General features: G+C 41.3%; 10 protein-coding genes and 1 pseudogene across 15 annotated transcripts; 7 read left to right on the forward strand and 4 right to left on the reverse strand.

Annotated features, from left to right (window-relative positions):
* Nucleotides 1–11,014: 11,014 nt before the first annotated feature.
* Nucleotides 11,015–21,074, forward strand: LOC311052583 (N-acetyllactosaminide beta-1,3-N-acetylglucosaminyltransferase 3-like). 2 transcript variants are annotated; one of them, XM_084067593.1, is made up of 4 exons: nt 11,015–11,105; nt 11,607–11,651; nt 14,978–15,036; nt 18,842–21,074. In XM_084067593.1, exon 4 carries the CDS (start codon nt 18,852–18,854, stop codon nt 20,040–20,042), a length of 1,191 nt encoding a protein of 396 aa, XP_083923719.1. In that variant the 5' UTR covers nt 11,015–11,105; nt 11,607–11,651; nt 14,978–15,036; nt 18,842–18,851; the 3' UTR covers nt 20,043–21,074. The 2 variants fall into 2 exon arrangements, with proteins under 2 accessions (XP_083923719.1, XP_083923718.1); XM_084067592.1 differs by lacking the exon at nt 11,015–11,105 and having other exon boundaries at nt 11,528–11,651.
* Nucleotides 21,075–24,842: 3,768 nt separating this feature from the next.
* Nucleotides 24,843–26,063, forward strand: LOC311051427 (N-acetyllactosaminide beta-1,3-N-acetylglucosaminyltransferase 3-like; the record flags this gene model as incomplete). Its single annotated transcript, XM_084065993.1, has 1 exon — nt 24,843–26,063. The coding sequence occupies one exon, from the start codon at nt 24,843–24,845 to the stop codon at nt 26,061–26,063; it is 1,221 nt and encodes a 406-aa protein (XP_083922119.1).
* Nucleotides 26,064–35,505: 9,442 nt separating this feature from the next.
* LOC311051428 (N-acetyllactosaminide beta-1,3-N-acetylglucosaminyltransferase 3-like) lies at nt 35,506–36,669 on the forward strand (the record flags this gene model as incomplete). Its single annotated transcript, XM_084065994.1, has 1 exon — nt 35,506–36,669. The coding sequence occupies one exon, from the start codon at nt 35,506–35,508 to the stop codon at nt 36,667–36,669; it is 1,164 nt and encodes a 387-aa protein (XP_083922120.1).
* Nucleotides 36,670–43,686: 7,017 nt separating this feature from the next.
* Nucleotides 43,687–48,542, forward strand: LOC311051429 (N-acetyllactosaminide beta-1,3-N-acetylglucosaminyltransferase 3-like; annotated as a pseudogene). Its single transcript has 2 exons — nt 43,687–44,801; nt 48,450–48,542. The product of its transcript is annotated as an N-acetyllactosaminide beta-1,3-N-acetylglucosaminyltransferase 3-like (transcript).
* A 3,011-nt stretch (nt 48,543–51,553) lies between these two features.
* Nucleotides 51,554–52,785, forward strand: LOC311051430 (N-acetyllactosaminide beta-1,3-N-acetylglucosaminyltransferase 3-like; the record flags this gene model as incomplete). Its single annotated transcript, XM_084065995.1, has 1 exon — nt 51,554–52,785. The coding sequence occupies one exon, from the start codon at nt 51,554–51,556 to the stop codon at nt 52,709–52,711; it is 1,158 nt and encodes a 385-aa protein (XP_083922121.1). The 3' UTR covers nt 52,712–52,785.
* A 3,958-nt stretch (nt 52,786–56,743) lies between these two features.
* LOC311051431 (arrestin domain-containing protein 2-like) lies at nt 56,744–60,246 on the forward strand (the record flags this gene model as incomplete). Its single annotated transcript, XM_084065996.1, has 7 exons — nt 56,744–56,981; nt 57,717–57,931; nt 58,636–58,738; nt 58,966–59,222; nt 59,527–59,692; nt 59,846–59,925; nt 60,211–60,246. 7 exons carry the CDS (start codon nt 56,744–56,746, stop codon nt 60,244–60,246), a joined length of 1,095 nt encoding a protein of 364 aa, XP_083922122.1.
* A 637-nt stretch (nt 60,247–60,883) lies between these two features.
* LOC311051214 (amyloid-beta A4 precursor protein-binding family A member 3) lies at nt 60,884–86,387 on the reverse strand. The gene is made up of 15 exons (XM_084065669.1): nt 86,087–86,387; nt 81,506–81,968; nt 80,829–81,006; nt 80,213–80,512; nt 79,904–79,984; nt 78,847–79,067; nt 77,950–77,980; nt 77,685–77,830; nt 76,628–76,714; nt 69,220–69,414; nt 65,701–65,880; nt 64,814–65,026; nt 63,427–63,546; nt 62,906–63,046; nt 60,884–62,475 (listed from the first exon to the last, which is right to left on the reverse strand). Exons 2-15 carry the CDS (start codon nt 81,860–81,862, stop codon nt 62,404–62,406), a joined length of 2,322 nt encoding a protein of 773 aa, XP_083921795.1. The 5' UTR covers nt 81,863–81,968; nt 86,087–86,387; the 3' UTR covers nt 60,884–62,403.
* On the reverse strand, nt 70,513–73,920 carry oard1 (O-acyl-ADP-ribose deacylase 1). The gene is made up of 5 exons (XM_084065672.1): nt 73,701–73,920; nt 72,994–73,159; nt 72,017–72,075; nt 71,417–71,529; nt 70,513–71,272 (listed from the first exon to the last, which is right to left on the reverse strand). The coding sequence occupies exons 1-5, from the start codon at nt 73,704–73,706 to the stop codon at nt 71,134–71,136; spliced, it is 483 nt and encodes a 160-aa protein (XP_083921798.1). The 5' UTR covers nt 73,707–73,920; the 3' UTR covers nt 70,513–71,133.
* An 880-nt stretch (nt 86,388–87,267) lies between the features above and the next one.
* Nucleotides 87,268–90,361, forward strand: rmc1 (regulator of MON1-CCZ1). Its single transcript, XM_084065670.1, has 2 exons — nt 87,268–88,462; nt 88,812–90,361. Exons 1-2 carry the CDS (start codon nt 87,389–87,391, stop codon nt 89,709–89,711), a joined length of 1,974 nt encoding a protein of 657 aa, XP_083921796.1. The 5' UTR covers nt 87,268–87,388; the 3' UTR covers nt 89,712–90,361.
* A 2,166-nt stretch (nt 90,362–92,527) lies between these two features.
* On the reverse strand, nt 92,528–98,563 carry pex11g (peroxisomal biogenesis factor 11 gamma). Its single transcript, XM_084065671.1, has 6 exons — nt 98,368–98,563; nt 97,857–98,147; nt 96,070–96,261; nt 95,431–95,609; nt 94,913–94,981; nt 92,528–93,970 (listed from the first exon to the last, which is right to left on the reverse strand). The coding sequence occupies exons 2-6, from the start codon at nt 97,917–97,919 to the stop codon at nt 93,745–93,747; spliced, it is 729 nt and encodes a 242-aa protein (XP_083921797.1). The 5' UTR covers nt 97,920–98,147; nt 98,368–98,563; the 3' UTR covers nt 92,528–93,744.
* A 1,349-nt stretch (nt 98,564–99,912) lies between these two features.
* On the reverse strand, nt 99,913–119,906 carry LOC311051800 (uncharacterized protein). Of its 4 annotated transcripts, XM_084066450.1 has the most exons (17): nt 119,795–119,906; nt 115,183–115,849; nt 112,097–112,208; nt 111,278–111,333; nt 110,132–110,169; nt 108,791–108,828; nt 108,129–108,183; nt 108,015–108,092; nt 106,073–106,232; nt 104,214–104,541; nt 103,876–103,898; nt 103,722–103,758; nt 103,215–103,257; nt 102,636–102,798; nt 101,385–101,418; nt 101,222–101,262; nt 99,965–100,055 (listed from the first exon to the last, which is right to left on the reverse strand). In XM_084066450.1, exons 1-17 carry the CDS (start codon nt 119,795–119,797, stop codon nt 100,015–100,017), a joined length of 1,917 nt encoding a protein of 638 aa, XP_083922576.1. In that variant the 5' UTR covers nt 119,798–119,906; the 3' UTR covers nt 99,965–100,014. The 4 variants fall into 4 exon arrangements, with proteins under 4 accessions (XP_083922574.1, XP_083922576.1, XP_083922575.1 ...); XM_084066448.1 differs by having other exon boundaries at nt 99,913–100,052; nt 108,015–108,183; XM_084066449.1 differs by having other exon boundaries at nt 103,876–103,895; nt 108,015–108,183.
* Between the last annotated feature and the right edge of the window lie 24,273 nt (nt 119,907–144,179).

Raw genomic sequence — 144,179 nt, forward strand, 5'->3', positions numbered from 1 at the left:
ATGACGAAAAATGCTGGTGACGAAAAATGACGAAAAATGCTGGTGACGAAAACATGCTGGTTACGAAAAATGCTGGTGACGAAAAATGACGAAAAATGCTGGTGACGAAAAAATGCTGGTGACGAAAAATGACAAAAAATGCTGGTGACGAAAAAATGCTGGTTACGAAAAATGCTGGTGACGAAAAATGACGAAAAATGCTGGTGACGAAAAAATGCTGGTGACGAAAAATGACAAAAAATGCTGGTGACGAAAAAATGCTGGTGACAAAAAAATGCTGGTGACGAAAAATGACGAAAAATGCTGGTGACGAAAAAATGCTGGTGACGAAAAATGACGAAAAATGCTGGTGACGAAAAAATGCTGGTGACGAAAAATGACGAAAAATGCTGGTGACGAAAAAATGCTGGTGACGAAAAATGACAAAAAATGCTGATGACGAAAAATGACGAAAAATGCTGGTGACGAAAACATGCTGGTTACGAAAAATGCTGGTGACGAAAAATGACGAAAAATGCTGGTGACGAAAAAATGCTGGTGACGAAAAATGACAAAAAAAGCTGGTGACGAAAAAATGCTGGTGACGAAAAAATGCTGGTGACGAAAAATGACAAAAAATGCTGGTGACGAAAAAATGCTGGTGACGAAAAATGCTGGTGACGAAAAAATGCTGGTGACGAAAAATGACAAAAAATGCTGGTGACGAAAAATGACGAAAAATGCTGGTGACGAAAAAAATGCTGGTGACGAAAAAATGATGGTGACGAAAAATGCTGGTGACGAAAAATGACGAAAAATGCTGGTGACGAAAAAATGCTGGTGACGAAAAATGACGAAAAATGCTGGTGACGAAAAAATGCTGGTGACGAAAAATGACGAAAAATGCTGGTGACGAAAAAATGCTGGTGACGAAAAATGACAAAAAATGCTGGTGACGAAAAAATGCTGGTGACGAAAAATGACGAAAAATGCTGGTGACGAAAAAATGCTGGTGACGAAAAATGACGAAAAATGCTGGTGACGAAAAAATGCTGGTGACGAAAAATGACGAAAAATGCTGGTGACGAAAAAATGCTGGTGACGAAAAATGACAAAAAATGCTGGTGGCTAAAAAATGACGAAAAATGCTGGTGACGAAAAAAATGCTGGTGACGAAAAAATGCTGGTGACGAAAAATGACGAAAAATGCTGGTGACGAAAAAATGCTGGTGACGAAAAATGACGAAAAATGCTGGTGACAAAAAAATGCTGGTGACGAAAAATGACGAAAAATGCTGGTGACAAAAAAATGCTGGTGACGAAAAATGACGAAAAATGCTGGTGACGAAAAAATGCTGGTGACGAAAAATGACAAAAAATGCTGGTGACGAAAAATGACGAAAAATGCTGGTGACAAAAAAATGCTGGTGACGAAAAATGACGAAAAATGCTGGTGACAAAAAAATGCTGGTGACGAAAAATGACGAAAAATGCTGGTGACGAAAAATGACAAAAAATGCTGGTGACGAAAAATGCCGAAAAATGCTGGTGACGAAAAAAATGCTGGTGACGAAAAAATGCTGGTGACGAAAAATGACAAAAAATGCTGGTGACGAAAAAATGCTGGTGACGAAAAATGCTGGTGACGAAAAAATGCTGGTGACGAAAAATGACGAAAAATGCTGGTGACGAAAAATGACGAAAAATGCTGGTGACGAAAAATGACGAAAAATGCTGGTGACAAAAAATGCTGGTGACGAAAAATTACGAAAAATGCTAGTGACGAAAAAATGCTGGTGACGAAAAATGACGAAAAATGCTGGTGACGAAAAATGACGAAAAATGCTGGTGACGAAAACATGCTGGTTACGAAAAATGCTGGTGACGAAAAATGACGAAAAATGCTGGTGACGAAAAAATGCTGGTGACGAAAAATGACAAAAAATGCTGGTGACAAAAAAATGCTGGTGACGAAAAAATGCTGGTGACGAAAAATGACGAAAAATGCTGGTGACGAAAAAATGCTGGTGACGAAAAAATGCTGGTGACGAAAAATGCTGGTGACGAAAAAATGCTGGTGACGAAAAATGACAAAAAATGCTGGTGACGAAAAATGACAAAAAATGCTGGTGACGAAAAATGACAAAAAATGCTGGTGACGAAAAATGACGAAAAATGCTGGTGACGAAAAATGACGAAAAATGCTGGTGACAAAAAATGCTGGTGACGAAAAATTACGAAAAATGCTGGTGACGAAAAAATGCTGGTGACGAAAAATGACGAAAAATGCTGGTGACGAAAAATGACGAAAAATGCTGGTGACGAAAACATGCTGGTTACGAAAAATGCTGGTGACGAAAAATGACGAAAAATGCTGGTGACGAAAAAATGCTGGTGACGAAAAATGACAAAAAATGCTGGTGACGAAAAAATGCTGGTGACGAAAAAATGCTGGTGACGAAAAATGACGAAAAATGCTGGTGACGAAAAAATGCTGGTGACGAAAAATGCTGGTGACGAAAAAATGCTGGTGACGAAAAATGCTGGTGACGAAAAAATGCTGGTGACGAAAAATGACAAAAAATGCTGGTGACGAAAAATGACGAAAAATGCTGGTGACGAAAAAAATGCTTGTGACGAAAAAATGATGGTGACGAAAAATGCTGGTGACGAAAAATGACGAAAAATGCTGGTGACAAAAAAATGCTGGTGACGAAAAATGACGAAAAATGCTGGTGACAAAAAAATGCTGGTGACGAAAAATGACGAAAAATGCTGGTGACGAAAAAATGCTGGTGACAAAAAAATGCTGGTGACGAAAAATGACGAAAAATGCTGGTGACGAAAAAATGCTGGTGACAAAAAAATGCTGGTGACGAAAAATGACGAAAAATGCTGGTGACGAAAAAATGCTGGTGACAAAAAAATGCTGGTGACGAAAAATGACGAAAAATGCTGGTGACGAAAAAATGCTGGTGACAAAAAAATGATGGTGACGAAAAATGCTGGTGACGAAAAATGACGAAAAATGCTGGTGACAAAAAAATGCTGGTGACGAAAAATGACGAAAAATGCTGGTGACGAAAAAATGCTGGTGACAAAAAAATGCTGGTGACGAAAAATGACGAAAAATGCTGGTGACAAAAAAATGCTGGTGACGAAAAATGACGAAAAATGCTGGTGACGAAAAAATGCTGGTGACGAAAAATGACAAAAAATGCTGGTGACGAAAAATGCCGAAAAATGCTGGTGACGAAAAAAATGCTGGTGACGAAAAAATGCTGGTGACGAAAAATGACAAAAAATGCTGGTGACGAAAAAATGCTGGTGACGAAAAATGCTGGTGACGAAAAAATGCTGGTGACGAAAAATGACGAAAAATGCTGGTGACGAAAAATGACGAAAAATGCTGGTGACGAAAAATGACGAAAAATGCTGGTGACAAAAAATGCTGGTGACGAAAAATTACGAAAAATGCTAGTGACGAAAAAATGCTGGTGACGAAAAATGACGAAAAATGCTGGTGACGAAAAATGACGAAAAATGCTGGTGACGAAAACATGCTGGTTACGAAAAATGCTGGTGACGAAAAATGACGAAAAATGCTGGTGACGAAAAAATGCTGGTGACGAAAAATGACAAAAAATGCTGGTGACAAAAAAATGCTGGTGACGAAAAAATGCTGGTGACGAAAAATGACGAAAAATGCTGGTGACGAAAAAATGCTGGTGACGAAAAAATGCTGGTGACGAAAAAATGCTGGTGACGAAAAATGACAAAAAATGCTGGTGACGAAAAAATGCTGGTGACGAAAAATGACGAAAAATGCTGGTGACGAAAAAATGCTGGTGACGAAAAATGCTGGTGACGAAAAAATGCTGGTGACGAAAAATGACAAAAAATGCTGGTGACGAAAAATGACGAAAAATGCTGGTGACGAAAAAAATGCTGGTGACGAAAAAATGATGGTGACGAAAAATGCTGGTGACGAAAAATGACGAAAAATGCTGGTGACGAAAAAATGCTGGTGACGAAAAATGACGAAAAATGCTGGTGACGAAAAAATGCTGGTGACGAAAAATGACGAAAAATGCTGGTGACGAAAAAATGCTGGTGACGAAAAATGACAAAAAATGCTGGTGACGAAAAAATGCTGGTGACGAAAAATGACGAAAAATGCTGGTGACGAAAAAATGCTGGTGACGAAAAATGACGAAAAATGCTGGTGACGAAAAAATGCTGGTGACGAAAAATGACGAAAAATGCTGGTGACGAAAAAATGCTGGTGACGAAAAATGACAAAAAATGCTGGTGGCGAAAAAATGACGAAAAATGCTGGTGACGAAAAAAATGCTGGTGACGAAAAAATGCTGGTGACGAAAAATGACGAAAAATGCTGGTGACGAAAAAATGCTGGTGACGAAAAATGACGAAAAATGCTGGTGACAAAAAAATGCTGGTGACGAAAAATGACGAAAAATGCTGGTGACAAAAAAATGCTGGTGACGAAAAATGACGAAAAATGCTGGTGACGAAAAAATGCTGGTGACGAAAAATGACAAAAAATGCTGGTGACGAAAAATGACGAAAAATGCTGGTGACAAAAAAATGCTGGTGACGAAAAATGACGAAAAATGCTGGTGACAAAAAAATGCTGGTGACGAAAAATGACGAAAAATGCTGGTGACGAAAAATGACAAAAAATGCTGGTGACGAAAAATGCCGAAAAATGCTGGTGACGAAAAAAATGCTGGTGACGAAAAAATGCTGGTGACGAAAAATGACAAAAAATGCTGGTGACGAAAAAATGCTGGTGACGAAAAATGCTGGTGACGAAAAAATGCTGGTGACGAAAAATGACGAAAAATGCTGGTGACGAAAAATGACGAAAAATGCTGGTGACGAAAAATGACGAAAAATGCTGGTGACAAAAAATGCTGGTGACGAAAAATTACGAAAAATGCTAGTGACGAAAAAATGCTGGTGACGAAAAATGACGAAAAATGCTGGTGACGAAAAATGACGAAAAATGCTGGTGACGAAAACATGCTGGTTACGAAAAATGCTGGTGACGAAAAATGACGAAAAATGCTGGTGACGAAAAAATGCTGGTGACGAAAAATGACAAAAAATGCTGGTGACAAAAAAATGCTGGTGACGAAAAAATGCTGGTGACGAAAAATGACGAAAAATGCTGGTGACGAAAAAATGCTGGTGACGAAAAAATGCTGGTGACGAAAAATGCTGGTGACGAAAAAATGCTGGTGACGAAAAATGACAAAAAATGCTGGTGACGAAAAATGACAAAAAATGCTGGTGACGAAAAATGACAAAAAATGCTGGTGACGAAAAATGACGAAAAATGCTGGTGACGAAAAATGACGAAAAATGCTGGTGACAAAAAATGCTGGTGACGAAAAATTACGAAAAATGCTGGTGACGAAAAAATGCTGGTGACGAAAAATGACGAAAAATGCTGGTGACGAAAAATGACGAAAAATGCTGGTGACGAAAACATGCTGGTTACGAAAAATGCTGGTGACGAAAAATGACGAAAAATGCTGGTGACGAAAAAATGCTGGTGACGAAAAATGACAAAAAATGCTGGTGACGAAAAAATGCTGGTGACGAAAAAATGCTGGTGACGAAAAATGACGAAAAATGCTGGTGACGAAAAAATGCTGGTGACGAAAAATGCTGGTGACGAAAAAATGCTGGTGACGAAAAATGCTGGTGACGAAAAAATGCTGGTGACGAAAAATGACAAAAAATGCTGGTGACGAAAAATGACGAAAAATGCTGGTGACGAAAAAAATGCTTGTGACGAAAAAATGATGGTGACGAAAAATGCTGGTGACGAAAAATGACGAAAAATGCTGGTGACAAAAAAATGCTGGTGACGAAAAATGACGAAAAATGCTGGTGACGAAAAAATGCTGGTGACAAAAAAATGCTGGTGACGAAAAATGACGAAAAATGCTGGTGACAAAAAAATGCTGGTGACGAAAAATGACGAAAAATGCTGGTGACGAAAAAATGCTGGTGACGAAAAATGACAAAAAATGCTGGTGACGAAAAATGACGAAAAATGCTGGTGACGAAAAAATGCTGGTGACGAAAAATGACAAAAAATGCTGGTGACGAAAAATGACGAAAAATGCTGGTGACGAAAAAAATGCTGGTGACGAAAAAATGCTGGTGACGAAAAATGCTGGTGACGAAAAATGACGAAAAATGCTGGTGACGAAAAATGACGAAAAAATGCTGGTGACGAAAAATTACGAAAAATGCTGGTGACGAAAAAATGCTGGTGACGAAAAAAATGCTGGTGACGAAAAAATGCTGGTGACGAAAAATGACGAAAAAATGCTGGTGACGAAAAATGACAAAAAATGCTGGTGACGAAAAAATGCTGGTGACGAAAAATGACAAAAAATGCTGGTGACGAAAAATGACGAAAAATGCTGGTGACGAAAAAAATGCTGGTGACGAAAAATGCTGGTGACGAAAAATGACAAAAAATGCTGGTGACGAAAAAATGCTGGTGACGAAAAATGACGAAAAAATGCTGGTGACGAAAAATTACGAAAAATGCTGGTGACGAAAAAATGCTGGTGACGAAAAATGACGAAAAAATGCTGGTGACGAAAAAAATGCTGGTGACGAAAAAATTCTGGTGACGAAAAATGACGAAAAAATGCTGGTGACGAAAAATGACAAAAAAATGCTGGTGACGAAAAAATGCTGGTGACGAAAAAATGCTGGTGACGAAAAATGCTGGTGACGAAAAATGACAAAAAATGCTGGTGACGAAAAAATGCTGGTGACGAAAAATGCTGGTGACGAAAAATGACGAAAAATGCTGGTGACGAAAAAATGCTGGTGACGAAAAAATGCTGGTGACGAAAAATGACGAAAAAATGCTGGTGACGAAAAATGACAAAAAATGCTGGTGACGAAAAAATGCTGGTGACGAAAAAATGCTGGTGACGAAAAATGCTGGTGACGAAAAATGACGAAAAATGCTGGTGACGAAAAAATGCTGGTGACGAAAAATGCTGGTGACGAAAAATGACGAAAAATGCTGGTGACGAAAAAATGCTGGTGACGAAAAATGACGAACAATGCTGGTGACAAAGAAATGCTGGTGACGAAAAATGACGAAAAATGCTGGTGGCGAAAAATGACGAAAGATGCTGGTGACGAAAAAATGCTGGTGACGAAAAATGACGAAAAATGCTGGTGACGAAAAATGACGAAAAATGTCCAGAGCTCGATGAATGTTAGGGACCAAAAAAAAACCCGTTAGGAGTACGTTTCAGGCAATTTAGAGTTGATTGGTAGTACTTTGTAGTGACTTTTTTGGTCCCTAATACCACAAATGGTTTACATACTCTTTACGAATGTCTTACGCATCATTTGCTTAACATGAATGATAATTCTAGTAATTGTTTGGTGTCTGCATTCATGAAAGCCAGGTAGTTTGCAACAGGTAAGGAGAAAGTCCACATTAACAGACAGTCATAAATGATGAACTGTCTTCACTTTACTGTAGGGCACATAATAACATGTACAAAGGATTTATAGATATTTTAGGAATGTTTTACAAAGCATGTTAAACATGAACAAACACATTAACAGACAGTTGTAAATGATGAACTGTCTTCACTTTACTATAGGGCACATAATAACATGTACTAAGGATTTATAGATACTTTAGGAATGTTTAACAAAGCATATGTTAAACATGAACAAGCTACCAATAGCTTGTATATATTATGTAACATCAGTTACAAATGATTTAATAATCATTTACAGATGTATTATACATGGCTTATTCATGAATAGTTACTAATACCTTTATAGATGATTTGTAACCGTAGTTATAAAGGTTTTAGTAATCATTTACGAATGTCAATAAACAGGTTGTTAATGATTTGTTAATAGTCTACAAACTGCTTATAAACGTTTATAAATGCTTTAGAATGGGTCGTTACAAATGATTTAATAATCTTTTACAGATGTATATAAATGGCTTATTCATGAATAGTTCACTACTTACTAATACTTTACAAATGATTTGTAACTGTAGTTATAAAGGTTTTAGTAATCATTTACGAATGTCAACAAACAGGTTGTTAGTGATTTGTTAATAGTTTACAAACTACTTATAAACGTTTATAAATGCTTTATAACGGGTCATTATTGTAAAGTGCTACCCCATTATCTCCTCCAGGTGTCTGTCTGTCTGTCTGTCTGTCTGTCTGTCTGTCTGTCTGTCTGTCTGTCTGCATCTATTAGCTAATCTCTCAAGACAGATCTTGCACACTACTAGACAGATCAGTGTTATATTTCTTGTGCACGCAACCAAGGAACTCAATTCCCGAATATTTAGCAAATCAGTCAACGACAACCTTGTTATTTTTGTGGGGGTAATATCTACAGTATGTTCCCTCAGTTTAGGGTTAGGCTGGGACTAGGGGTCAGGGTTAAGGTGGCTCCCCATCAAACAGACAATTACTATACAGATACAAAATACTACTACAGACTGGCAGTCGAATGAAGTCGGGAGATCAGTTGGTTGGAAGGTGTAAAAAGAAGTTGCCGAATGCACCTGAGAGCCGACACCAGACACACGGAACAATGGTGCTAAAAATTGTCTATGGCTTGATGTCGTTTTTCAACAACAAACACATGACATATGTGCATGCTTAAATCATTTGAGAAATTATAAAGATAACTACTGCACTGCATGGTGCTTAGGGCATTGGTACGAGGTTATATGTATTTATATATTTTTTTGTATTTAATGTTAATTAAAACAATAAACAAAAAACAAAAACAAAACAATTTTTTTTTATTATACCATGGGTATGCATTGTATTCTGACAAAATAAATTACCGCGAGCACTACCTCTGTATTACATCTACATTTTAGAATTTGTCCCCGCTACCCCTCCTAGCAGCCAACCAGAGAGCTCTACCTCCTCTCCGCCAGCCTGCAACTATCCGACGGTCGAAAGCGGCTTCCTACAACTTTAAACGCCTCTCTACAACTTTCGACCCAATGCGACAGTGTATTCAACAGCAGATTTTCTGCAACAGGCGCTTTCCAACGCCGACATCGGTTTGGTGGGGAGACACCTTTAGGGTTAGTTTCGAGGGAACATGTAGGCCTTAGGGCCTAATTCAAAATCTCAAACCCACCGTCCCTCAAGCTATTATGTGTCTGCTGGGCTATTGAGGGGAATTACCCATTCGGATGCTTTCTACCCGGTGTATGGGATCTGCACTACAAGCCAAGACTCCACAATGAACTGCTGCAACCATGCCAAACTTGCTCCAAGTTGATAATCTGTGCATGTCAAAACAAATTGGGAAGTAGGCTACTGTTGTTCATACAGAGAGAGATTACAAGCAAAACTCAAGAAACAAGAACTAAACTTAAAGTAGACTTTACTCAGGAAACATACCAGAAGGGGGAGCAATTGAGAGGAACAGGAACAGAAGGACAGAGAGAGAGATAGCAGAGAGAGGGAGAGAGGGAGAGAGGTAGAGAGAGAAAGAGAGAGAGACCAGTTTGACATTACTGCATGAGACAGTGTAACTAATATTGGGGCATGAGATTAGATTGTAGGCTACTTTATTTAGATGCATAGACAAAATCTAAATCGCTATACCCATTTTTATGATGGTCACATGGTCACACATAACTTCACTACAAGACTGCATTTGAGATACCGAAAGATTGTTTATCTCTAATCGTTTATCTATTTGCAAAAAAAGTTACACAGTAACGGACAGTAATGGCTAAAATAAATGAATAAAAGTGTCTGTTCTGTTCTGAAACTTATTCATCCTGATGGTTCACATTAATTGTCCAACCTCACAACCAAAACAAGTGGAGCTTTAAATTAGTCTCATGATCTCATGCTCTACTGATTGAAACTGGTGCATGGCCTCTCTTGTGGCACTATGTTGAGGAGTGGAAAATGCAATGTCATGCCGCAATACATAAATAAACAGTGGTGTAAATTAAAGGACGACTTCACCGATTTTCAACCTATCTTCATATAATTGGTCCTCACTAATACTCCTGATAAAATGGTACCATTTTTTCCTACTTGGTCTGTGTCTCATAGGAGGGCTGTGGACAGTCCAGGAACCCGTCTACCAGTGACATCATCGTTAGGGATGATTTTCTTTTCCAACAAGATTTCACTTTTTTTATTTAGATTTCTATTAACACGAGAACAATGGCTTCTTTTATTGCATTGCAACTTTCCAGGAACAGAAAGCCTGCAGTTTCTATTAGCTTGGATTCCCCATTGATGATGTCACTGGTAGACGGGACTCTGAACTGTCCACAGCCCTCCTCTGAGACACAGACCGAGTAGAAAAAAATTGTACCATTTTATCATGAGTATTAGGACCAATTATATGAAGAATAGGTTGAAAATCGGTGAAGTCGTCCTTTAACTATAGTTAAGTACATTTACTCAAGTACTGTACTTAAGTACAATTTTGAGGTATTTTTTACTTTATAATAATAATTTGAAAACTTTAGTTACAAGTTACTTTGTATATTTAGATTATTATTACAAAACATACATTAACCACTTCAGCCCTATATGCATTTCGATCATTTGAAAATAGCAGATCTACAAACTCACAATGCGTTGCATTTGAAAACTTGTGAAATGGGACCTTCTGCATAATGAGTACTTTCTACTTTTGGTACTTTAATTACATTTTTTATTTCAATACTTTTGTACTCATACTGAAGTAAATTTAGAATTCTGGACTTTTACTTGTAACAGAGTACTTCTACATTGCAGTATTGATACTTTTACTTAAGTAAAAAATGTGAATACTTTTTCCACCACTGTAAATAAACAGTGACCTCTGTAGTCCCCGACTTCTGTAGGCATTAGGTAACCAATTCCAGTGTAACAGGCTCTCTTGGGCGTGAGACGCTACTAAGCAACGCCCTGAGAGAGAGCACCTGCACTCAGGCAGAGGGACCAGTTCATCAGTAGCAGCTTACATCATACATATAAAAAAATAAAATAAACAGCAGAATACCAGTGGAAAAGGCTATAGGAAGGAGACAATATATTTTAATGGTAAGTACAGGCTATTCATTATGGGCTATTTAGCCTTTTACCTGTATTTCAGAAACCAATGGCATCTTATGTTCCACGGAATTGTGATCTTTCTAATTGCTTTATTGTCTCCGCCAGGCCGATATATACATATATATATATACATATACATATATATATATACATATATATATATATATATACATATATATATATATATATATATATATATATATATATATATATATATATATATATATATATATATATATATATAAACAGTGCTGTATAGGGACAACGTGTGAAATGTCCAGAATAATCCTTTAACAATGCTGATTTAGTTCCTGCTACAGAAACTACAGTACCAAGCTCTGTAATAGTCCGGCAAACAGGTTATCAAAACCTGTTTAAACAGACAGGTTTTAAGCCTCCTGTAAACAACAGTAGGGGGCATTTCCAACAAGAGTTGAGAGGAGCACAACTGTGGTCAATACTAATTCTAGCATTATTCTGACATTTTAGACATTCAACAGCAATACCAAGAGTTTGACTGCATCATCAAATAAGGTACAGTACATCCATTTATTTAATCTTTGTCAGTCCTAAAGGTAATCTTTTTTTCATCATTTGTGATTATTTTATGAAATTAGGTTTTAAATGTAACTTATATTAGTCAGGTATCAGTGGTGTTTAGTCATACATTTTATAGAAAATACATTTTTTGAAAATAACATTTAAATGTCTGTTCATCTTGCTGTTCAGCTACTCATTCTTTATTTGGCTTACACTGTATACATTAGCTGTGTGTGCATTTTCATTTTGTTTTGGTTTTCATATAGCAATAATGAATTAATGTCCATACAGTTACAGTGTATAAATGAGAAAACATCAACATAATAATAATAATAATAATAATGGTAGTAGTCAGTAGTTCAGTCAGGCTGACAGCTGATTCCTCATAAGATAAGTTTTGTAGTTAGAGTACATACACACGCAGGTACATACTGTACACAGGACGGGAACATTTTCATGGATGTTAAGTCTACTACAATGGGCCAAAACCTTTCCTCTTTTATACAAAGCTGTATGAAAGTGGAAGGTTGTAAAAAAGGGAAGCCAGACTATGCCCAGCAATTAGCACATCATGCTCCGATAATCTATATTCATTTAAAAATGGATCACCCATTTGTTTCGTTTTTTACATGTGCTCCATATTTTTATTCAGACTACATAGACATTTCTTATTGTAATAACATAGTACACAGGCAGGATGCGAGTTCAGGCAAACAATTGTGTTTATTTTAAATCCAGGCAGATACAATGTCTTCAAGCTAAAGAACGCAAACCCTCAAAACCCAGAATTTGGCAAGGAAATAACCACAGACAGAGCTGCGAGGGGAGACGTGATACTTATTACTCATCTCAAGGAAGAGAAGATAATGCTGGGTAATGTGATACAAAGGGAAATAGTGAAGACAGAATGTGATTGTATGATTACATTGAGAGTCTGATAAAATGTGATAATCTCCCATTCAATGCATTGATAGCATTCGAAGCCGGTCGAGAGGTAATGACGGACAGTTATGCCTAAATTATGTTCCATCACTCACAATGCTGTCATGCAGCGAAAATAGCAGATCTACAAGCTCACAACACGTCACAGACGTTGAATATTGATAGTTAGGCTTCATGAACACTCTTAGTTTACAACGGAAGTATGGGAGTGTGGTAACTCTCTCAATAGCTCTGGGCTGAGGGGCGAAGGAATATAGGACTGATTAACAAAATATGAGGATGTGTGAGTATATAAGTGGACAGGATGTGGAATGAGGATCTTATTGTATTTCTCCTTTATCTATAAGGTGGGTCCCATTGAGATGGTTATCTCTTTTACAAGGGCCAGTGATGCATGAAGCAGCGATTAGTCAATTGCGAGTTGCGACATAGGTTGAATCATCATACAGAATTTTAGTAACAGCAGTATTGCAGTATTGATACTTTTACCTAAGTAAAACATTTGAGTACTTTTTCCACCACTGCCCAAATTGGACTTTGTAAAAAGTCGCAGGTACTGGGAACCTGCCACCTGAATTTGACTTGGCAATTTAAATAGCGAGGGAGTTTTGCAAAGATGACTGTACAATATACACATTTTTAAAAATACCAATGAAGCATCTACAATGGAATAATGAAGTCAGCCGTGCCCTGTCATACTGATGCAGACACAGTGATGTGCAACATCACATCAACCTACGTTTTTACACAGATTAACAATGTTTATTTTAAAAGTAAGCTTGTCATCCAACCAGATTCTTTCTTTTTCCTTTATCTATTCAGGGAAGCCCATTGAGAGCAAGCTCTCTTTTCAAGGACGCCCTGTTCAATAGCACTGATTTATGAAAAAGAGTTAGCTGTTCCATTTGTGTGGTATTTAGAGGTATTTAGGTATTTAAAGGACGCCTGTTCAGTACACTCAGAGGCGTATACATAGCAGCCGCATGGTGACAGTGAGCCTGTCTTACAAAAATGCATGGCTTTTGTTTTGTCTGAGTTTAGATCATGAAAAGCAGCTCACAGAGAGTGAAAGAGAGATGTTGTGCCAGGGACCCACTTGTCCAACGTGTTTTCTTCTTTTTTAAATAGCTACTAAAGTTTTTCAAATGTATACAATTTTTTTTAAATAGCAGATCTACAAGCTTGTAGATAATAATAATTAAATTAAATAGTTAAAATATTTAAAGTGTAGCTATTTTAGCTGAGGACCCCCTGGAAACCCCTCAAAGACCCCTTCGTCGCCGGAAGACAATGTTATGGAGCCTGTTGAGTACAATGGTGTGGTTGACAGTGTCAATCAATAAACAATGCTGCACAGTGAGCTTGTACAATGTCGTTTAACATCTGTGGGGCAGCAGTTATAGTGTTAGGGCCCAATCTGGACAGAGCTCACATAACCATTATTCTGCAAGAAATCCTTAAAAGAGTAATTCACCCACAAAATGACTTATTTTCTATCAATTACACACCCCATGAAGCCTTGAATTCATGGATTATATTATTTTTTTGGTCGCATCTCTGAGCCAATAACTTGATGACTGGGTGTCTGCTGGAGACTCTGCAAATCACTGGCTTAGGAATGAGACAAAAACAAAAGATATCTCCCTGAATTCAAGGCTTCATGGGGTGTGTAATTGAGTCATTTTGGGGGTGAACTACTCTTTTAAGCTGGACATAAACCAGAGATTCCATATCGTGACTACTAATTGAAGCCGAGGCCGAATTGGGCCAAATCGCATGGATGAGCCCTGACAGCACATGGTTGGTGCTACAGACTCCAAATTTCGCACACAGATAGCTCAGACCTTTGCCTACGATCTTAGCTAGGCCTCGACCCGACCCGATATGCGGTTTTCCGGAACCAACGCGAAAGGTTCGGAATCTCCATATGCGGAGTCCTGACTACTAATTGAAGCCAATGGACGCCGAATCCAAATTGGCCCGAATCGCATGGATGAGCCCTGAAAGCACATGGTTGGTGCTACAGACTCCAAATTTCGCACACAGATAGCTCAGACCTTTGCCTACGATCTTAGCTAGGCCTCGACCCGACCCGATACACAGTTTTTCGGATCCGGCACGAAAGGTTTGGAATCTCCGTATGCGGAGATGACTGACATCGGGCTGTTCCGGAGCAAGCGCTGACTCATTGTGACATCACTTCATAAAAGGCATCACATACACATCATTTCATATGAAATTGAGGTCATAGTATATTGATGTAGGTCTATATTACCTTATTATGGTGATGTCAATTCTTGACAACAACATATTGTTCTATAATGATAGTCATGCTGGACGGATCTGAATTAACACAAATGTCTCTTGTCCTTATTCAGTGAAACAGTCCATGACAAGTAGATGACGGCCAGGAAACTGTCCCTGTTAATGTCCCAAGGTAATTATAATGCTGTTTTAATGAAACTGCTACATTGTGTGTGTGTGTGTGTGTGTGTGTGTGTGTGTGTGTGTGTGTGTGTGTGTGTGTGTGTGTGTGTGTGTGTGTGTGTGTGTGTGTGTGTGTGTGTGTGTGTGTGTGTGTGTGTGTGTGTGTTTTCTCATGTTAATTTTGTACTAAAACTATGATGAAAAATGTTTGTCGACAACCTTTTTTCACTGACAAAAACTAAACAAAAACTAAGCTACGACCATTTCATCAACAAATAGAAACTAGACTAAAATGTGGAGAAGATATCCAGTAGAACTAAGAAAAGTCATTTTATGCTCAGTCCAAAAATAGCCAATCTACAAGCTCCACAAGACGCCTGTGACGCCTTGTGAGCTTGTAGATCGGCTATTTTCGGCAGGCAGCTAACTAAGTGTTTAAATACGATATTATGACGCCATTGCGGCCCACCAAAATACATTTTAGTCGACTAAATCAACTGTAGATTTAGTTGACTAAAATCTTATATTTAGTGAACTAAAACTAGACTAAAACCAAAACATTTCAGATGACTAAAATTAAAAAAGGCTAAAAACTAAATAGACTTGGACTATGACTAAAACCTAATAAAAAATTGCTGTCAAAATTAACACTGGTGCACACACTTTTGGGAGGGAAGATGCTAGTCTAAGCACACCCTAGCAACTAAGCACACACACACAAAAAATAAATAAACCTAAATTAGGAAATGATTTAAATCTCGGAATTCGCATACAAATGTCATGGCTAAAATGTGATGATAGAATGTGATTACAGGTTTAGCTCTAAATGCTTTTTACAGGGTTACTGTTGATCTAGAAGACTGGCCCCAAAAAAATCCTTTAGCTGCCACTGTAAGTATCCACAGAGGGAGCAGACAGAACCTACCACCTAATCAGTCACCTTTTGTGTTACACAACATTACTACAATAGACAATGACATCTGGCATCCGGTAAAATATCAGAGTTCAATCCCCTTGGATCATGGTCATCATCATGGCTTAAATTGAAACTCAGGAGTTTGCAGTTTTGGCTCCTACTGTATGTGGATCTTGTACTCAGCGTTCACAGTCCCATTGACTTCCATTATAAAATTGAAGTTAAATATGTAAACATTTATAAAAGTGACAGAAATTTAGTGGAGGTACTTCTGTGGCCTTCTGGCAGTGTGCATATTATAGAGTTTTGCAAGATTAGACAGACAGACAGACAAAAAAAGAAACAGCAACATTACAGATTGAATAAGAGCAGAATTTAGATGAAGAAAACAGGAATATTACAGGATAGTTTCGCATTTAGAAACCAGAGAAACTGAACAAACCAGTTAACAAGCTGTTAACTGTAAACAGGAACTTGGCCCCATTAACCTACCCATTAACCCAAAACAGCCAGTGGAAGCTCAGAAAGGTGTGAGCGTCACATAACAGGCCCATGTTGTGGCCTTAGTATTCAGAAGGAGATATCTGATGGTTAAACCAAGGAAGAGGACCCGCACACTGTCAGAAACTTGCAAAAACAAATGTAGCTCTTAATGTAGCTCTTTACGTTTCGGTCGTTAGACCTTCATCAGGACGGACAATCTTAGCCGTATTGAAAGCAGTGGTGAAGTCTAATGCTGTTGTTCTCAAACTTTTTTGTCCAGGACCCCCAAATTGAAAATGATTTGGCCGTGGTCCCCCATTTGAAAAAGATTTTGTGCCAAGAACCTCTATAACAGACTTAAAAAAAAAAAATGTAATAGCAGATCTATAAGCTCACTTAAGATCTATGAGCTTGTAGATATGTTTTGATAGCCAAAATATAAATTAGAGATTCAAATGTTTAAACTGTTCCTCGTTTTGCTGGGGAAACCCTGGAGCCCCCTCAAGGACTCCAGGGGGTCGCATGACCCCATTTTGAGCACCAGTGTACTAGAGTTAAGTAGTGGACATACTGGCAATCTACCATGCCCCCCCACCCACCTCACCCCCTCAAATGCATGCAGTGGTGGAAGAAGTACTCACATTTCTTTCTTAAGTTAAAGTATCAATGCTGCAATATAGAAATACTCTGTTACAAGTAAAAGTCCGGAATCCAAAATGTACTTGAGTAAAAGTACAAAAGTATTAGCATCATAATGTACTTAAAGTACCAAAAGTAAAAGTACTCATTTAGCAGAATGTCCCATCTCAAGTTGAAATGATAATCAAAATCTACATAGTAACTAAAGTTTTCAAATAATTTTAGTGGAGTAAAAGTATAATATTTGCCTCTGAGATGTACAGTAGTGGAGTAGAAGTAGTATAATATTTGCCTCTGAGATGTAGTGGCGTAAAAGTAAAATTGTTGGAAATTGGAAATGCTCAAGTAAAGTACAAATACATCAGAATTGTACTTAAGTAAAGTAAAGTGTAAAGTAGATGTACTCAAGTACATGTACTTTACACCACTGCGTGTATGTCCCTACGGGGGTGCACGACATGTGCACCCATGACTCATTGCTGCTGGTACAGTATACTGCTACGACACCTGCATTTCCCCACAACGTTCAATAAAGGTCTATCTGTGTTCAAACATTGCCAACTTTTATAACATACCGGTCATAAAAGTGGTGTGTACACCAGTAGCTGCCCTGTATTGTAGTTGCTTCTGACAGGTTAGGCTAGCTGTTTAGATAAGAATAAGTTACAGTCACTTCGTGCCGCGCTATGAGCTTGTAGATCTGCTATTTAAAAAAAAATCATGAAAATGTGTGCACATCTTTGAATATATATATATTTTTAAAGCGAACATTTTTAAACCAAATCTTTGCTTCTGGGGGTCCCTGGAACAAATTATTTTGAGATGGGGGTATGTGGCCAAATACATATCATTTTGGAAGTCCTTGACATTAAAAAGTTTGAGAACCACACAGACATTCGTAGAATCGTGTCCTCAGGTCTTAATGGCCTATGGCCAGTGCATGGTTACCAACCTTTTTTCCTTGGAGCCCCCTTTCTTACATGGGACAAAAGCTGAGAAGAAGTAATTTTTTGGGTGAAGTACTTCTTTAAGCTCTATACTTCTCGTACGAACACGTCGTGAGCTTGAAGATTGAATATACTTTTTGTAGATTAAAAAAAAATTGTGTGCAACATGTTTAAAAAGTTAGACTACCTCCAAACCAATCTGGGAACCCATCGGCCAAAAAACAAAGAAGCTCTGAATCTGTCTTGAGAGATTACCTCCAAACAGACACGCCCCTCCTGTGATCTTTGGTGCACCGCCAAGGGGGGCCCAGACCCCAGGTTGGGAAACACTGGCCTATAGGCCAGTATCCAGATCTGAAGTGCAGACAGTGGAGAGTGCTGCATGTGGCCTTGCTGGCTTTCATGTCACTGTTCGACTGATAAGACATAAATAGAGCACCGAGGAAGTGGGTCAGGTGTTGAGGCGATGGCAAAGGCAGCTCCTACATTTTGTCAATGATGACATTGACTTGGCCTGTTAACATTAACCCATTAAGACCTGAGGCCCATTCTACAAATGTCTTCTAAATCCAGTTAACCTCCTCTTTCTGTTTTTTTTGCTATATCAGTGGTTCTCAAACTTGTCATGACAAGGACCCCCGGAATTATATGTATTTGGCCGCGGACCCGCATCTCAAAATGTTTTGTGCCAGGGACCCCACAGAAGCAAAGATTTTTGTTAAAATATTTGCTTTGAAAAAAAGTAATCTGTGAAACACTGCATCATTGAAAAATGTCTGTGGTCAATATTTGTCAATATTGAGAAGAGTGTTTTATCTGTCCCTTTGCAGAGTGTCAAGGATGAGAAGAATGCTGGGTTGCAGGGTGGGGTGGATAGCCTTGGTGCTGGTTGGGGCGTTATGCTTTGTCGCCCTTCTCTGGAACGTGGACTCCATCCACTTTCCTCCTGACGATATGGAAACAGAAGAACAGGAGACTGTCAGTCTTCCTCAGACAGTCGAGATAACAGTCGAGAACATAACGGCAGCTGACAACACAACGTCCTCTCAACCTTCCTGGTCACCCTGCCAAAGGAACACAACCATTGCCGACAGCATGATGGGCTTCTCCTCTCTTCTCCCTCACATCCAAGACTTCCTGTACTACCGACACTGCCGTCACTTCCCACTGCTGCTGGATGTCCCTGAAAAATGCGGGGGGGCGAAACGATCCAAAGACGTCTTCCTCCTGCTTGTCATTAAGAGCTCTCCGGGGAACTACGTGCGACGAGAGGTCCTGCGTAAGACCTGGGGAGAGGAGAGGTTAGAGAGGGGCAAGCAGATCCGTAGGGTGTTCCTCGTGGGAACAACAGGCAGTGGGTACGAGCAGCAGAGGCTGAATCAGATGCTAGAACTGGAACAACACGAGCACGGAGACATCGTGCAGTGGGACTTCAACGACTCCTTCTTCAACCTCACTCTGAAGCAGCTCCTCTTCATGGAGTGGATGGACAGGAACTGTCCACATGTCCAATTCCTCTTCAACGGGGACGATGACGTCTTCTCCAACACAGACAACATGGTGGAGTACCTCCAGGGCGTTGGCGAGGGCAACAGCAAGCACCTCTTCATTGGATACCTGATGGATGCCGTGGGTGTCATCCGGACGCCAGCGAGTAAATACTTTGTCCCTGTTCAGATACAGGAGTCAGACACGTACGTTAATTACTGTGGTGGTGGGGGGTTCCTCCTGTCAGGATACACGGCCTCTGTCATATACAACATGTCCAAGAGCATTACCGTTCACCCCATCGATGATGTGTATTTTGGAATGTGTTTGGCCAAAGCAGGTCTCAAGCCTGCTCACCATATGGGTGTTATGACTTTTGGGCTGAAGGTCCCATCAAAAAATATAGATCCATATCACCCCTGCTTTTACAGGGAGATTCTGCTGGTACACAGGTTCATGCCGCCTGATATATATGTCATGTGGCACCGAATTCGTGACCCTAACCTGAAATGTGGGTTGCTCTTTGCTTTCCAGAAAAAGTAGAACATTGTGACAGGTACAATTAATAACTGGCTGAGGCTCACTTACAAACATCTGCAGTTCATCCAACGCCCCCCCCCCCCCCCGTACCATTCCTCTATAATTTATGTTACATGTATTAACATAAATACACGTGCGCACACGCACTTACACGCGCACACACACAAGAGATATACTGTAGCACACACACCTAGCTCTGTGCACATCCAACACACACACATGTGAAGTCTAGATATAAATACTGTGAAGACAAAGAAACCTCGCCTCTGTTGCGCGGCCCCTTCCACCGGCCACATCATGTACTGTAGCAGCAAGGCTGACTCCTGTACTCTGTGCTCTGTTTTTATCCAATAAACCAACTTAAGGAACTTGTTCTTGTCTGGACCTTCCAACTATGTTTCACACTTGTACAATACACTCTAATGAATGGTACTGCTTGGTGGAACTTATTTTTAGCCTTGGACCATGAGAGAATACATTGATTCCTGTCGGCTTGAAGCATCTGAACATTTCTACTCACGTGGGCCTACATTTTGGGGAAAGTTGCAAAGTGATACTGCTTTGCTATGAATGTAAAATGTAAAAAAAAAGTTGTAAAATGCAGACACTTGCTGTAGCGCCACCATCAGGATCATTAGCCCACAATGCCAGTTCAGGAAGTTTGGCATTGGACTGGACCTCTGTCCGTCTATCTATCTAAGTGTTGTATTTATTTTTGATCTACCTTTTCCTGACGTATGGACCTGAACTGTTAGAGTATCAAGAATTATGGTTTTATATTCAATAGGTCGCTTCAAGTTTCGCATATGGGAGACCGCCCTCTGGTGTGAACAAGCATTACTTGATACACTCTGGGCAATACTCTGATTGACTGGACTTAGATGTCTAGATGACGGTATTTATACCGTGGTCCGTGGAGGCCCTATGCAGTAATGGGCGCCGGGGTACGCACCCTGAATTCCTCGCTCATGATGAGCGGGTCCATGACCTACGTCTTCAAACAGGCGAAGAACGCCAACAAGACTCTCCAACGAGTGCCTACACCGGACGCCGATCGCCCAAAGCCAGAGGCGCGCCTTAGGAGAGGAGAGCAAGCAGGGAAGGCGGAAGCCGACATAGCTGGCACAAAGCGGGGGGCGACCGTGCCCTTTCCCCGGACGGGGCTGCCGGGTCGAGCGGAATGAGCACGGTGCATGCGCTCCATCTTCAGGCAAAAAAGATTTTCCCCAGTTAGTCCAGGGGCCAACACTGATATTTTCACAAATTGGTACCACCTAAGGTGACCGTAAAGTTTTTGTATTTTTGTCTTCCTAGTCTCTAGTTTATATTTTGGTATGATAACCCTTCCAATCTTGTAGCTTAATGGCAGTTATCACTACCTACCGGCTAATGTATCCGGTAGGAGACACAAAGTAGAATCTTTGTGTCTCCTACCCCGGGCATCAAATTATTGCGACAAAAAACAAAATATATCCATGTATTCAAGGCTTCATGGGGTGTGCAATTGATAGAAAATAAATATTTTTTTGGGTGAACTCCTCCTTTAAGTTTTTCAGGGGGACTCTCTACCCATTCAGCTATGACCACCCTAGACCGAAGGAGGGTCAACTTTTACAAGCTTATGGAAAGCAGTCTTTTTTAAGCAAACACCAAAAATCTGAGAAGTTATCAATTGCACACCCCATGAAGCCTTGAATACATGGATATATTTTGTTTTTTGTCGCAATAATTTGATGCCCGGGGTAGGAGACACAAAGATTCTACTTTGTGTCTCCTACCGGATACATTAGCCGGTAGGTAGTGATAACTGCCATTAAGCTACAAGATTGGAAGGGTTATCATACCAAAATATAAACTAGAGACATGTAGGAAGACAAAAATACAAAAACTTTACGGTCACCTTAGGTGGTACCAAAATATGGCCTGGCCCCTGGACTAAGTTTGGAGTACCGGGTTTAGCGGGAGGGTACACGGTAAAGCTCACTCACCGGACCCACAGGCACAGACATTTGCACATTTATGTGCATTTATATACAAAATGTAAATTCTCTCTGACAGAGTGTTCTAATAAAAAAAATCATGTTCAGTATCAAAACCGCCTGATTCTTTCAGGGAAACTAATACTAGCGACAGATTTAAAACACTCCCACAACATAAGGGACATGAGTTCGCTGCCTGGGGGGTCCATAAGACACCCCGGGACAGCGGGACATTTTCTCCCCGTATACAAGAAAAGCAGATTTTCTTCAAGGGAGATTAGATCAAAGTCTTTTCACTGTTCGTCCACCAGAGGGCAACCTCGCACCTAGGGTGGCCAGGCAGGCATGAGACATAGGCACATCTCTGACCTCTCGAGAATCCCAGAATGGATTCAGTGCGGAGCCTCTCCATGGGTCATCCACACTATTTCGAGGGGGTACAGGCTCCAGTTCGCGTCGAGACCCGCCTGGCCCCTCGCTTCTGAGAAAATGATTTTCACAAAAGCGGGGGGCCAGGCGGGCGACATTCTACAGGCAGATCATGTACGTGTACCACATACAATACCACAAATCTCCTGCAACATATTAATGAGCATGCAGTCATCCCGACACTTTATGAGTCACCAAAAGTATTCAAACACATTCAATTGTGAATATTTAGATGTTTAAATCACAATGAAAAAGTATAGGCGATAATTTTCAGGGGGAAAAAAGAGAGGAAAAAAATAAAAATACATAGAAAAGTCTTGCCACGGACATGTTTGTCCATTGGACAGACATGTTGATAACCCCCGAACCTGACCTCTGCCAACACAATTTGAGTTAATAAAGTTAATAAGTTACATTATTTCACTTTATCTTTTAGTTGAACAAATATCCTTCAAGGTCCCTGATTCTCTCTGCCTCCCCATCTTCAGTGCAGCACTGGCACACAGGGAGTAAGTGCACTAGTGTTTCCCAAAACGAACACGGACACATTTTATGGAGCAATTTGTTATTTCAAAAGTTTTTCTAAAATCTTCAAAACCATTTCAAAAGAATTTCATAAAAAAATTAATAAAAACAATTCCATAAAAAAAACTCACAATGCATAGCATCACAGCGTGTCGTGAGACACCAAATGTAACTTTTGGGTCTTGAGCTAAAAGGGTTGGGAACCACCGCACTAGACTGAGAAAACGTTTACGGCCATATTCTATACATACAGCACACCTTCCATTACTGATAACAGATTGTTGTAACGTGTGTCATGCTAAACAGATAACCGTCTGTTGAAAATTAACACATTTGACTCTTGCTTCAAAGTGGACAAGTGACTTCATACATTGTTTCTGGCACTTGGCAACACTGTGGGTGGTGGAACCAAACAGTTTCTGTACAGAAGTCAGCCTTGGTAATGTATTTTTAATTTCATATATACATACTTATATCAATGAGTTAAATAACACTATTGTCCTTTAAATATGAGTTTGTGTTGTCAGTATCTAATTTCGTAGAAGTTAGTAGTCAACTTTATTTTTTGGCAGGCATGGACATAAATGAGCAGTCAATAATATTACCAGATACATATAGCCCTACTTGTATAAAACTAGTGGACTAGTGGAATGTGCCATAGAGTCTATGCCAATATACTACACATTTCTTTATTATATTATTTCTGTATTCATTCAATCAGTGTCCTACCTATTATGAAGAAAATATGGAGACTGGCAAGTCAGCCACTGTGTAATGGCTGTACTGTACATAGGCATCAATGCAGCATGGTCTATTCCGTGTTTGGGATTTCAATAATTGGGTCTTATCAGTACAATCAGTACTTTGATCACACAATACATGAACAAAATAAGAATATCAAAATAATAATAATGATAGTAATAATATGTATCATTATTATTATTTTGATCAAAGATTTGCCATGGACACATTGATGACCCCTGGTAATTATACTGTGTAAACAGTAAATACAATTGTTGGAACTTGACTAATAATAATAATAATAAGGGTAATAATAATAAGTGTAATAATGGTGGTAATAATAATAATAATAATAATAATAATAATTGTAATTGTAATAATAATAATAATAATAATGATAAATTGCAAATAGATTCTACTAAAATAGATTTAGTACATTCACTTTTTCGCTGTTAGACATGGGTTGGGTAGTGCCTGCATGCTGAGATGTGTGACGTAGACTGATGTGCGTAATGTGTATGAAAGCTCATCCAAACATCATCTGACGTCTGACAGTTTGGCATACATACACACACAGTCTACATAGTGTACGCAGTGTACAAGTTACCCATGTGTACAGTACACGAGAATAACGTCCCAGATAGGACTGCATTTGATTGGTTGCCACCCTCTAATTGGCTCTGAGTTTCCATTTCAGCAGCCACTAAAACGTCTTGACACAACATGTGATCTTTGCTCGTACATGATAACAGAATGATAGCCAGTGAAAGCCATGCTGTTGAACATGTAGCCCTGTGTACAGGTGAGGTATTATGCAACACTGCTTTATGGGGTAAAAGAGAATGCACACAAAGGTTTATGAATGTTTGGTTAAATACCAGTTTCCCTATGGCTATCTGCCACATGCCATATGCTAAGTTAGTCAAATGTTGTATAGAGTGAACAGCTCGTATTAACATTGCCGATGTCAATGCCTTCATGTGTGATCATTCTTTGTCAATTGAGACAACTGCATGTGGAAACGCGTCAGCAATCTCCAATCATAGATGTATCTATTTTCTGTGGTCTGCGTGGTGTTTGCCAATAGAACATTGTTTTGTCTGTCCCATCCCATTGTAGAGTGTCAAGGATGAGATGGAAGCTGTGTTGCAGGGTGGAGCGCATGGCCTTGGTGCTGCTTGGGGCGTTGTGCTTGGTCCTCGTTTTCAAGAAAGAGGACGGCATCCACCATCCTCCTAACGATGTGGAAACTGGAGAAATGACAGCCGGTCCGAGGAAGGCGGCATCAGAGAACATATCTGCAGGCGAGAACAAAGCGGCAGGCGAGAACACAACGGCAGCCAACAACAGAACGTCCTCTCAACTTTCCTGGCCAACCTGCCAGAGGAACACGTCCATGGCCAGTGACCTATCGGGCTTCTCCTCTCTTCCCGCTCACATCCAAGACTTCCTAAACTACCGTCACTGCCGTCATTTCCCACTGCTGCTGGATGTCCCTGACAAATGTGGGGGGCCGGAACGATCCAGGGACGTCTTCCTCCTGCTTGTCATTAAGAGCTCTCCAGAGAACTACGAGCGACGAGACGTTCTGCGTAAGACCTGGGGACAGGAGAGGTCAGAGAGGGGCAAGCAGATCCGTAGGGTGTTCCTTGTGGGAACAACGGGCAGTGGGTTTGATCGTCAGAGACTGAATCGGATGCTAGAACTGGAACAACACGAGCACGGAGACATCGTGCAATGGGACTTCAAAGACTCCCTCTTCAACCTCACTCTGAAGCAGGTCCTCTTCCTGGAGTGGATGGACAGAAACTGTCCACATGTCCAATTCCTCCTCAACGGGGATGACGACATCTTCGCCAACACAGACAACATGGTGGAGTACCTCCTGGGCACCATGGATGACAAGGAGTGCAACAGCAGACACCTTTTGGTTGGATACCTGATCAGGGGTTCAGTCCCTTTCCGGACGCCATCGAGCAAATACTTTGTGCCTGTTCAGGTGCAGGAGTCAAACTTGTACCCTCCGTACTGTGGTGGTGGGGGGTTCCTCCTATCAGGATACACGGCCTCGGTCATATACAACATGTCCAAGAGCATTACTCTTCATCCCATCGATGATGTGTACATGGGGATGTGTTTGGCCAAAGCAGGGCTCAAACCTGCTAACCATATGGGAATTAACACTTACGGGTTGCACTTTCCCTCGAAACGTGTCGATCCATATCACCCCTGCTTTTACAGGGACATCCTGCTGGCACACAGGTTCATGCCGCCTCAGATATATGTCATGTGGCACCAAGTACGTGACCCTCACCTAAAATGTGGTGGGTCCTCCGATTTCACAGTTTAGGTGTTCTTGAAATGTAAATGATGCTGTAGTGAATGGTACTGCATGTGTGTGTGTGTGTGTGTGTGTGTGTGTGTGTGTGTGTGTGTGTGTGTGTGTGTGTGTGTGTGTGTGTGTGTGTGTGTGTGTGTGTGTGTGTGTGTGTGTGGGTGGGTGGGTGGGTGCATTCTTTGAATTAAATTAAAGGACGACTTCACCCATTTTCAACCTATCTTCATATAATTCGTCCTCAAAAGAGGGCTGTGGACAGTTCAGAAACTGATGATGTCACTGGTAAGCACCAGTGACATCATCGTTGGACAGGGTTTCCTGCCGTGCTAGTAACAAAAAGGAATTTCACACTGTTTTTATGGCATTAAGATTTGAAGATGGAAAAACTACAGCAAAATAAAACACAACTCACGGTAACTAAAGCTCCACTGGCTAAGAGAAACGATCCGCAGATATAAGTATAAAACAACAAAAAGAACGCTTTTTGAAACGACTTACCAAGTACGGCTTTAACAGCTAAATTAGCTGTATCAAACAGTGCTGCCAGCTCTGTACCAATAAGAGACACAAGCTAAAGTGGCACAAAGCCTCAAACAAGTGCATGTCATTAATCACATTAACCCTAGCCAAATGTAAAAGTTACAGGAGTTCTTATTCCATGGTGTTTGTGATATGAAATCTTACCAGTATCACAGTAAACATTATCATGTCTTCAGTCATATTCAAGGGCTTTAGGGGGAAAATGAAACTGACTCCAATCACTTTCAGTTCAGCACAACTGAGGTGTGTGTGTGTGTGTGTGTGTGTGTGTGTGTGTGTGTGTGTGTGTGTGTGTGTGTGTGTGTGTGTGTGTGTGTGTGTCACTGTCCAGCTGATGCTTGACACTCGTTAATGTTACTTGCATCAAGGCAATTTTGTTGTGTTGCTGCATTAAATAGAACTACATCTAATCTAAGATTCCATCAAAGTCAATCATTTTTACAAGCGAACCTCTCTGGTACAATATATTTTTTTGTTTGAGCTGTAATAACTAGGCTACACTTGTTAAAGTCCAGATGAAAACAAGATGACTGTTGTGAATTTTGGTATTCAACTGATAAAACTGATTGGGAATCATTTTTAAATGAGGATCGATTTTTTGATCGAATCATGACCCAATGAATCGAATCGTGCATGAGATAGCAGAGGATTCACAGCCCTAAGGTTTGAGCCATAAGGTTTGATCACAAACATGGAAATGTAATGTTTATGGAGAAGAGAAAGATCTGTTGGTACTGTACAAATATCATTGACATCCCTAATAATGTGTGTCATAGTGTTTAGGCAAATGATATTCTAACTGCCACTGTTCACTGTCTTGTTAATGGATGGATATGTTTGATGCCGGCTAACAGCCTAATGTACAGTATATGTGTGACCTGTTGAAAGTATCCTTTTTTATCATTCAAGTTTTTTATAGATGTCTCACATATACCTGTACATACAGGCCCTTCAGCAGTGTACAAAACAGCATTGATTAACATTCGCAGCAGCCACAAAACAAATGCCCTGACAAAAACAACAAAAAATTGTTGAAAGTATACTTGAGCAAAGCACTTCTAACTAACTCATCCCCCCAGAGGCCTGAGTTTTCTTTCATGAGTGCATGACTGGCAAGTGGATCCATATAAAACGCAGTGGATTGTGCTCTTTGCCGCTGCACTAACACCCCCTACTGGTATGTTGTGGTTATTCAGCAGGGATAGGAACTGAGGAGATACAGCAACAGTAGCATGAATCACAGTTGCATTATGCTCTCCCATTGAAACTCCTCATAGTCAAGGTGAAAAGACGAGTCTGACATCTAGTGTATTGGAGGGGGAGGGTGTCTACACAAAAAAATAAGAGAGAGAGAGAGAGAGAGAGAGAGAGAGAGAGAGAGAGAGAGAGAGAGAGAAGGAGCGAGAGAGAGAGGGGGGGAGAGAGGGAGAGAGAGAGCTTTGACATGAACAACTCACAATCCAAATTTGAACCTCTGACATTGAGGTCAAAGGTCGTTGCCTGTGGGGTTGAACCACTAAGTGTCTAAATATTACATGCAGAACTGAATCTGTGAAAGCCTTGTGTGGCAAAACATTTTTCTTCTTTATATTTTATAAAATATTTAGGCAATATTTATTAAGTGGGCGGTTTAACTTGAATATTATCTACGCTTGTTAATAGCATATTTACTTCAGATTGTTAAAGGGATATTTCATTTTCAAACATAATTGTAAGGTTGCTTGATACAGTAATTAGATATTTGATTCGTTTTTTGTCTACTGTTTTTGTTTATTTACCTGAAATTAAAAAAAAATTGTTGAATTGAAATTTTCAGCTCAAAATACATATTTGGAAAAATAATATTCTTGATTCGATATTTTTAGTTCATACTTTACTAACAAAACGTATACATTAGCAGCTGTGTTCGCTATTGTGTTAGAAGAAAAAGAGTCATAAAACCGTTTCCATAGGTAATTATTAGACTACCTCACTAACTACTGCTAAACTTTCACACATCCCAGAATGAATTGCCTGTGAATGTTTGGGAGAATGGTATGGGGTAGGCACTATTCATTTTAGTCATTATAGGACCACAATGGAAACAAGTCCCGAGGACTTTTTTGTGTTGTATTTTTAGCTCAAATGTCTGACTGTACCTTGTGCTGTTTACATTTCTGTCTAATAAAGTATTCAATCAATCAATCAATCAATCCCCCACACCACTTACTTCTTGAGTGGCCTAATACCAAACATCATATCCTCATACGTGTATGTGCATTAAATGTTTCATGTTTTACTAAAATAGTGTCCAACAAATAATGTAGAACATCAGAGCATAGCTACACAAAGATAAGAGGGAACCTTTGTCATAGAGCCAAGATGTAATCAAAACTCAAGTCCAGTGTAATCTGGAGATAAGGATGCTTAACCACCAATTCCATACTGTACGTTGTTGAGCGGAGTCCCTCAGGGCTCTATACTAGTGACTTTTTCGTATTCGCTCTATATTAAATACCTTTGCTGAAAATAGCCGATCTATAGCTACTTCTTGGCCTCAAACTCAAAACCCATCTAACCCCGGCTCACTTTGCTAGTGTTGGATGGCTCAGGGTTGAGGACAGAGTACAGCAACTTGCAATGGGCCTAGTCTACAAGATACGACACAACATTGGGATCCCCCTGTACCTGTCAAAATACTTCAAAAACGTAAATGAAGTCCACAATCACAATACCAGAGGCAGCTCCACGGATCATGTTCAACCCAGATTTGGCACAACAAAGGGAATGAACTCTTTCTCATGCTATGCAACAAAAATGTGGAATGCCCTACCAAAAGGAGTAAAGGAGTGTAAAACCCTACTCACTTTCAAAACTGCCCTAAAGAAACACCTTCAGGAGGCTGCAATTCCAAACTGGCCCCTTGTCAAGGTCTTAACCTAACGCCCCCCACCCCCGAACTCTTCTCTTTTTCCTTTGTACATATTTCTTATGTCTACATAAGATATATGTATATATACCAGTAACCTGTAAACTGATTGTATGAAGTTCTGTATAGTAGTGTATATCTGTCTATCTCTTATATGTCATCGTGATTTCTGTGCGTGGGAACTCATTTTAAACAAGCTTTAGTGCTTTACGAGTTATCCACTTTAGGAGATATTGTATTGTGAATTGCACTTCCATGTACTGTTTCTCATGTCTTACTAAGTACATCAATCAATCAATCAATCAATCAATCAATCTAAAAGCTTACAAAAATATGTGTTGTAGCGCAATGTGTTGTAAGCTTGTAGATTGGCAATTTTTTGCGAAGGTTTTCCCCAGAATACGGATGCTGGGGTTTAAGTGCCGTGGTTAATAATATAAATGTACACATAGCTAATAATTAAGCGATATGACAAAGATGCATACAGATTTGCACAGGGTCCACTTCAAAGGCCCAATTCGCCAGTGCCTACTTCATAAAAATGGCCAGGTTGGCGTTATAGGTGTTCTATGACGTTATGTATTATACTGTGTACACCTGCCTTGTCAAATTGTAACAAATGAACCCTGAAACCCTGAATGTTCATGCTGAACAGATAACTGCCAGTTGAAAATTAACACACATGTACAGTATGTTGCTCCAAAGTAGACAAATGACGCATTCTATTTATGACACTTGAAAATGGCACATGCATCGGTCACTGCTGCCCTTGTTCAGTGAAAGTGCTTGGCATGGACTTCATGGGTTAAAGCAAACCATCTCTGCACAAAGGTCAGCCTTGGTAATGTATGTTTAATTATTCTGCCGTTTTAAAGATTTTAAACTATATAAACTACTGCAATTTCTAAAACGCAGATACTGTAATTAATAATTGCATAGAAGAGAGGATTCAAAAAGGGACTTCTAGTTTTAGATCGTATTTGTTACATGAATGAATTGAAGTACAATATTCATTTCACCCTTAAAAGTATACTAAAACACACATTTTTGCATTTTTATGTTATATTATGCATGTTGTAATGTGTGTGTGTGTGTGTGTGTGTGTGTGTGTGTGTGTGTGTGTGTGTGTGTGTGTGTGTGTGTGTGTGTGTGTGTGTGTGTGTGTGTGTATGTGTGTGTGTGTGTGTGTGTGCGTGTGCGTGTGTGTGTGTTCAATTGAACATAATGTGTGTTACCCGAAAAAAACAACAACAATCAATTAAATAGATACATTCGATTAACTGTTGCACTCATTCTAGTGTATGGTACACTCAAGCATCGTTTCTCAACTAGTGGTTAAACAGTGCTGAAGAAGTAAAAGTAAAAAAAAAAGTAGAAGTAGCAATACCACAATGTAGAAATGCTCTGTTACAAGTAGAAGTCCTCTAAAATTTCACTTGAGTAAATATACAAAAGTATTGACATCAAATGTAACGCTCCTGTTGCCAGATTTGAACCCGGGTCTCCTGCGTGCCCACGGGCTGACATTTTTACCACTGAGCTATAGAGCAGGTCTGCTTGCTCTGGGGAGAAATAGAATTTTGACCTTCAGGTCAATATTCGTGTCAAACTAGAAACAGGATTGTGTCCAACCTGTACACGGGATCTAAATGTCTCAAAAGAAAAGCAGGGAGACCAAATACAACCACCCTAATTGTATAAGTTACCCACGCACGCTGCATGCACTTTTTGCTATAAAGAAGCCTCATATGGATGTTTGGTTAATATGCCAGTTTTCCCATGGCTGTCTGCTAAATGTCATGTCATGTATTAGTACATGGTAACAGGTTTCTTTTACAGTATCCATTTTTCTATATCATTTGTATATATTGCTGATTATACCCCCCCCCCCCCAGCACATGGTACTCAGTTTACACACATTTGCACTCAAAGGACAACAATGAAAATACGCCTTTTCGTGTTTTATCCTTTTGACAGATATGTACTGTATATAGTTACATATTTTTGTCAATAAAGACATCAGTCAATTCATCCATTCAACCTTTATTGATACATTATTGATGATGACCCTCATTTACAAGGATGCTGAGATTACAATGTAGAAAATACAGACAACATCAACAAATAAAATCAGTTCAAAGGTTATAAAATACCCTTTGAACAGAATCATAAAAACAGAATCATAAAACAGCTGCAGACCGTTAATAAATGAATTATTAAATACATTCATAAATTGGCCAAGATCTATAATTAAGGACATTCAATTTTAGGCCATGTTACAGGGGACTCCATGAGTCTGTCTGATGCCCAACGACTAAAAGCAGTCGTACGAAGACCAGACCTGGCACGAGGTACCTGAAGAACCAGACAGCCACTGGAGTGAGTTAAAAATTGATGCAACATAGACGTGTTTTTTCATGGTAATATTATGACCTGGGTTTAAAGGATATAGAGACACCAATGATCATGATTCTAAGAGACGCACAACTGACCTGTTTGTGTACATTGTACTGTATAGTTATCACCAGTAATAAAACTTAGAGCTGAGTGGTAAACGGAATCCAAGTGCATAGGGTGCAGCAGCGTGTCTGTAAAGTATTGTAGGAGCAAGTTTAGTGTTAACAGCGCAGACGCCTCTCCCCGTCGCAATCGGTTGAAGGAGAAGTAAGCGACATGAAACGACAGTAGATACAGAGAACATCAAGTATTGCAGAGATGACCCAGGGGAGCTGAGAGAGAAGTAGAGAAGAGTAGTGACACAGCAGAAACATCTGGAAGCCAGTAACGAAGCAGGGTGTGAGATGAGCATTCCACAAGATAGCGTAAGGTATCGGTTAGCGGTTACTCTAGCAGTCCCCAGGGATAGGAAGGGGGGACTGCTAGAGTAACCGCTAACCGATACCTTACGCATATCACCCATGGTGATATGAATGGTGATATGAATGCAATAGAGAAGAGGAGGGTGACAAACTAGGCTAAGAGTAAAGCTGATGTCAGGTTTAATTGTTATTGTAAGCGCCAAAACTGACCTAAACCCATTTTGAGTGTTTTATACTGTTATTGTTATTTGTGTCTATTATTATTGTGTTATAACCAAAAGGGACACAGTATTATTGTTAGGATTTGCATATTGTGATATTATTAGTTTACTAATATCAGGTATTGTTTGTTTGAATATATTGACATATTTCTGAAACTTCTGTATTGTTCTGAGCTACTGCGCATGTGAAAGTTGACCAGTGACTTCAGGATTACAGGGAAGCGAAAGTGAGAGTTAGTCGTAACCATAACCGTAACCGTAACATAACTTAACCGTAGGGAGAGTGAGGTAATGTGAGACACAGGGTAAAGTGAGACACCCCCCTTATCACCTGACCACAACACCTGTGTGGTCATATGACCATTATATTTTGAAGCCCCTCCCATTTCCCACTTACCATGGAGGAGAGGACCTCATTGTGCTGTAGTAAGCATGTTTTTTTCACTAAAATATGTTTTTTGCATGTAAAAGTAATTTTTTGGGCTGTCAACATAATCAGCTGTTGTGTCAAAGAAAATTGATTCAGGTAGAAAAACTTATGTCATGTATGTTGATGAACTACAAACCTATACATCCATGTGATTAATACTAATTGAAGATTAGCCAGAATTGCTAAAAGTGCTCCTTTTCACCAAAATGTGGCTGTGGGGTAAAGTGAGACAAATGGCTTGGGGTACAGTGGGAAACTGTCTCAAAGTTAAGTTCAGTACTTAAACATAGTTTAATCTAATATTGGTTTGATAATCCAATTCGTTTGATAATCTAATATTGGTTTGATTGGTTAAAACTGGTTTGTCTCGGTTGGGGTAAAGTGAGACACCTTCCAATTGTGTAGAGCAAAATGTGCTTAATGACCAATTGCCATGATTCTTTTACTAGTCTGACATTAGTTCTGGAATGTGTGGTTGTCAAGCTAGCTGTCGGTATTCTAACTGTTAGAACATGTGTTTTTATGGTAGTTTTAAACTGAAAAAAGTAAGTGGATCAGTTTAACCCATTGATTTTTCTGGTTTGTCTCGGTTTACCCCAGACCTGGGGTAAAGTGAGACACCAAAAAACTTTTTTAAAAACAATCATATTTTCACTGCCTTTTGTCTTGAATACATTCTGATAATTTCCATTGTTAGGAAACATCCCAAATGTATGGGAAATGTGTACATTTTACTGATATATCATTTTAGCTCACCTAGAGGGGAGAAAATGTAAAAAGTGTCTCACATTACCTCACTCTCCCCAGCTAAAACGTAACCGAATGTAAACCAGTGGAATCGTGTTTTATTATTTTTTGTTGCTGTTGGAAAGCCATTTACTATTTTCAAGAGGATCCTTTTTGAGAGAAGCTCAGGAGGAATATTCTGTTTGGATGGAAATAAAGATTGGACTTTTCAATAAACCCCCTAAAATACACGACGATCTCCGCCATTCCTTGGATGTTGTAAGTTGTCAATATAACGAATAAGTGGAGAATTCTTTAATGATATGAGTACGAGTCAATACTACAGTTCTGCATCAAGATCCTAAATTTGGCTATAACATTGGATAAGTGAAGTCGCCATTATAGTTATGAAAACATGTTTATGCCTTTCTGTGGTGAGAACAGTATTGAGAAAGAGGGTGACGCATGACCCCTCAGAGGTTTGGGAGACAGGGAGATGGCCCGAGTCAGGAGGGAGGGGGATATAGATTCTGGGAGCCCCTGAAACGATATAAATAGTCATGTAAAGGAGAACTTAGAGGGATTCGGATCATTATGCTGCTCACCACGCTGCTTGCTGTATCTTCGTTGCTGTGAACTCTTCTATAATAAACCTTTGTATGATGTATCTTTCACGACTGGACATGCGTTCTTATACCACCTCACCTGAAGATGATGGCGATTACTAGGACCTCGTAAACAAACATCTACAGTATGTTCCCATAATCCATAATTTATAAGAAATTTGCTTCAACAATCCTCTGCCTACAAATAGGGGTAAACATAACTTGCCGAGTAGAGAGGCTGAAAACACAATTCGTGAAGCTGAAAACACAATTTCCTGAGAAGGATTAATAAGGTAATCTTTAAAAATCAAAGAAAAGCTGTTTTATTCCTGTATGAAAAGCCAATCTTTTGTCGTAATTTCCCCAAAAAATGTCTTGATGTGTTCTTTAAATTAAGCTAAACTAAGACACTTAAGACTGGCCCATAGACTGTAAAAAAAGAATGGATAAAGCAACGCCATTGGTTTCTACAGACCGTAAATGAAGCCGATTGTTCAGGAATTTCAAATCCGGCATCTTTCTACATCGCGTCATATCGCATCATATCCTGCGCAATGCAACCAGACCAGTATTGGTTGGGTAGCTTGTCAATCAAGAGCGGGGGCGGGGAATGAATGCTAATTGTTGTGTAGCTTGTCAATCAAATCATCCCGCCCCTCCTAGAGCATATACCCGACTTTATCGTCAATTCTAAAATAAATGTGACCATAATTTACCAAAACGCATATCATGGTGATTGAAAGAAGACTTTAAACTAGCGACTAGAAGCATATAGTATTTATGACAATGTTTATTAAGGTAAGAAAATCAAGTCTAAAGTTTGTCAAAACCCCACCCACTTGCATTGAAAGAAATTCTTTCTGACACCAGCAGGGGTAAAACAGCGAAACTACAGGCCATTCATATGAACTGTCACTTGATCTCACTTCCTATATAGATTCAATTTCAGACCAGGACACTAAACCCTTGGACTGGCCCCAGACACTTAAGATACCCAGACACTCTATAACCAACTGTAAGAATCCACATCAAAGCCAGAGATTAACAATCTTTCTGTAAGTAGAGAATGGTCATGAATATAGTGGCGTCACGCTTCTTACTGTCTAAACCAGAAATCTAATTGTTTTGAACCCAGAGTGAGCAACAGCCTTTTCTGTGTTGTATTTTTTTCATCGTTTTTTCTGTCTCATTGTAGAGTGTCAAGGATGAGAAGGAAACTGTCTCGCACGGTGGAGCGGATGGGCTTCATGCTGGTTGGAGCCGCTGGGGCGTTGTGCTTGGTCGTCCTTCTTAAGCAATGCCATCCTACCAATGATGTGGTAATGGGAGAAGTGACAGCAGGTCTGAGGATTAAGGCAGCCAACCAAAGGACCTCCTCTCAACCTTCATGGCCAACCTGCCAGAGGAACACGTCCATGGCCGACAATGTGGCAAACTTCTCCTCTCTTCCCGCTCACATCCAAGACCACCTGTACTACCGACACTGCCGTCACTTCCCACTGCTGCTGGATGTCCCTGACAAATGTGGGGGGCCGGAACGATCCAATGACGTCTTCCTCCTGCTTGTCATTAAGAGCTCTCCGGGGAACTACGAGCGACGAGAGGTCCTGCGTAAGACCTGGGGAGAGGAGAGGTTGGAGAGGGGCAAGCAGATCCGTACTGTGTTCCTCGTGGGAACAACGGGCAGTGGGTACGAGCATAAGAGGCTGAATCAGATGTTAGAACTGGAACAACACGAGCACAGAGACATCGTGCAGTGGGACTTCAACGACTCCTTCTTCAACCTCACTCTGAAGCAGGTCCTCTTCCTGGAGTGGATGAGCAGGAACTGTCCACATGTCCAATTCCTCCTCAACGGGGATGATGACATCTTCGCCAACACAGACAACATGGTGGAGTACCTCCTGGGCACCATGGATGGCAAGGAAGACAACAGCAAGCACCTCTTCGTAGGAAACCTGAATAGGGGCATGATCCCCATCCGTAATCCGCCATCGAGTAAATACTTTGTTCCTGTTCAGGTACAGGAGTCAAACTCGTACCCTCCATACTGTGGTGGTGGGGGGTTCCTCCTGTCAGGATACACGGCCTCTGTCATATATAACTTTTCCAAAAACATGACTCTTCACCCCATCGATGATGTGTACATGGGAATGTGTTTGGCCAAAGCAGGTCTCAAGCCTGCTCACCATATGGGTGTTATGACTTTAGGGCTGAAGGTCCCATCAAAAAATATAGATCCATATCACCCCTGCTTTTACAGGGAGATTCTGGTGGTACACAGGTTCATGCCGCTTCAGATATACGTCATGTGGCACAAGGTACGAGACCCCAACATAAAATGTGGGTCCTCTGATTTCACAGTTTAGGTCAGGGGTCCGCAAGTACATTTTGTATCGCGCCAACTTTGTGTGTGGCTTTTATGAAATTAATTTAACATAAAAGCATGTCTATATTCAATTAAATCCTTTATTTTAGACCCAGGGGAGACCCATATCACAATAAACTAACAAGAAATTATTTTATACTTTGACTTCTCAAAAATAGCAGATCTACAAGCACAACATGTCATATTGTGATTTTCTATGCTTTGTGAGCTTGTAGGTCTGCTATTTTAACATTTGACACATTTTGAAACATGAGTAATTTTACTTTTGTATTGTAAGTATATTTTGATGCCAATACCAATGTACTTTCACTCAAGCATTTTTTTTTTAAATGCAGGCCTTTAACGTGTAACAGAGTATTTCCACTCTGTGGTATTGATTTTACTGAAGTAAAAAAAAGAAAGAAAGAAAAGAAATATGAGTATTTCTTCCATCTCTGGACCTCAAGAAACAACCTCCTGTGTCTTGACTTCAGATTGTTAAAAACTGTAGATATACAAAAAGCAAAGGGCACAGAGGGGGAACAGACATAACACTTTTGGAACTTTGTTGCACTCTGGTGGCCATCTCTGGTCATTATTGAGGGGCCAAGGCCAAATAAGGGCCGTGGACCCTCTTTGCATCTCTGCACTTTCACTATTATTATTCTTCCAACGTTTTGTCTGTCACGGCCTAACCGTGCGGTAACTTTTTACAAAAAAAACGGCAATATGGTAGAGGGCTATGCCAAACGGCCAAGGCACGAAACTCACAACCATTGGCCAAAGGGTGGCGCTATAGCGATCAATTGAAAAATGCCAACTTTGAACAGGTACAATTCATGCCCTGTTTGACCTACAGCCATGAAACTTCGATACGCACATGAGTCTCCTCATGCCTAACAACTTCCGTGGTCTGACTTTTGACCTCTGACCTTTAGATCTCCCACGATTTTGAATTATATGAAAAGCAGTTAAAATCAAATTCCTCCTGGGACTTTTGTGCAATCTGCCCAAAACCTTTTACACTATGTTTGGACACAATTTGTAGGAGTAATATAAAGATTCATTGTTTTGCAAAAATCGGCCTACTGGTGGCGCTATAATAGGGCAATGTTAAAAGTGTGGCATTTGTTCCTCAACTGCGAGTGTGTGTGCAAAGTTTCACCGCAATCGGACGCTGCGTTCATGATTTGCCAAATCATGACAGGCCATGATTTGGCCTGTCATGGTGCCACCATGAGGCTGATTTAAAAAAAATTAAGTGGCATTTCTTCCTCGGCCTAGTGGGAATGTGCATGCAAAATGTCACGGAAATTGCACGCAGTGTTCATGATTTGAGGCATTTTGTTCAAAACGGAGTACTCCTGCGAATTTTGGAAGACAATCTTGGCCAACCAGGATGGATCTGAAAGACCGGTTTCGTTTAATGACTATAGGGATACTGTGTGATGTTTGGACAAAATCTGTAGGAGTACTGTCAAAAAATGTGTTTTGCAAAAATCTGCCTCCTGGTGGCGCTATAACAGGCACATGTGAAACATTTGGGCCAGAAGTTCTGCTCTGGCAGCCTTTCGGCCTAGCGGAGAAAATGAACAATAAAAGAAGCCTCTGCACACTCAAAGCTGTTCAAATATCAGATTTTATCCACCTGCGCTCTGGACCTACAGTATATGATGCCAGTTGATTTTATAGGATTTTATGATGTTATGATGCATGTTTTATGTTGGTCCAAAGTAGACAAATTACACATCCTGTTTATGACACGTGTATTGTGAAATTTCACTGAAACAGTCCATGCCAAGCAGGAAATACTGTGGTGGGTGAAACCAAACCGTCTCTGCACATAGGTCAGCCTTGGTAATGTATGTTTAATTATTTTGCTGTCTTAAAGATATAGATTATATAAACTTCTACAATTTCAAAAATGCAGGTGCTTTTAAACTTCTAAACAAGTTATTCTAGTATTTTTGGATGATATTTGTTCCATGAATCAAGTACAATATTCATTTCAGCCTTAAAAGTATACTAAAAGGATCTTACATTTTGGCATGTTTAGCTCACTGAAGTCATACTGTATTCTTTACATTACTGCTGACTTCATTCATTTCAGTATGTTATGCACGTGCAAATCAACGTGCATTTTGAAACTTGCTTGATATAGGTAGCCTACATGTCATGTCATGTATTAGTACATTGTAACAGGTTTCTTTTACAGTATCCATTTTTCTATATCATTTGTATATATTGCTGATTATACCCCCCCCCCAGCACATGGTACTCAGTTTACACACATTTGCACTCAAAGGACAACAATGAAAGTACCCCTTTTCGTGTTTTATCCTTTTGACAGATATGTACTGTATATAGTTACATATTTTTGTCAATAAAGACATCAGTCAATTCATCCATTCAACCTTTATTTAAGATCCTCAGATACAGTAATGATGATGACCCTCATTTACAAGGATGCTGAGATTACATTGTAGAAAATACAGACAACATCAACAAATAAAATCAGTTCAAAGGTTATAAAATACAAACAAAACATCAACAGATAAAATAAGTTAAAATCAGATCAACATAAGATTAACAAATTAAATCGGTTGTCACATAACCATACAAATCGAAAAACAGAATCATAAAACAGCTGCAGACCGTTAATGAATGAATTATTAAATACATTCATAAATTGGCCAAGATCTATAATTAAGGACATTCAATTTTAGGCCATGTTACAGGGGATTACATGAGTCTGTCTGATGCCCAAATACTAAAAGCAGTCGTACAAAGACCAGACCTGGCACGAGGTACCTGAAGAACCAGCCAGCCACTGGAGTGAGCTAAAGATTGATGCAACATAGACGTGTTTTTTCATGGTAATATTATGACCTGGGTTTTAAAGATATAGAGACACCAATGATCATGTTTCTAAGAGATGCACAACTGACCTGTTTGTGTACATTGTACTGTATAGTTATCACCAGTAACTAGACGCGTCGCAATTCCGGGGAAATTGCAGAGTGTGGTTGCGCCGACGCGGTCGGGACTCCAGTAATACGCCGGGAGGAATACCGTCGGAGACTGCGCCAATTACATCGTCACGTCACTCCTGAGATCGCCTGCGTTTCATTTTTAGAGGATTGATCCCCCAAAAATCATGTTTTTGCATCAAACGGTTACGTTTCGAGCATTCGTGGCGCCCCCTATGGATCAAAGTAGAAATGCTTTTGGGGATTGGTTTAGTATACCACCCTCGACATGTGATTCAAATTTGGGATTGACCGGACGTTTTGTTCGTGATTTATGGCATTTTTGGTCAAACGGGCCCCTCCCGCTAACTTTGGAAGCCATTTACGGACGGACGGTACGGACTATCAAAATTCCGCTTGGATAGGTTTATCGCATGGGTCCATGGATCACGTGTACCGATTTGTGTGAGATTTGGAAAAAAATTTAAGGAAAAGGAGCAAAAAGTGTGTTTTGAAGAAAATTCAAAATGGCGGAAAATCTATCCTGACGCAAATGGGCGTGGCCTATATGGGAAGATGCGTCGTGACCCAAGGAATCCAGGGAAAAAGAAATTTTGATTTTACGACCTACGGTTCAAGAGTTATAGGCCAAAAGGTAAAGGGGGCTGTTATAGCGCCACCATGTGGCCGACTGGTGTGATTATTTTCTTAATAATTTTTCAAAAAACTATTAACCTCCCCTCCAAGTTTTGTAACTGTAGCCCTTACGGTTTCCGAGAAAAAAATACTTGAATGGGAGTTTTTGCAATTCCCATTAAAGTGGATGGGGAAATTTAATGCAGAAATAAATCAATATCAAAAAATCTATCCTGACGCAAATGGGCGTGGCCTATATGGGGAGATGCGTAGTGACCCAAGGAATCCAGGTGAAAAGAAATTTTGATTTTCGGACCTACGGTTCAAGAGTTACGGGCCAAAACGTAAAGGGGGCTGTTATAGCGCCACCATCAGGCCGAATGGTGTGATATTTTTTTCAATAATTTCGGACAATATTATGAATTATCCCTCCAAATCTGATAACTGTAGCTCTTACGGTTTCTGAGAAAAAAATACTTGAATTTCAGTTTTTTCACTTTTCCATTAAAGCGGATGGGGACATTTAATGGCACTAATAAATTAATATCAATTAAACTATTCAACCAATCTCTTAGCCCTATACACGCGCACGATTCCCGATTTAGACGGTCATTTTGACATATGGCACAACATTGGGGGATAAAAACTGTGGGAGGAGATGCGGTCACAAAAAAGTTTATCTATAAAGAAATAAAGTGTGTAGAGTACTATAGTCTGGTTGCCCTGTTAGGGCAACCACACTAATAAAACTTAGAGCTGAGTGGTAAACGGAATCCAAGTGCATAGGGTGCAGCAGCGTGTCTGTAAAGTATTGTAGGAGCAAGTTTAGTGTTAACAGCGCAGACGCCTCTCCCCGTCGCAATCGGTTGAAGGAGAAGTAAGCGACATGAAACGACAGTAGATACAGAGAACATCAAGTATTGCAGAGATGACCCAGGGGAGCTGAGAGAGAAGGAGAGAAGAGTAGTGACACAGCAGAAACATCTGGAAGCCAGTAACGAAGCAGGGTGTGAGATGAGCATTCCACAAGATAGCGTAAGCCAAGGTATCGGTTAGCGCTAGCGGTTACTCTAGCAGTCCCCAGGGATAGGAAGGGTTAGTTTGCTGCAGTGTCAGCAAATAGGTCTCAAAGAGGACAATTAGAACCCATGGTGATATGAATGCAATAGAGAAGAGGAGGGTGACAAACTAGGCTAAGAGTAAAGCTGATGTCAGGTTTAATTGTTATGAAAGCATGTTTATGCCTTTCTGTGGTGAGAACAGTATTGAGAAAGAGGGTGACGCATGACCCCTCAGAGGTTTGGGAGACAGGGAGATGCCCCGAGTCAGGAGGGAGGGGGAGCCCCTGAAAAGATATAAATATGTCATGTAAAGGAGAACTTAGAGGGATTCGGATCATTATGCTGCTCACCACCCTGCTTGCTGTATCTTCGTTGCTGTGAACTCTTTTATAATAAACCTTTGTATGATGTAACTTTCACGACTGGACATGCGTTCTTATACCACCTCACCTGAAGATGATGGCGATTACTAGGACCTCGTAAACCAACATCTACAGTATGTTCCCATAATCCATAATTTATAAGAAATTTGCTTCTACAATCCTTTGCCTACAAATAGGGGTAAACATAACTTGCCGAGTAGAGAGGCTGTCTGACAATCAGAAGGTCAATTCTTCCCCCTAAGTGCTTACCATAACCTGAGCAGCCCTCACCTTCGTGAAGCTGAAAACACAATTTCCTGAGAAGGATTAATAAGGTAATCTTTAAAAATCAAAGGAAAGCTGTTTTATTCCTGTATGGAAAGCCAATCTTTTGTCGTAATTTCCCCAAAAATGTCTTGATGTGTTCTTTAAATTAAGCTAAACTTAGACACTTAAGACTGGCCCATATACTGTAAAAAAGAATGGACAAAGCAACGCCATTGGTTTCTACAGACCGTAAATGAAGCCGATTGTTCAGGAATTTCAAATCCGGCATCTTTCTATATCGCGTCATATCGCATCATATCCTGCGCAATGCAACCAGACCAGTATTGGTTGTGTAGATTGTCAATCAAATCATCCCGCCCCTCCTAGAGCATATAGCCGACTTTATCGTCAATTCTAAAATAAACGTGACCATAATTTACCAAAACGCATATCATGGTGATTGAAAGAAGACTTTAAACTATCGACTGGAAGCATATAGTATTTATGACAATGTTTATTAAGGTAAGAAAATCAAGTCTAAAGTTTGTCAAAACCCCACCCAATTGCATTGAGAGAAATTCTTTCTGACACCAACAGGGGTAAAACAGCGAAACTACAGGCCATTCATATGAACTGTCACTTGAACTCACTTCCTATATAGATTCAATTTCAGACCAGGAAGCTGCACCCTTGCACTGGCCCCACTCTCACAGAATCAGAATCAGTTTTATTGTCACATCACAGGTTTACAAGATAAAAAAGTGGGTGAAATTAGTTTTTTTACATCATTCCCATCGCAAAGTTAATTTCCATAGAAAGAAGAGGGGGGGAGGGAGAAGAAGAAGGGGGGTAAGTGGGAAGGAGATCAGACAAGAGAACAGCCGAAAGGCCAAACAAGTTATCTACATATTTACAAGAGTACCTGAGATAAGAAACAAGCTAAGGTGGCTGAGCATAGCAGCAATGTATGTATACTGTGCATGATATACTTATGGACGTTAAGGTGCTTAGAGAAAAAAAGAGCACAATAAAAAAAAAGACAAAAGTCAGTGCGTTATACATGGGATTAAGGTGCAAAAGGTCAGTGCGTGTCCCTGAAGGTGGACTGACCCTGGTATAATCCGCAAGTAGCTCCATGAGGGAGAGCAGCAAAAAAAGAAAAGTCATTGTACCTGGTGTAGTCCACAGGTGTGTCCGAGGGGAAGCTAAGTCCAAGTCATGTGTCCCTGGTATAATCCACAGGTGTGTTCAGGAAGAAACAGAAAAAGAAAATCTGCGACCAGCTGGGCGGTACCGCCTGTTGTCAGGCTGCTGGGGCTCATGCCTCATTCAGCATTCTGACAGCAGCCGGGTTAAAACTACTCCAGAACCTAGTGGTGGAACTCTTGATACTGCGGTAGGTCCCCTTGCCCGGCCGCGGTCGTTGTAGGGTTCTGAACAGTCTGTGACTAGGGTGGTGCTTATCCTTGATGATGCGCTTGGCTTTGACCACGCACACTGACGTCTGTCACATAAAGTAGTAGCCTACATCTATAACCAGCTGTAAGAATCCACATCAAAGCCAGAGATTAACAATCTTTCTGTATGGTCATGAATATAGTGGCGTCATGCTGCTTACTGTCTAAACCAGAAATCTAATTGTTTTGAACCCAGAGTGAGCAACAGCCTTTTCTGTGTTGTATTTTTTTCATATTTTTTTCTGTCTCATTGTAGAGTGTCAAGGATGAGAAGGAAACTGTCCCGCACGGTTGAGCGGATGGGCTTCATGCTGGTTGGAGCCGCTGGGGCGTTGTGCTTGGTCGTCCTTCTTAAGCAATGCCATCCTACCAATGATGTGGTTATGGGAGAAGTGACAGCAGGTCTGAGGATTAAGGCAGCCAACCAAAGGACCTCCTCTCAAGCTACATGGCCAACCTGCCAGAGGAACACATCCATGGCCGACAATGTGGCAAACTTCTCCTCTCTTCCCACTCACATCCAAGACCACCTGTACTACCGACACTGCCGTCACTTCCCACTGCTGCTGGATGTCCCTGACAAATGTGGGGGGCCGGAACGATCCAAAGACGTCTTCCTCCTGCTTGTCATTAAGAGCTCTCCGGGGAACTACGAGCGACGAGAGGTCCTGCGTAAGACCTGGGGAGAGGAGAGGTTGGAGAGGGGCAAGCAGATCCGTACGGTGTTCCTCGTGGGAACAACGGGCAGTGGGTACGAGCATAAGAGGCTGAATCAGATGTTAGAACTGGAACAACACGAGCACAGAGACATCGTGCAGTGGGACTTCACGACTCCTTCTTCAACCTCACTCTGAAGCAGGTCCTCTTCCTGGAGTGGATGAGCAGGAACTGTCCACATGTCCAATTCCTCCTCAACGGGGATGATGACATCTTCGCCAACACAAACAACATGGTGGAGTACCTCCTGGGCACCATGGATGGCAAGAAAGACAATAGCAAGCACCTCTTCGTAGGAAACCTGAATAGGGGCATGATCCCCATCCGTAATCCGCCATCGAGTAAATACTTTGTTCCTGTTCAGGTACAGGAGTCAAACTCGTACCCTCCATACTGTGGTGGTGGGGGGTTCCTCCTGTCAGGATACACGGCCTCTGTCATATATAACTTTTCCAAAAACGTGACTCTTCACCCCATCGATGATGTGTACATGGGAATGTGTTTGGCCAAAGCAGGTCTCAAGCCTGCTCACCATATGGGTGTTATGACTTTAGGGCTGAAGGTCCCATCAAAAAATATAGATCCATATCACCCCTGCTTTTACAGGGAGATTCTGGTGGTACACAGGTTCATGCCGCTTCAGATATACGTCATGTGGCACAAGGTACGAGACCCCAACATAAAATGTGGGTCCTCTGATTTCACAGTTTAGGTCAGGGGTCCGCAAGTACATTTTGTATCGGGCCAACTCTGTGTGTGGCTTTTATGAAATTAATTTAACATAAAAGCATGTCTATATTCAATTAAATCCTTTATTTTAGACCCAGGGGAGACCCATATCACAATAAAATAACAAGAACATGATTTTATACTTTGACTTATTGAGATTTTCTATGCTTTGTGAGCTTGTAGGTCTGCTATTTTAACATTTGACACATTTTGAAACATGAGTAATTTTACTTTTGTATTGTAAGTATATTTTGATGCCAATACCAATGTACTTTCACTCACTTTTTAAAAATGCAGGCCTTTAACTTGTAACAGAGTAATTCCACTTTGTGGTATTGATTTTACTGAAGTAAAAAAAAAAGAAAAAAAGAAAGAAATATGAGTATTTCTTCCATCTCTGGACCTCAAGAAACAACCTCCTGTGTCAAGGTTGTTTTATTTTATTTTCCCATTGAGAAACTAGATCTCTTTTACCAGGGAGCCCAGTTCAGAGAAGTAGGGCTACCAGTAAAGAATTATGTATCACCTTGTGTGCAAAAGTAGTGAAAACAGCCCATTTACAAGCTCACAGCGTGTTGTGGTGAGATGTGAGGTGAGATTGTAGATCGGCAGTTCCTGTTTGACTCTGAGGAAGACGCAAGTTGAAACGTCACCTCTGCAAAATAATAAATATGTGCAGACCAGTTGAGTGCTCCAGTCTCTCCTGATGTGCCCAAATGGTTTTGACTTGTGAAATTCTGGCAAAACATTTTTGCTTGGTACAGCAGAGTATATGGTTTTTATATCGAACCTGATGCACTAACTGCACTGTTTGGTTGCTCAGAAGTTGCTCTTGACCTGCCGTACTCTGTCCAGCAGACTCTTATGCTGGGCACACTGGTAGCAAAGAGAATTATCTTAACAGAGTGGAAAACCGCTCCTTGCTTTACCAGATGGCTTAATGAATTTATATCCTTAATACACCTGGAGAGGCTTCGTTGCAACAAACAGGACAGTCTGGCAACATTTGAATATATATGGGGTCCTGTCGTGTCCCACCTCGACTCAGTGCGATTGCTCTGTTCTTGTTCTGTCTTTTCTTTTTTTCTTTTTCTACAAGCTCGATTGTTAATGTGTCCAACTGTATATTGTGGTCTGTTGTACTCTGCCTATATATTTCCTCATTAAGATAGGTTAATTACTCATGCTTACACATTATAGTCTGGTGTTTGTTTGTCTTGTTGTGTCTTGTCTTATAAAAAAATCAATAAAAATTAATATACAAAAAGAAATAGTGCCAAATCATGACAATGTGGTATTGCAGGTGAAAGTTCTTTATAAGCCAGAGAGAAGTTAGTTGGAATGAATATATCTGAGGCTTGATTTAGGCTCAAACCTTTTGAAAAACGTTTGAGGGACATAAACAATATGATATTAAATATAATATATATTTTTAGCGGTGCCAACCGCTCTATATCTGACTTTGTCCGTGTGTCCGTGTGTCTGTCCGGGTGTGTGTCTGTCCAATAAACAAATATTGATGACAACATCAATACGGGGCTCATCAAAGGCACCGCTTCCTTCACACAGGGTGTGATTTTTTTAATTCATGGTGTAGATCCTTTAAAGAAAATAGTAAACTCACACATAGGCTAATTGAAGTGACCAAGAGCCACACACATGTATACTTGACATTACTAGTATACATATACTGTACCCTGTTACAACTCACTACCCAATTCAACAACACAACAAACACAGCCTAGTATATACGTTACGTATACTGTACCCTGTCACAACTGATCACCTACTATGTATACTGTACCCTGTCACAACTCACTACCTTCAACAACACAACATAAACAACCTAGTTACCCAGTCATTAGGTCCTAATTTGACAACAATAGAGCAAGAACTTGAATAGAAAGAAAGAAAGAAAGAAAGAAAGGGGAATAACGTTCATGAGAAAAAGGCCTACATAAACAAGAGATGTTGCCGCCAAGCCAATCATATGAAACAATACATGAAACAAAACTGAATCCATCCTCTTTGGGTCCAGTTCTAACCTCAGGCGCTACTACAATATGACACGTGTCACTGACAGCCGGGATTTTTGACTAATAAAATGTATAGTTGATGGGACACTTTCTAAACATTTTTATATTTGGGCTTGCTGTAAAGTTTTAAGTGACTTCAAAAGACTTGAATTCTCAAGTCAAGAGGGCTCAAGTCAAGTCAATTCACAAGTCTTTGGTGTTCAAGTCAAGTAAAGTCACAAGTCTTTGGCATTCAAGTCCAAGTCAAGGCCAAGTCTATTTTTGATTTGATCAAGCAAGTCTAAAGTCACAAAATCAGGACTCGAGTCCAAGTCGAGTCTCGAGCCCAAGTCCCCACCTCTGCACAACATACACCAGTAAGACTCCCTAATCGGGAGATAAGCGACCGTAGGTCACATGTATACAGAAGAGGGCTGTAACGGCGATTGGTTCCTAGTTGTGTGGGCAATCACAGCCATGTTCAAACAAGGAGGGATACTGCAGTGACGTAGCTAGATGCATGAGTGTGTAGGCTGGGCCCAGGCTAAAAAATGTTAGTGCATGGGGGGGGGGCGTACAGAAAGAGTGGGTGTAATGAAGCAGTTGACCCGTGAAAGAAGGTCCAGCAAAACATATGTAAGAGGGTCAGCTAAACAGGCATGGTGGTGTATGGCAAACACGTGCAAGAGTGTGGTAGAAATGAGGTATAGAAGGAGGCGGCAGTGTCTTACCAGGAATGTTTGTCTGAAGTCCTGAAAGAAAGAAAAGCTGCGGGAAGGTTTCAGCAGTCGTATGGCAGACCAAAAGCAAAGGTGTGCAGGCAAGAGCTGTTGGTGTGTGTGTGTGGTGTGGGAGAGAGAGTATGTTTATAGGGGAAAGGAGGGATTGTTTGTGGGGGGCAAGCCCCCGAGTTACGGCATTTTATGTGAGCTGCAGTGGCAGGGGGTCCTCCACTGGGGGCGCCACCACTTTTGCATCCGTTCTGGAGCACCAGGAGTGGGTGGTCCCCGGGAATGCCCCGTGAGCAGCCCCGTTGGGGTGGTCATTTGGTAATTTGTCCAGATGTGCTCATTTTTTACACTTGGGGGTCCCCGAGGCAGCTGGGGGTCCCTGGAGCTCCGGGGGTCCTTGGAGGGTGTAGTTTGGCAGGTAAGGAGTGTGTGTGCAAAATGTGGCATGGATCGGGGCAATGGGTGCGGAGATATGAGCAGGGCAAAAGTGTGACGTGTGTGACGGAGTGACGGAGTGACGGACGGACACCTGGAGCAGCTTTCTGTAGTAAGTGCGACCTACGGTCGCAATAATCAACACAATCAGCAACAGCAGCAGCAAAGAAAAAAAAACAGGTTCCTACCCTGAGATGTCTTCTTGGCTTCATCAGTTGTATAAGTGATGGCCAGGGTCAAACTTTGGATCCCTCTCCCTAGGTCATCCTCGGATGAGCCCTCCAGTGGCGTCTCTAGTCATCTCCATCCTCCATACACCTGGCTAGCTCGCCAATACTTCCCTCCCCTGCTTCTTTCCTTAGAACGGCAGTGTGATCAATGCCCATGTGTAAGGTCTCATAGCACAGGTTTAATGGCTGGGAGCTCCCAGAGTCGGTGGCAGTAACTGGCCAGCCTCATTCTCCTGGCTGCTATCTTCTCACTCACCCTCAGTAGCCCTCCATGCTGATGCTTGTTGGTAACGTGTTCATCCTGGTTGATGTTTAGAGCTGCACACTGTAGCACCAATCCAGGGACTTCTATATAGGCTATAGAGGGTCCAGCATTAAGACGTATAGGCTTGTAAAGGACTGGCCCAATAAGCAGCTGGAAACAGCACAGAGTCAGGACGTAGATTGCAACCAAAAGTGCTTTTTATTCATCCAAAGTTCACAGACAGGATAAAGGCATCAGCAGCAAAAGGTGGCATGGTGGTCGGTAGCTCCACCATGTCCTAATACTTAACTAAACTGAGTGTGTTTGTTTCTGTACTCAGCTGAGCCAATCAAGTGCGAGTCAATCAAGGATGGGTTCAACCATGTTGCAGGTTACTTCAAACATGCAACAAATCTAAACCACACATTCCATTAAACATCTGAATCAATACCTCTGGTAAATACTTATACGTATGCACCCTATTGCAAAACAAACCATATCACATTATTAGCAGCCTCCAATACACAACACAAAACCCCCCTCTCTCTTCTACTGTGGTCCAGTCCAAACCCATACTGTATATGGTGCTCGGGCACCCTGTGGACTCTTTTTCCCGAACACCCTGGAACAGACAGACATAAGCAGTATTAAAATCACAATCCAACATCACATATATATTGCCAAATATTATATTGCACTGAACATATTGCACATTCCTCTTATGTTATTGCACTGACTATATTGCACTTGCCCTTCATGATCAAACATCTTTGTGTGCAAATATACTGTGCAAAAGAGTAAAGTGTATAATGCTGTGCAAATATAAATAATTCAATAAATACTGGTACAATATATATGTGCAAAATAAGTTGTGTGCAAAATAGTGCCAAATATAAGTAACGGAGGACCTCTTCCTTACAAGGCTGAATGATATGCTGGGGGAGGTTGGAAGTACGCGTGATAGTGTTCATGCCATTCTGAGCCATGCAAGTGATTTCCTAATTTTAAGGCCTTACTCTGTTGTGTTGACCCATGAGCCCAGTATTTAAAGTTAATTACTTCTTCCCTGTTATATATGATAAACTGTTATATATGATAAAACTGGCACACTCTGTCTCCACTCTGGTCAGGACCACCTGTGCCTGCTCCACATGGTCAGATAGCAGCCAGGTGTCATCTGTATAGTCTTAGATCTGGTAAGAGTAGAACAGGGAGTGCTCTCCGGAGAACTACGAGCGACAAGAGGTGAGAGGAGAGGTCAGAGGTCACACTTGTTAATTGCATATTTACTTCAGATTGTTAAAAACTGTAGATATACAAAAAGCCGAGGACACAGAGGGGGAACAGACATAACACTTTTGGGACTTTGTTGCACTCTGGTGGCCATCTCTGGTCATTATTGAGGGGCCAAGGCCAAATAAGGGCCGTGGACCCTCTTTGCATCTCTACACTTTCACTATTATTATTATTCCAACGTTTTTTCTGTCACGGCCTAACCGTGCGGTAACTTTTTACAAAAATCGGCAATATGGTAGAGGGCTATGCCAAACGGCCAAGGCACGAAACTCACAACCATTGGCCAAAGGGTGGCGCTATAGCAATCAATTGAAAAATGCCAACTTTGAACAGGTACAACTCATGCCCTGTTTGACCTACAGCCATGAAACTTTGATACGCACATGAGTCTCCTCATGCCTAACAACTTCCGTGGTCTGACTTTTTACCTCTGACCTTTAGATCTCCCACCATTTTGAATTATATGAAAAGCAGTTAAAATCAAACTCCTCCTGGGACTTTTGTGCAATCTGCCCAAAACCTTTTACACTATGTTTGGACACAATTTGTAGGAGTAATATAAAAATTCATTGTTTTGCAAAAATCGGCCTACTGGTGGCGCTATAATAGGGCAATGTTAAAAGTGTGGCATTTGTTCCTCAACTGCAAGTGTGTGTGCAAAGTTTCACCGCAATCTATCAGTGTGCAAAGTTTCACCGCAATCGGACGCTGCATTCATGATTTGCCAAATCATGACAGGCCATGATTTGGCCTGTCATGGTGCCACCATGAGGCTGATTTAAAAAAAATGAAGTGGCATTTCTTCCTCGGCCGAGGAGACAATGAACAATAAAAGAAGCCTCTGCACACTCAAAGCTGTTCAAATATCAGATTTTATTTTAAATGTTGTATAGCAAGCTTACATAGACCTTCATGCATGAAGCAATTACTGAATATACTGTACTGTCGCATTCACTGATTCCTTTATGCCTGAGGTCTAAAGAATCTGATTATATTCTGTCTGAATAGTTTTATCCACCTGCGCTCTGGACCTATATGATGCCAGTTGATGTTATAGGATTTTATGATGTTATGATGCATGTTTTATGTTGGTCCAAAGTAGACAAATGACACATCCTGTTTATGACACGTGTATCGTGACACTTTCACTTTTGCACTTTCAGTGAAACAGTCCATGCCAAGCAGGAAATACTGTGGTGGGTGAACCCAAACCGTCTCTGCACATCAGGTCAGCCTTAGTAATGTATGTTTAATTATTTTGCTGTCTTAAAGATATATATTATATAAACTTCTACAATTTCCAAAATGCAGGTTCTTTTAAACTTCTAAACAAGTTATTCTAGTATTTTTGGATGATATTTGTTCCATGAATCAAGTAGGCCTACAATATTCATTTCAGCCTTAAAAGTATACTAAAAGGATCTTACATTTTTGCATGTTAAGCTCACTGAAGTCATACTGTATTCTTTACATTACTGCTGACTAATTCCCATCGTCTTGACCTTCATTCATTTCAATATGTTATGCACGTGCAAATCAACGTGCATTTTGAAACTTGCTTGATATAGGTAGCCTACACTGTCTACAGCTACACAGTATGTGTAACTAGGATCGCAACTATCAATTGTTTCCTAGCCATAATTATATTGATTCCTTTTAGATTTTTTTTTTTAAATGATTTTTTTGTATAGAATTTGATCAACTAAATGGATTCATCTGATTGTAGAGTGTCAAGGATGAGATGGAAACTGTCTCGCACGTTTGAGCGGATGGGCTTCATGCTGGTTGGAGCCGCTGGGGCGTTGTGCTTGGTCGTCCTTTTTAAGCAATGCCATCCTACCAACGATGTGGTTATGGGAGATGTGAAAGCACGACTGAGGATTAAGGCAGCCAACCAAAGCACCTCTTCTCAACCTTCATGGCCAACCTGCCAGAGGAACACATCCATGGCAGACAATATGGCAAACTTCTCCTCTCTTCCCGCTCACATCCAAGACTTCCTGTATTACCAACACTGCCGTCTCTTCCCACTGCTGCTGGATGTCCCTGACAAATGTGGGGGGCCGGAACGATCCAAAGACGTCTTCCTCCTGCTTGTCATTAAGAGCTCTCCGGGGAACTACGAGCGACGAGAGGTCCTGCGTAAGACCTGGGGAGAGGAGAGGTTGGAGAGGGGCAAGCAGATCCGTAAGGTGTTCCTTGTGGGTACAACGGGCAGTGGGTACGAGCATAAGAGGCTGAATCATATGCTAGAACTGGAACAACACGAGCACAGAGACATCGTGCAGTGGGACTTCAACGACTCCTTCTTCAACCTCACTCTGAAGCAGGTCCTCTTCCTGGAGTGGATGGACAGGAACTGTCCACATGTCCAATTCCTCCTCAACGGGGATGACGACATCTTCGCCAACACAAACAACATGGTGGAGTACCTCCTGGGCACCATGGATGGCAAGGAAGACAACAGCAAGCACCTCTTCGTTGGGCACTTAATCAGGGGCGTGGGTCCCATCCGGACGCCAGCGAGCAAATACTACATCCCTGTTCAGGTGCAGGAGTCAGAATCGTACCCTCCGTACTGTGGTGGTGGGGGGTTCCTCCTGTCAGGATACACGGCCTCTGTCATATACGACATGTCCAAGACCATTACCTTTCTCCCCATCGACGATGTGTACATGGGAATGTGTTTGGCTAAAGCAGGGCTCAAACCTGCTTCCCATATGGGTGTTAAGACTGCAGGACTACGTGTCCCCTCACAAAGTCCAGATCCATATCACCCCTGCTTTTACAGGGAGACTCTACTGGTACACAGGTTCATGCCACCTCAGATATATGTCATGTGGCACGAAGCACGTGACCCTAACATAAAATGTGGGTTGTATTTCTCTTTTTAAGTGTTCCTTAGTCTCACATGGTCAGACCTACTGTTTTATATCATCAATTCCAGTGACAGAGGGTCTGAATCAAGTCAACATGTCCGGGTTTTACCAGAGAAAAACTCAGGTAAGCCTCTGATTGGCTGCAGGGGTTACATGGCGGCTTTCCGACATGTCGCCTTTCCGACGTTAACGAACCCTATACCTAACCCTCACCCTAACCACCCTCACCCTAACCCTAACCGCACGCGGAAGCCACTAGTCGGAGTGGCGAGATGTCGGCATGGAAGACGGTTACCACTGCAGGGCTGGCTAAATCACTACTTAAAATGCATTTTTATCTAAAGGCCTTTTGAAATGTTTATTTGATTCCCCTGTTTTATTTACTGCACGGTCAATTTATACATGTTTTCATTTTTTATATATATAAATATATTATTTTCCTATTATTTTATTTCTTCACTTTTATGTAAAGCACTTTGTTTGATATGTGCTTTATAAATTGCTATTATTATAATGAATATATAACTGGAATATCAACAGTAATTATAACCTTTTGTGATTTTGTTATAGATCTTGTAGACATGTAAAGATCCATGAAAAGCATTTATTTAGAAAATAAATGAAAGGCACATACAAAGGATGCACTCTAAATTAGGTAAAACTATTCATGTAGATTCTGAATATTACTTTTTTCAATAATATCTTTATAGATCTTTTTCATTTTACGACAAAGACAACACAAACACAGCTCAGCTCAGACATGTTGCAAAACAAAGCACACAGATAGAAATAGAAATACATAGCCTACTTTGTTAGGTGCTTGACAATCTCTAGATGGGTGAATGGTAACAGGATAGGTGGGCACTAGGGACATCTGGGCACACAGAAAGAGAGTGAGTGAGAGAGAGGCAGAGAGAGAGGCAGAGAGGGAGAGAGAGAGAGAGGCAGTGCGAGAGAGAGAGAGAGAGAGAGAGGCAGTGAAAGAGAGAGAGAGAGAGAGGCAGTGAGAGAGAGAGGCAGTGAGAGAGAGAGAGAGGCAGCACGTTTGCATGTTTATTCATTGATACAGTCATGTTGTGTGCAATGCAATTGAGATGAAGTCTGCATGAGGTGGGACTTGAACTGGCGACCCTGTGGTTTCAAGGCAGATGATTAAGCGATCAAGCCATTGGACCAACAGACCTGAACTGGTGAAAAAGGAGCTCAAACATTTGACACAGTTTCACGCAAATTGCTCAGAAATCCTGGGTTTAAATGTTTTTCAAACTGCTCAATATGGCGTAAAATCTAAGGGCGGAGCTTACTGGTCAAAGTGATAGATGTGTTCCTCATGAGTCAAGGCACATGTGTAAGCAAGTTTCACGTCTGTCGGCCAAACTAGGCATGACTTTTGTCTGTTTAAAGTTTGCATTTTCAAAAAATTGAAAATGCCCTTTGACCAATTGGAGATTGGTTTCAGTGATACTTGAAATGACCCTCTACATTACTGCAAAGTTTCAAACAAATGTGAGTCTGCATGTATGTGTTAGGGGCAGATGAATAATTGTCATAAAACTGCAACATTCATTGGCTCATAAAAGCGTAACGTTTTCACTTAGAAAAAATCCACGCCATGTTTTTGTCGGCATAGGTCCAAAGTACATGTGTAGACAGTTTTGTGCAGATTGCTCAAAAATCCCAGGAGGAGTTTGATTTTAACTGCTTTTCATATAATTCAAAATGGTGGGAGATCTAAAGGTCAGAGGTCAAAAGTCAGAGTATGAAAGTTGTTAGGCGTTTCGAAGTTTCATGGCTGTAGGTCAAACAGGGCATGAGTTGTACCTGTTCAAAGTTGGACCTGAGTTTTTGCATGTGATGTAATTTTGTCTGACAAATAAAGTTGACACTTCCTCTATAAATAATTTGTGTCCAAGAACGTCATCTTTCAAAATAAATGTGTAGCCTGTAGGCCATAGGCTATATCAGGTTAATGCCCTGATGATTTAATGGCATACATGGTCATTCTTCAGAAACGAATGAACAGGAGTTATTGTCAAATGCAAGATAATCAAAGCATGTTTTACATGGCATAGCCTAGGCCTACACATTTATTTTCTTTCTTTCTTTCTTTATTCTACCAGTTATATCATTCTGTATATTTCATTTTAACGTTTAAAGTTAATTCACAGTCTGTTGCTCAGCTCACCATTAAGAATGTATAACGTCAATATGACTTTATGTGATTAGATCAATGAATTGAGACATTGTGCATGACAAATAAAAGTCCAGCACTGCCAACACCACATATCTTCCTTTTAACAGACTAAATGATGATGACCAAACATCACCACTAGTTTCACCCCATTATTATTCAAATACATGTACATGACAATCAGGAGCAATAGGGTACAATGCGTCAGACAGGCTAATAGACATTAGACAAATCCCCCTTCCCTGAAACTTAACCTCATACACATAATCACATGTATTATTATCTTTATATTCTGTAGTAGTAGCAGCATGTGTTTTAGAATGTAATAACAGGGGGAAAGTTTACAGTTACAGTTTAGAAAGGCAGCAGAAGCAGTGGACCACATGTGCCTAATATTAAATAATTAAATAATTACATTTAATACCCTACTTTATTAAGACATAGGCATATAGTCCTATACTTAATGATGATTAATTGAATAATTAAACGTAATGTTCAAGACCATATAACCTAAATACATTTGCACAGAGCCCACTTCCCTAAAGATCCAGGCCGACTGACAATGGAAGGCAGGTCCAAGTATCTGTCTGTCTGTCTGTCTGTCTGTCTGTCTGTCTGTCTGTCTGTCTGTCTGTCTGTCTGTCTGTCTGTCTGTCTGTCTGTCTGTCTGTCTGTCTGTCTGTCTGTCTGTCTGTCTTCTTATAACACTAGTTATACATGTTTATAATTATGCATAACATCTTATAACAAATAAACTTTATAACTAACTAAAGTAAGGTAGTTATAATGTGCTGTTCCACTGAGCCTAAATCTCAAATTTTCATAAATATCATGGACACATTTTTGATACAAGGAAGGTACCAATGCCATCTATTTTCACAATATTTCAAAACATTTCCTGTGGACCTGTAATTATGTGATGACCACTCGTGGTCCGTGGACCACTGGTTGAGAAACTGTTCTAAAATCACTGAAATGTGTTGAACTTTATTCCCTATCACAATAAAGATCTGAGGGTGTTAACTTACTATTTGTGTTTGAATTCCATTTGTATGATTTTACAATGAGTGATAGGCTATATTCACAAACGAGTGGAACAGGAAATCAACCTGGACTCATTTAAATTGTTTATGTTATGTGAGAGTTTCTCTGAGGCATCCATGATGCTGCTCAGTGGTTTCACCGAAAGAACCATCAACAATGACAGCATGTCACTGACAGGAGGCTCCGCCCCTTCCAGGAGGCCCCGCCCCCTTCCAGGCGTTAACGCTATAAGACGCTCATCCCAGTATCCAGATCTTATCCACACATCCTTTGGTCAACTCACAACAACAGAAGCTAACATAACTTATCCCTGGGAAAGAAGAAGGACATTTTGTCACATTTGTGGGATTACAACGCACAGATTAGCAGTGGTGGAAAGTAGGCTAACTATAAGTACATTTACTCAAGTGCTGTACTTAGAAGTGATTTTTTTTGGGGTATTATTTTATTTTACTGGAGTATTTCCAAATTTCAAAACTTTTACTTCTACTCCACTACATCTCAAAGGTAAATATTGTACTTTTTACACCACTACAATTATTTGAAATGTTTAGTTAGTTAGGCCTAGTTTGTAGATTTGGATTATTATTACAAAACTTCAGACCTGTATACTGCAGGCCTATTACTTTGGATTTTTATGCATTTTATAGATTTGAAAATGTGTGAAATGGGACTTTAAGTACATTTTGATACCAATGCTTTTTTACTTGTCACATAGAGTACTATTTATACATTGCAGTATTGATACTTTTACTTCAGTTAAACATTTGAGAAGCCTACCTTTTCCACCACTGCAGATTAGAGATCTCAAGATGATTTTCGACAAGGTGAAAAAGTTCTCCATCGTCTTCGGCTCTCCCCCGGAGTTCGGCAGTGGAGGTGTGGTGTCCGGTAAGGTGGTCCTGGAGCTGAGTGGACAGAGCAGAGTGCAGGCTGTCAAACTGCAGGCAGAGGGCGTTGCGAAAACCCGCTTCATTGTCGCTGCTGATGCCTGTTACTACTGGGAGGACGTGGAGTATCTGAACCTGAGAGAGGAGCTTCTGCAAGCAGGTCACAATCAATGATAATATCATTAAATACGACCAGTGGTGCTTATTGGAGAAAAGAGAAATTTGGACGAAAAGATCTTAAAAATGGGAATTCAGTATCTTGTTTCCTAATTCAAGCATGAATCAGGCGATTAAAATAAACATAAAACATATTTTGTGTATTTAACAGCCTTGGGAAATGATTTTGACATTTACATTGCAGCAATTAGTGTTCATAACGCATGTTGGCTGCATGTCTCAAAACAAACCCATTTAAAAATGTTATTGACAAATGACAGAAATGCATATAGGCTGAAACACTTTGTGGTAGAAAATTGTTGTTTATCCTGTATCCTGTATGAGTTCTCTCTCCTGATTGGTATAACCTGGCCTGAAAATGTATTATCTGTTTACTGAAGAGCAAATGGGGAGACCCCTGTTACTAAGCAAACACTATTTCTAATGATTTGTATCACAATATAGAGCTATTTAACACTTATTTTCAGTGCTAGAGGGAGAAAGAAAAAAAGACTAGGCCATTTGTTCAGGTGTTAAATACTGCATATTTTATTTCACTGTACTTTAGGGTTAGGGTACAAATGTAGCACTAAAAGAACACTGCTGTTGGTGATAAACCATGCTGCAATGTTTTGTTTATACCTGGCAAATACTTCTATATCTGCTGTTATAACTATAATAATAATTATTATATTATGAGAGCATAATAACATGTATTATTTGTTTATTTCCCCCTCAGATAATGGAGAGCTGACAACACTCTCTGCAGGCATACATGAGTTCCCCTTCAGCTTCCAGCTCCCAGAACGTCTGGCGACGTCCTTCGAGGGGAAACACGGCAGCATCCTTTACTGGGTGAAAGTGACGCTCCACCGGCCCTGGGCCACCGCCAAGAAGATCAAGAAAGAGTTTACTGTCATCGAGCCCATCGACATCAACACACCCACCCTACTGGTAGGAAGATACATGCAGTTCAACTGTAGCTGTTTCATATATAGGGCATAGCAGAGGCGGCCATTTTGTGGTGCCACAGATAGAAAACCCATTCATTCCCCCCATAGAGATTTCCGAAAATATTTATATAAAATATTTTAAGCCTAGAACCTTCAACCAAACCACCCAGGCTCTTGGTGAATCATCATGACCATAACACTGACATCGATTCAAAACATTATTTGAATATATAATTATATACTATAAATACCCTTTTTTTTTAAACAGAATCAAATGTTTTATGGTCATGATTCACCAGGAGCCCGGATGGCTTGGTTCCAGGCTTTAAATAATTTACATAAACATTGATAATTTACAGTATTGCTTACTATACTGTATTAGTTGAAGTGGGTTCCAAAATGACATCACTGTCCGTGGTGCTGAACTCTTTCACATGCTTTGAACTTGTATTTTTAAATTGTAGTAAGGTTTGTATCCCTGTTTGGTTTGAAGCAATGTAATGTCTAGCTTTAATGGGATATTATATTGCACAATAAGGCAACAGTATACGGTAGAGCTTCTCTGTCTTTTCCTCTGCGCATAGGACTATAATGCAGAATAGTGGTTGTTGATGTATACAAAATCCATCAAATCAGCTTTATGCTTAATCGGTTTCTATGGAGTTAGTCATTCATGTAAACATGTTTTTGTTTTGCCGATTTCAGGCGCCACATGGTTGCACCAAAGACAAGATGGCACGTGTGTGGTTCCAAGACATTGGACAGGTGTCCATAAGGGCTAAGATCAACCGCACGGGTTACACACCAGGTAAGAGAGCTCTTTTCTAATCAACATCCCATCTCTGTTACAGCTGTCAAAGTGTGTTTTCTTCGTTCAGACTGACATCAGAAGAATGGGACGGGGCACAAGCTAGATTAACGTTTCTGGGGGTGTCGATAGGCCATCTGAGGGTTAAATATGGGTCTGAACCGCTTTAAAATGAAAGAACCACCATCCTCAATCTCTACCCCCCCACAACTCCACTGTGCTTGCAGGCGAGGTGATTCCTGTTTTCGCTGAGTTTAACAACTCCAGCTCTCGCCCAGTGGTGCCCAAGGCCTACATCACCCAGGTGCAGACCTTTATCGGCGAGGGAAACTTGAAAAAGAAGCGAGTCGTGGTGGCGACGCTGCAGGGTGACATGGTCGAAGCGCACCACAGGGAGACGTGGCACGGCCGCGCCATCAAGATCCCCTCTGTTGTACCCTCCATTCTGCAGTGTCGCACCATCAAAGTGGAGTACATGCTCAGGGTAAGCATTTTTCTCTCTGTTCTCAGTGGTTTACACTGAGAGGAAACACACAAAATAGGCCACTTGATGGAAGCTTGAGCACTGTACCGAAATCAGAGAGCATGTAATCAGTTTGTGGTCCAAGTGGGAACGGAACCCTAAATCTTGGCAGTGCTCTGCTGACTGTGATACTCAGCAAATGGAACCTATAGATATATAAAACAAGCATATTCTTCAAAAATAATATAATACATGTTCTCATATACAACCAAGACTTTGTTACATGTCATACTAGAACAGTCCTCTGCCATGGTGCTTTCCTCAGGTTTGTGTGGATGTTCCTGGGACGTCCAAGCTGTGTGTGGAGCTTCCGCTGGTGATGGGAACCAACCCTCTCCACTCGTTTGGCAGCTGCACCTCTTCCAGTGTCATTCATCAGTACAGCGGCAACCAGAAGTGGCTCAACCTCGCCATCCCGGAGCAGCTTGAGTGTAAGAATCCTGTCCTAACTTTCAACATTTATTGCGAACAAAATATGAATAGAAGTTTGGGTGGTGTCCCACAGGGCTCGATGCTTGGACATGCTGTGTTCTGAGTCCGGACAAAAACACTAAATCTCCCCTTTTGATTCTCTTCCCGATCAGCTCCCCCTGATTACAGCTGCGTGGTGACGGGGGGGGAGGCGATGCAACGCACCTCCTCACCACCTCCCGCCTACAACGAGGTTAGTAGTGTCTCCTCACCACGCAAACCACCCTGTTCATCCATTACCCAGTCAGCCTTAGTTTGGGTTAGTTATTGTCATATACCACTGAGATATATAATCAGAGAAAGAAGAGATGAGACTTTGCAATTCGTTTAAGAAATATGAAATGGTAAAACCCTGAGGGACTGAATATATTACAGCATGAAATGTTTAACTATGGGTATCAAAAACATAAAATGTATTCGTCTGCCAAGTGTTTTATTCTAGAAACTCATCCATGTTTTCTCTCCATTATGCATACAGGTTTACCCCATCCCACCTCACTGCATGACGTGTTGAACCATGAACTCCACCCACGCCTCAAGCGGCCGCCTGACTAAAAGAGACAGTGCCATAGTCCCATTTCCTCCAAAATAATGATCAATAGTTATATTATTATTAATACATATGGAGGATTATCAATTTTTTTTTTTTAAAGTAGGGTAATTGTTAAAATGCTGCTTTTTTTCTGTGGACACACGCCACAGTTCATTACGAATTCCGGGTTGGCACTTTAAGACTGCTGCTACTTGCACAAGAGACTGAGGTGTACTCTGCCTTTATTTTGTATTTTATTTATTTATTTATTGGGTACACACCTGTATATTTTATATTGTTTTGGTATTTGATATTTTTTCTTTTTTATACTCTTATGATGATCTATTTTGTAAATGTAATTCGTGGGAGCTTGTAGAAAATAAATGTACCCACGCTTTTATACCGGTAAGCTTGCAATGTGACAATAAACGTTGAAGTTGGAATTGAGTTTTTCAGGGTTTTGCTTGTACGAAATGAGCGCGAGCGCCAGAATTTCACGGGACCGCACTCACTTGCCGCTCCGGCCCTCAACTTCTCTGCGCGTCTCACTCCCAAATAATCGCCCGTCTGACAGACACAGGAACAAGCCATAACAATACTGCAATGAACACCAATAAGTCATCATATACATCATTTTAATGGACATCCAAAACAATTCTTAAAAATATACCTTTCTATCAAATAAGGCATTCACCTTCTTTCTTTCAGGCACAGAGCTAAGAAGCAGTAGAAAAGATAATAATGGGCATGATACAATGCCAAAAGCATTGTAATAAAATGCTATTTCATCAGCAGTGGTTCTCAAACTTTTTAATTTCCCATAACTGAGAGCAAACAAAACGGGTCCAGTTGGTTCCACTTGTACACTCAGATGTACAGACTTGTAAGGGTCCATTAGGAAGCCCCTCAAGAACTTGAGAGTCCCTGGACCCCGCTCACAGCATAAGAGGAATCAGTCCCACTGAGAGACACTTATACAATAAATTGAAATGCACTTGCAGCTCAATGCCAGTATGTGGAAGCCCATAATCACATCACAAGGACTGTCTATCATTAACAATTCTTATGATTCCGCTCAGGAAGCCTATAAGGGGCCGTGTCCACAGAGAGCGTTTTATAAGCGCTTTGGACATCATGTCCAGAGCGATCGTTGCGTTTATTGATGCACTCAACGTTCGAACCAATCAACCGTTGCTGTGGTCAAACGTCCTGTTTTTTCACCAAAAAGCTTAGCTGAAACAATGGTAAACATGGACTATTCATAGTTGTGGTAACGATTCGACGTCGGGTCATAAATGGCCGCGTCGTCAGACACAATTATGAGGATCAAATGACCGGCACTCCTCTCAACAATTGTAACTATTTTCAGCTTGAAGCGCCCAGGGCACTCCGGCAAAAAATGCTGGATGCCGAGAGCTTGGGAAGCGCGATGCTCGGGGCGCTAGGTAGAGGAGCACTTCAGCGCGTCTTTACTATAGAAATGCATGTCAGAAAGATGCTGGCAGCTCAAGAAACGCTTTCTTTGGACATGGACTGATGATTCTTATGACTCTGCACAGGCACACTGGTGATATAGCATGGTGGAAGACGTGACGAATCAAAACTGAATCTTTCCTAGAAATGTAAAAATGTAGTCCAAAAAATACTTTGTGTCTCTGCGTGTCAGCTACTATTTCATCTGTCTTGTTAAATATCAGATAAATACAAATTCAAAACCATCTTTAGACCTGCCATTTCAAACCACTTCAAGTTAAACCCTATATTCTTAGTTGACTGGGGTCTACCTGGGCTCTATACAAGATCGGCTAATATTTCCCTCTACACCAAACCTCTTCGTCGAAAATAGCTTGCAGCTTGTAGATCCGCTATTTTTGGCAACACTCCAATGCACTGTACAAATTCAAAAATATATCGCTTGATCATCACTTCTTTACACCAGTAAAACTGTGATGTGACAATAAAGATTATTCTGATTCTAGTATGACAAATGATAGCAGCCTACGGAACGATATAATAAATTGCATAATGTGCTTGAGGTTGGTGTGAAAGCGTCAACAGTACAATACAGAATTTTGCTTCTAAAAAATGTGTCCTGCATGATCAAACGGGCGAGGAGGATGGTGCTTACATCCTGGCCTATCAGAGGAACACTGCCTGTTCTTGTCCAGTTAGCAGGCGATACGTCGAGGCTGGCATGGTCTTCAAGTGAATCTGTCCAAAGGGAGAGTCTACATTAATATCAACACGAGGGGTGCCACAGTTAATGGAATTAATCGATTTAATAGGTTATAAAGAGATATTCGATAATAATAAAAATTACAGATTTGGGAGGAATAATTAGTTTTTTCTTATACATAAAACAACAAGTGAGCTTGTACATCTGCTATTTTCCCTATTTCTGCAAAACAATGTATAAATTAGGAACTGGCTTAAGTGGTTAATCAGACTAATCCATTAGTCAATTATATAAAAATAAATAAATAAACAAAAATGTGCGTTGATTCATTGATATATTTCAAAGTCCAAAACGCGTTTCTCGATTATTCATTTAATTAAAAAAGTATAATTGAATTGCTAAGAAAACAATCGATGGTTGCAGCCCTCGTCTAAACTGGTTAATATAGCTAGAATCCAATCTCACCTCCCCAATGGCATTGGTCAGAATGTGAATGATCTTCTCGTGGGGTGTGGCTACAACACTCTGCCCGTTTATTTCGATGATGCGGTGTCCCACGCGGATGCCCCCTCTCTCCGCTATCCCTCCCCGCATCAGGCTACAGATCTGATTGGTAGGAAAGGAGAGGAATTCGTTAAAAGTCTGACATGCATAACATCCATTTTAGAAGTCTTTTTGATGACACCTGTGGTCTGTCACGTCTTTGGTCTGTTAGAACTGTGATTCCCAGATTTCATTTGGAAACAAAACCACTGAAGTACCACTCCAGAACAAATGCTGCAGGGCTCACAAAGCTTGTAGATCTGTTACTTTGGCCCCAGAATATTAGTCATATGAATTAGTAACTTTCCTTTCATAGATAGTTACATTTAGTGGGATGAAGGCCAAGTGAGTGTTAGCAAAATTTGTTTTATGTAGATTAAACTCTCTCCGATTACATGAAAAACAAAAATAAAGTTGATTTAACAATATGAACAGTGACGTACAATGCCGTCTTCCACACTGAAACCCAGCTGGTATTTGGGGTCTGGTCTCTTGATAATTGCCATGGTAACAGGAGGACAGTGGACAATGCTGATCTTCACAATAGTTTCGCCTTTCAAGTCCTGTTATGGAAACAAAAAGAACTGGAACACTTAGAGTTTAGTATAACTGTGACAATCCAGAAACTTAAATGACACGTACTGTCATGAGGCACTACTTAATAGTCCTTGTAAATTATTATATTATGCAAACTGACTTTCAATGAGGAAAAATGCTCAGGTAAAATGACTGAACTAAAGAGATGCATCTAAAATCAGCTGGATAAAATAATGCTATAGAAAAGACTTTACTTATGCTCAGCTGTGAACATACTTTCATAGAGAATGGTAAATGGTGCATTTACAGTACTGTATATAGCACCATTATCCAAAGCGCTTTGCACTGTGCATTACATTCACTCATTGACAAACACACATTCACACACCGATGACAGATGAAACCATGCAATGATGCAAGTACTATTATCCCATCTAAATTAAAGGGCCTACACCATGAATTTTAACCTTTTCTTCATTTTTGTGTGTTTTTGGTCTCCCCCACCTGTCTTCTGTTCCAACAAATACCCGACTTCGAGCATGCAGGCTTTCATAGGCTATCTGTGTTTTTTATGTAAAGTGGTCTGAAAACAGTCTAACCAAAAAAAAAAAAAAAAGTTTTTTTTTTTTTTTTTTTTACATTTTTTCATATATATTTTTTTTACTTTTTCCACACAGAACCAGGACATAACATGCATACAAACTGGCTCAATAGCGCCCCGTGCCAAACAGAACAATGTGGTATTGCAGGTGAAAGTGCTTTATAAGCCAGAGAGAAGTTAGTTGGAATGAGTATATCTGAGGCTTGATTTAGGCTCAAACCTTTTGAAAAACGTTTGAGGGACATAAACAATATGATATTAAATATTATTATTATTTCTTAAATTCATGGTGTAGCTCCTTTAAGTACAAAATGATAATACATGCCAGGGCCTAGTAATTTGTCCAGTCACAAGCTTGTAGATATGCTATTTTTGAAAGATCTTGGACATTTTTAAATAATCTTACACAAATCTTCCCTGGGACAAAATATTTTCAAATGGGGGACTGTGGCCAAATACATATCATTTTGGGGGTCCTTGACATGAAAATGTTTGAGAACCACCAGTTCCCTCTGGCAGTGGTTCTCAAAGTGGGGTCCAGGGAGCCTCAGGGTTCCTTGAGAGGGTTCTAAAAGGACCCATACAGGCCTGTAACTCCGGGTCCATTTGGTTCCATTTGTACACTCTGACAGATATTGAGGTGCTTGAAAATAAAATGTTTCAGAACCACTGGCCTATGGCACCTCCCTCACCCTGATGATGCTGTGGCAGGTGGTGATGGGGAGGCCCACCAGACTGGTGCCGTTGACAGACATGATTCGGTCTCCGATGCTGAGGTCTCCACAGCGCTCGGCGGGGCCTCCGTGGAGCATGTTGGCCACCACCACCGTGGGGAGGATGGAACCCCACCCTGACTCCACCACCGCTACGCCCAAGATCTCCCCCGCTGCCTTGGTGATGATCACCTGGGTGCGCGCACACACACACACACACACACACACACACACACACACACACACACACACACACACACACACACACACACACACACACACACACACACACACACACACACACACACACACACACACACACACAAAGTATTCAACCCCAGTAGGCCAGTACTTGAGTCAAAGTATAGATACTCCTAGTGAAATATCACTCAACTAAAAATGAACATTTGTGCTCGAGTTAAAGTACTGGAATACTTGCTTTTAAAAATAGTTAAGTATTCAAAAGTAAATGTGCTTTTAAAGTATTCTAAAGCAGAAATGACAAAGTACATTTTCTTTTTAATATCAGTGCATTGCTGTATAAAATTTTGACATTCTTCAAACTAGTTTAAAAACATATCAGTAATAATGAGAATATCAGATGTACAAGCTTACAACGCATCGCAAAGCTTCAATTATTGTATTTCACTGCACAAATAAAAAAATAAAGAAACATTAACCAAAAATGAACAACAATCACTTAGATTTAATGTACAACAGCCGACTGACTTTAGAGAAGTCTATAACAATGTCAGAAATTGCAACGACGATATCTACAACAAACTCCTCAGTGTTAGATTCACTATCCTCTCTGAGTTAAACAAACAGTAGGTACAGTAGGGTTCTGCTGTGTGTCTACAGCTTACATCTCTGATGTTCTGCGAGTCAGAGAAGTGGACCAGATCTCCGTTGTAGAGCTCCTGGCTTCCCAGGAAGTCACTGTACTCTCCAGGCCTCAGCTGACTGGGCTTGATGCCGTTGGTCTGGAGGAACTGCTGATAGGCGACACCAAACGCCTGGCCTATAGCCTGGGCTATGACCTGGGCCTGAGGAGGAGAGGAGATGGTTGGTTGGTTGGTTGGTTAAGGCAGTGGTTTTCAATCTTTTCAGGCCGCGACTCCCCAAAAGAATCATATTTGAACTGGGGACCCACCCTGACAAGCACTTGGAATTGTAGGAGTTAAGGCATTACGTTTTGTTTGACTCGTTCCATAGATAAATATTGTGAAAATAGCAGATCTACAAGCTAAGCATGTGGATCGGCTATTTTCCAATTTGTTTTCTCTGTCTTATATTATTTATTTTACAATTTGGCCAATATTAGAACAGTTTTTATAGAAGTTTGTTGATTACTTTTGATGCAATAATGGTCTTTTTATGGGGCCAGGCTTCCAGCATGGACCCATATTGTTATTGGCATTATTCCGTTTCTTCTTCTTCTTCTTCTTCTTCTTCTGCCGTTTTTGCCAGTTCTGGCTGAACCGTGCAGTCGCTTTTTATGAAACTCGGCCATATGATAGATGGTCATGAAAAACGATCAAAAAATAAATCTCACAATCTTTCGTCAAAAGGTGGCGCTATAGCACTCAGTTGAAAATGACAACTTTGAACAGGTACAACTCATGCCCTGTTTCACCTACAGCCATGAAACTTCGATGCACACATGCGTCTCCTCATGCTGAACAACTTTCACACTCTGACTTTTGACCTCTGACCTTTAGATCTCCCACCATTTTGAATTATATGAAAAACAGTTAAAACCTATCTCCTCCTGGGATTTTTGAGTAATCTGCACGAAACTTTTTACACATGAACTTTGGACCTATACCAAAAAACGTTTGCAAAATATCTTCCATAAGTGAAAAAATGAAGCTTTAATGAGCCAATGAATATTGCAGTTTTATGACAATTATTCATCTGCCCCTAACACATACATGCAGACTTACCATTCTTTGAAACTTTGCAGAAATGTAAAGGGCCATTCCAAATATCACTGAAACCAATCTTACTCCAATTGGTCAAACGGGGGCGCTATAGCAATTTTTTGAAAATGCAAACTTTAAACAGGCAAAAGTCATGCCTCGTTTGGCCGACAGCCATTAGACCTGCTTACACATGTGCCTTGACTAATGAGGAACACATCTATCACGTTGACCAGTAAGCACCGCCCTTAGATTGTCCGCAATCTTGAGCAGTTTGAAAAACACTTAAACCCAGGATTTTTCAGCTATTTGCGTGAAACTGTATGATCTGTGTGATCTCCTTTTTCACAGGTTCTTGTCTGTTGGTGGCTTCTCGCTTAAATGTGTGCCCCACAACCTGAAGGTCACCAGTTCAAGCCTCACTTGGTGCAGACTTCATCTAAGTTGCATTTCACACAACATGACTATCAATGAATACATCTGCAATTGTTAAAGATAACATGAAATACTTAATTGAGTGTTTTTTACATACAGCTGATCTACAATCTCACAACTTTTCAGATAGCAATGAGAGTATGTTTTTTCAATGTATAACATACTTCATTGTGAAAATAGCCGATGTACAATCTGACAACTTTTAATGGTTTGTGAGCTTGTAGATCGGCTACTTTCACTAGTTTTGCTTCTGAGGAGATGTACAATTTCTTAATTGGTAAATGGTTTGTGAACGAGTGATCTTAGTGTTAGTGAAACAGGGGCTTGGGTCATGACAGAAGGCAAGAGTTTGTGATCCTAAACAGACAATATCAGCCTGGACAAAGCTATAGCACTATAGGTAGTGTTGCAGCTACCTAAGAGTGCCTCACGACTACAAGGTTGCTGGTTCAAGCCTCACTTGATGCACACTCATTTAAGTTGAATTGCAAAAAACATGACTCAATCTATTCCGTTTCCATGTCTTTCTCTTCAATCTATTCCGTTTCCATGTCTCTCTCTCTGTCTCTTCGATCTATTCCGTTTCTATCTTCAATCTATTCCGTTTTTCTCTCTCTCTCTCTCTCTCTCTCTCTCTCTCTCTCTCTCTCTCTCTCTCTCTCTCTCTCTCTCTCTCTCTCTCTCTCTCTCTCTCTCTCTCTCTCTCTCTCTCTCTCTCTCTCTCTCTCTCTCTCTCTCTCTCTCTCTCTCTCTCTCTCTCTCTCTCTCTCTCTCTCTCTCTCTCTCTCTCTCTCTCTCTCTCTCTCTCTCTCTGAGGGTCGGCCATAGCTGAGTGGTTAGTGAGCCCGCCTAGGGAGCCAGAGGCTCTGGTTGCCCCAGGTACGATTCCAGGCGAGGTCAGCAAATGTGTCGATGACATGAAATTTGTCCCTGAGCAAGACTCTTAACCCCTAATTGCTCACAGGCCCTCATTGGAAACAAGACCGCAAGGACTTTCATGAACTGACCTGTTAAAGGAATTATCATTTCTCTTTCTCTCTCCTGGCCCCGTATTATCGCTGCTTGCAGCTATATTTTCTTTTCTTTTTGTCTTCTTTTGTTGAGGTATTAAAAAGGTCTTAAAAGTCCTTCAGTTGTCACTTCACTGTCATCTGGGGGAATCATGTGGGGACCCTCCTGGGGCTCCCGACCCACAGATTGAGAACCACTGGGTTAAGGTGCATACCACATAGGCTCTGATGCCTGACAGCGAGTCCCAGATTTGAATCCCGAGCATGGCGGACCATTGCTGCCTGTCACTCCACGACACTCTCTCCCCGTTTCCTGTTTCTCCACGCTGTGGACTATCAAATAAAGGCAAAAAAAGCCCTAAACAAAAAAGTAAAATAGAATACTACTTTATGAATTAAAATAGAATAGAATACTACAGACTAGAATAGTATGATACTTGAGCCTGAGGGCACAAAGGTATGTAGGAGCTGGCATCTGATCTGGACTGCCTCTTGAAGTAAACTGTGAGGCCTTCTCTGTCTAGGGACTCAACGCAACTATTGATTATTTTCTTAGCGATTATTCTATCAATTACTTTTCTGGGTTTTCATTTTAAAATGCATTTATTCATCAACAAAATATTCGAATTGATTTTTTATAATCGACAATTTGTCTGATTATCCACTTAAAGGACTTATTTTCTATCAATTACACACCTCATGAAGCCTTGAATTCATGGAGATTTTGTTTTGTTTTTGTCGCATTCCTAAACCAATAATTTGATGACCGGCAGAGTCTCAATTGAGACTCCTACTGATGACCTGGTCAGTGGTCATTGAATTATTGGCTCAGGAATGTGACAAAAACAAATCTCCATGAATTCAAGGCTTCATGGGGTGAGTGATTGATAGAAAATAAGTGATTTTTTGGGTGAACTACTCCTTTAAGCCCTACTTCATACTTAAGTGTCCTGCAAAAATAGCCAGGGTCACAACGTTAAAATCGATTAGTTTGATCAACTGTTGCACCCCTACTCACATCCTCCGAGGAAAAGACGTGGCAGATCATGCAGTATTTCTTTTGCGGTGCAGAGGAGGACGAAGAGGAGTTGGAAGCCGGCTCAGCGTCTTGTCCCTTACGGCCAGGCTGTTTCCTGCGAGCCATCAGCACAAGGATGCTGCCAATGTCGGCGATGTAGGAGATCATCTGGAGAGAATGGTCCATCATTGCCTCCTGGGGGGAGACCAGACACATGAGGAGCTGATGACAGAACAACGGTAAGCAACAGAGAGGATGGGGAATTTTCTACACAATACAAGTGTTTTTTTTACCTAATAAGTTCTGGAGGTCGTACATAACACATTGCACCCACTGTCCATTCAATGCAGTAGATTCACTGCTAGACACAGAAGTGGACTGGTGCACCCAGCCTTCTTTGTTAAGGTACTTCCTTACCTCTCAGGCAGCACTTTTAGTCCCAAGCTGTGTACCACCCCCAGTGCCCCAAACCAATCAAATGGTTGTGTTTAGGTTAGAGATGGTTACGGTCTGTCAATTTGATTCCTAACAAAGAAGTCAGGATTTGTACCAGCATGAGAAGAAATGCAGCCGAAGCGCAGCATATATCTAATTTATATGAAGTGAACATTTTCAACTATCACAAGCTGTCGAATTTTGTTTACATTCAACTCATGGACATGTACACTGCAATGGACACTGAATGTTACAGATAAAGGTAACTTTCATTTTAGCAACACTGATATAAATGTATGGATTCATATTAAGTTCATTTGAATCCATTGAGTTAAATATTTTGATTTTAGTCTTTCTCAGATAAAAGTGCTGTGCACAGATTAGGATTTAGGACTTAGATTAGGTGTTGGAAGGATGGCAGAAACATCAACATCCTTAGAGACGCATTGCAAGGCTAAAAATAATCTTGCCAAAAGTTCAATGTATTCTTTAGTTTGTTTGTTCCCTTCTGTATCCTCCTGTCATTATTTGAACCAAACACGATTACCAGAGCAAAATAACAGGCTGCCTCCTTGGCAGGTCTGGAGTCAGTCTACTGAGCGTTCATGTTCCATCCATCCTCATTGACTCTTTAAAAACGAGTGATGTTTAAACTACTTGAACCCTAAACCTTCATTATAGTTGAACATTTCTTTAAAAACACCTTATCTACAGACTTGTAAATAAATCAATGGAAGTATATAGGCTTTAGGAAGTTAAGGATTGTGACAAACTGGATATATCAGCAAATCAAGTACAGCTAATTAAAGAGATAAAAAAATGTCACTGAGAAAAGATAGGACAATATGTACAGTACCCCATCTACAAACATTCAATAAAGCAATGCATGCATTTGTATGTATTATTACAGTATTTATTTACAAACATTTTGGCAAATTCCCAAGATCATGTATCACATTACCATGCACAGAGTGATATTTTTTGATTACAAGTTTAGATTTAGAACAGTGGTTTAGAACAGTGGTTCTCAAAAATAGAAAATATACAAGCTCACAGCTGCAAGCTTGTACATCTGCTATTTTTTTACATTTTCGGAAAAATCTTGAAAGTGTTTTTTTTTTAATAATGAAGACTTTGGCACAAAAAGGGTTAAGTTCCCGATAGGCCCGGGGTGTCCCAATGAACAAAACTGGATCACAGGATGGAAGCCGGGCGGGGATAGTGATCTCGCTGCACTAGTGCACTAGTAACAACTGCTACAGGTTGGTCAGAGTGACTGTTCAGTGGGGTGTGGAACTGGGAAGAACAGCATACATGCGTTACGTCCTCCTGGTGAAACTCCTCACCGTTAGGAGAAAAGAAGCAGCTGGTGACTTCATGTGCCCGTCCACACCCTCCTTAAACCAAACAGCACCAACAAGGGACTACAGTACAAGGTGGATTGGGAATTAAATAAAAGTCAGATGAAATTTCAATCAATCAGCTGGGCGGTTGGTCCTTCTTCACTTTGGTCTCGGGAAGGGTGTAAACTGTGATATTGATATCGGTGTGTTCGAAAACATCTTTCAATATCTCACACACTCTATCCCATTTCAGGCGATCAAGGCCGCAACCAATTCTATCAGATCAGAGAGAGAGACAAAAACAAAATTAATACTAATCATGCTAACATATTGCCTGGAACTCAAATCTCTACTGTACATTTTGAGGTTCTCTCATGGACTTGGTTTGTCAATGCTCTGCTGTCATAAATTGTACAAACCTTGGCATTGATATTTTGGTCACGCCGTTCTTTATACAGTGAGACTTCATGCCCTCCAGGCTCTGTCTGAGGCTGTCATACGTGGGTTTGTGGCAGTACTTTTTCTTTGTGATCTGCAAAACAGTTGGAATACAATAATATTAATGAAATACATACAGTACATACAATATACGTGCATTCATACAGACAGTACATGGATAAATAGAAAATGATTGCTGCAGACCCCAATTTCAAAAGATCTGATGCCAAGGAAGAGAAGATCTTAATTGTTAGATTACATTAAATACAGAATTCTATACCGTAGATGGAGAGAGAGAGAGAAACCTATGATCTGTATACTCTTATAGAGTACATTCTCTGATTGGATTATCTAGCTAGTGAAATGAAAGTGAAATTAACCACTTTCAACCTGGCATCCCTATTTTATCCATGTCATAGGCAAAGAATTTCCCCCAAAAAACTGTCGACCTTAAGAGCCTGTTGATCCGCTACTTTAGCTATTTTTGAAGTGGTTCAACTGTTCCTGAAGGACCCATGGGGGTCCCCAGAGCCCACTTTTAGAACCACTGTAATAACACCATTTGTGAATTCAATCTTTACCAGATAGTAGACAAAACGTCCTTCTCTTCTCAGTACAGCACATTGTCCAGAGATCTTTTCTGTGTGGGTGAAAAGACAATACGTGAACACAACAAATGTTATCAGGGTTCCCAACAGGCTTATTCAAAAACAAGAGAAATTGTCCAGAATTCCCACTAGCAGCTGTTCTACCACCTTGTTTGCCAAAGGGTGGCACTAGATTAACCACTTAAACCCTATATACAGTGTACTTCATTGAGCGGGCCTCCCCAGGCGTCTGTCCTTTGCCCCCTTTCTTTATTCCCTCTACACCAAATCTCTTCGACCAAAAATTGCCACAGAAAGCATTGCATGGTGGGCTTTTAAACAGGCAGTGCAAAATAGGAGGTGGCCTAGTATAGAGCCTTGGGGGGGATCCTGGCCAGGTCAAGTAAGTACTCTATATAAGGATTAATCACAATTCTAAAAACGTTTTCTAAAAAAAATAATGTGGCTATGTATCATCTCTGTCAGGTGGAAACCTCATGTCCAAAACTGTTACTTTTCAGGATTTGAATTTAAATGTATAAAAAGTAGCAGATCTACAAGCTCAAAATGTGTTGCTGCACGCCGCGTTTCGCACTTGCGGATCTTCTACTCTTGATGCTTTTGTGTGACACTGTAGTATGAAAACACAAAAAGTTAAAATATGGAGATAAGAGGTGTATGCCCAACAACAGCGATATATAGCAACAACTAAAATGACACAGAGGCGTTCCAGCTTGGAAGGTATAAACAACGTATAGGTGTAACAGGTCTAAATGGGTTAAACCCTAGTTCACCCCTATTTCTGGGGTGAACATTCGTCAAAAAATAGCCCTTCATCATGTTACACGTGAACTTGCAGATTGCCACTACCATCGATCACCACGATTGAGGCAAAAAAAACTACTGTGTGTGGAATAAAACAATACCTCAATAGCAAACCCCTTTGAATGTTTTATCAAGGAGTGACTCACTCTGTTCCTTCAGCTCGTCCACGCCACCAAACTTCTTCTTGAACAGCACGGCGACGCCTGCGCCCATGCGGCAGTCCTCACTAATGCAGTGGGCTAGAGACTCATCCTCTGGACAACAGAACAGATCCCCACTCAGGTGGTTCAGCCTCCAGCTGTCTTCTGAAGACTAGGATTCACAAGAACGACAGTCAGGGGTGAGGTCACAGACAGTGGTGGAAAAGGTACTCACATTTTTTACTTAAGCAAAAGTATCAATACTGCTATGTAGAAATACTCTGTTACAAGTAAGTAGTTAAGTCTGGAATTTAAAATTTACTTGGGTAAAAGTTCAGTACAAAAGTATTGGTATCAAAATGTACTGAAAGTACAAAGCACTCTTTATTTCACAAGTTTTCAAATGCATACAAATCTTTTGAAAATAGAATACAAGTTCTAGGTTCAGGCTATTTATTTGTTGCTCGTCTCCAAACATGTGAGCACTGTAAAGCTAAGAAACACGACAATTCATATTTACAACAGCAAAATCATCTTCAATCCACTACACTACAGTAACTAAAGCTCAGCCCAGCCTGTTAGCTCGATGCTAACACATAAGGGACATAACAATCAACATGCTAACCTAAATTAGCATCGCTAACAAACAACGAGCCATAACAGCCGTTATACTTGACATGCTTAACATACGACACGTGTGTGTTCATACTTACAGGCATATCTTCCCTATGCCCTGTAGAAACTAACTAATGACTTGCTTTACTTCACATCGTGAGCTCAAAGCCTCAAACTGCTAACGTACATAACAACCCCATGATAACTCTATGAACACACTGACAGCTACAGCAACCTCAGAGGGTCAAAGTCAACCTGCCCAATAGGTTATACATACAACCACCACTAGGTGGAGACATGCACAAACAGGACATGGAACTACTACAACTTAGATGTAAAAATGAAAAGAGAAAATGGCTCTAACCAGGCTATGACTGAATAGAACTTACTTACAACACTTTGACTGACGGTCCAACATGAGGAAAAGAAACAGGGATCATCGCCATGCCAGCTGGTGATGAACATTTACAATTATTATCAGGATACACCTAGACCTAAATGTACATTGGTGCAGTGGTTCTCAAACATTTTCATGTCAAGGACCCCCAAATAAATATGTATTTGGCCATGGCCCCCGTATGAAAACATTTTGAGCCAGGGACCCCGTTGCAAGATTTGTGTTGCTTAAATGTTTCAAAAACATTTGATCTAATTTTTCTAAGTTAAAAAAAAAAATAGATCTACAAGAGCTTGTACATCGTAGGGTAAAGTGGTTGAACCTATTTTAATATAGATTATCTCATTTTGTTGGGGACCGCCGGAACCCCCTCAAGGACCTCTGGGGGTTCCTGGATCCCACTTTGAGAACCACTGCACCAGTGGACTCCTAATGTGCCATAGTGTGTATACACACATTTTTAAAATAATTTATGTATTTCTGCATTTAGTTAAATTTGTATACAACCGACAACCGATTCTGAAGAAAACCTGGAGACTGGCAAGTCAGCCTCTGTATACTGGCTGTAAACAAGCATCAATGCAGCATGGCCCGCCCAAGTCTATTCCATGTTTGGGATTTCAATATTTGGGATAATAACTGTACTGGACACATTGATGATCCCTGGATAGAAATCAGTGCCTTTAATAACACATTAGGAGTTTATAAAGTTACCTGGGAAAGCGCCATGGGAGTCCACTGAGGCTGCATGTCCATCCTTGAAGTGGTTAGAACCCGGAATTCAGCCTGTTTTTGTCCAAATACTTAAATACTTCTCCAGAAATGAACCAGGCCTATGAGTGTGGTGGAGAAAGATGCCTTGTGTGGGATGGGGGATTGCAGTCCCAGCTGGCCTGAGTCAAACCAATTGGACACAGAGCTAGGTGTGACTGCACACAAGATAAGTTCAGAGCTTCTAGATTGGCAATTTTCTCTATTTGAATTAATTGAAATGAAATGTCACACTTTCTTTTCCAATTTACCAAAATGTTTGTAAATGTATAAAAATAATCTGTTATTTGTTTTGTGCATAACTTTGCAAGTTCGTTATATAGCATCTTTGGAGGTAGCCTATTGTTTGTCACAGTACATTCGGATAATTTGATTTGTTTTACACTAGAACCAAAATCCAGTGTTTAATTGGCCATGCAGTCAGGACTCTGGTATGTACTGTACCATGGTTCAAATACGACAGAGGAGGACACAGAACAATATTGAACTTTTGGAAAGAAGATGGTGTTACAGTTTTCTGAAAATAGTTTTCTGAAACATTGTCAACTTTCTTATGTATAATTCACACATGACAAGACACGGTGCAGCACAATAACAATAATAAATTGATCAAATACAGTGATAAGACAACATAGTGATATGGAGGTAGGAATTACATGAATAAATAAACTCAGTAATTGCACAACTTTAATCTAAGTCAGCCTTGTGCAAGATTAACATGACAAAATTGAGTACTGTGCAAATTTAGCAAGGTAGATGTAAGTGTATTAAGATGAGTTGTTTGCATCTGTGGCTCTTTAACCTAAAACCTCTGTCCTAAAGAATGACAAATTCCTCTTGTTAGAGAGGGTACTGTTATCATTCTATGATTGGCCTATAGATATAGTTGTGTGGACAACATGCAACATACATGAACATTTTGTAGAGAGTGAGCAGGGATTAGAAAAATGTCCTATAAAACATTTCCATCATCCACATTACATACACACAATCTCAGTCAACAAGGTTTACTCAATCCATGATTGTGGCAAGAGTAGAGAACTAATACTTCCACATTTCTATAAATATACTTGCTTTTTGAGTGAAAGAAGCAGAAAACCTTGTGGTGCTGTGAGTAAATGAGTTGTGTGTCGCATGGGGCTTTAAGACAGTTTTAATAACTTTGTCATTCATGGCAATTGGACTAACATTTGAGAAGATAACTTTAACTCTATTTTCACTAGAAGAGAGTAAACAGAGAATTAAGTGTGGGAAGTATCATATCTGTTCTATGTAAAACACATACAGTAGGTGGTACAGCATTGGAAGTGAAGGGCAGGTGTATAAATTACACAGAAGCTGTAAACAAAGAGGTTATGTCATCCTGGAAAACAGCAGATGGCCGCTGTAACCCTACAAGTCATGCACCACTGATTGTTGCAAAATAATACTAGATACAAGAAAGTAACTTGAACCCAAAGTGGGTTTAAGAAAGGCATGGACACCCTATGTTTAGGCCTGTCACAACTATGACATAATCGCCTGATCGCAATTATTTGAGATACCTACTATTATACAGTATTATCTACTATTGTGGCCAATACCTGAGAGCAGAATTACGGAATGTGGTTGTTGTACGTCAGATAAAATTACCGGTTAGTTCAGACTCTCTCTCTCTCTCTCTCTCTCTCTCTCTCTCTCTCTCTCTCTCTCTCTCTCTCTCTCTCTCTCTCTCTCTCTCTCTCTCTCTCTCTCTCTCTCTCTCTCTCTCTCTCTCTCTCTCTCTCTCTCTCTCTCTCTCTCTACTGTCTCTCTGCGACACGTTGTGAGCTTGTAGGTCGGCTATTTTCGGTATGTATCAGGCTTGATGGTTCTTACCTGTGTGTCAGCGGTGAGGACTTTGATACGCTGTGTAGAGATGAACAAATCCACCTCCGTCTCTGGTTGAGTCTCACCCTCTGGAGCCTGCACACAAGACAACTTACTACTAGTAATCATCATTTTACTATATATTACATAATTAAATAAATCATAAATCAATTATTCCAATTGCTCTCTCTCTCATTTCTACATTTATCTTGGTCTCCTTCCATCCATCATTTATACATTTATCTCGCTCTCCTTCCATCCATCCATCCATCTCTCTCTCTCTCTACCTCTCTATATCTACATCTTAACCCATTAAAACCGGGAAAGCATCTGTGTCATTTTAGATTTTAGCGTTGGCTTGATAGGTAGATATAGAAGCTCACAGCTGCGAGCTTGTACATCTATTTTTGAAAAATGTTGAAAGAACTACTGGTTTAAAAGGCAGCAATCTGGGAACCCATCGCCAAATAAAAAGGAAAAACAGCGCCCTCTGCTGTTTTTTACTCTTTCATTTGGCTCTGGGCCGAGTGAATGGAGCACCTGTGCGCAAGGAAACCAGGGTTTTGGTCTGCCCTCATCGCTCCACTTCCGGTGGTGTGCTTATGTTTTCATTCCCACTAACACAATTTCTACACGGAACACTAACACCACTTCTCCCAGAGAACATGGATGGTTTTGGTTATAAGCCCACTTGTTTCTATGATGAAAGAGCAAGTTAAAATGTGAATATCTTTCCGTGGTTTTGTCTGCTTCAAGGACGCTATTGTTAAATGAGTTTCGGCTTGTTTTCAGTGGGAAGGGAGCGCACAGACAGTAAATCCTGCCCACTACATTTGATTGGGTAAAGCGCGGCCTGCTTCCTGATCTGAAGGCACGCCCACTTGTAAGCTAACGCGCACACGTTCTGAACGGGGCTCTCAACAGATTCAGTAGCGTAGCTCTGAATCTGTTCTTGAGAGATTAAAAAGGCAGTTGTAGAATCAATGAATGGGTTAAAATATGAAAGTGCTATGACAGAAAAAAGGACAATCAAAGGTGCACAGCATCAGGTGGAGGCGGCCCACACCTTTATCCTGTCCACGGCTTCCTGAGCCTGGGCCATACGTGCGTTGGTGGACGGGTTCTTCTCCGACTTCAGCTGAGTGGAACCCAGATACTTGGCACCGAATACAACCCCGTCCAACAAGTCGTCTGGGTCACAAGGACCAGGCACTGGGAGAGACAATGTCAACAAACACACTGTAAATACTTAAAATGCAAAATGTCAGGTGTATGCATTTAACCACTGTATTATGACAGCCAAATTAAATGTGCACTGAAGTGACTCTTACCATCTTTATAGGCTGGGTGGTCGTCAGCACTCTGCAATGAAATCAAAATGATTCTGGTAATATGGTTCATAATGTACCAAAAACACACAAGAACAAGGAGCGTCAAAACTATGCTGTTCCAATAACTGTCAAGAAGAAAAAGTCCTGTGACCATAAACACAGAAAAGAAAAATAAACCGTGATCTACCTTTAGAAATGTATACTGCCTCCAAAAAGAGGAAGTCAATGCCTGCTCCCAACTTTACTTAAAAAGGCCAAAATAGATAAAGCTACAAAGAAACTACTCGAATGCAGAAGTACTGATGAACGGAAGCACCTGAAGCCTATTTGTGTTCTATGTCCTTTAAGCATCATCTTTGTGCTACTGTTGAGCCCGATTCATACTTTGTTGCATTACAGTGTTGCTGACAACTTGACAATTCACGACACGTTGTGAGCTTGTAAATCTGCAATTCTCTGCCGTTCTAGGCGTCCAACACCATCGCACGACGGAGCATAAATTAGGCTTTAACATTACGCATACAGTACTTCTGCATGTAAAGTGACTTCCTGCCTTTATTTATTTATGACAATAGAAGACAACAAGGATGGCTCACTAAGGATTATTTTCTTTTTTTTAATTATTATTATTATTATTTAATGAATCAATGCAATATTTTTAGACCATGCTCACACATAAAATTGCTTCATATCCAGTAGTCATTTCAACTTTATATAGAACAGAGATGCGCATTAAAATTGTGGTGATGTTGTTAAAGACACAGCATAAGAAATGTTGTTAACATGACAAATATTTGATTAGAAAATGTTTAAATGATAAATATTCTGTTGATCGATTATTAAATTCATGGCTTCATGTTTACTGCACATCATAGATTACTCGTCAATCCAACCCACCTGATCGCCCTCTCGGGCGGCTTCCTCTTCCTCTCGCGGAGGCTCCTCGCCCCTCTTCATCCACACAGGTTCGGGGTACTCGTCTTCCTCAGTAAGAGAACCTATCGAATCATCCCGGGACCGCTGCGGCTCCTGCTGCTGGCCGTTGCCAGTATGACAACCCCAGAACCTCTGGGCATCCTCCTGGTTGTAGGACACAGACACCACCGCGTCCACATCCCCTGTGGGTTGGGATGGTTATCGTTAGGATTTCATTGATTCCGATTATGATTATCGATTCGGTTTCATCTCAGCGATTCCCCGTTTTTGTTCCATAATGGTATAAAAAAGAGGTCAAATTACATAAAAAAAAATATCTTCCGTTAATTGAAGCATAAACTGAAGTAAATAGTATTTACTATTACAACAAACTGTGTATATTACCCAAGATATAGCCAATGCTGAAACGTTTTCTCCTGAAAATACTGTGTTAGGAAACCTACTGGACCCTTAACCCATTAAGACATCTGGGAAAGCATCTGTGTCATAGATTTTAGCGTTGGCTTTTCAAAAATAGCAGATGTACAAGCTCGCAGCACGGCACGAAGTGACGCGCTATGAGCTTGAATATCTGCTATTTTGAGTGTGAGAGCGTGAGTATGAGAACTACAGATTTAGAAGGCATTCGTAGAATCGGCATCAGGTCTTAATGGGTTAAATGATTTTATCCATTCCGGTTCCTTAATTTTTATGGGTACCTGGCAATTTGGAATTGGGTTCCTACTTGTAACATAACTTCGTCACCCAACCCTACTGTGGAAACCAGACCAATCTGCCACAGCTAAAAAAAAAAAGCTAAATGGTCTAGCAGTTTTCTCGGTTTGAATTACATTTCGCTCATTTCCAGATTTTCTGGTGACCAATCAGAGCCCACTATTCAAAGTGGGAAATGTTTTGCTGTAACGTTTGAATCTGTTTGTAATCTCGCCCCTTGGAAATTAATCTTCCACACCTAAGTTCCAGATTAATATCTACGCAGTCATATTAGTCTAGCCATGCCAGGTTAACCCAACCCTACCTGTGGGGACGCGCTGGTAGGAGCCCTGGGGCTTGGATCGATGCCGCGGAGGAGGTCCGATTTCCGTGCACTCCAACAGTCCTAGGAGGAGGGGTGCAGTTAATCAAACTAATGATTTAATTGAGTGGTATAATAATAATTAAGTGGTATAACAAGACGATTTAGTCAATCATAAAAAGTCAATTATAATTTGTCACATCGATTTGTTGATGTATACATGTTTTTCTTTAATGTCAAATTATTCGATTAACTGAAATAGTAATCGATTGAATAATCGCTAGGAAGATAAATCGATTGTTGCAGCCCTACCTAGGAGGTCTCTCTGGTGGCTCTCGGAGAAGAGCAGGCCTGTGGTTTCGGTAGGTGGTTCTTCGTGCAAAGTGCTGATGTCTGCTGTGCGGTCCAGCTCTGTAGGGCTATGGTGGTGGGGGTGGGGAAAGGGTTTCAGGGTTTCAGGGTAAGGGTCCTCTTCTTCTCCCATCAGCTGGAGGCGGTTCAGGAGGGCGTGAATACGGGTGTGGTCTTCGTCGTCCGGCCTCTTGTTCATGATCGCGACCTCCTCCTCCTCGACAGTTTGCCTCTCGACCCCAACAACGGGAGCCTCTTCATCTTCAATTTACAATTTAGGCATTTAGGCAGACGCTCTTATCCAGAGCGACTTACAAGCACAAGGTCAGAATAAGCAGAGTAAGCATGAACTCTAGTCAATAAATATGGTGAATAATCACATAAATAGAGTGCAGAGAGAACAGCGTGGTGCCTCAAGGAAACTAGGATACCAGTAAACAATGAACCTAGCAAGCATCTATCTAAATACCTTTCGCTACAATTGAAAACTATAGGATACCAAGTCATCAATGAACCTAGCATTTGTCTAAATAACATGCGGTACATTTGTGGTCGAGAAGAACATCAGCCCCCTCACCCTTCTCTAGCTCCAGTGCCTTCTCATCTTCAACTGCCAGATCTTTTTCCTCCAGCTGGACTGGCAGTGTCTTCTCTTTGCCCGCCAGCTCCAGTTGCCCGTCTACGGGCGAAGCAGCAGGAGGGTCGCTCACATCCGGAGTGGAAGCCATCTCACCCAGCCCTGCCGTCTCGTCCTCCTGCGGGTACGGTTGTCACCATCATGACATTTGACTTGTGACACTTGAATAAATGTTATATTTCTGTTCTCCTCTTATATAGAGCAATTTAACACTCATTTTAACAAAACAAAACAAAAACTTACCCAACCTTTAAAATGCAGTAACATTTTTCAACATATTTGTTTATACAGGTGAATGTAAAAACATCTGACAATTATGCAAAATATTATCTCAAATAATTGCAATCAGGTCTCTGTCGGTGGAAACCTCATATGTCCAATTTTTTTGGACAGGATTTTCAGGATTCAAATAAAAAAATAGCAAAATTAGCAGATCTACAAGCTCAAAACGTGTCGCTTTGCGCCGCGTTTCGAGCTTAAGGATCTACTACTTTTGATGTTTTTGTGTGACGCTGTAGTATGATCAAGTAGGGCGACAAAAAAAACACAAAGTTAAAATATGGCGATAAGAGGTTTCTGCCCGACAGCAAAGGATGTAATAATTGTGACAGGCCTACCGCCTTCTCCTCGTCCGCCAGCTCCGGCTGCCCGTCTACAGGTGAAGTGGCGTGGTCACTCACATCCGGAGTCTGGGCCATGATGTCACCCTGGCCCGCTGCCTCGCCCACAGAAGGAGGGAGGCTGGGGTCATCGCTGGCCCCCAGGGACCCGGCCTCGCTCGACGTATCGGACCTCCAGTCCAACGGAGGAGGTTCGATCAGATTGAAGGAGTCCAGGTCCTCCGCTTCAGAGCCGGGCAGAGGTTCTGCATTTTGTGGGTTGCCCCCTCCAGGTGGGATTGGAGGTTCTGTATTTTGTGGGCTGGCCCCGCCAATTGGGATTGGTTCATCAGAGGGGCACAATTCTGATTCCATTTCGTGCGATGGTCAGAGACAGCGAGGCATCGCTCTGTGTTTTAAGATGTCTTCTTTTCAAATCCAGTCACCTTTGCTGCAGTGGGCTATGAACTGTAAAAAGTCACTGTAACAACACATTCACATACAAAATAAATGACATTCTATAACAGTCGTTCTCTAACATTGATTTGTATTTGGCCATGGATGCCAATATTTTACTAATTCTGCTGGAACCCCGTCAAGGAACCCGTGGGGATTCCCGAACCCCACTTTGAGAACCACTGTTATATAACAATACAGAGTTTTCTCTATTCCTCTGCTATGAAAATTCAGGTTCCTCAAGAGAATCGATAAAGTCTGGTCTGTGTCATTTTCAAAGTCCCATCAGTACAGGGACAGCATGGTGAGCTTTTAGTTAGAAGAAATGTGACTATCCTATAGCGTTATGTGACATCACAGGTTCAACCCCCACAAAACTAATGAATTGTACATCAACAGCTACATAGGTATGCAGTCAAAGTGCCCTTGAGCAACAAACTGTACCAAATGCCTTCACGGCAATATTCAAGTAATATTGCCCTGCGAGCATGTCAATTGGAGCTTGTTCTCTAACAGTTAGGCTAGTACAAAATTATGTCTCGCATAGACAGACAATCAGAGATCTCTGCCTAATGATACATCTGGTGACATCTTTATTAATGATGTACCGATATACCACTTTTTCCTTCGCGATACTGATAACTTGCATATCGGTCGATAACGAATACCGATCCGATTAGCAGTGTGTAATTTAAAAAGAGGACAGCGGTTCTCAAAGTGGGGTCCAGGGACTCTCCGGGGTCCTTGAGGGGGTTCCAAATGGACCCTTACAGGTCTGTAACTCTGACAGTGTACAAATACGGGTCCATTTGGTTCCATTTCTCAGAGTTATGGGGGTCCTTGAAATAAAAACGTTTATTTGATCTAGGAATAAATACAAATTCCCATTAATAGTTGTTAAAGTGCAGCTGCAAGTTAGTAAAATAATAATGTAAATACCGGTAGTACAGTACAAGTATAAAACAGCGGTGCAACATCAACTGAAGCATTCAAAATATACTTGATTACTGTAAATGAAACCTCATCATTGGATACATTATGTGGTATCAGAATGGAATAGACGCATAATCGCCGATACCAGTATTTTAGGCAGTATCTGCAGCTTTTCCGATACTGGTATCGGCATCGGAACAACTCTAATCTTAATTCAATGTAGGTGCTAAAACTGTGTGGAAACAAATCAGGAATTTAAAAAATAACTGCCTTGAAGAACCAATCCCAAGTGTTCAGGTTGGTGCTTCATATTGGGACGGTGATATGATTTGTCATCAAAGCACTGGACGTACATTAGGTTTGTAAGGGGCCATTCTAGCCCATATATTGAATTCAGATGTACCCAGAGTAGATGGATCAGTAGGCATAGATCTCTGATGGCCTCACTTGGCTATGTGAGATCAGAAAAAGGACATATGGTGGCCAGTTTATTAGGCACACCTAATAAGTATCAGGCAGGTGTCATCATCCAGTCACCTCTGTCGTTAAGAGGGTGACTGGACGTTGCTTTGATTTATTCTCAGTAAACTCTACACAATGTACAGCAAAATGATTATTAATCCATTTAATCTCAAGGACTCACACTTTGTCCTTTTTATTCATCTTCATCTCTGGGACCCCAATCAACACCGTAAAATCCAATGGTAATCTACCCATAAGGGTCGTAACTCTCAATCATTTAGCTGGGGAACCGCTGGAACCCCCTCAAGGACACCTATGAGTCCCCAGACCCCATGTTGAGAGCCGGTGTACAGGAGGGTAGATCTATCTGAGATGCTGGAACCACCCCTAACAATCATACCACATCCAAAATCACTTAGAGTCTTAGATCAGGTCAACCTGCTCACTTTTCTCCCCTCTTTTTTAAAATTGGGCCACACTTGTCACTGTATATTGCACATACGTGAAATGTGTCCTCTGCATTTACCCATTCTATAATCACTCGGAGCAGTGAGCAGCCATTGTGCGGCGGGTTAAGATTAGGGGTTACTTGCTCAGGGACACACATCGACACATTGCTGGCCTGGCCTGGAATCGTACCTGGGACAACCAGGGGTCACTAACCACTCAGCTATGGCTGCCCGATGATGTTGGGTGGAATTGTAGCTGCACCTCTTGGCCCTTTCTGCATACAATACGTTATAGTACTGTATAGTGAGTGGCAGCCACACCACTCTCTGTTTAGAATAGGTTGTTTGCATCAATGAACCTAGTAAAGCAGCCACTGGGTGTACAGAGATGTCATACACACTGGGCCTGTCGTTTCCCCACAGATAGGGGACATATAATGACATCCATAATATGCCCTCATTGCCTTATGACCATCAAGATAAGGCAGATAGTTCTTCAGAGTCTAAAGATCGAAGTACATGTGTGCACATCATCGTGTATTAAACTAAACGTGTGTACACATCATACACCCCTCAGGACAGTGGTTCTCAATGTGGGGGTCCAGGGACCCCTAGAGGTCCTTGAGGGGGTTCCAGGGGTCCCTAGCAAAATGATTTGAGTTATGTTATGTGCAAGTAATTATTTACTTAATACAAGTAAATACAACTACAAAATTCTGAAACGTGTCTGACCAAATCTTAACAAAATCTTAGCTTGGGGTTCCCAGAGATAATAAATCGTATCAAATAGGCTCTGTCTGTGCAGTCAGTGGCCTAATTCATATCAAATTGGGGCACCTTGGCTTGAAATGATCCGTGCCCTCAATACAGCCACATATAGAATCCAGCTACAGCATCATTCTGTAAAATGTTGGGTTGTGTCTCACCATGAGCAAACAAGTAAAGCTAAATGGCCCGTGGCTTGATGGCTTAGTTGGTGTGTGCAGAATACATAATGAATCAGCACAGAGAAAGAAAGACTTTCATTTAGAAGATTGTAACACATGTATTAACCAGGGTTAGAGAGGAGCTAATGCATCTGCAGTACAAAAGTAAGTGTCTATATGTGTTGCTGGCATATCTTAATTTCCAGAAACAAATTAAGGGCTCCCAACCTGGTATCAATCAGTGGCGTAAAGTAAGTACATTTACAGTACTCAAGTACTGTACTTAAGTACAAGATTGAGGTATTTTTTACTTTGCTGGAGTATTTCCAATTTTCTGTACTTTTACTTCTACTCCACTACAGCATTAGATCAAGACTCTCGTAGATGTATTTTATCGATTTTGACATGTTTACATCTACTAGAGTCTTAGCGACCACCCCCCAGTTTGGCCTGGAATGTCACCGGTAAAGCCCGTATTTATCCGAACATGTACAAATGCAAAATATAAGGTGCTTACCCACTTGCCCAAAATGTTAACTAGGTGTCCGAAGTATTTGTGCAATGTATTAGTCCATATTTTTCAATAAAGTGTTTTAATCACGTCTGTGGCCGAACGCCATTCCCCCGTTTACTTCCCGTTTACATTGCGTGTAATTCCGGGTTTCACCGGATGCGTCCAGCCACTACCACCATTGGGAACTTCCGACAAAATCGGCCACAGACGGGATAAAAACACTTCTTTATTGAAGAATATGGACTAATACATTGCACAAATACTCCGGACACCTAGTTAACATTTGGGGCAAGCGGGTAAGCACCTTATATTTTGCATTTGTACATGTCATTTGTTGTACATGTTACATTTGTACATTTCAGGGCAAACTGGGGGTGTGGTCGCTAAGACTCTCGTAGATACGAAAGACTCGTCAGACTCGATTAAATACATACGATAGTCTTGATAAGGCTAACTCCACTACAGAGGAAAATATTGTACTCTTACTCCACTACAATTACATGAAAACTTGTTTAGTTACTTACTGTAGATTTGGATTATTATTACAAAACATGTACATTAACCAATTCAGCCCTATATATATATTTCGGGCCATTTGAAAATAGCCGATCTACAAGCTCACAGATCTGTTATTTTCAAAAGATCTTTTTACATTTTATACATTGAGAACTTGTGAAATGGGACATTCTGCATAATGAGTACTTTTGGTACATTTTGATACCAATATTTTGGTACTTTTGGTCAATTTGAATTCCAGACTTTTACTTGTAACACAGTATTTCTACATTGCAGTATTGATACTTTTACTCAAGTAAAACATGAGAGTACTTTTCCCACCACTGGTATCTAGCTCTCTCACCTGGTATCTTAGATATAGGTTGCTGGTTTTCTTTCTTTGTGGGTCGAGGAAGAATCTCTAATGTGACATCTGCTGCTGAACTATAATAAACTTATCTAAGTGCCACGACAGCGCACACAGTTGACGGCTTTTGACGACTGTTTGCGAACAGTCGGCTGCATTCCGTTCTAAACACGCGGTCACAACTAATGACAGCCGTTCCGTGACAACATAGTGTCAATTAAATGGTTACATTGTATCATGTTTGGATGCGACCGACCGGATTTGTTCTTCTGGCTGTGGTTAGAAGGCTAATGAAGTGCGCATGCACCAGGGATACACAGCAAAAAAAAAAAAAAAAAAATCCTTTTGGAAGCAAGTCACGCTCAATCGAATGTCGAGGAGGAACAGCGTTGCCACGTCTGCTTATTATAAGCGACTTTGGGCTTGTTTTTCTGTGGAAAAAAAAACAAGACAGGTGGGCACTAGAGACATCTGAGCACCATATTTTCTAGATGACTGGGCACCTGGACGAGTGGGCACCTGAAGAGGTGGGCACCAAAACCATCTGGGCACCATGGACACTTGGGCACCTGGACGCGTGGGCACCTGAATTATGATTATGATTATGAATTAGGATTTGAATTATGTTTTTGTGTTATTATATTTGTGTCCACAAGTGTTTTTTTTTTAACTTTACATAGCTTGCTGCTTTGTTTGTTGGTAAGTGATATTTAAGTTAACCACTGTTCTTTAAACCCCCAAAGACAACACAACAAGGCCAAAAGTACAATATAAGATTGTATTTGCATTGTATTTGCCAAAATAGAACGTGTGTAAACAAGCTTAGTGCTTTATGAGTCTTCCAGTTTAGTAGACCTTGTATTGTGAATTTGTACTTCCATGTACTGTTGTTCTCATCTCTTACTAAATAAAGTCCCCCAAATTAATATGTATTTGTCCACATACCCCCATCTGAAAATATTTTGTGCCAGCGACTCCCATATTAAGATTTGTGTTGTTAAAATGTTTCAAAAAGATTCCACATTTTGTCACTTTTTCACATTTTTTTTTTTTAAACAGTCACCCAGTCGCTTCTTTTGGGCTTGTTTTCATAGACCCGGTTGCTTGTTTCTCTCGCAAAATCTGGCAACACTGAGGAGGAACAGTGTGATAGTCATGTGATGTGACTTTCATTCCAGGAAGCGGTCGGCGAAGAGAAGACACGGAGCCAGTTTGTTGCTGTTTTGTTTGTTTTAATCAAAACAAACTGTTTAAAAACTCATTAATTATCCTTATTAATTAGTAGTTAATGAGGGCAGGATGAGTGGGGAACATTATTTATCGTTGTGTGAGAACCCAGTGCAGTTTGAGAACGCCTCCGGTGTCAACAATGTGTTCTTCGATGAAGCCAACAAACAAGTGTTTGCAGTGCGGTCAGGAGGGGCTACGGGTGTGGTGGTGAAGGGTCCTGACGACAAGAGCTCTGTGGCCTTCAGGATGGACGACAAAGGAGAGGTGAAGTGCATCAAGTTCTCCATAGGCAACAAGATCCTGGCCGTACAGAGGACGTCCAAGTCTGTGGATTTCATCAACTTCGTCCCAGACTATCCTCACATCGAGTTCTCTCAAGAGTGTAAGACGAAGAACGCCAGCGTGCTGGGCTTCTGCTGGACCAACTGGAACGAGATAGTCTTCGTCACGGACCAGGGCATCGAGTTCTACCAGGTGTACCCGGACAAGCGCAGCGCCAAGCTGCTGAAGAGTCAGAGCATCAACGTGAACTGGTACCAGTACTGTCCCGACACCTCTGTCATCCTGCTGTCCTCCACCGTCCAGGGCAACGTGCTGCAGCCCTTTGCCTTCAAGAACGGCGCCATGTCCAAGATGTCAAAGTTCGAGATCGAACTTCCCGTCGTTCCCAAGCCCGCCAAACTTAGTCTGTCCGAGAGAGACATCGCTATGGCGACCATTTACGGTCAGTTGTACGTGATGTACCTGAAGCATCACTGCAGGTCGGCCAACAGTCCCAGCGCTGAGGTCGTCCTGTACCACCTGCCCAGGGAGGGAACATGCAAGAAGAGTCACGTGTTGACGTTGAATACGACAGGGAAGTTTGCTCTGAATGTTGTCGACAACCTGGTGGTGGTCCATCACCAGAGTTCACAGACCTCTCTCATATTTGACATCAGGTTGAGGGATCCAGACTCTGCCGTCAACACACACCAACCTGTCCTCCCTGCCGGCTCCATACAGCCTTACACCATGTGCGTGACGGGCCCAGCGGTTGTAGCGGTGCAGCCTCCGGTACCGTGTGAACTGTACTCTTCGTCCTGGAGCGTGTTCCAACCTGACATCATCATCAGCGCTAGTGAAGGTTACCTGTGGTATCTCCAGGTAGGGCTGTCTTGACGATAATCATTATTATCGTTTATCGTGATTAAAAAAACGCTCATAATAATCGTATTGCAGTGATTTTGATTTAGCGTGACATTGTCCTCCGTCATACACTAGGATGAATTTGCTTTTGAGCGTACCAAATGCGCTCTTTCACTCTACACAAATCGATTCGTCAAAAATAGCAGATCTACAAGTTTGTTGCAATGCGTTGTGAGCTTGTAGATCGGCTCTTTTTGGCAAGCGTTCCCCCCAGAATAGGGACTGTTTTAAGCATATTTTGATTAGTGCAATGTCGTAAATGTAATCGTGACATGTAATTTTCATATCGTCCCATCCCTATCTCCAGGTGAAGTTGGCTCCTACGGTAGGCCTCCTGCAGGACAAAGGCAAGTTGATGGACTTCCTGCTACGCAGACGAGACTGTAAGATGGTCATCCTGTCTGTCTGCTCCCAGATATTGGATAGGTCTTCGGACAGCAGCAGTCTACCAGTCGTAGCCACAGTGTTTGACAAGCTAAACCAGGTATACAAGGAATACCTGGAGGCCGAGCACACTTACTCTGTGGCAATGGAGGCGGGTTCGAGCCGGGGGAGCGCGGCCAATCAGAAGCGTCCGGTCAGAACGCAGGCCGTTGTCGACCAATCGGACATGTACACGCACGTCCTATCGTCTTTCACTGAGAGGAAGGGCGTGTGCCACAAGTTCATCATCGCCGTGTTGATGGAATACATCCGATCTCTCAACCAGTTCCAGATCACTGTTCAGCATTACCTGTACGAGCTGGTGATAAAGACCCTGGTTCAACACAACCTGTTCTACATGTTGCATCAGTTCCTGCAATACCACGTGCTGAGCGACTCCAAACCTCTGGCCTGCTTACTGTTGTCCCTGGAGAGTACCTACCCTCCCGCTCACCAGCTGTCACTGGACATGCTGAAGCGTTTGTCCACGGCCAACGACGAGATCGTAGAGGTTCTGTTGTCCAAGCAGCAGGTTCTGGGAGCGCTGCGCTTCATCAGGAGCGTCGGTAGCCACGACAACGTGTCGGCCAGGAAGTTCTTGGACGCGGCACGTCAAACCGCAAACGACATGTTGTTTTATACGGTGTTCAGGTCCTTCCAACAACGGAACCACAGGCTGAGAGGGAACCCTGCCTTTAACCCCGGGGAACATTGTGAGGAGCATGTGGTTTATTTCAAGCAGCTGTTTGGAGAGCAAGCTCTGATGAAAGCTGCTACCGTCTGACTGACTGACACACACACACACACACACACACACACACACACACACACACACACACACACACACACACACACACACACACACACACACACACACACAGAACTAATACGAAATAAATAAATTAATTAAGGATGTTGGATACAGACAGAAAAAAACTATTTCTGCAATGTGGCCTGCATATTAAATGTTTTCTATTTTAGTGACTGAAGACTAATGCACTAATATTTTATGACTTACTGTTATTTGGATTAGATAACGGTATGACAATATGCATCTCTGATTAAACCAAGTATCCTGGATCCATAACTCCATGTCTGGCATTTGTTACAAATGTAACCGCTTAAAAATCGGTTGAGTTATGATTTGAATAGTGGAGAGACTTCCTGCTTCAGTGGACATACATGGACTCGTACTGTATGCATTAGAACATTAGTTCTAGAACATTGGTTCTCAAACTAGGTCGGGACCCCCAGGGGGGTCCCCACATGATTTTGGGGGGACCCCAGATGATTAGCTTAATGTGCAACATTGTGTATACAGGGTATCTGCCCATTTCTAAAGTGACAATTTAAGGACTTTTAAAGACCCTTTTAATATATATAAAAGGAATTATGCAAATACAAAATGGCTAAAAACAAATAAATACAACAAAATATTTTTTTTTGCCAAATATCACCTATGAAAGAGCCAAAATGTGATTATTTTGGGGGGTCACGGCCTGAAAAGTTTGGGAACCACTGCATTAGAAGGCTCGGCTCCCTCTTCCTAATATGGTGGCCGCAGTCACATGAACTGCAGCGGCCAATGAGGCATACCATCTACCTTTCTATATCTATGTCTCCATACAGGATTGAAGTTATATTGTGTTGAAACTTCTATGTTTTGAATCAAATCAAATCTGCCATGACCGAACAAGATTTAGCCTACATCAGTGGTTTAATATGTAAAATGTTCTACAATATAATCTATCTACTATGATCTACAATACAATAATAAATCTACTTTTGACAGTTCATGCAGTACCTGTTTCAGAAAGAAAACCAAACTATGTGTTGCCCCAAGACCCATAGAGTTACAACACGCTTTGATCTCGCCGCAAAGCGGGCCGCTGTGGGCTATAGTTCCAAACATTGGAACTTCCTCATTGAGATTTCAACATTCCATTCTTACAATGAGGGTCAAAGCTAGTGTCGTCACTCTCTTATTAGATCACGCCGGTTGCCTCCAGGGTCAAGGTGGTATTGGCCATATTAATTTAGCTATATTAGTAGATGATGGCATCCTCTTCACCAATGTTCGCCTGGTATGTGTACAGAAGGGGATCTAAGGTCATTGGTTCTCAACCTGTGGGCTGCGAGGATATTGCAAGTGGGCCACCAAATAATTGTCAAAACACTAAGATTCTAATATGACATTACATAAAAATATGTAACAACAATTTCATGGTATTGTTTCTTTAAAACTTTGAAAAAAATGGTTCCTTAATAGGAGCTTAAAGTATGCTAAATTAGTTCCATTGATCCAAGCCGGAACACAATCCATTGATCATTAAAATAAACATGCTCTGACAATGCATATGGCCCACCCATCTGATCACCTAACACGGCTGCCGGCTTAAGTGGACAGATGGGTGGGCTGCGAAGGCTTTGCGAATACTGCGAGATTTTCAAGTGCACCCTGATTTAAAAAAGGTTGTGAACCACTAGTCTAGGTAGTAGTCACCATGGTTTTTCCCCATAAAATGTAAAAACATTAAAGTATGCTTCGGAAAATGGTCGGAAATAATGTACACAGGATTTCAACATGCAGGGTACATATCAGACCTACGTAAATGTACCCTTCAGCTTCTTGTTTGTCCAAAATTACTGGCTATCACAGGTTTTGTAGCATTTGTTGAAATATTGAGTCTAAAATGGTGCCCAGTGTTCTCAGGGGCCCACTGTTCCGGTTAAGTGCTACACAGTAGCACTTGAAGCGCCAATGAAGTGTGCATGTGTCCGCCTAGCCTACACAGTAAAAAATCACACCCTGTGTGAAGGAAGCGGTGCCTTTGGGGCGGGCCTTAACTCATTTCAGTTCGTCCCTATTGGTGGTCTGAGTCCACTTACCAAATTTGTACTTGGTAGCATGCTGCAAACTGGAATGATGGCTGTTTAAAGCCCAGCCAATGGGCAGACAGAGGGGGCGGGGCTTAAGTAATGACAGTTAGTCCCTATTGCTGGCTTTAGTCCATGTACAAAATTTGTACTCCATAGCATGCTGCGAACTTCAGTTATGGCTGTTTAAAGGCCAGCCAATGGGAAGACAGAGGGGGCGGGGCTTCAGCAATTCATGCTGGTCCCTATTGGTGGTCTAAGTCCACATACCAAATGTGGACTTGGTGGCATGCTGCAAACTGGAGTTATAGCTGTTTAAAGTCCCGTGCTCATCCCGTGCTCATACGGGCGCTGGGGGTCCCTGGACCCCTCTTTGATAACGTCATCAATTCATGCTCGTCCCTATTGGTGGTCTAAGTCCTCCACATACCAAATTTGGACTTGGTGGCATGCTGCAAACTGAAGTTATAGCTGTTTGCTTCTTTGCCGTGCTCATCCCGTGCTCAAACAAACGGACACGCAGACAGAGTCAAACGTAGAGCGGTTGGCACCGCTAAAAACTCTGTTGGTGTAAGCAAGTCACACTCAATGAAATGTCGCAAGGAAAGATCTGCAAAGACAATACAAGATTTTAATTTTTTTATTTTAAAAATAGAATCATGTTATTCATTTTGTGGGATGTTTTACAATATAATCAATAATCTACAATAGTCTACAGCCTACTACACGAGAGCCTCGCGCCAGCGACTAGACGGAAGGGTCGCGTAGCGACCCGCACCTCTAGTCTACAATACATTTTATTTTTGACAGTTCATGCAGCAACTGTTTCAGCAAAAAAAAAAAAAGTTTCTCAATACTTATCCTAAAGAGTTAAAGGGATATTCCACCACGCCTCAAGCCGAAATCAGGCTGATCCAGTGAATCTCAGGAGTGGACACGTATAACTGAATAAAGACGGCGCTGGAGCAATCTCGGACGATTGGAGCCTTTTTATTTCGATTTTAGATATTGATTAACAAATTAAAAAGGCTCCAATCGTCCTTTCTCCAAAAGAGTATTTGCATAAAAAATAAGATTGCTAGATTTCCGCTTGATTATGACTGCTGTGGAGGGCAATAATCTTTAATACTGTATTAATAATATGGAGAAAACCAACTTAATTTGATTCCCTCGAAAAAACAATTTTCTGATGATTAATAAGGATTGTGACATTTAAATCACAGACTGTCTGGAGTGTATAACAAAAGTTTACCTGAACTTAGCATGAGTTGCAAAGTGTTCCACTTAACATTATTATTGTTATTTGATTGTCATTTTGGAAAGCTTAAATCAGTGGTTCAATGACCCATAACTCTGGGATTGTACAAATGGAACCAAATTGACCCATACGGTTCCATTTGTAAATTAAGAGTTACAGACCTGTAAGGGTCCATTTGGAACTCCCTCAAGGGTCCCTGGACCCCACTTTGAAAACCACTGGCTTAGTAACACAACCAAACCCTAACCCAAAATAGGGATAGATTATACATTTTTTATAAACGGTTAAATCGATTGGTTCCATTAACTGTTGCATGCCTACACACATGCACAGCATGTTTTATTATATGATCTAAAGACTAATAGATCCTCTAAGACAGCCTTCCTGTAAAATGGTTTTAAGATCCTCCTGCTGTATTTACATACTTTATGAAACCTACAGTATATACAAACTATTTCATCATTTTAAGGCTTCTGGTTGCGTGTTCCACCAAACAATCTCTATCTCTATGTAATTAGACATTTCTGCATACATTATTGAGGTGATTATGCCAGAACACACTAAGCTGATCCGTTTATAAGTCTGAGGTCTCAATGAATATTGTTTGATATTCAAATAATACGCTGGCATAGAGTGTTAGCTGACTAGAATCTAAAACATCACTAGTCGGCTACGTCTAAATCTATGCACTGCTACTGCTGCTGCTGTCATTCATCTGGATCAAGCCAATCAGAGACGAGACGGTGCCCATCAGGCCCACCATCCAGACGGGAAACCGTCCCGCCCACAGGAAGCCGGGCGGCATCCAATGGACGGCGTTGCTGAGGTCGGCCATGCTGCTGATGACACTGAGGACCTCCCTTCTCATCTGTCCATGGAGCTGAGAGCGGCTCGCTGCACTGGCCTCACTGTGGAGACCAGAGGTACACATCTTGTCAGTGTGTCTCAAGTTCATTCATCCTGAAGCCTACATAATCATTCACACGTTATAACCCATTCATTACTACTGGGTAGATCTTTAACCACACTTAACCCATTAAAACCGGGAACGCATCTGTGTCATTTTAGATTTTAACCACTTTAACGATTATTCTATACTTTGCCTATTCAAAAATAGCAGATATACAAGCTAGATCTGCTATTTTCTAAAATTATTTTTAAAGTGAAACATTTTCACTAAAGTTTTTTCTTCTGGGGGTCCCTGGAACAAAATATTTTGAGATAGGGGTCCAAGGCCAAATACATATAATGTTGGGGGTAAAGGTAAAGGTTTTGAGAACCACTGATATTGCAACATAAGTTTTTCAGAAAACTCTTAGTATTTAGAAGACATTTGTAGAATCGGCCTCAGGTCTTAATGGGTTAAACCCTACAGATTAGCTATTTTCAGCCAAGAGATTTGATGTTGAGGGAAATACTAACAGACCTAGTATAGAGCCCTGGGAGTCCCCGGCAACTACGTACTGTATATAGGGTTTAAGTGAGTAAATACAGTATACACTACAGCTCATGACCCACATGGAATCCACAACATTCTGGGTAAAAATAATCTACAGCAAAGGCAATCGGGAGTCATTCACACATTCCCCTTCTTTTACTGTTCCCACATTAGATGACAGTTATGAATACCGTATGTAATGCTCGTGCGAGAGGTGTCTAAAAAGCAAGCAAGACTAGACAATACAGGATATTACATATACAGTAATGTACAAGATGGTAGATTGTAAGGTAGCGACATGCTGGTGGATGTAGGTGATGGGTTTCAGTGACAAGTGGGAAAGGAGCTCTGATGTTGCCACAATGTACAGAAACAGCATGTCAGTGATGTGAAAGGACACACAGTACAGTACCTGCTGTGAGCTCTGTCTGTCTCACATCTCTTCAGCCTCTTCCTCAGCTTCATGACAACCCTGACTGACCTGGAGACAAGGAAAAACCTTTTTATCGTCATTTGCTCCACATTCCCAACCTGTGGGGTGGAAATTGCACCAAAGACCCAAAGGTCGGGGCCGGGGGCTGTTCTTAGTTTTCTTTGATAACATGTGGGCCTGTAAAGCCCTTTAAGACTTTAACAGTGGCTAAGAGCCAACGCTATACAAATGAAGTTGAGCTGAGTTGAGTTTTCTGTCCTCTAAATCTAAATCCCTGTTGTAAGTAACAAGACCAAGCACACTGTTGTTCCAGCAGGACTCAACGACTAGTTGTGTTCTTAACCACTTAAGCCCCATTTTGTACTTTGGCTATTCAAAAATAGCGATCTACAACCTCAGCCTTGTAGATCTGCTATTTTTGAAACATTTTGAAAAATGTAGGACAACCTTTAGAAATGTTGTGAGCTCAGGGCTTAAGGAATCGACCTGAGCCTTACCTAAGGATTCCCAGCAGCAGGGAGGTTCCCCACAGCACAGTGCTGAGCAGCCACCACTTGTCAGACTTGGTTTTGATGAGCTCTGCGTCTGCGGCCCAGGCCATGTGTTCACAGGGATAGTACAACTGATCAGCCACGTTGTTCAGCACTGAGATCCACCGCACGCCGCAGTCCTCCTCCTAAGAACAAAACCAAAAAGTTAAAATAAGAACTCCATGTTACCGTTTAGATTGGGAGTGTTAAAAAACTCATTTTTGGTCATGGGCCAGACAGGGACAAAATGCGACATCATGCGGGCCGGACCTGTTATGCATGTAGAACAGTGGTTCCCAACCTTTTCTGGATCAGGGCCCACTTGAAAAACCTGAAAATGCACACGGCCCGCCCATCTGACTGCTTAACACGGCAGCCGAACGGCTGTCGTGTTAAGTGGTCAGATGGGTGGGCCGCATGCATTTTATTTAATGATCAATCAATCAATTGTGTTCCAGCTTGGATCAATGAATCTAACATAGTATACTTTTAAGTTACTATCTATTTTCGGTGCACAACACTACGCGCAACAACTAAATCACCCTTGTTGAGCTCACCCCTGCACCCAGCCTGTAGCTGTGGGAGTAGGTCAACATGAGAACTCACCCTTGCACCCAGTCCGTAGCTGTGGGAGTAGGCCAACATGGAGAGGTCGTCAAAGAGGCGGAGCACCGTCCTGCAGTGGCTTAGCTGAGCAGACAGTAGCAGCAGGCTGTTACCCAGCTGAGACGAGTTCTTCTCCGTCCCCCGCGACAGAACCCCACCGACCAGCTGGGACCCATAACACACTGTTCTGATCTAGATGCCCCCGTTCCACAGACACCAGCAGGAAGAATTAGACAAATACACGTGTTATTGGAATATATAAGAACTCTCACATGAGGGTTCAAGTTGGTCTTTATTAGGGATGCACCGACATGAAAATTCTATCGAGGCCCATACTAACCTATCAAGACAGATTCAGAGCTCCGCAGCTGAATCGGTCGTCAACTACCATTACAACGTGTAGAGTTGGTTGTTAGTAGGAATGAAAACACAGACGCACCACCGGAAGAGGAGGGCTGAAGTCGAGTGAACGGAACGACATCCGGTCTCTACACGGGAACGTGGGCGGTGCCCCCAGAGGCAAATTCAAAGAAAGAAAAAATATATTTTTTGCCAGTGGGTTCCCAGATTGGGCCCATACTGATGCTAAAAATGACAATTTTGGCGATGGCCGATGCTATACCAAATCTGTTCATTTTGTTTTTGTTATTTTTTCATCCTTAGAGCCAGGGAAACAAATCAACTTTTTTATACACCACCATAATGCATCACAACAACAGATTAACATCGGCTACTGCCATCAGTGAATGTCAAATTATTTGCGGATATGCCGATGGCAGTCAACGAGGCGAATATCGTCCGATACCAATACGCGGACGATATATTGGTGCATCCCTAGTCTTTATTATTACGTCTTGTCCTGTAGAGGTACATAAGAGTAAAATGTATTTTTGGTCAGCTCCTCAGACATTGTCACTATTAGTAAGAGTAATTGAAATATATATATATATAATTAATTTTAAAAGCAAACGTGTATATACAACAGGAGAACTATTTTGTCCCATTGTCCTAGTGCTTAAGGTGCTTGAAGGTGCTGTACTCCCAGGTTATCAACATCTTACGTAAACACATTGTGAGCATGCAGATGCTGTAAAGTGACCAGTGTCCTTGGCCTTTGTTTCTTACACAGGCTTGCAGGGTTGTTATGTTGTCTTGTTATGTATTTATGTATTTCTATTGCTGCAAAAAAAAAAGTGGAATCACAACCATTTCTTTCTACTCTTGAATCTTGAGGTGACACTTAGAAGACTAGTGTCTTGATCTACAGTAGATGACTTGTTTCCGACTAGGAATCTACTAATAATTACTAACTACTAATATTTTACACTAGCCTACTGATGATTACTGACAATTATAATGATCATAATGTGTTAAAAGTTACAGTACTTACAGTACTTACTAAAAGATATAAAAGTGTCTGAGCAGTATTCTTTTTTATTTGACCTTACTGAAACCAAGGTCTCTTTAACCGAGACCCATGCTTACATAGTCAAATCAATTAACACGATCAGAATATATTGTACTTAGTTGACTGGGGTCCCCTAGCACTGGTCCATAGCGTGAGTTTCTAACAGTCTGTACCAGAGCTAGGGGTCCCCCAGGGCTCTATACTAAGTATGCTCCTTCTTTCCCTCCACATCACCAAATCTCTTCGCCAAATATAGCAAATCTACAAGGCGACGCGTTGTGAGCTTGTAGATCTGCAATTTTCTCCGAATTGGTCGCCCCCCAGAATATGGACGCTACATATATTATGGTTAAGAATTATATAATGATGAAATACTCACAATTTTATCTCTTCCTCTATATGATTCCAGCACACCGACCAGAGCCTCCAGTGACTCCTGCATGTCTGATGGACAGATGTCCTACTGGGTGATGTCACAGTCTGAAGGACAAGATGTCCTACTGGATGATGTCACAGTCTGATGGACAGATGTCCTACTGATGTCACAGAGGTCGCAGGACAGTAGAGAGGTCCTACTGCACAATGTGAGATTGCTCAGGTCTTCTGACTCACAAATAAGAGTCAATGAGCCTCCACAGTTGTAGACCCTACTCTCTGGAACGTCCTCACCCTTGCATTAAGGAAAACTCCTTTAAAAAGCTGCTAAAACTCACATTTCACATGAATCTCAGTTAGTTTTATCTGTGTTGTATTTATTATTACTGTCTTGTTATTGTCATGTTTTAGCTTCCCATTTCAGTTACTTTGTTTTGTTGTTATGATTTCATTCTTCATACAGCCTTTATTCATTTGTAACACATGTTTCGCAAAGGTCTTAAACTTTACCATACCATATGTCTCAGGCTGCAACAGGACAGCTGTCCCAATTGATCTCTACTGTAGATGGATCTGTCTCTGCATGAAAATGTACAGGTCTCAGTTTCCCAACGAGAAAATAAAAGCATGATAAAGATCCATTAAAAGCAAGTTCATGAATGCCAGTGACAACATAACGTCTCCGTGAATCCAAACACAAAACAACACACACAACACTGATCCATTACACTACAGCTGGACTTTGTAACAGGAAGTACTATTCAGACGGTAGTAGTCAATCCCCGACAAGATGCAAGAGATTCATTAATACATTGTGATCAAACTATGGTCCAGTTTGACAGTACTGTGTTTATACATTTGTGTTGTTCTTAATCTTTCCTGTACTTCTTTGATGTTATCTAAGACCAGAACACACACACGCACGCGCGCGCGCACACACACACACACACACACACACACACACACACACACACACACACACACATTGAGTGATCTGGTATCTTGGTGTATTTGACATGCCTAGGCAAAATGTATTTGCTTATATACTGTAGGCCTATACTGTCCTTTACTGTTGAGCACCGAATCCTTTCACGTTTGAGAAACATGCACATTTATTTGTTTATTATTCCAAATTAGCCAAGACATGCACATACTTGAGCTTGTAGATCTGCTATTTTAGCCTAGGATATTTAGTGTAGAGTTAAAACAGGAGGGGGCCCAGTATAGCGCCCTGGAGGACTCTGATCCATAGGGTTTAACAGTGGTTAACACTTAGGAGTTGACTCTGTCGAGGACAGGGCATGAACTTGATCTAAAATGTACAGTAATTCCAATGTTGACCTGTTATTATCATAATTCAATATCACTGTAGACATTTCCATTAAAATAACAAATATAGCTAAGAAAATTAGCTTATTAAAACATATGTTCTGTTCTGTTATCAGTAACAATATAAAATCAAGACACAATCAAATAACAAAAAGATATTTTATTTATTTACATTATAAACTCGACAGACCATAGGCAATAGACAAAGCAAATAGTGTATTACTGTAAATTGATCTACAAGCATCAAACGTCAATTTGCAATGTTTACCACTATTCTCAGCATTTGGGTCCTCCCCTTAAGACTTAATGAGAGAGTGAGTGTGTGTAACCGGCTGTTTTCCTATTATCTGACTGCAGTGGCAGTGTTTATGTCCTTTGTACAAGGCATTCTTGTACTTGTGTTTATGTGGACATAAATACATATTGTGTGTGTGTGTGTGTGTGTGTGTGTGTGTGTGTGTGTGTGTGTGTGTGTGTGTGTGTGTGTGTGTGTGTGTGTGTGTTGTTTTGACAATAGCTTAATAGTCATTCCATTACAGACAGTTTCTGTAGACCAGTAGTTCTCAAAGTCGCCTACTTTAGTAAACGCATTAGGCCACAGACCCCCATAACTCTGAGAGTGTACAAATGGAACCAAATGGACCTGCAAGGGTCCATTTGGTTCCATTTGTATACTCTCAGAGTTACAGACCTACGGCTACAGACCTACGGCTCCATTTAGTTCAATAATTTACCTAGGAACCCCCTGGAACCCCCCAAAGGACCCCTGGGGGTCCCCGGACACCACTTTAAGAAGCAGTGCTGTAGTAGACAGTGATGGACGGATGGTTCTATCAGAACAGGTTGTCATTGTCATAGATGCTCGAGTCATCTTCTGCAAAGAGACCAGATCAAAACAGATGAGAAATAAAAGCTTCATTTGTACCCCAACGGAGGGTAGGAGACAGACTTCATGTCCTAGTTGCGGGGATTCTCAAACCTTTTCATTTCAAGGACCCCCAGTGTATTATGTATTATAGGCCACGGACCCCCCATAACTCAGAAAATAGATTGTGGAAGCAAATGGACTCTTACAGGTCAATTTCGTTCCATTTGTACACTCTCTTTTACCCGTTATGTGGATTTTACCTGTGGAATTTACCTTCCTATGTGGACCTACCGATGCTATTTATTTTTTTTACCTCATGTGGACTATGTCATTTGCACATAAGACAATAATTCTATACCGTTCCAGCACTGTACTGCTTTCCCCCCTTTTGTTTTACCTGCACCTCATGTTTAACCCGTCTAATGTTTTTAACTCAGAAGCTTTACCTGTATGTAGGCTACAGTACTCAGTGATGGAACTCACATTGTTTACTTAAGTACAACTATCAATACAGCAATGTGGAAATACTCTGTTCAAAGTCATTTGTCAAAATGTACTTGGGTAAAAGTACAAAAGTATTGGCATCAAAATGTACTTAAAGTACCAAAAGTAAATGTACTCGTACACAGAATGTCCCATTTCTGAGGTCATTGAAAATAGCAGATCTACAAGCTCACAACGCTCGCGGCATGTGAGCTTGTAGGTCGGCTAATTTCAAATAACCGAAGTATAGGACTGAAGTGGTTAACGTATATTTGTTAATAATAATGAAAATCTACAAAGTAACTAATAGCTAAAGTTTTCAAATAATTGTAGTGGAGTAAAAGTACAATATTTGCCTCTGAGATGTAGTGGAGTAGAAGTAAAAGTAGAGAAAATTGCTCTCCCTCTCTCTGCTCTCTGTTCTTATCTCCAAAAATGTAAATGTGTAAACCTGTATGAAACCATAACCATTTACTGTCACCAAGCATAATTTATATTAAATAATAATAGCTGAAATGGATTTGTATCAGCATTACACATGAAACCTTTTCTCTGGATACAAAAAGTAAAAACAACTAATAACAAATTAGTTGCGAGTTGAAGGAACAATGAAGTGTATTTAGCACATTAATATTAGTATCACAAAAATGTTGTGTTAACATGTAAATGATGAGCGTGGGAGGACATACCGTTAAAAGCGTCCACGTCATCATAAATATCGTCCCCTTCCCTGTAAAAGAACATTGAAACTTGAATGGACGACAAAAACAACTTTGCACACAGAGACACCAAATTCGGTGCAGCTTTTTAGTCAAATATTAGTTGTACTACAAACAGGCGGAGGAGACTTACATTGGGAGAAGTAGAGCCCTGGAGACATATCCATCTGTATGCAGGAAGACAAGATGAAGACTTCAAATAACAATGCATTAACTATGACTTGATGACTGACCATGCAGACTTATGCAAAGGTTAAAATGTAATTTAGATTTAGACAGATGCTGGGTTCATGATTAACCTGGTATCCTATAGTTTCTATAGTTTCAATGTACAGATATTTGTTTTGTGTTTCATTTTCAACAACGCTATGCATCCAAAAATATATAAAATGATGAGTCAAACATTCTCTTCTGGATGAACACTACTTTCAGTATTATGTGAATGTTTTATTTCAACATTTATCTGTTTTTCTATACCTAATTACTCTGGTCTGTAGGCAGAGTAGACGTTCATAACCAAATGATCCCTGCCACAAGAGGGCGCTATGGACCTACTGGGCGTGAAGTACTGGCTGCTGAAATGTTCAGGCCATTAAAGTGACCGTAATGTAACAGCTATAACTGATGACCGATGTTATTATTTGTTAATTTTACCGTCATACACTTGTTATTTCTTTGTCAATTCCTATTCATTCTGACTGAGTGATCAATCAGTTCCTGTACTCGCCCCCTGTACAAATGGTAATTATGAGTATACCTTGAATAGGGCTGCAACTATCAATCACTTTTTCAATTAATCAAATAATCTTTTAACCATTTCTTTTTTAATTTTATGTTTTATAGCCTTTATCAACACAAAAAACATTAAATTAAATGTTTTATAATGGACAACCGGTAAATCAATTAGTCCGATTAACCATCTAAGGCCTACTCCATACTTCATCATACAACAATAACCAACCTACAAGCTCCCAAGCTTCACTTTAGATCACTAAAATCAATTATTGTTTATTAAAATCATTATTTTTTCAGAATCGTTTAAATCGATTAGTTCAACTGTTCCACCGCTAATATTGAATTTGTAATTAGATGGTGTGTGTATTAAACATAACAAGCTGACAACAGTGATTCTCAACCTTTTGAGAGCCCCAGCTTGATATACATTAGACCTCGGACCGCCATTTAATTCATTTTGTTTTGTTTCGTTTTTTGCTGTAGGTCCCCAATCTACACTGCAAAATGCTCAGCGTTAATTTAACTCTGAGAGTTACAGATCCTCCAAAGTGTCTATTTGGACCCCTGGTGGTGCCCGGACCCTACGCTGAGAAACAGTGATATAAAATAAAGTAAGACTTTTCAGACAGGAAGTGGTGTGTGAACCTACATCTTCTGTACTGGTTCCGACACAGGGCTTTCTTGTCAGTGGTCAGTTGGATGACGTCCAGAATCTCTCCTTGTGCGATGGCCAAATCCTTCCCCCCCGGCTTCTTGATGATGGCGTTGGGGTCCACCATCATGGTGTGCAGCACCGTCAGAGGTCCCTCATACTGGGAAGAGTAACATTCAGGTTTAAAACCAGTGTAGGGCTGAAACCATACATTATTTTCTTAGCGATGAGTCTATCGATCACTTTTTGATTAATCGAATAATGAAGAGCATTTTATATGTGTCTTATACGTTATATTTTCAGGCAATATTAGGCCTTCAAATCCAGTCCTATATTGTGCTGATCAGAGCAATGGTCACAAAGTGATTGCAAATGGAAGTGTGAAACACTGTAACACTGCTATAGGGCCACAGCCACATACAATATGTGTGCAATTTAGTTTTCTTGGTGTGACTATTCTCATGCCAGGTGCCTGAACTGTGTTCCAAGTTTGGTGCGGATTGGAGTAACGGTGCACCTGTGGCCTCATTTCGGCATCGGCCTAGTGTAAATAAATTAAGTGTAGGAGATATTTACCTTAAACCTTTTTCTCAGCTCCTTTTCCACTTTAGGATCTATCCTGAAACAAAATGGCAACAACACAAGCTTTAACAGTGTTGCTTGCCGAAAAGAACAATCAGTTATTTTAGTAGTAGTAAGGACTAGGGAGAGAACCTCCAACCACTGCAGATGTGCTAGTCATATTGTATTAACAATCTAACATACATATTGGTTAAAATACAAATGTATTCATTAAACTAAGTTCCAAATGGCAGCTTTAATATCTACATTCAAATGCTTCTTAGCATTCTGTTAAACATTTAGGCTAAATGAGAACAGTGGGTTTCTGCTCTACTGTATAAACAGTCTTAAGACATTTTGTTGTGAATTGAATTGAATTGAATTGAATTGAATTGAATTGAATTGAATTGAATTGAATTGAATTGAATTGAATTGAATTGAATTGAATTGAATTGAATTGAATTGAATTGAATTGAGACATGATGAAAGATGCTGGCTGCTCAACATCATTTGGACTGATACCTGATTTCATGAGGAGGTGGGGGAAAATCCACTGGCACTGATGGACCCATAACATCGTAGAGAAACAGAGACACAGAGAGAGAGATGATTCATTTAGTCTTCATCTATCATAAACATCACGAATATGAACCATTCTGACGCAGTCAGCACTCACCGTTTTCCTGTGCCCAGCTGCTGCTGAAAAGACAAATCAGAAAAACATTAAAGAACTCAACTTAGACAGGATACTGTACAGAATGTACAGTGCTTAATAGCTATTTATATCACCTCATAGAACTGCGTCAGAGCTAGGTAGCCTTTTTAGGAAACGAGATAATGTATAAGAATGACTACTCAGATCATAGCGTTCATTCTCTCCACCTACAGTATAGACAGTTGTAGAAGTCTGTGCTAAATATATATATATATATTTTAAACAAACTCCTCGATTATTCAATTAATCAAAAAGGTAATTAACAGAATAATAGCTAAGAAAATACTTATGATCTTCACCTGTCCATGTGGTCACCTGACTCCACATCGTAGTAGATGTCGTCAGTCAGAGGGGGGTCGGGGGGAGGTGGTGGTAGGCGGGGGTCGGGGGGAGGTGGTGGTAGGCGGGGATCATGGGGAGGTGGTGGTAGGCGGGGGTCGTGGGGAGGTGGTGGTAGGCGGGGATCATGGGGAGGTGGTGGTAGGCGGGGGTCGTGGGGAGGTGGTGGTAGGCGGGGGTCAGATGGAGTTGGTGGTAGCGGAGATGCATCCAACCCTTTGGCTTTAAGAACTTTACGTTTCACCTCCTCATAGTCCACATCCACACAGGTGTTACTGATATAACCATCTGCAAGAGGACAAGACTAATAAACTTCCATAAGCATTTAAGCCCCATGTACTTTTTAGTACATTTAACAATGATATTAGCTGATCTACAAGCTCACAGCAGCATTGTGACACATTCTGAGCTTGTAGCTCAGGTATTTTTCTAAACTAGATTTTCAGACCTCTAGTTCTATATCGTGCTGATCAGAGCGATGGTCAATGATCACCAAGTTATGGCCATTTGTGTGTGTGTGTGGGGGGGGGGGGGTGACTACGTGAGGCCCCTGTGGGTCCCTGGCAGCAGTAAGCTGGGTTGTACAACGTGGCCCCTGACACAGCAAACTGGACCGTACAATGTGGCACCTGGTGTGACTATTCTCAAGCCATACTCCTGAACAGTGTTTGTGCCAAGTTTGGTGCGGATCGGAGCAACGATGCGCCTTGACAATACAAATAGTTTGGGAAAAAATGCTACTATTTGTCCCAAAGTGACTGCAAAGGATTGCTGCTATTTGTTTCAAAAAGCTTACATTTATACCCTGTATATACCGTGTATATAACAACGCAATGTGACATAGCTCTGTTTACCACAATGCTGTACCCCCTCCAACTGTATATACTTTCCCCATTTTCTTAAACTGTTTTTATTATATTTTGACACTTGCTTTGGCAATGTAAACATCGGTTTTCTCATGCCAATAAAGCTCCTTTGAATTGAATTGAATTGACAGCATGTGGCCGCTGGGGGCCCCTGACACAGTAGGCTAGGTTGTACATGGCTCATGGTGTGAGTACTGTCATGTCAGACCCCTGAACAGTGTCTGTGCCAAGTTTGGAGCCGGATCGGAGCAACGGTGCACCTCACACAAGTCCAGTCCTCATCTGAAAAGTGTGGTTTTGTAACGTTTTGTTTAATTTTTGTTTTTGGATGCCAGATGTTATGTATATGTATGATTGCTATGTGATGTCTTTTTGCTCTGTTTTTGTTTGTTGATTTGTTATAGACATTTACTACAAATGCCATATTGTTGTGTTATATACCTGAAAATGCAAATAAATATATTGTTAAAAAAAAAAAAAAAAAAGTGTGGTATATAGGGCAGCCATAACTGAATGGGCTGTCTGGGAAAACAGAAGGTCCCCAGTTTGCATCCCAGCCTCAGTCTATGTGGCGAAGGGCTCCTGTGGCTTCCACTGTTCCTGATACGTAGGATGGGTTAAATGCAGAGGACACATTTCACCGTATGTGCAAATATAAAGTGACAAATAGGAGGACCATACATGTAAATATACTGTATAGCTTTCTTACTTACGTTGAACTGCAGCTGGACCTGCACTAACAGACCCGTTTCAAATGTTTATAATAAATTAGATTTGCCATGGTTGGTTGTGGCTTTCTTATTACAGAAAGGGGAAATGGCACGGTGTCTCCAAACGTACAAAAATATTACTTGGCTATATTATATTCTCATACTATTTTAGATAGAGTTTGGTCACCCCCCCAAAAAAGGACATATTTTTTCTTTTCAGTTTGGGGTGGGCCCACAACTCACAGTTTCCATTGAGGGTGCGAGCGAGCCACCTGCCGAACGGGTTGTTCTTCACCCGGAGGATCTCCACTCTATCTCCCTGGTGCACGTTCAGGTCCAGTTTGCCACCCTGCCAGTCCTCTCGCACCTGAGCTACGTAGAGAACCTCCACTTCCCCTTTGATCTGTAGCAGGAGAGACAAACACTGCATGTTAACACTACACAGTACAATCCTGAGTGTTACTGTTAACTTAGTCTGGGAGGGTTAGCGTCGGAGCTTGGACAGCAGGGGCGCGGCCACTGCGTTGTGATTCAAATCAACAGCCAATGAAGAAAAGGGGGCGGGATCCACATGCAGTGGGTGATGCATCTAAATAGGATCGACGGGAAGCAATTTCCCCTTGAGAAATTTCGGCCGCCATTGTTGTGTACTGCTGTTTGCCTCTCGTCGGACTTTTTAGACGAGTTGCACAGCTCTCAGACCGGTAAGAGGCGTGTCCGCTCAGATTCAGAGCGTGACGTACATCCCGCCCACAAATACCAGGGCTGTGGCCCAGAAGTTCCTCGCCAGAGCTGGCGAAAACTTCTGGGAACTCAGATTACTGTTAACTCAACTCTGAGGGTTTACAAATGAACCCTTTTGAGTCCATTTCTATACTCTGAGTTAACACTCAGTATTTTACATTTATACATTGATGATCTCCTGCACCATGACATTTTCATGTCATGGACCCCCAAAGTGATATGCATTTGGAATAAATGTAAATAGCCACTATATAGTCTCACTGAATGCATAGATTCATGTGTCGCTTGGATGAGTCTGTATAAGTAACCCTGTAAAGAGCTGCACTACATAGATACTCCTCTAGTCTTAAGAGACATTGGCTTAAAAGCCTGTTACAAATGGCCCGTCTAACATGTTCATTGTCTCCGCACGCCAGGTTGAAGGCATGGCCGAGACTATATTTTTGCACCCTGTTTGTCCGCCCGTCCGTTCGTCTGTGTCTAAAACACATGTTTGATATTACTCCTTCAGATTTTATCCAAATTTCACGCAAATCGATACACATGATCTCTATAGTCATGTGATCAAGGCGGATCTGTTATATTTTACATATTCCATCCTGATTGGCTAAGATGGACATCTACATTTTGCAGGAGTGACCCGTTTTGAACAGAATGCCACAATTCATGAACGCAGCATGACCACATCATCACAATTGTGGTGAAACTTTGCGTGCACATTCCCACTACATTGAGGAACAAATACCACCCTTTTCCCTTTTAAAATTGCCCTATTATAGCGCCACCAGGAGGCAGATTTTTGCAAAACATTTTCTTTTTATAATAGGCCTACTCCTATAATTTTTTTCCAAACATCACGCAAATCGGTACACATTATCTCTATAGTCAAGTGATCAAGACGGATCCGTCCAATTTTTCATATTCCATCCTGATTGGCGTATTCCGTACATTGCTGGCCCACAATAACCTACCTGACCTGACGGCGACCTGTGCTCCGAGGAGCACTTTTTGTAGTTTGGACTGTTTTCATTAAAGCTGCTATAAGCGCTTTTTGGTGATTTTTATATGTTTGATATGTATGGTAGGCCTATGTTATATGTTACATATTTAATTTGTCTATTGTTGTATGTAATCGTATGTTTTTCTATGGACCATGAGTCTGCAATAAAGACATTCATTCATTCACAATCCCATCGTGACGTGTTGTGAGCTTGTAGATCGTCTATTTTCGATTAGCCAAGAAATATAATACTGTAGGGCTAATGTGTTTAAACGGTTCCTCCTTTTGCCGGGGACAAACTGGGAGCCACTCAGGGAACCCTAGGGGTCTCCAGACCTCACTTTTAGAATGACAAAAGTGTCCTAGAGTTCTCACTGGTTACTGTTCATGGACAGATGGACATGCAGGTGTTTGAAGCAGATGGACATTTCCACATCCTACCTGGAATTTCTTCTTCAACTCGCTCTCCCTTTTCTGTCGTTCCTTTTGTTGTCTCTTGTCCTCCTGCTGTGGTTGTGTTAATTGTTGTCTCTTGTCCTCCTGCTGTGGTTGTGCTATCACCTCTGTCTTCTTCTCAGGGAATCCCTTCTTCAGCAGTTCCAGTTGGCTTCTTTCAGGATATGAAGAGAAACATATCACACTGAGCATACAAAAACATTGCTAAATAGCACTAAAAGTGGTTCTTTGACAGGTAATCATAGGGGAACCTATTTTGGATATACATTATAGCAGGGTGCTATATAGCAGAGGTTCTCAAATGTTTTCATGTCAAGAACCCCCAAATTGATTTGTATTTGGCCATGGGGGTCCCTGGACCACACTTTGAGAACCACTGAGCTACAGGGTGTTGTTAGGGGTGGGTGTCCGGGGCTACAGCCACGGATGTTTTTTTAATAGCCCCAGATCTCAAAAAGAAATCAGAATAATTAAAAAATATACTAGCCTTAATCTGTCATAACATTGATGCATTAAAACCCTTGAGAATAATATGATACTGCTGATCAAAAAAGTGTTTGGGTCCTCCCTGTGCCATTCCTAAGAGGTCTACTTCAGTCCACATTACTGGCACCTGCACATTTTGTGTGGGCGAGAGCGCAAGAGAGAAAAAGCTAAAGTCTGTGGCTAAAATAGTTTTCTAGGCGTTTCAAATTATGTAAATTTAACTTATCTATATATTTTTGGATAAGACGTAGTCTTTGTATTAGTATTACACTTACTCATCAATCATGTCATACACCTCACTGTCGTCACTCCCCTGAAAGAGAAAACGTTAAAGGTTAAAGCTGTAAAGATAATCATTATTCAATGATTGAGGCTTACTTTAAACACGCCTGCCTAGTCTAGTTTACCTCAACCCACTTCTGTAAACCTTTTTAGCAAAGCACATCTATCTACATGTATACTGTAAATAACAACACACTCTAATCTGCTATTCTGTCATTATAGAATTTGTCATCCTCCTCTTACATTCACGTACACATAGTTATTCTAAACACTAAAAACAACTTGTCTTCCTGATTCAGTGTACTGTTTTGCCTTTTATGTGGGCCATGAGCAATAGTGCAGTGGTTCTCAACCTGTGGGTCGGGACCCCCAGGGGGATCCCCACATGATTTTTGGGGGGCCCCCAGATGACAGTAAAGTGACAATTTAAGGACGTTTAATTATGACCTTGTTAATGCCTTAAAAAAAAAAAAGACTTACTGCATCAAAAGTAATCAACAAACTATACTATAAAAACACTGGCCAAATTGTCAAATATTATAAGAGGCAAAAATTGTGAAAATAGCCAATCTACAGGCTCTCAACGCCTTGCATTGCAAGGTGTTGTGAGCTTGTAGATCTGCATTTTTCACTATATTTATCTGTGGTACAGAGTCAACCAAAATTCAATGCCTCAACTCCTACATTCCGAATGCTTGTCGGGGTGGGGAGGGTCCCCAGTTCAAATATGATTATTTGGGATGGTCACAGCCTGGAAAGGTTGAGAATGCACTGGGCTAGTGCATGTTCAACATGAAATTGTCCTAGATAAACCTAGCTTGTGCATTTATCTCTTCTCTTATTTTGAGATTTTGAGCCTAATCTTTCGACAGTTTTGCTTCATTTCGATAGGAGAGAGTAGAGAGAAAGGAAACTGAGGGCAGAGAGAGTGAGTCAGATTTTAAATAGTATTCTTGCGAATAAGGAGCATGATGTGGTCAATACAATCACTGGCTGTGCCACCATGCAACCGCTTCTGCCCATCAAAACGTGTTAAGGGTTTTACTGTCGAGAGCAGCAGTGCTTCTTGAAATGGGGTCTGGGGTCCCCGGGTGGCCTTGAGGGGGTTCCACGGGGACCCCAGCGAAATGTGTTAAAATAGCATCATAATCAGTTTAACCACTTTTATTATTTTGGCTATTCAAAAATAACCGATCTACAAGCTCACAACGTGTGACATTGCGACATATTCTGAGCTTATAGATTTTGTTTTACATTTTGAATAATTCTGAAAATCTTCTCTAAAAATTGTGATGTTTTAATATCTGGCATTATGTTTAATATGTTGTCCTCACTCCAGTCAAATGCTGTGAACTGCTGTCCTCCCAGGAATCTGTGGATGGAAAAAAATAAAACAGAAACTATATTGATGCTTCATTGCGAGATTTTAAATGTTAGATTGTCACAGCTGCAAATAAGATAATAAAAAAAGGAGGTAGAAGATTAAAGAAAACAAGAGTTTAATGGACTAAAGAAAAGTTGACAATCCTACATTTTTGTTTATATGCATATATCTAGATTCTAGAATATTGTTTCTGTCAGTGTCGGGCATAAACCTCCTATCTCCATATTCTAACTTTTCGTGTTTTTCCTTAAATGAAGGCCCTACTTGATCATACTGCAGCGTCACACAAAAGTATCAAAAATAGCAGATCCACAAGCTCGAAACGTGGCGCGAAGCGATGCATTTTGTGCTTGTAGATCTGCTACCTTTGCTATTTTTGAATTTGAATCCTGAAAAGTTACAGTTTTGGACATACTGTATGAGGAGACGATATATAATGTAGCCTACTGTATACAGTAACACTATATAAACATGGTATCATGTGCCTTTATTGAAATGATTTAGGAAAAAGTCTTGCAACTCCCTTTTTTTATTGCTTTAAACTTTATTCAGACAGGGCAACAGTGTTTGAATAAAGTTTTGGAGAAATAAACAATTGAGTTGCGAGCCTTTTTCTAAATTATTTCACTGTCCTCGCAGTTCAGCTTATGGGCTGTTAAACTGATCTTTTGAACATGTCTTGAAAGAATACATGGATGTAGAATATGTTAACCAGGAACAAAGAGTTGGGTCCTAATAATCTACTGACACTACTCTTCTAAAAAGAGTTAAAAAAAGATTGAACTTCAGTATAAGACACTCGTTTGGTTGTTTGGTCTCTTGGCAGTTTGATCACGGACATGCTTGTGTAAATAATAATATAGACTGAGAGTTAGAGTTTTCAATAATAGGAAGTCTGATTTGTAGATTTGCTAATTGTTGGCACATGACATGACAGTGGGTCCAATTTTAAAGAGAAATCTTTAATCTCTGGTCGGAAATTACAACATATACTATTATGTAAGTGAAGCAACAATAGATATTAATAATAAGAAGCAATCAAAATAAAAGTCAAGCAGGTTGAATTCTAAGAAGCAGAAGAGCTGATGTCACATACCATTCCTCTCCAAGGTATCTATGTCATCATAGGTGTCCTGGTCAGCTTCAATTTGACTTTAGTCCATGGAAAAAAGAAGAAGTGAATTAAAACAAACACAATAATACATACAAATATGACCATGCATTGTTGCAATAATTGCTGTCTTTTTCATTTGCATTTGTAAAGTCAACAGCTTGACTTTACAAAACTATTACATTCATCTGTTATTCTTTTTTACTGTCTATGCTTGCACACATCTCTTTGATTAGTGTCAGATGTGTTGCTTACCAGCCAGACATGTTTTGCTGTAGTTTTTAACGTGAACTGGGGGGGGGGGGGAAGCCCAGGGTTTCATTCCCCTTCTGGAGGGCTCATTTAAGCCCTCCAGATGTGCAGGGGAGAGAGAAAGATGGAATTGTGAGTGTTTGACGGCACTCACAGAGGTGGAAGTGAAAGTAGCAATACCACACTTTTACTTGAGTAAAAGTGCAGCACGATTGCCATCTAAATATACTTACAGTACCAAAGTAAAATAACTCAAATCTTTTGAAATGTGTCAATGTCACACTTTGTGAACAATTGCTTAAGGGCTTATTTTGAATAGACAAAGTAAAACAGGGATTAAGTGATTAATGTACTGTATACTGTATGTTTTGTATTAATAATCAAAATCTGCAAAGTAACAAGTCAAATGTCAAATATTTGCCTCTGAGTTGTAGTGAAGTGTAAAGTATTAAAAAATGGAAATACCCAAGTAAAGTGAAAGTGACTCATAATTGTACATAAGTTCAGTACTTGAGTAAATGTGCTTAGTTACTTTCCACCAGGGTTACTCACATAGAGGTGCGCTGGCGCGGAAGGCTGCTGGGTTTGTAGGGGGGTCTTGGGGGTCCAGCAGGACTGACTAACCCAGGTAGAGACAGATTACTGCCTCCAGATGACAGCGAACCTGGACAGGAACCACACGATCATCACCGTTCTGTTTTAGGACTTTCATTTTTATGTAAACAGTATCTTATCTGGGAGATGCTTCCATGTAGTGGAATCTTTTTCTACAGCACCCTGTTTCACTCATGCACACATTCACATCTGGAAGCTGCCCGGTACAACCACAGCCTGTGGCTGTTGGTCACTGGGAGCTGCCCGGTACAACCACAGCCTGCTACTGTTCATCACTGGGAGCTGCCCTGTACAACCACAGCCTGCTATTGTCCATCACTGGGAGCTGCCCGGCACAACCTCAGCCTGCTACTGTTGGTCACTGAGACCTGCCTGCTACAACCACAGCCTGCTGCTGTTGGTCACTGAGACCTGCCTGCTATAACCACAGCCTGCTGCTGTAGGTCACTGAGAGCTGCCCGGTACAACTACAGCCTGCTACTGTTGGTCACTGAGACCTGCCTGCTACAACCACAGCCTGCTGCTGTAGGTCACTGAGAGCTGCCCGGTACAACTACAGCCTGCTACTGTAGGTCACTGAGACCTGCCTGCTACAACCACAGCCTGCTGCTGTTGGTCACTGAGACCTGCCTGCTACAACCACAGCCTGCTACTGTTGGTCACTGAGACCTGCCTGCTACAACCACAGCCTGCTGCTGTAGGTCACTGGGAGCTGCCCGGTACAACCACAGCCTGCTACTGTTGGTCACTGGGAGCTGCCCGGTACAACCACTACTGTTAGCCACTGGGAGCTTTGAGTTGACCCGTACAACCACTATGTAATTAAGCGTTCAAGTGTGCCTTCATGATATACCACAAACAAAAGGGAGATAGGAGGGGTGCTCAACCACAGTGACAAACGTATGCAAAAACAGGATGAGGTTGGCACTTGCACTTGCATTTTGTTTTTGTCTTGTTTACATCTTGTCTCTCCGTTTTGATTGTCCTGTCTGTCAGTAACTTTGTATGATTGTTGCTGGCCAAACGTGTCTCTTGAGAATGACAGATTACCTTATTATTGTCTAAATAAAGAAACTTGTTCATTCTTTAGTCCGGGTTCCTATACAGTTCAACCCAGCCTATAGCCTATTTGAATCAAATGCACTGCATGGTTGGATTGGAACACTATTTTTTTTTTTACTACATTTCAGTCTGGCAGTCAATTGGACATACAGTAGGCTTAATACAAAGCTGTTCAACACATTACATAACAGTCCACATGGATAACAAGCTCAAACAACCAAATACCTTAAACCAAATACCATAATAACACAGAGATCTAGTTCCAACCATGAGCATTACAACAATATAAAAAAAACAATGGTAATGCTTTACCTTAAGGTCCTAAGTGTTAATTAAAGGGTAATATGGCCCTCATAAAATCCTTATAAGATGCTTATTAACATTATTATGTGTTAATAAGACTATAGACTGTAAGTGTTAACAATAGTGTAACAATCATGTTTATTGTTAGATTATAAGACAGCATTAATAAGAAACTTTTAACAGTTTAAATACTGCTTAAGAACGTTAATCAAAGTTAATGCAACACTTATTAAAAGGACCTTAAAATAAAAAACACAACCCCAAACGATTGTTGCCATGGTAGTTATTAGGATTACTGATGAATCTATCATGGATGAAAGCTATGAAATCATGCAATATCATTGTCATCAACAGATTAGACAATAACCAAGATTACAGAGTAAATTTCGAAATCATCTCCTTCATCTCGCTTCCTTCTGTTCACGCAAGTGCAACTGCCAAATGATTGAGCTAGCTGAGGCCATGGATTGGCAGAATCATAATTCACATCATGTAAATAAGAAGCCGACCCATCAGTGCAGTGTGTGCATTACCTACATCAGAGAGTTGGAACTTTTTGAAGGGATCACTGCCAAAGAGTGCCGTTCATTGTCGACTCTACAGGTAGGTAACTACTCTAGGAACCACTTACAGTATATGATTTCATATCTGATTTGTTTACCGGTGTCCCCCAGGGGTCTGTATAGGAGCCAGCCTTTTTTCTAAATCTACAAGCTCACAATGCAACGTATTTCAGTACAACTTAAGCACCAACAAAGCTGAAGTAGCGTTGGCAAAGACAAAATAGCACATATGGAAGCAAAACTATATCAAGCTTCAAAAATCAAAGCATCATAGTTGAGAAAAGCTCAACCTTGACTCTTCCAGACAGAGCGACAAGCCAATCAGAAGCGTACTGTGCTCTGATAGGCGTGGAGGAATATACACTCCAAACTACAGAAAAAGATGACTTCATAGCGAATATGTATACTGTATATATACATATTTTTTTAAACTAGCAGTTGATTAATTAAGATTGAGCAACTACAGTGCATGGCCTATTTCTTACCTAAAATGTATAAATCCTTTACAATCAAGCTGCCAGTGATGAGCATCAAGTGTGTGCACTTTCTCCTTGAGCTCCCCAGCCGGTTGCAGCTGCTGCTCTGATCCTCTCGGATCGCTGGAGCTCTCACTGGAGCACAGCTCACTTATTTACGAGAGTGTCATTCATAACCTCGGTCATGCTAAATTTATTGCATTTTGCGAATGTTCACAATATGTGAACATCCGCTCAACGCTGCTGGTATGAATTCAGTGTAATATGGCCCCAGGGTCAGATGGCTTTCCAGTTAAGTATTTTAACTGGAAAGTCAACCTTTTCTCTCTCTTGAATTAACTTTTCAGTTTTGCTTGTTGATGTTCACTTCAGACACCTTTCAGAGAGGTGGTATAGTACATAAATAATAAATACTTACTGCACTTCCTATAAGTGACTAGTAAATATATTCACCAGCCATTTTTATCTCTAGTCCCAGAAAAGTGCAACATTTACTGTATCTCTACTGAATCCAAAACGGAGAAGTTCCTCCATGACCTTATTAACTCATAGTTCTCAATGAAGAGACCCTCCATTTCAGACAAAAAACTAAGAAAAACTACTTCTGAAAGTGAATTACCATCGTTGTTCTTGAGGCGGGCAGAATGTGCAGGTGACTGCGGAAGTGGCCCTCGTACGGTCCTCTGATAGGGTTCCAGGTTGACATGTGGGGGCCGTTTGGGTTTGGGTGGCTGGGGTCCCTCGGGGGGCAGGGGCTTCCTAAGTGGCGCCACCTCCGCCTGGCTCCTCTGGCTGGCTGGTAGTGGCCGGACGGCGGTCAGGGGTTTGAAAGCCGGCTGGGTGGAGGAGGAGGGGGGCCTCTGGTGCTTCAGCATGATGTTCTGAAGCAGCTCCCCGGACGGCCTGATCCGGCCACAGTCTGCTGGCTGGGGAGGAGCGGCCCTGATGATGCCTCCAGGGGCCGGTGGTCGAGGGAACACGCCCACCGGCAAGAGCGGTCGAGGTCCGCAGCTTCCTGTTTCTGTCCTCAGGGGCCCAGAGAACCTGGGTAGCCCATGAAAGGGGGAAGGGCTTGACCCTCCTAAAGGGAAAGGGGAAGGAACCGTAGGGGACAGTTTTTGACGGGCCACCCCGTTTTGTGAAACACCTGCGTGTCCAGGTCGCAGGACCTCTCTCCCAAATCCAGGTAGAGGAAATCTTGCGGGTCCGGTGTCCCGGCTGCTGTGGGCCATCTGAGCACTGGCGTGGAGTTTGGCTCTCAGGGCCTTGACGTCCACGCTCTCCCCCTGAATGAGACGAGACGAGAGGTGAAACTCATGCAGCTGCTGCTCTATTCTCTTGTTGTAGAACGGAAGTTAGCAATATAACAGTGCAAGGCAACCCCCAACTCTTTCCGATACACAACACATCACACACACCACAAACACACATCTCTCTCACACCACAAACACACATCTCTCTCACACGCACACACACACACACACACACACACACACACACACACACACACACACACACACACACACACACACACACACACACACACACACACACACACACACACACACACACACACACACACACACACACACATATAAGTTTGTATTTGTAGATTTGTGAGGACATGCATGTTTTAGGACGCTGGTTTTTTGAATGCCATAAAAAGAAATGTGGTCATTTTTAACCCTAACCCTAAAGCCCAAAATAGCCAATCAGCTTACAACGCTGGGGTGCATTGTGAACTTGTTGATCTGCTCTTTTCGGTGCACAAAAAGGGTGCGCAACAGTGCCTACACACACAGAAACATCATCACTATTTTGCAGAATGATAATACACAGTGCAACAATAGTTTCCTGCTTGGAGGAACTAAACTGAGTGATTCTATCACAGCCTTGAGTTCCATTCATTTGATTTTACAGCAGGTCTCTGTTTTATGTTATTATCCTCTCCAGGAGGCCGGAGCGGCCGAAGGCCGAGGATTATGTTTTCGCCCCTGTGAGTCAGTCAGTCTGTGCGTGTCTGTGAACAGCTAATCTCCGGCGCCGTTGGACCGATCCGCGTGAAACTGTGCACGCCCAGTACACTCCCAGTAGGTCAAGGAAGAACCTCTGCCCCACATTTTTCAAATTGGCCTGATGGTGGAGCTATAACAGGCCAATTTGTGTTTTGGCCCATAATTCTAGAACCATAAATCAAATGTATTTTTTCTCTGCAGTCCTTGGATCATGGCGCAACTTCCCATATAGGCCACGCCCATTTCTGACTGACAGGATTTTTTGCCATTTTTTCCAGATTTCCTTCTGATTGGCTACGATTTGGCTTTCAACGTTTGCGGGAGGGCCCGCTTTGCACAATGTTTTTGATAATGTGGATTGTGGAAGGTAAATGCTGGATTTGTGGATAGGACTCTATATGAAAGAACTTATATCAACAAAACGCATCACATTCTGTTTGTGTGACATGCATGATGCAAAGGTTTTGAAAGTGAAACTGGTCAAAGTCACTGGCCACCTACTGTAATGCCACAAATCATGAACGCAGCATCTGATTGCCAAGACACTTTGCACACAAAAAGGAAGAGCCTTCACCGCAACTTTTTAAAATCAGCCAGGCGCTATAACAACTACTTCACGTTTTGGCCTATAACTCTTGAACCATTGGTCGTACAATCAAAATGTTTTTCCCCCCTGGATTCCTTGGATCAAGACGCAACTCTAAGTCCACACATACAGGCCCAGACTAGATTCTCTGCAGCACTTTTTGGTACTACTCCTACAAATTCTGACCAAACCTCAAACTAATTGGTACATATTATCTCTGCTGTCATGTAATCAAGATGAACTAGTCAGATTTCGCAGGTTCCATTCCAATTGACTGCCTTCCAAACTTTGCGGGGCCTGGGTGGGCACATTTTTAAAGATTGTTTTGAAAATAGCAGATCTATAAGCTCACAGTGCATTACATATTCGTGACGCGTTGTGAGCTTGTAGAGCAGCTATTTTCAAATTGCCGATGTACAGTACTGTACATGGGTTTAAAGTGGTTAAACTGATTTTGATTCTATGTTAACTAATTTTGCCGGGGACCCCCTGGAACCCTCTCAAGGACCCCACTTTGAGAACCACTGCTCTATAACAATTTGTCATTGTGAATGCAACCATATCAAACCCACGGTGACAACAGAAGATGACGGGATGAGCAGGAAGTGCAGTGTGACCACACACCTAGTGTGCTCTGCACCTGTAACCATGGTAACGGCCCTCGCTGTCACACTTTGGACCAATGAGCTTCATGCGCTGCTAAGGAAGGTTGCTCTGATCACAGAAGACAAAGGAAGTAGATGGAACCTGTGTGTCTGCTCTGTACCACAACGCACAATACATAGCAATATAGACTGAAAGTGGTGTGATTATGTGTGTGTGTACTTGGGCCAAATGTCCCCATAAGTATAGTAGAATTTGGGAAGCAGACTTTGTGAGGTGGTTGTTTTATGGTTAAAAAAAGAAAGATTTTTCGAGTAGGCTTAAAATTTGAAAAAGATTCGGTTGGGGTTAGGATTAGACATTTAGAGGTTATAGGGTTGGAGTTTTGCCTGATTTAAAATGGCGTTCATAAAATTGCCCTCTTAAAATGTTGTCCTCACACACTTTGAAAAGTAAGGTTTGATAGTGTTCCAAAAACATTGTGCAAAGAACACCAGGCAAACACGCCTCAACATTCACACGCACGCACGCACGCACACACACACACACACACACACACACACACACACGCACGCACGCACGCACGCACGCACGCACACACACACACACACACACACACACACACACACACACACACACACACACACACACACACACACACACACACACACACACACACACACACACACACACACACACACACACGGTTGACTATTATAAGAGATAAGAGGCTTTTAGGGAGGCTATAAAGAATGCTGCACAGTAGCGCAGCAAGTCAATGAATAACACCTGGATAAAGCTTCCTTTTAGCAGTGCTATTCTTCACACAAGTTACTTTCTAACGTCACAGTTACTTGCTTCACCGCAGCTGAAATGAGCCAAGAACACTATTTTTACTGAAGCAAACCACGTTTTCTTTTATCCAATAACAGGGCACAGGCTGGCGAACCTGAAGAATCACCACCCAACTGCAGTTTTACATGACAATATGAATGTGTTACCTGCCAAAACAGAATAATAACAAATGTATTATCATATCTAAAAGTTCACAACACAATGTCCTGTGATCCAGTAGAGCTGCAATTTTTGCCAAATCAGTTTGCCTATTATGACAGGCTTAGAAGAGGGCTGCTATGGGTTTATTTATCCAGGGAAGGATCTCTGAACATGAGAACTACTTTTCTCAGCCTGCTTCACACACTCACACTCATTCACACCTGCTAGCCCTGTGGTCCAACTGTTTCACAGCCAGTCAACTATTAACCACTTAACCCATTAAGACCTGAGGCCGATTCTACAAATGCCTTCTAAATCAGTAGTAGGCCTACACAGATAGCAGATGTACAAGCTTGCAGCACGGTACTAAGTGACGCCTTGTGATCTGCTATTTTTTAATAGCCAACGCAAAAAATCTAAAATGACAGATGTTCTCAAAGTGGGACCACAGGGGTCAGCGACCGGGTTCCAGGGGGTCCTAAGCTAAATTATTGATAGTTAGGAACCAAAAGGACCCTGGCCTTGCCGATCGGTAACTCTGGCAGTATACACATTTTGTACACTCTCAAGAGTCAAATTGGGGGTCCTTGAAAGTAAAATGTTTTGAGAACCACTGTACTACTGTAGGTCCTCTACACGCAGAAAACTAATTTACATTATGTAATCTAGTTACACAATTTTATACCATGAGTCTTAAACCAGGCCCCCTCTGGTTTTGACCTTTACCATTACATGGTTATGGCGCGTATACAAGACTTCTCAGTGTCTAAATTGGGACTGAAGAACACTAAAGTGTTTACTCAACGTGTGGCGAGAGGCATTACATTTTCATAACTCACGCCAAGTTATTATTAGGCTACACACCTTGTTGATAACACCAAACTGCTATTTTAAAACAGACTACATTACAATACAGAGAGAGAGAGAGAGAGAGAGCAGAACAAGACAAAGAACTTAGGGAGATATGCATAACGTTTCACAACCTGATTAAATAAAAGAGAATGAGATGGATACAAAATAGATGTACTTACCATATTTGCAATAGGATTATTATTCTACCAAAGTTTACTGTAAATGAATGTCTCCATGTTCAGCACAGCATGTTGTAACCCTGTAGACTGATGTGCCCTGGTTAGCTAGAGTACGCTCACTGTAAATGAGGAAATAGTGTACTTTATAAATGACTGTGCGGCAGACACAGTGACATACTGTGATAGTGTTTACTTTACCTCTTTCAGCAACAATAGAGGAACTGTTTAATGGAGGTCAGTAAGGAAGTACATTTACTTGAGTACTGTACTTAAGTACACTTTTTTTAGTATCTGTACTTTACTTGAGTATTTTTTTTAGATTTTTTTGGAAGCTTGTGACTTTCAGTCCACTACAAAGATAAATATTCACTTTGTTTCTAGGAAGGCAAGTTTGGATCTAGGGATCCAAACTTATTTATTTTTTAAAATGTAATAATCATTTGAAAATGTTCTTTGTAATTTGTACTTTTGTACTTTTGAATACACACAATGGGGCGAACGTGCAAATGAACCAATATGCATCTAATATGCATATGTGTATTTTAATTATAAAGCGTCATCTAGGTTCAAATCCATGCTAGTGTTTGTGTGGGAGAAACCAAGAACCACCTGCCAGTATATGTATATTTATTAGGATAAAATCTTTACAATTAAAATGATCATTACTGGTTAATCAGTTTACTGATTTAATCAGATACAGACAAATAATGACAATCTAACTGTACCTGACTTACTGTCAACTTATGTCAGTTCTATCATTTTCCGGTGTTCTTGGCCGGTTATTCTTGGTACATGTGTTAATTAACGTGCTCTGTCCATAACAAATACAACAATAAAAAAGCAGATAAAAGTCCTTTTTCATTTTCAGTTTGTTGTCTTTAACTATGTTTGATGATAATATCTTTACAAAACAACCATACAGCAGCCTAATTGTTTGTACACACTGAAGCAGGCAAAGATTTAGATTTTTACATAAGAAAGAAGTAAAACACACAATACAAGGAAACAGAACCACCAGATCTCTAGACCACTAGAACAACTCATTTTAAATTAAAAAACAAACAAAACAAAAATAAAAACGTTTTAGAGTAAATGTATAAAACTGGACCACACAGATATTTGTTCTTCTGAGCAAAAAGAAAGCAAACTCATCCTCTCATCATCCCAGGAAGGATTGGTGGAGTGTGGTGGCGGGGGCCACTGGCTGCTGGGGCCCGGGGGGGCCTCCGGATGGAACATGCATGGTGGGTAGAGAAGTAGCAGGGGTGGGGGGACCCCACAGGACCCCGGGATTACCAAAAGCCTGGATAGGGACGCCTCCTGGGGGCATCATGCTAACTCCTGGGGGCATCATGCCACCTCCTGGGGGCATCATGCCACCTCCTGGGGGCATCATGCTAACTCCTGAGGGCATCATGCCACCTCCTGGGGGCATCATGCCACCTCCTGGGGGCATCATGCTAACTCCTGGGGGCATCATGCTAACTCCTGGGGGCATCATGCCACCTCCTGGGGGCATCATGCTAACTCCTGAGGGCATCATGCCACCTCCTGGGGGCATCATGCCACCTCCTGGGGGCATCATGCTAACTCCTGGGGGCATCATGCCACCTGCCGGAGGCATCATGCCACCACCTCCTGGCGCCCACGCCGCCATGCCTCCCCCAGGCTGGGCGGGCCACGGTGACACAGGGCTGAGCCACGGGCTGGTGGAGCCGGGAGGCTGGCTGGTGAACGGGCCCTGCTGTCCCCAGGGCATGTTGGTAGGAGATGAATATGGAGAGCCCCCTGCTGGTTGGCTGGAGTAGTTGGCGAGGATCTGAGAGTTGGACAGGGTCGGCCGAGGGGGACCTTGGTAGAGAAGAGACAGGAAACACAAGAAGAGCTGGGAGGTTTATCTATCCTTGTCTCCTCTCCTCCTTCCTATCTCCTTCATTCCTTGGCAGAGGGACACACTGGGGTTCATTACGTTTTCTCTGTTCTTGCACTTTGTATGTTGCTCCGTATAAAATGTTCTGCAAAATGCCTAAATTGTTTTTGTAAATGTGTTTACAGGCTTGGTCAAACATACACAGTATTGTGGGACATGTTGCTGTAGTGGGGAGCAGCGGCAGAACAGTGTCACAGTCTTTTAATACAGGAAGCGACTGACACACCTACTAACGTCATGGATTCAATCCCAGTAACAGCCATGATGCTGTGTGACCTGAACCCCAACCTGACTAACTGATCAATTATGATGCCAAAACAGTCGTGCGTGTGTGTGTAATGTATACAGATGAATAAGCTGAATTGCCTTGCATTTTAGGAAAAGGGGAAAGGGAGTATTTTCTAGTGGAAAATTGCTTTAACAGCTTCCCCCAGCTGATGGCTGCTCAAATGGTCATGATGAGTGCATGGGGGGCAGGAGCAGTTAGGGGTTAAGTGTCTTGCTCAGGGACACGTATGCTGAGCGGGCCAGGGAGTCGAACCGGCGACCTCCAGATTCCCAGAAGGCCCACTCAGCTATAGGCGCCCCAAAATAAAACTGTAAAATCATTTATTATGACAGCTAAATATTTGAGATGGGTTCCCTCATGGGCTGCCAGAAGAGGGATCATGTGCTGTTCTTCCATGGGGGGTGGAGGGGGGTCTTTGTAAATAAAGCCTCTGTGCAGTGTAACGTGGGAAACAGGGAGCTTCCTGAGACTAATCTGATGGATGCCCAGTAAACACTGACACTGTCCAAGAGCCATGATACCATACTGGACCATGCGCATGGCTTGGACCTGATCCATGTGGTCATGGGAATATGCTGTGTGTGTGTGTGTGTGTGTGTGTGTGTGTGTGTGTGTGTGTGTGTGTGTGTGTGTGTGTGTGTGTGTGTGTGTGTGTGTGTGTGTGTGTGTGTGTGTGTGTGTGTGTGTGTGTGTGTGTGTGTGTGTGTGTGTGTGTGTGTGTGTGTGTGTGTGCGTTGTTTAACCACACACACACAATGGGGGCGAACATTCAGTGAAGATAGGCGATCTACAAGTTCAAAACCATACAACCTATAAACTCACAACCGAAAATGTCACACACTCGCAGAGGTTATGTGAGGACGTGAGTCACAATTAAATGTTTGCAGTGTGATGACTTCCTGCATGGTAATGATAATATTGACATTGAGGTATGTTGTTCTATTCATTATTAGATGTTATTCCAGGCAGATCAGAGTACAATGTCAACTAACTGGTATACCACTTGGAACACTTGGGGAACAATTTTTTTATTGTGGGTGCAGGTTTGGAAGGTAACCATGGTAAATGGTGCATTCATATAGCGCTTTTATCCAAAGCGCTTTACATACTGTAGATTGTGCATTACATTCACCCATTCACACACACATTCATACACCGATGGCGGAGGAAACCATGCAAGGCACCAACCTGCTCATCGGGAACAATTAGGGGTTCAGTGTCTTGCTCAAGGACACTTCAACACTAACTCTGGGGGAGCCCCCCAGCCCGGGATCATGGGAACTTTGCGGTTTCCAGTTCACTTTACCCGGCCACTCTACCCCTGAGCCACTGCCGCCCCATCCATGTTCTTTTCTATTCCTTAATTTAAAAAAAAAAAAATCCTTCCACATAAATGTGACAACTTCTCAGAACACGGCATCGGAAATGTACTGGAGCGCTGCAGCATTGGTTTTGGAGTGGTACTTCTGGTTTTGTTTCCAACTGAATTCTGGGAATCTCAATTCTAACAGACAACGGAGTGGCCAAAAAGACTACTAAAATGAATGTTGCACAGTATCATTTGAACAAAATCTCTAGCAAAATGAAGTACAGTAGGTGCTGAGTTCTGGAATTCACAGCTATTGCAGGTTATGAAATTACCCATCATACTGCTAGTTAATTGCTCTGTCTGTGTTCTAGATACTAACTCACCTGTCACCTGCTGATTATGACTCATGTGTTTGATTCACTAGTAACTAACTAAACTGTTTTTGCCAGACCCAAGGGGTCGGCCTACATGAGGCTTTGTCCGTCCCCATTTCGTCCATACATGGGCAAAAAAGACCTCGTCTGTCCCCCTTTCGTCCATACATGGGCAAAAAAGACCTCGTCTGTCCCCCTTTTGTCCATACATGGGCATAAAAGGGACCTCGGTCTGTCCCTTTCTTCTCCATACATGGGCATAAAAGGGACACAGGCTGACACGTCATGCGAAGTCCAGCTTAGCCGTGACGTAGTGCTCTGATCTTATAAAGTACTAGGAATTTATTCTGGTTCTGGCAGAACCAGGTCTCCTGGTCTTGTTTTGCTATAGCTCACCATGTACCAACTCACCTTGTGGACCATTGGGTGAGGTGGGAGGGGTGGTGATGCCTGGCTGTAGTTCTTCCTCCTTCGGCTCAGAAACACTGAAGATGTCCATCAGTTCATCTCTGGATGATGTCTGTAAGGACACAACAGGTATGTGGTGATTTACATTTACTAGAGCAGGGGTCTTCAACGTTTTTCAGGCCAAGGACCCCCTAGCTGAGAGAGAGATGAAGCATGGACCCCCCACTACATATTGTATAAAATTGTGTTGCAAATCATTTCCATAGAGCTTCATAGACTTGTTTGACATACATTATCTTTTCGATGAATATGTTGGATTCGTGCTAATGTGTATTTTTAGACAGCTAACCTTTTAAACCCTCAATATTGTTAGTCACCTTGACTCTTGCCTCTGTACTGGGTCTGCTCTTTTTCCCTCTGCACCAACTCTCCGAAAATAGCTCACAACGTGTATGTTATTATGCTATGTTGCATTACATTGCGTTGTGATGTGCTGCGGTCCGATATGGTAAGGTGCCACTAGCCTGATTAGCAGACTGAAGCGTGCAGTCCACTCAGAGAGTGGGTGGGGTCTATGGTCTGGAGCCAGGCTATATAGTAAGGTACAATAGGGCATAGCAGTGGCGGACATTTTGTGTTCCACAGATCATTCATTTTTTTCCCCATAGAGATTTCCGAAAATATTTATATTACATATTTTAAGCTAGCCATCCAGGCTCCTGGTGAACCATGACCATAGACATTTGATTCAAATTGTGTCAAATTAATTTTGAAAACGGCAAAGAATTGTATTAGTTATATAATATAATATAATTAAATATTCTTTGACACAGAATCAAATGTTTTATGGTCATGATTCACCATGCAGCAACCTGGATGGCTTGGTTAATGGGCTTTGTATCTGTGGAACCACAAAATGGCTGGCACTGCTACAGTATGCCCTACATGTTACGTTATGTCATGGTACATTGCGTTATATTTAATAAATATTACCTGCATTGGTGGTCCTGTTGGGGAGTTGGGCAGTGGGCTGAACATGTCTACACCATCTGGGACCTTTATAAACATAAAGACACAAAATCACAAAATGCAATACATGTTTATTTCAGAATGATTTATTTCCATGTGTTGTCATGTTTGATTGTTTTACACCGAGGACCACTTTGGAAATAAGTATTTTTTGTTTTAAGTGCTATCCTCTGGATTCTCTTTTTTCAATCAATAAATCAATCAATCTATATACTGTATAATTTTTACCATGTTGGAAACGTTTTTATTTATGGGTTTCTTTTTTTAAGAACTGAAGTCTTCAGGTGACAAAGTGGAGGCTCTACACTGGATCAACCATCCACCCCTCAACAAATGGGTTGGACAGGTTTAGTTCTAGACCGCATGTTTATTGAAGCTTTGTTTAAAAATGAGGCACAGGGCTGATCCAGGCTGAGGTTAAATTACTTCTCAAGCCTTCACTCTCACTTTGTTTATCTTATTAATATTCCTCTATTCTCTTCTCCATTTCTTCCCTTGCCCCTGACCCCCCCCCCCCCCCCCCCCCCCCTTACCTTTGGCTGAGAATCTGTGTCGTCCTCCAGAAGTAATAAGGAACTGTTCTGAGGGTTCTGAGGGGATTAAAGTTTAGTATTGGAAACAGATATTTCTCCTTTAAAGCAAAGACATTAAACGTTAATATATTTACATTGAATGTTATATTTACATTGAAAGTGATATTTACATTGTCTTGTGTTTCTTCTGTCTGGATGTCTGTGTCTGTTATCCTAGCTGTCTCCTGGTCCAGACTTTGGCAGACCGCCGTGATGTCGTCCAGGACTGGGTCTGCCTGTTCAACAGCAAAACAAACCTCACTTAGTTTGGACACGCTGAACATTGCTCCAGTACAGTACCATACTGTCCCAGTTCAACAGCAACAGTACATGTTCCAGTAGCGCACACAGGTCCTGCCAGGAACAGTCCCATTGCTTTGGTCGACACGCATTTTCCCATGCAGCCACCACTGTACACCCCACAGGATTCAAACTAGCAACCCTTGCATCATAAGCCCATTTCTGTAACCTCCAAGCAGCCTTAAGCCCCTGTCCCACCTGCACTGACAATGTTTCATACTAGCATAATAAAGGGCCTGGTGATCATTTGCGAAAGATTTCGTTCCTAAGTAAGTCTAAGGGCAGCAGGTACACACTGTAGGACTTTTAAAGTGGTCGGGGAGTCATCTGATCGTTAAGCATTTCACACTACATAAGTCTCTTTCTTGAAATCGGCTGTCATATATCATTGTGGTTTTCACTCTATACGATTGATCGCCGACAAGGGATCACACACTGCAGGACTCAAAGCCAAGAGTAGAGCCCTCTCCCCCTCTCCCTCTCTCTCTCATGTGTTCCACTTCTACGTGCGCAGCAGCTCCTCGCAATATAAACAAACTATTTCTCTCTGTGTGCAATTCCTCTCTAATAAACAGTGCCCCCCCCCCCCCACCCCAGCTCGCGCACAGCTCTCTCACTCTCTCACGCTCTCATTCTGTTTAATAATGTTTTTAGACCTCAATGGAGATATTGCAGGCTTATACAGGACTGGACGGTAATATTGCGGTAATATTGCGGTACTATGCGGGACAAGACATTTTCTGTTGCGGGCAGCAGCAGTGGTCAGGTCCAGCCACCCTCCCCTCGCCATCTGGCTGTATGCGCTCTCATTGGCTGTAGCACGGATCTCCTCGCAGAGTGATCATAACTCATTCATACTGTATGATGTCCAACGCCAAATATCAAACCTGCTAGATATCTAAAAACCCTCTGGAACAACTTTAATTTCCTTGTAGAGGCAAGAAGATAAATGCATGTGAAATTAGGAAATCATTACAGTTGTTTAGAATTATGTTTGTTAGCCTACTTGTTCACATGTTATTTATTTGTTCTGACTGCTAATGTAAAAAATATTATTGTTTAGACAGATACCAGGTTCGATGTTTACCTGGTATCCTAGTTACAATGAAGCACTATACGTTGTTCTCTTTGCACTCTACTTATGTGACTATCTAGCTTGTTGTTTAGAGTTCATGCTCACTCTGCTTACTTTGATCTCGCACTTGTCAGTCACTCTGGATAAGAGTGTCTGCTGAACAAAGCGTTCATACAGAAAATGTGTAAATGGAGGATGTGAGCATGTTTCAATGTTGTGTTACCAGGTTGGTTGTCTTGATGTAGAATAGACAGTAGCCTTGAGGCTGGTGGTAAATGTACGCTAGCGCTCTGGGGTCAGACTCGTCCTTCCTTAGAGAGCTGATCCTGTCACTGTCATGGTCGTGCTCCACCACCTGACGGAGACAGAGATGTCATGTCACGAAACAATGTCCAACAGATGTCTCCCTTTAACACCTTAAATACGTTAACAAAGGTCATGTTCACACTGTCAGCCCAAATCAGATTTTTGGCCTATATCTTGATTAATAATAATAATAATGATAATAATAATAATAACTTGAATTTATATAGCGCCTTTCTGAAACCCAAGGACGCTTAAATTTGATTAGAACCAGATTGGTTTTAGCAAGTCTGAACACGAACAGCAAAGACACGCGCACACACGCACACACACACACACACACACACACACACACACACACACACACACACACACACACACACACACACACACACACACACACACACACACACACACACACACACACACACACACTGATCTTAGCTAAACAGATTTGAAACACATTCGCAGGTGGTATGAAATGTGATTCAAATCTGATTGCTATGTGTCTCAGTCTGGCCACTGAAGCGCGATTCATATTTTTTGTATGATCTAGTGGCTCACCGAAAATAGCAGATCTACAAGCTCACAATGCGTCGCAATGCAACACGTTGTGGGCTTGTAGATCAGCTATTTACTGCAAATGACACCATTGTACAACAGAGTATTGTTTAACATTACTCACAACTGTTGTTACGTCATTACCACAGCAACCAGTGCAGGTTGATGACGTCTGAAATGTACACACATCTTATCTGATGACTTGCATACAACACTGGTCTATGTTCACACTGGCACAGCCCAAATCAGATTTTTGGCCGACCCAGATTGGAATCCGATTGTTTTTATCAAGACTAAACAGCAGAAGAAAAGTATCAATCAGGCTTCAGTGTCCAAGTGTCCAGACTGTGACACATGAATCTCATTTCAAACCACACGGGAATATTGTTCAAAACAGATCGCTTTCCGTGTGGTTGTTTGGTGTCATTTGGACTGGACATGATAGCTGATAGCTCAATCCTAAAGAAATCAGAGTTGCCTGCAGTCTGAACAAATGCTTGAGATACATGATTGTGAGGATTGTATTTTCCACCCTCTTCTGTTCAGAGTGACTTGAGGGGACAGTAAGCGGGCAGAGTGCATCATTGAGATGGCAAGAGAGACGGACAAGGTGCAGACTCTGCAGAGAAGACACTAGGGTGATGTTTCTACTTTAACCCATTAAAACCGGGAAAGCATCTGTGTCATTTTAGATTTTAACCAAATATTTTATACTTTGGCTATTCAAAAATAGAAAAAATAAACTTTGTACAAATCTTTGAATATATATATATATATATATTTTAAAGTGCTTTCTTTTTTCTCAAATCTTCTGGGGGTCCCTGAGATGGGGTCTGTGGCCAAATCTTACTTCTTACTACTATATAATTGACAAAAGCTCTGAAAGTTTGTCAGGGATTCGCAAGCACAGGATCACTCCACATGCCTCCAAGACCTGCCACAGACTGTTGATCAGAGCTATGGCTATGTTTTAGGCATTTTACCCCACCTCAATCAGTGATTAGACTCTCGGTTTGATTGATTCTCTGATTTGCCTATCAGACCCTCAGCCTGATGTGGCAGGTTGCCATAGCAACCAGATACAGGAAGTCTGACCTCTTTATCACATGACCGAGGTTGGGAGGTTGGGAGGATGGGAGGACGGGACTATAGAGGTTAGGGCCGCAAAGTTATTTTTTGAAAATATGAACGCAAGTGAACTCCAAGGGCAGGTCAACATAACATGACAACAAAGGTCAACCCCAAAGGTTTAAAAAACCCACTCCCAGCCCTGGAGAGCAGCTTTACAGCAGAAATGCAGATCAAACACTATATTTCCCAAAGGAACCTTGAAAAACATGCCATGGTGGATTTTCTGTAGAACTAAATTAACTTCAGGGAATTTAAATGTAAAGTTGAATTTTGACTCATGCTACTTTCTAAGAAGAAGACAAAAATAGGAGAATGACGTCACATCCTCATGTCTGAGGACAAAACAAACATCTGTTGGACATCAGAGCTGCTAGACAGACAGACAGACAGACAGACAGACAGACAGACAGACAGACAGACAGACAGACAGACAGACAGACAGACAGACAGTCCATGTTGTGAGTCATCACGTATTGCCTCCCTGGATAATAAATAATGTGATAGGTGAGGGCAGGTTGATAATAATAATACAAAAACACAAATCAACCTAATATGTGTATTGATATGCTGTTTTTTTAATGGGGTGGGAGAGATGCAGAGTGTGTGTGTGTAGCCTTCTGTGTAACTACTGTATGTGTTGCTTTTGGCTGTAGTCTCTAAACAAGGGTTCATGGCCTCGGGGCTCAGGGGAAGTCCGGGGGGCCGTGAGGCACTGGGACGTGTTTGGCAATGAGGGACTGGGAGGAACTGGGAGGGAAATGGGTTCCATGTAAGACTGAGTCACTCACCCCAGTCCTCTCATCCACGATCTTCAGCCCGCTGGTGGAAATCTTCAGCCAGACTCTCTGCTTGTGCTTCCCTTGGCTTCTACCAGCTAGCTCTAGACCCTGAGAAAACACACAGCATTGATTGGTTGATTGGTTGCAGTTTATGTGTCATTAGGGAATTTATTTTGTGCGTGCGTGCGTGCGTGCGTGCGTGCGTGCGTGCGTACGTGCGTGCGTGCGTGCGTGCGTGCGTGCGTGCGTGCGTGCGTGCGTGCGTGCGTGCGTGCGTGTGTGCGTGCGTGCACATGAGTAAAAATACATAGTATGCTCACATACTCAGAATCAGAATCAGAATCAGGTTTATTGTCACATCACAGGTTTACAAGGTAAAAAAGTGGGTGAAATTCGTTTTTGTACAACACTCCCATCGCAACGTTAAATTCCGTAGAAAGAAGAGTGGGGAGAGAGAAAAAGAAGAGGGGTAGGGGGTTAAGTGGGAAGGAGATCAACAGAGAACAATAGAAGGCCAAAAACAAGTTATCTACATATTTACAAAGTACCTGAGATAAGAGACAAACTAGGTGCCTGAGCATAGCAGCAATGTATGTATACTGTGCATGATATACTTATAGACGCTAAGGTGCTTAGAGAGAAAAGAGCGCAGTAATAAAAAATAAAAATAAAAAAAAGATTGTGCGTTATACATGGGGATTAAGGTGCAGAGGGTCAGTGCGTGTTCACCTAAGGTGGACTGACCCTGGTATAATCCGCAAGTAGCTCCATGAAGGAGAGCAACAAAAAGTAATCTTTAGCATTGACTAAAGCTTTTGCCACAAAGAGTACAATTAAAGCCCTTTCTCCTGTGTGTATCAACATGTGTTTCTTAAGATTAGCATTGACTAAAGCTTTTGTCACAAACTGTACACTTAAAGGGTTTTTTTTTTTTTTTTTTTTTTTTTTTTTTTTTTTTTCGCTGGTATGATTCCTCATAAGTCCAAGTCATTTCCTGGTATGATAATCCACAGGTGTGTTCAGGAAGAGCCAGAAAAGTCTGCAGCCAGCTGGGCAGTACCGCCTATTGTCAGGCTGCTGGAAAGGGGCTCATGCTTCATTCAGCATTCTGACAGCAGCCGGGTTAAAACTATTCCAGAACCTGGTGGTGGAACTCTTGATACTGCGATAGGTCCCCTTGCCCGGTCGCGGTCGTTGTAGGGTTCTGAACAGTGCTCATGCACACAGGTGCCTATATTTGTCTTTAATTCTATCTAACTACATATCTAAATCTGCAATTATTGAACGATGTTATTGTTGAGACCTACATACTGTACTATAAGCACTATACATCCATTTTACTGGTGATAGATTGCACATACTATTTACAGTATGTTCAGTCAGTCCAATTGCAGACTGCAAGGTCAGTCCACTAGGTATTTAAGACAATTTGATTGATTATTATTATTATTTTTGGTTATGGAATGCACATGATACCTCTGCCTTTGTTTACACCTACTGATGACCTATACACTATGCACACCTGTGCACACCTGACCAACCTAGGTGCAGAAGGCCAGGTCAGATGTTAAACTGACATACTAGTGTTAATGCTTATAGGCAATAATGTACTTGTTTTCTACCCTTAACTGTATCTTTGTGTCATCCTTACTGCAGTGTTGATATGACAAACTGTGAATTTCCCTCACGATCAATAATGTATCTATCCAACCATCTATACATCTATCCACCTATCCATCCATCCATGCATACTCACACACACACACACACACACACACACACACACACACACACACACACACACACACACACACACACACACACACACACACACACACACACACACACACACACACACACACACACAGACAAATGGCAATCGGCAATCTGTGTACATTGCTCATATGTCTCCCTGTATCCATTCTTGCCACCTTTTCTTTTGATTGATATTCTTATGCAGACCTATCTTGGACATTTGTTCTCATGTTTTTGTTTCATTTTTGTTTTTGTTTTTTTGTCGACCACAGATGTAGAATTTAATTTAGATTAGTTTCAATGTACAGAATGTTACTTAGATAGCATGTTGTTTAAACAGATGTTATGTTTATTGTTTACCTGGTAACCTAGTTTCTTAGAGCCACTACATTGGTCTTTCTGCACTCCATTTATGTGATTGTTTACCTTTTTGTTGTGGACTAGAGTTCATGTTTACTCTGCTCATTTTCCGATCTCAAACTTGTAAGCCGCTCTGAATAAGAGCATCTTCTAAATGCCTAAATTGTAAATTATGTGAGCACATGCATGACCATACACACATGCACGTGTACCAACACACACGTGCCCAGATGTTATCTGAGGACATGACAGACTCACTAGTGAACACATTGGTTCAAGGCCGGGTGGGTCAAGGGTGAGCATATTAGCTGAATAATAATAATATTAATATAGCTGCAAGCAGCGATAATATGGGGCCAGGAGAGAGAAAGAGAAATGATAATTCCTTTAACAGGTCAGTTCATGAAAGTCCTTGCGGTCTTGTTTCCAATGAGTGCCTGTGAGCAATTAGGGGTTAAGAGTCTTGCTCAGGGACAAATTTCATTTCATCGACACATTTGCTGACCTGGCCTGGAATCGTACCTGGGGCAACCAGAGTCTCTGGCTCCCTAGGCGGGCTCACTAACCACTCAGCTATGGCCACCCCTGAGAGAGAGAGAGAGAGAGAGAGAGAGAGAGAGAGAGAGAGAGAGAGAGAGAGAGAGAGAGAGAGAGAGAGAGAGAGAGAGAGAGAGAGAGAGAGAGAGAGAGAGAGAGAGAGAGAGAGAGAGAGAGAGAGAGAGAGAGAGAGAGAGAGAGAGAGAGAGAGAGAGAGAGAGAGAGAGAGAGAGATACGGAATAGAGAGAGACAAATGGAATAGATTGAAGAGACAGAGAGAGACAAATGGAATAGATTGAAGAGACAGAGAGAGACAAATGGAATAGATTGAAGAGACAGAGAGAGACAAATGGAATAGATTGAAGAGACAGAGAGAGAGACAAATGGAATAGATTGAAGAGACAGAGAGAGGGACAAATGGAATAGATTGAAGAGACAGAGAGAGAGACAAATGGAATAGATTGAAGAGACAGAGAGAGAGACAAATGGAATAGATTGAAGAGACAGAGTGAGAGACAAATGGAATAGATTGAAGAGACAGAGAGAGAGACAAATGGAATAGATTGAAGAGACAGAGAGAGAGACATGGAAACGGAATAGATTGAAGAGAAAGACATGGAATAGATTGAAGAGAGAGAGAGAGCGCCATGGAAACGGAATAGATTGAGTCATGTTTTTTGCATTTCAACTTAAATGAGTCTGCATCAAGTGAGGCTTGAACCGGCAACCTTACGGTCATGAAGCACTCTTAGGTAGCTGCAACACTACCTATAGTGCTATATCTTTGTCCAGGCTGACATTGTCTGTTGAGGATCACAAACTCTTGCCTTCTGTCATGACCCAAGCCCCTGTTTCACTAACACTAAGATCACTCGTTCACAAACCATTTACCAATGAAGAAATTGTACATCTCCTCAGAACCAAAATTAGTGAAAGTAGCCGATCTACAAGCTCACAAACCATTAAAAGTTGTCAGATTGTACATTGGCTATTTTCACAATGAAGTATGTTATACATTGAAAAAACATACTCTCATTGCTATCTGAAAAGTTGTGAGATTGTAGATCAGCTGTATGTAAAAAACACTCAAATAAGTATTTCATGTTATCTTTAACAATTGCAGATGTATTCATTGATAGTCATGTTGTGTGAAATGCAACTCAGATGAAGTCTGCACCAAGTGAGGCTTGAACTGGTGACCTTCAGGTTGTGGGGCACACATTTAAGCGAGAAGCCACCAACAGACAAGAACCTGTGAAAAAGGAGATCACACAGATCATACAGTTTCACGCAAATAGCTGAAAAATCCTGGGTTTAAGTGTTTTTCAAACTGCTCAAGATTGCGGACAATCTAAGGGCGGTGCTTACTGGTCAACGTGATAGATGTGTTCCTCATTAGTCAAGGCACATGTGTAAGCAGGTCTAATGGCTGTCGGCCAAACGAGGCATGACTTTTGCCTGTTTAAAGTTTCAATTTTCAAAAAATTGCTATAGCGCCCCCGTTTGACCAATTGGAGTAAGATTGGTTTCAGTGATATTTGGAATGGCCCTTTACATTTCTGCAAAGTTTCAAAGAATGGTAAGTCTGCATGTATGTGTTAGGGGCAGATGAATAATTGTCATAAAACTGCAATATTCATTGGCTCATTAAAGCTTCATTTTTTCACTTATGGAAGATATTTTGCAAACGTTTTTTGGTATAGGTCCAAAGTTCATGTGTAAAAAGTTTCGTGCAGATTACTCAAAAATCCCAGGAGGAGATAGGTTTTAACTGTTTTTCATATAATTCAAAATGGTGGGAGATCTAAAGGTCAGAGGTCAAAAGTCAGAGTGTGAAAGTTGTTCAGCATGAGGAGACGCATGTGTGCATCGAAGTTTCATGGCTGTAGGTGAAACAGGGCATGAGTTGTACCTGTTCAAAGTTGTCATTTTCAACTGAGTGCTATAGCGCCACCTTTTGACGAAAGATTGTGAGATTTATTTTTTGATCGTTTTTCATGACCATCTATCATATGGCCGAGTTTCATAAAAAGCGACTGCACGGTTCAGCCAGAACTGGCAAAAACGGCAGAAGAAGAAGAAGAAGAAATGGAATAATGCGAATAACAATATGGGTCCATGCTGGAAGCCTGGCCCCATAATTAACACAGTTTACCCTTTGACCCTGAGCAACATCTGGTATTTTCAGGGAGGTCAGTGTGTTGGTTCAGCTGCAACCGTAGAGGTCAAAGAATCAAACTTGACCCCTCGACGATTGGGGTTTCTCGAACCCCTTGTAACTTTAAGCACATTAAATAGATCCCATAACCCCATGGTTAGTCCCATGACCACCCGCAGATTCTTCATCCATGAGGTAGAATGAAATTAATCCATTGGGTCCACTAAAATGCATCCCAGTAGAGGCCTTATCCTCAGTGACACTACACTCTTAAATAACCACTTAAGCCCTACGTGAAATACGAAAATAGCCTTTTTATTTTTTCGCCTATAATGTCATGCCTGAAATAGGGACGCCAGGTTGAAAATTACTTATTTTCTATCAATTACACACCCCATGAAGCCTTGAATTCATGGAGATTTTTTGTTTTTGTCGCATTCCTAAGCCAATAATTTGATGACCGGGTCATCGGTCAATAGGAGACTCAGTAGGAGACTCCGCCGGTCATCAAATGATTGCCTTAGGAATGCAACAAATCTCCATGAATTCAAGGCGTCATGGGGTGTGTAATTGATAGAAAATACGATTTTTTTGGGGGTGAACTACTCGTTTAACCCCTGACCACTACAACAACTAAAAACATTCCAAGTCCTATGGCTGAATGGTTAGGAACATACCAACTACTCTCTCTTTACACTGTATCTGTCAATAAAGGCAAAAAGAAAAGCACCACAAATAATAAGAGTGAAACATTCCAAGTCTTAATAATGATCAAAGGCAGTATCTCCATCGCGTATCTCTTGATAACAGACATTGGATGTATTGTCAATATTATTTGTGATCAAATGTCAGCCCTCGTAGCAGATAAGAAGGCAAACGGAGAGGCAGAGGTTTATTTTGGCAGTGTGGGTCCTTGCTGGCCTCAGCTCAGCTGCATGGGTCTGTTTTCTCAACAGCTGTAGACAGCAGTCAGCAGTTTCCCAAACAATGGGTCGCGCCCCATTTTGGGTCACAGACCCATTTTCATGGGTCACAAGTAAATATCCTATTTGTTTAACCTTTCCTACAAATATTTTCCCCAAACATATATTCATAAATACAAAGATTTTCAAAAACATAAAAAACTAATATTTTTTCCAAAATGTTTTAAAGATTTTTCAAAAGATTTTCAGACATTTAATTTGTTTTCCATAAAAGATAAAATTTAAAAAAATGAAAATACCCAATATTCAAGCACAACACGTGATGGGGCAGCCTTGACACCTTGTAGATTTTGCGTCTGTACCTTGAGTTTACTGTACCTTGAGTTTCATCATGGCGTCCACACACATCTTGTCCCCCTGCGGCTCAGCCACCGGGTCCACGCCGATCAGCTTGGCCTTGTAGCGAACGCCGTCTCCATGGAAACGGGACACGGGGTCACCGGGCATCTTGGCTGCCGCCGCGGCCGCCCCTGAGAACATGAACACAGCGCTTAATGGAGCATAACCGTGGGGCCAAGCCAACAGAACGGGGCAGAAAACACCCACACAACCCTGTGTGTGTGTGTGTGTGTGTGTGTGTGTGTGTGTGTGTGTGTGTGTGTGTGTGTGTGTGTGTGTGTGTGTGTGTGTGTGTGTGTGTGTGTGTGTGTGTGTGTGTGTGTGTGTGTGTGTGTGTGCGTGTGTAAAACTGGATCGTTGACCCTACATTTGACGCATTAAGTTGTCCCTCCTGACTCATTGGCTTTTAGTCAATGTTTGATTTCTCTTCTGGGAATTACATTGACAGTCTGTGTTTATGGGAATGTCAATGTGTGTTAAACTGTGTGCTTAGTTGTGACAAAGGTTGTCTTTTTAACACCAAACCGTGTAAAAGCCATCATCCGGCCCCATTGTTTTATTGATGTATTCAATGCATTACTAGTCCTACTGTAACTGCTATTTAGATGTGTTTTTACACCTAGATTAAGCGTTAAATTGGTTATTGGTGAGGTGAGTTCTATGGCCACTGAAACCTGTTAAAACACCCTCTTGTATGATTTAAAAAAGAATTCATGGTCATCAAGAAAGTAAACATTCTATTTTTTACTCCTGAAAAGAATAAACATTTTGAAGAGATGTTATTTTTATTGCAGTGGCTGTGAGACAGCGCCTGGCCCAGTTCACACAGAGGTTTTTGATTCAGACAAAATTAAAGGGAATTTCAAAAAGGGAAGATTCCCTAATAATGTTTTGGGTTAGGCTCTATTTCTGAAACGAATGTTTCCTTTTTTTTGCATGAGTTTCTTTGCTGATAAGAGTGTGATCTTGAGGTAAAACGAAGTTCAAAGGTAGAAGCAACCAGGGGCTTTTAAAGAGCTTTAACAGATTAGATTTGACAATCCTTCAGTCTTTATTTCATCTAGACAGTACATGGCTGGCAAGAAGACATTCTTTTACAGCTGCTGAAATGGAATTTAAACCCCCGCAAAGAAATACGATTCCCTATAAAAAAGAGCACTGCGGTGTGTGTGTGTGTGTGTGTGTGTGTGTGTGTGTGTGTGTGTGTGTGTGTGTGTGTGTGTGTGTGTGTGTGTGTGTGTGACACACACACACACACACACACACACACACACACACACACACACACACACACACACACAACTCACAATATTCAGGTGATTATATATTCAATGAGTTTGCTCTCAAAAATAGATATACAGTACATTGGAAAGCCCCACATATAGACATTAACAAACTCAGGTGTAAGAACTGCTCTACCTTTCTTACTGGACAGCCAGTTTCTGACAGCACTCTGGTTCTGGGCTTCAGGAGCGCTAGCAGCTGCATTCACCTCCTCTTGGCCTGTCTCCATAATGCTGGGCTATCTGAAATGGCCCGTTTAGTGAACCTGGAGGAAGAAGAGATGGACATTAAGACGCGTGGTTTGTTTTCAAAGAAGAGGCACGACACTCAATAAATGAAATGTATTGTCTGACAAAATTGATGCACTATCCCTCTTGGTGGATTCTCTTGAAAACAGAAATACTACATTAATCATATTAAACAACCACATCTTTTAAAGTCTAAAAGATCTAAGTTTAAAAAGTCTCACTCACCTGCTGAGGAAGCAGCCTGCTCCGTTCTGCTGTTCTCTCTGATTCACAGACATAATGATCCGTGTGAAACTTCTTCAGGCCAAAGGTCAAGATGGTGATTTATTAACCACTTTCAACCTGGCGTCCCTATTTTGGGCATGTCTTTACTAACCACGTCTAACCACATTTAACTATGTCTGCCCACAACCATATCTACAATGGAGGTTAAATGGAAGAGTTATGGAAGCATTTAGTGGATGGGCTATGGATGGTTAGTCATGGTTGTGATAGTGAGGTTAATCAGTGCATGGTGCTCCCTGAAGGCAGTGTGTACGGTTGGGTTTTTCTCCCATGGGTTTATTTGTGGTATTTTGTTGAAATAAATGCAAAATTAAATATGGCTGACTGCCAACAAGTCCAGCTGTATGACCAATGAACACCAGTGCCTGCCTGCCGTGTGTGTGTGTGTGTGTGTGTGTGTGTGTGTGTGTGTGTGTGTGTGTGTGTGTGTGTGTGTGTGTGTGTGTGTGTGTGTGTGTGTGTGTGTGTGTGTGTGTGTGTGTGTGTGTGTGTGTGTGTGTGTGTGTGCGCGCCATGCTCCTCTGTGGTGGGAACTGAAACCATAAGATAAAGTAACTGATATGTACTTCCTCTGCAAGAAAATGAGTTTCAGCTCTAAACAGTAGTTGAAAAATAACTAAGCACAGTTACTTAAGTACTGTACTTAATTTACATTTTTGAGTACTTTTACTTTAATTGATTATTTCCATGTTTTGATACTTTATAATACTTAATGTACTTTCTACTCCACTACAATCATTCTTATACTATCTTATACTTTAGCTATTAAAAAATAGCTGGTCTACAAGCTCACGACGCATCACATCAAGCTTATACATCAGCTATTTTCAAAAACATTTTGACATATACAAAATTAAAGAAATTAAATAGGATTTACTTTGGTACTCTAACTTTATTTTAATGCCAGTAGTTTTATACTTTAAAAAAAACATCTACTGATGCACAAACTTGGACACATCATTCCTGGAGTCACTGGGTGTTTCGGGGTCTTGCAACAGACACCCTCCTCCAGGCGACCCGACCGAGGCTGATCAGACCCCAGCCTGTGTCCAAGTGGAATGCTACTGCCCCCACTGTCTCTTGCGGGCTTAGGGTACTTTAATTCAAGTAAATTTTTTTATAAAGAGCTTTTACTTGCGTATTTTGACATTGTGGTATTGCTACTTTTACTTATAAAATCGGAGTACTTCTTTCACCACTGGCTAAAAATGAAGCCACTGAAACAGGAAATGATGGGGACAGTGAAAATAAAGGGGCAGATGTTAAGGAGATATTAGGTCAAATAAATACTAAAGAAATATTGTTATTGTTATTATCAAAACAATGGAGACGGCTACAGTACATGTTTATCAAGTGGCACTGGTCAGTCTAAGTTGCTCCATTTGTTTGTATGAATTAATATTTGCTCATCAGTCAGTGTTACATGCACTTATCTGCTTAACACTACACCATGAGCTGCTTTTAAAGGAGCATGAGCACTTCGCACATTTTCAAGCTCGTCTTCATATCATTTGTCCTCATTATAAGATGGCGCCATTTCTGTCTACTCGCTCTTGCCAGTAGACAGGTGGTCGTCTCATTTGTGGGCTGTGGAGATTTCAAACAAGATTTCAAACTCCTTTTTTTATTGATGGGAGAACAATGGCTTCTGTTTCAGCATGCTAAGCTTCCAGGAAGAGAAAGGCTTAAAGTTCTATTAGCTTTATACCTATCTATGATGACATTGGTAGGCAGGTTTCTGAACTGAGAGTAAACAGATTGCTCGATCACAACACTCAGAATTAAATAAAGGTGTCGAGGTGCACAGCCCGACAATATCACAAAAACAAGAAAACAGCCAGCACTCGATAATGTCCTTTCACATAATTTTGATTTAATTGCCTCACCCAGACAGAGCAACAGACGTGTTTTTCAAATTAATCAGTGTTCCACAGCATTGTGTCAAGACAACAGGAAGTGAGGTTTAAATAGTGCATGATGCAATCAAGACCAAATGAATACAGGTGCATAATGTCATCACTTTGAAAGCTAACAATGATGTCTCTGATTTTAAATAGGTACCAGGAAAGGACAATTACTATGTGAATTCAAGTGCAATTAAGAGACAATTTAACATTCACAAATATAAATTGTAGGATGATTCACTGTGAGTCAACTATATCTATACATGACTCCAGACCACTTGAAATAAGGACTGAGCATAAACCTACTAAACGCCTGCAAGGTTAGCAAGCAGGTAATCAACCAACAAATCAACTGACTCAAGAGATTCACAAATATACCAATGTACAAGTATATGCACATATACAAAAAACACTACAATGATAACCACCATGCAATAAGGATTTATTTAAAACATACACATTTGGAAAAGCCAATATGACTGAACCTTTTTGAAACCCTTCAATGAAAGCAGCTTAATAATAGCTCCTCATCCAAAAGGCCTCCCTCTGAACTAACAATCTGTCCCTGTCTCCACCTCTCTTTAAAGAGCTGCCTTATCCCCTGAAACCTCAGAGTGCAGACATCATGACCCGCAGCATCGAGGTCACTTATGATTTCTCATCGTTTCGGATAGAGCTCTTATGTTCAGAAAAACGTGTTTCTGAACTGCCCATAGCCCACACGCAGAGCTAATACACAGATATATTATAATGAGCTTTAGTGAGGAGTGAGGACCAATTATATGAAGATAAGGTTGAAAAAGGGTTTAGTGCCCCTTTATACCAATATAAATTACTTTATCTTACGACAAATATCCGATCTGCTTTTTAACTCTTTAAAAAAAGAAAATGGCTATAATGGCATGCCCAAAATAAGGACACCAGGGTTAATGTGGTTAAAACTACTAGACTTTTAGGAATCAACTGAATTCTCAGTAACAGGATGACCACAGCACTGGCCCGCCTTTGCGGGAAGGATACCTGAACAAGACTTTCTGGAATAATCAATAATTCCTTCCTTGGAAGCCATTATGACAAGATGCTGACAAATATTTAGTTTAGTGGAGCGCCCTGGCTGTATAACACATGTCCCAAGTGGTCAGACCGCGGTCTATAAGATTAAACAATATTTCCCAGGAAATTCACACAAATCCTCTAGAAACAAAAAAAGAAGCTTGGATTAGCTGGAGCTATAGCTAGAGGGGTTTGAATTAGCTGCTGGTTTCCACCAAATCTCCTTTAAATGACTTGAGGATTTGTTGGCAATATTGGAATCACATGGAAAACCCACAATATGTGGATTAGTGGGCATAGCCAAAGTTTGTAGCTGAGGGACTGGAAATAGACAAAACTAATCCAGTTTACTGACTGAAGAATGCATGGGTCCCTCTAAAGAGGAGTGTCATCACTCCCTGATGTGGTGGGATGTTGCTGGGTTTTCTTGTTAATATTGGCAATCACAGTGAAACAGAAATGCATGGACAAACACACAAGCACAGGAAAGATATCACGCGCACACACGCGCACACACACACACACACGCACGCACGCACACGCACACGCACCATTTGTACCCCACTGGCTCACCTGTCAGGGACCCGACCGGGATGACGCACTCACTCACCCACAGCAGACAGTCACAGTCTCATGGCCCAGTATGGATATTCCCATCTACTATGAACACATTAATTATTAAGTGACAACATTCTGGCTCCGATGTCTAAGTATGGATCTCTCTAGAGTCTACAGTATGAATGAACATTCTGGCTGTATAGCCTCTTATCTCAATCCGATGAGACACATATCTTTTGAGTCATCGGGTTAAGAGTTTCCCATCATCTGTCGTATACAGCAACTGACCATCCTGGGTCCATTTGTACCCTCTCAGAGTTACATTAACACTTGGCATTGTATAGTGTATGTCTTGCGCCGAGCATGAGGTCATAGTACTCTGTACCATGTGCACCAATGTATACAGTACACTATACAAGTGTATATTCCCTGTGGAAGCGTCGCTGATTTGATGTCAGCCAGATAAACTCCTGTACACTTACATAACATTTAAAAAGGAATAATGTTTATGCTAGGTGGTGGGTGCATGTACGCTTGACGTGAACACAGACGTTTCACATGTAGAAAACGACTGAAGGATCAAAGAATGTTCTTTAATAGCATGTGTTTAAAGGTTTAATGGAAGCTGGAACACGGTGCAGTTGCATATATTGTGGCAAAATGCCAAATGGCTTTCTGATCTTGTACAAATACAGTCTTCCTTAAAAGGAAGATAAACCATATGTCACCATACAGTAGCTGTAGAGGGACTGTATTGTGACTGAAAGGTCACAGTGTTGTATACCTTCATGATGTCTTCATGAACAGTTGTATGCCCTGGAACAAATTACACATTTTAAGAAGGACCACAACATCCTGTGTGTCACTCAGAAGGATGAATCCGGGGATATTTCCATAGAAATGTTTCCACACACTTGGTGATGAGTGCAACACTCGGGTCTCCAGTGGGGAGGGGGGGGCAACCAGGCAAGCATTTACCGCTCAGGGGACCGGGTTATGAACTTCAGGCAGGGGTACACGTATCGACGCGTTGAGTTTGTAGATCTGCTATTTTTGCCGAATGTTCCCCCCAGAATAGGCATGCTGGGGTTCATGTGGTTAAGAACAATACAATTTAATTTGACATTTTTACAGTGTGGCTCTGTAGGAGGCGAGTCATACAATATGTCTGTCTGTGTGAGTCTAGCCTCGGGAACCCATGCGTTTTTTGTTTTTGTTTAGTGTGAGTCTGTGTGAGCTAATCTCACAAACTGCTGGACGTTTCACATGAATATATATTTTTTCAATTATGGAAGGGGGTCAGATTGGGCTGAAACCTCGCCCATATTTTGAGTCACACCGTTACGTCATAGATACAGTATGTCATAGATGACTAATGTCATGCATAGACTGGCTACATGAAGTCTGAGATCCACATGGGAGCCATGGCTACAAGCTCACAACGTGATGCCTTGTGAGCTCGTAGATCTGCCATTTTTGCAGAATGTTCCCCCCCAGAATAGGGATGCCGGGGCAAGTGGTTAAATGTCAAGTATAAAGTTATTTTCAATCTGTCCTAATGGAAGTGGATATTCTCTCATGTTTTCCTCGGGACATAATTATGTCACTGTGCGTACCGTAATAGCCTATGACATAAATGAAAGGTGCCGTAAAGTGACAATGCAATTCAGTTATTTACAGGGGCGCCCTTGCACTAAGCCATAAAAGGTCTGAGAACCTCTGGCTTGGTTGCTGTGTCCATCAAGGCGTTTTTTTTTGCTGATGTTTTGAATGGTTTCGGATGTTTTAAATTGTTTTCCGGGTATTTACACTATAGCGGCGTGACGAAGCACTGAGCATCTATTCTGCACTGGACATTCACGTCTGCTGTTTTAATATCGCAGTGAGTTGAAATGCTTTAAACTCTGGGCATTTTATTGAATGTTTTAGAAGGGTGCCTCGCTTTGGTGAAAACACACAATATAGCAGGTGCAACTGAACAATATATTTCAATCACCAACAATATACACAAGCAACAGTGAGCAGTGAGAGCCTGCTGGAGAGCCAGAGTCATGCTCCAAGGCTATGGGACAGTCTACACACTTCTGTGTTAGACACACACTTTTAAATCCACTTTTAAAAGCCACCTGTGCTTGTATAGGGCATAGCAGTGGCAGGCATTTTGTGGTGCCACAGATAAAAAAAACACATTCATAGAAATTTCCTAAAATATTTATATTAATTACTTTTAGCCTGCAACCAAGCCATCCAGGCTCCTGGTGAATCATGAGCATAAAACATTTGATTCTCTGTCAAAATAATGTCTAATATTTAATTACATTATTATACACTATTTATTAAATAGCCTTTGTTGCCGTTTTATTTTTTGACACTGCTGTGCCCTAAACCTAAAGCCTTCGAGGCCACTTAACATCCCCTGTGCCATTATTGTCGACTCATTGTCATTGACTCCTCTCCATTTTGAAATGTTATTTATTTTCTATTTAAGTTGCACAGCACTCCAGTTGGTTTTAAATGTTGTACAATTTACAATTCAGGCATTTAGGCAGATGCTCCTATCCCCAGAACGATGTGCAATGATGCGATCTAGAGTGCGGTCTAGCCAACACTAGACTGCCCTAGCGTGTCTGATATCATGTCTAGACGGGCGGGTTCAAAATCTGCGGAGAAAAACTCTGCCGGATCCTATTGGTTCACCGATCTGTCCGTCAGCCCCCGCCCCGCACCCCTCCTCCTCCCCAGTGTGTAGCATTGAGAGCCCTGACGACACAACATTTGGAGCGAAGCCCACTGCACTCTGGTTGGTTGGGGAAATGAAACACTTCCTATGCCCGGAACATCAACTGGTTGGTCCAGGCAT

This window comes from Gymnoscopelus microlampas, assembly GCF_963454915.1.
Source record: "Gymnoscopelus microlampas genome assembly, chromosome: 9".
NCBI classification, from domain to species: Eukaryota; Metazoa; Chordata; class Actinopteri; order Myctophiformes; family Myctophidae; genus Gymnoscopelus; species Gymnoscopelus microlampas.

What these genes read in the sequence shown, in the direction of transcription:
- LOC311052583 (XM_084067593.1), top strand. Translation starts at nt 18,852, where the DNA reads ATGAGAAGAATGCTGGGTTGCAGGGTGGGGTGGATAGCCTTGGTGCTG.
- oard1 (XM_084065672.1), bottom strand. An exon ending in GGACGAGCTGAAGGAACAGA is followed by an intron (nt 72,076 to 72,993) that starts GTGAGTCACTCC and finishes TCACCCACACAG; the next exon opens with AAAAGATCTCTGGACAATGT. An exon ending in GACGTTTTGTCTACTATCTG is followed by an intron (nt 71,530 to 72,016) that starts GTAAAGATTGAA and finishes ACTGTTTTGCAG; the next exon opens with ATCACAAAGAAAAAGTACTG.
- LOC311051214 (XM_084065669.1), bottom strand. Translation starts at nt 81,862, where the DNA reads ATGGAATCAGAATTGTGCCCCTCTGATGAACCAATCCCAATTGGCGGG. An exon ending in CCACCCAGCCTATAAAGATG is followed by an intron (nt 77,831 to 77,949) that starts GTAAGAGTCACT and finishes TGTCTCTCCCAG; the next exon opens with TGCCTGGTCCTTGTGACCCA. An exon ending in TCAGTGTGGAAGACGGCATT is followed by an intron (nt 63,047 to 63,426) that starts GTACGTCACTGT and finishes CCTACCAATCAG; the next exon opens with ATCTGTAGCCTGATGCGGGG.
- rmc1 (XM_084065670.1), top strand. Translation starts at nt 87,389, where the DNA reads ATGAGTGGGGAACATTATTTATCGTTGTGTGAGAACCCAGTGCAGTTT. An exon ending in GTTACCTGTGGTATCTCCAG is followed by an intron (nt 88,463 to 88,811) that starts GTAGGGCTGTCT and finishes CCCTATCTCCAG; the next exon opens with GTGAAGTTGGCTCCTACGGT.
- pex11g (XM_084065671.1), bottom strand. Translation starts at nt 97,919, where the DNA reads ATGCAGGAGTCACTGGAGGCTCTGGTCGGTGTGCTGGAATCATATAGA. An exon ending in CTGCTGCTGGGAATCCTTAG is followed by an intron (nt 94,982 to 95,430) that starts GTAAGGCTCAGG and finishes CCTTGTCTCCAG; the next exon opens with GTCAGTCAGGGTTGTCATGA. An exon ending in ACAGACAGAGCTCACAGCAG is followed by an intron (nt 93,971 to 94,912) that starts GTACTGTACTGT and finishes TGGTCTCCACAG; the next exon opens with TGAGGCCAGTGCAGCGAGCC.
- LOC311051800 (XM_084066447.1), bottom strand. An exon ending in GTGTATGACATGATTGATGA is followed by an intron (nt 108,184 to 108,790) that starts GTAAGTGTAATA and finishes ATATCCTGAAAG; the next exon opens with AAGCCAACTGGAACTGCTGA. An exon ending in TCAGGTGACCACATGGACAG is followed by an intron (nt 103,899 to 104,213) that starts GTGAAGATCATA and finishes TTGTCTTTTCAG; the next exon opens with CAGCAGCTGGGCACAGGAAA.